The 144,179-nt window shown below is 42.2% G+C and overlaps 3 protein-coding genes and 1 long non-coding RNA gene across 6 annotated transcripts; all 4 read right to left on the reverse strand.

Moving 5' to 3' along the window:
• Positions 1–1,890: 1,890 nt before the first annotated feature.
• On the reverse strand, positions 1,891–38,905 carry GLIPR2 (GLI pathogenesis related 2). Of its 2 annotated transcripts, none has more exons than XM_066327998.1 (5): positions 38,773–38,905; positions 14,854–14,962; positions 11,332–11,435; positions 4,407–4,484; positions 1,891–3,454 (listed from the first exon to the last, which is right to left on the reverse strand). In XM_066327998.1, exons 1-5 carry the CDS (start codon positions 38,798–38,800, stop codon positions 3,294–3,296), a joined length of 480 nt encoding a protein of 159 aa, XP_066184095.1. In that variant the 5' UTR covers positions 38,801–38,905; the 3' UTR covers positions 1,891–3,293. The 2 variants fall into 2 exon arrangements, with proteins under 2 accessions (XP_066184095.1, XP_066184101.1); XM_066328004.1 differs by lacking the exon at positions 38,773–38,905 and adding an exon at positions 26,374–27,585.
• Positions 15,604–20,211, reverse strand: LOC136366734 (uncharacterized). The gene is made up of 2 exons (XR_010744562.1): positions 17,464–20,211; positions 15,604–17,305 (listed from the first exon to the last, which is right to left on the reverse strand). It is a non-coding gene; the product is annotated as an uncharacterized lncRNA (long non-coding RNA).
• BLOC1S4 (biogenesis of lysosomal organelles complex 1 subunit 4) lies at positions 34,305–44,943 on the reverse strand. Of its 2 annotated transcripts, XR_010744555.1 has the most exons (6): positions 44,740–44,943; positions 44,386–44,457; positions 43,071–43,172; positions 42,272–42,406; positions 38,773–39,025; positions 34,305–34,505 (listed from the first exon to the last, which is right to left on the reverse strand). XR_010744555.1 is itself a non-coding variant. In XM_066327982.1 (5 exons), the coding sequence occupies exons 1-5, from the start codon at positions 44,941–44,943 to the stop codon at positions 38,927–38,929; spliced, it is 612 nt and encodes a 203-aa protein (XP_066184079.1). In that variant the 3' UTR covers positions 38,043–38,926. The 2 variants fall into 2 exon arrangements, 1 of the variants encoding a protein (XP_066184079.1); XM_066327982.1 differs by lacking the exon at positions 34,305–34,505 and having other exon boundaries at positions 38,043–39,025.
• A 2,167-nt stretch (positions 44,944–47,110) lies between these two features.
• LOC136366742 (partitioning defective 6 homolog gamma-like) lies at positions 47,111–111,572 on the reverse strand. Its single transcript, XM_066328019.1, is given in 7 exon segments — positions 47,111–48,641; positions 97,873–98,095; positions 110,991–111,081; positions 111,083–111,185; positions 111,188–111,241; positions 111,244–111,457; positions 111,459–111,572. Coding segments are annotated over 7 exon segments (1,659 nt in total). The 3' UTR covers positions 47,111–47,781.
• Between the last annotated feature and the right edge of the window lie 32,607 nt (positions 111,573–144,179).

Genomic DNA, 144,179 nt, shown 5'->3' on the forward strand with positions numbered 1-144,179 from the left:
GAAGAATGCTACAAAGTCTTCCAGTAACCTTCCCTTTTCTGGGCTGATCAGCCCCAGCTCTCTCAGCCTGTCTTCACAGGAGAGGAGCTCCAGCCCCCTGACTCAGTCCAACAGGAGCCCCCGATGCTCCAGGGATGCAGTACTCTGGGAGCAGGGAGAGGGTCTCACCAGAGCAGAGCAGAGGGGCAGAATCCCCTCCCTTGCCGTGCTGGCCACGCCGCTTTTGATGCAGCCCAGGACACAGTTAGCTTTCTGGATTGTAAATGCACATTGTCAGGTCATGATGGACTCCTAGTCAACCAACAGCCTCATGTCTCCTCAGGAAGAGGTTATGTCCTTTTGGGAAGGTAAAGGAGGGAAGCTGGCAATTGAAAATGCTTAATGTAGACTTCCTTTTAAAGCAGCACTTTTTAAAGACCATTCCCATTTCTTCCCCAAATGTTCTGTTATTATTTAAGCCAGAAGACTAGAAATTAAGCCTCAGACCAACAAGTATTCCTCCTCTTTCTCCTCTCCCTTCTCTTTCTCCTCCTCCTGCTGCAAAAAGACCTTAGAAATCATCTGCAAGCCTCTAAAATAGGTATTATTCTCAATTTAGCCTATTCTTTGTTCCCAGGACAAATGTTACTTTTACCTCTAAAACTCTGAGGAACACCTTGTTTTGCTCTAACCTGACAGGAGTAACCTTTTTTTTCCACCTCCCAATCTCCACAGCTCTCCAAGATGTGGTAGAGAGAGGGGCAATACACCAACACAGAGTCTTTTAATATTGATGGCTGGCAAGTCAAGGTTTAGTGTACAATTCCCAAAAATCATGTGGCTTTTGAATGAGTCACATCAGCAACATTACCCCTCCCTTTGCATTTGGACTCCTACATACACCATGGCTTACTGCACAGCCAGGGTTCATTTCCAGAAGGTATCAGCATCATAATCTTGGGTCAGGAAGAAGTAAATTAACAGTTTGGGGTTTTTTAAATGATTGCAGTCGTACTTACATTGACTCTTTGTGGAGTGCATAAAGCATGCACTGAGGCAATCTGAGTTTGTGCTTCTTCCAGTCACTCCTGATGCCCCTTCAAAATAGTCCGTCTGAAAATTTCAGAAGTTCACTTGCCATTATCAATTTAAATAAATTGATAAATTTAATTTTAAATAAAATGATAAATTTATTAAAATTGATACAGAATTTAAATGAAGATAAGCAAAGCTTTGTTTTGTCCTCTCTTTACCTACCTTCCCAGTTCTCTCTGAACTTAAAATAAAATCTAGGTGGCAGCAGAGAAAGATTCTGACTTGACTCACACAACTACAATATGTACAGTTTTGCATCAATCATTCAAGGAATCATAGGGTCAATAGCATGAAAGTCATTAGGAAAAACTAGAGTATTTTAACTCTGCCAATTTCTATGACATCAGATTTTAACTTTACATCAGTTGCAGCAAGCCTGTTCTTTATTTTAGAAAGTCCCATTTTCATTAACATCTTTCTTGTCAGCTGAGGGCTGAGGGGAGGAAGGCCCCAAGGCTGCAGTTCCTGGAACACACACACACACACACCCCTGAGTGGGAGTCGAGTGGGTTTTCTTTACTGACAACACGTCAGCTGAGAGAGGGAGCAGCAGAATGAAACAAGGTACAGAGGAGGAGCTCTGAAGAGGAGATCCTCTTCAGCTTCAACTCTTCACTCAGTCCTTGTATGAAGTGAAGGTTTAGAATCTGCTGTATGATTTAGCCTCTCGTAACAGGTCTTTCTTTCCTGGACTAGAATCGTTGCTGCTTTCATTTCCCCCCATGTTACAAAAGTAATAATGTCATATGTTAATGTCCTGGAAAAAAAAATCTGAGGATTATTCAATTAAGAATCAGGTAACAGCAAAGACTTGAGTAGTTCATATTCAAAAATATTTATTTTTCAGTTGTTCATGATACATGTCAAATTCTTGGTTACAGAAAAAAATTGTAACAAACAGCATCACAGTGACATATAATCAAGCCATAAGAGTGCAGTTTATTACAACTGTGTAAACAAAAAGAAGTTTTTCTGTAATGGCACTGTCCATGAACCAGATAATGGCATACAGAATCTCAGCAAAAGTCAAGAGAAACTTTTACAAAGAAAGCAAACCCCCAAAATGAAGCACAGTATATGAACCTGGCCAATCCACATTTAATCAGAGAAAAGAGGGTCCCCAGAATTTTTGCTTGGCTTGCTCTTAAGGAAATTAAATCTTCATTGTTTTCAAGGCATCAATACGGCATGTGAAATAGTACTATTATTGAGTAATATGAATAAAGAGCAAACATCCCTTAATTATGACAATGTGAATACCCCTACTGTTGTTATCAAAGGAGATGAGATGATTTGGGAATGTTATCACCTGTATAGTGAGACCTTTATGACACCTTCAAAAGATATTCCTTAGGAAATAAAAATAAGTTACTGAGAAATAAAATCCAAAGTGCACCATCAAAGAAACTTTTTTTGTGCATAAACATCAAAAAAGTAGAATCTTTATTTTCTGCAATGGCATTAAACAATTTGATTATAATACAAGATACATACTGTAAACTGTAGGATGCACTTTGAACTTAAAACACACTCATCTCAAACACATTTTATATATCAGCATCTAAAATGGGATTAAAAAAATTTAAGGGGTTTTTTTTAGATCATGCATTAGTTACAGCTTGCTTCATGGCTACAGTTTTACCAGCAGCCTTTTAGTGTTCTGTGAGATCTTAATAAAAACACACAGGTCTGAATTCCACTACATTTTACAAATGTACCTTTCATACAGGAAGTTTTGCATGTGTTCCATCTGCAGAGAGTAGGCCCCACAACAGCAGGAAGAGCAACAGAGGTACAGTTATTTAAAAGTACTGGACAGCTGGGAGCACATAATATATTTACAAGCTGGTTCTTCAGTTTACAGAAAGCTATGCATGTGTTTGTTTAAAAAAAAAAAATAGACATTCAACATGTGCTTACTCACATGCTGACACAGAGTTCACGCAAACAATTAAAAAAAAACTTACCCATTTTATCCTTCAGAAATGCTGCATATAGTTCATCCTCAAATAAATTGAGGTCCCTTCAGAAACAACAGGGATTTTCCTGATGTGCAGATTGACTCAAGCAACATGTAATTGCTTCCTCAACACTGAGACATGAATAGCAGTATCAAACAAGAGATTTCATTGAACTGGGCTTCATTTCAAACACTGTTAGGTCCAAATCCTGGTTCACTTGTCATTAAGCAATAAGACTACCTTAAAAATTAAAAAAAGTTATTTTCTTGGAGGAAGAACATTTTCTTCATAATAGCCTGGATTTACTACATTTCCAGCTGGATCATATCTAGCCACCACAAAGGTTGAGCCATCACTAGCAGATGCCTTTCCAACTCCCATCTTTTTTGTGTTCTTCCAAACCATTGCTGTAAAGTGACCTGAAGAAAGAGAGAGAAACAAAAACATTCCCTTTAGATACTAAATCTGTAACATCCCCTTAAACATGTGAGGTGCTGGGAGAAAAAAGAACAATACACAGCTGCTTCTTTATCTAACATGACAACAAGCTAAGGACATGAAAAGCAACCCTACCTCTAGCATTTTGCCTTGAAAACACCTAATCTGATTTGTTTTCATACCACTATTGCTATTTCCATGTCCTATATCCAAATGAGAATTTGTAGCAGAAGAATCATGAAAGAAGTAGTTTGGTAAGTGATCTGACTTAAAATTTGACAAAGACATCACAGTCTTGAATCCCTGCAGGGTGAACAGCAAATCTGAGAGTGACTATTATTCATTTGTTTCAACCATCTCATACTCCCCCATGTGTCTGCATGTGCTGCACTTCAAAAATCCCACTGTTTCTGTTGCTTCTTCTCCTAGTTTAATAGCCACCCCTAGATTGTTGTTCCCACTGTGCAGAGGCAAATCCCAAAATCAGGGAGAAAAGAGTGATTTTCTCAACCTGAAAACAAGGTCAGGTATATCTCTCTTGCTTGAGCATTATTTGAGGAACAATGTTCTCAAATTAGTTTTGCGCTAGATTGTCAATATGCAGCCTATGACCTGTTCCCAGCCTCCAAATTTTAGCTGAAGTGATCTCTGTGAGTGGAGTGATATAATTCAGCAGAAATCACATGTCAATGTAAACAGCAACACAGTATATTTAGTAAGACTCCTATATGATTCCAATTTAGTATTTCTTACAAATTAATTTGCCTTTAAAATAAGTTGCCTATTCGAAACTTTGAAGCTGGAGGAGGAAAAATGCAGTACTAAAAAACCCCTACAAAGTTTGCGTAGTTTCTAATTTCTCAGGTTTTTTTAGACTTTTGTCAGTTTTTAGCATAATAGTAGAAGAAGAGAGAGTTCCCAGTCCAAACTTACCTGTCCTTGAGGAAAACCCTGGGTTTTGAAAGCTGTAATTTTTTATTTCACTGTACCATCTATCAGCCACATCTTTTCCTGAAAGACATAAGAAATGTGCTGCAGAATCATGGCATAAATACAGAAGTGTAGCTGACTTACAGTCTGGCGAGTAAGATCTTTTGTAACTTTCAACTTGGAAGGTAATGAAGAAATATCTCCCTCATCTTACATAAGTGCTCCTGTGTTCAGGCTTAAACATACAGCTTTCACCAGCTTCTTCCTCTTGAAATGTGCTTGAAAATGCCTCAGTGCTACATTTTCTAAACAAAAGGCCACACCTGTGGATGTTTACCCCTTCCAGCTCCAGGTAAACCAAAGAAAAATTCAATATCTGATGTCTTTTAGTTTCCCATTTTCTCAAAAGCATTAAATATTTAAGATTCCTGAGTGCATTTATTTTTAGTGGTTTCTACCTAGCACCAAAGCCATTGTGAAGGTCCATTTTGAGGCACTATAATCTGGGCAACTACAGAAACCTCAAACATTCATTCTTAGGAGCTGCTTCTGTGTGGAAGTCTGTGTTTCCAGCCCTGTCTGGTCCCATGCAAGGCTTTCCCTGACAACAGCTGTATAAGGACTATGACTACACCCAGGGATGGAGCTCAGACCAGAATCTGCAGATGCTGTGCAGACAAATGCCAAATGTTTCTTGTTTTCCATTACTGGTTGTTAGGAAATTCTTGTGTCAAACACTGGGGGGATGAGAGGGGTCAGGTTTTTTCCCCGAGCAACCTTGATAATGAAATTTCTGCTTAGCATTCCAGGATGCATCATCAAGGCAAGGCCAGGAGATTTCAAAGCAAGCTGCCAAAGCTGTTAAGAATGCTGGTCCCTGGTGGACTGTTGGCTGCAGAAGAGCAATGACTCATGCCTTGCTATTTTGCAGCAAGAAGTCTTAAACTTGCGCACTTCTACAAGTCAGACACTGCGTTCACCTCTTCAAACTTCAGTTTGTTATGACTGAAGTCAGCTAAAAGGATGATGCTGTTAGCCTGGCAAGCTGGTTGTCAGAGGCCTAGCTGACAAGCAAATATTTAATGAAATGCCATCTCTAGAGAGGCTTATGAACTGGAAATACTATGAACTTATACGCCACACTGCTTGTTAGGAATACAGCTTAGTAGAGTAAATTATTTTTTCTACATAAAAAGGTAACAAAACATCTCTTGCCTCCCAAAGTAAAAGTATCAGGAATAACAATTATTTTCTTATTTTCATGCTCTCCAAACCCATCAGACCTGTATTATAACACATACTTGTTTGTTTGTTTCTTACTCACACTAAAGCTAAAATGAAGACTAAAAGAAAGTAGAAATAGTGACCTTTATGTAATACAAGGGGAAAAGAAAAAGCACCTAGTAAAAAAACACACAACAAACCACACAGATCATCCTGTCCCACTCTGGATTTCATGGCTATGAAGGATTTAGATGGGTTTGTGGTAAGGTGGGTGTAACAGAAGTAAAGAATGTGACTGCTGACATATATCAGGCCTTATGAAGCCCATGTATTTTATGTGTAGAAGTGCTGAAGTGACTATACTACATCAGTAGGATTTTAGCAGATGTAGGACTGCATTCTCACCACTTCCAGCTTTTTATTCCCTCTGTTAATGTATCAGTGTGATGTAGTATAAACAGTATTTAAAGAGAAAGTCACTCCCACTCTGCTTACTGTAGCTCTGAGAAGTGTGCCTAGGCTGCACGTGACAGAACTTAAAATTTCCATAATACAAGTATTGCAGGGCACACAGAAGTTTTGAAAAATACTATCTCTTCATAATTAATTTGCTTTTAATTTAAAGAATACTATCATTTGAAAATTTGTTTGCTTTCTAATTCAAGGAAGATAGCAATGGCATCAGGTAAGACTGCCTCTATCCTGTACCTGAAAGAAAATGAGCATAGTTGAGCAGCACAGTCTATCATGTGTTAATTCCCAGATTTCAAGGATGAAAGCTTTCAACTGACTGAGGCCAGGCAGCTAAAGCCAAGAAGGTGATCACTATTCTCCATTTTTCACATGCAGGATCAAGTTTTCATTACATAGTCATCATCCTTGAATTAAAAGAATCATGGCCTCATAAGCTGGGAGAAAATAAAGACTGACTTTTTTTCCAGCAAAAGAGGTCACCAAAGGACTAGGAAACTTTTGGCTGTCTTGAAATGATGTTAAAGAAGTGTCTTGTAAGTGAAGGGAATGAATTATATCTGTCACATGGCATAGGAAGTGAGGGGGAGTGCAATGTGGAAGTTTTCACCACATGAGAAGACAAGAAGGTACCTAGTCTCTCTTTCCTCTGAAATATTTTCTTCTGATTCTTTGCCCTTTGTGCAACAGTAAACAATGCCCTGGTGGGACACAAGCCAAACCAGTGTTGAATGTGGCAGCTGGCACACAGGGGACTAAGGAAAATCCCTGTTTTGAATCCAGTGACACCCAGGCTGCCAGAGGGAAAACAGCACAAGAGTCAGGAGTGCACTAAGCTTATCAGCTTTAGCAGCAACTTGCATCCCCAGACTTACTGGTTCAGAAAACTGACCACAATATTTCCATTTAAATGTATTACAGAATAAATGATGCAGTCAAAATGTTTCAACAATGTTTCAACAAAACATTGCTTTTCAATGTTTTGTTGAAAACCACTCCCCCTGCTCCCAAAGTTCCCCCCAAACAGAAGAAGTTTGTTGCTGTTCAAAATGCTTTTCAGTCAGAAGGAAAAAAGCACAGAAAAGAATTTGCTCACATCCCTCATTCCTGATCAGAGCAGAAATGATAAAGTTTATTCCTTTCAAGAAGCACATGGATCTGCCCTGCAGTCAGAGCTGCAGCTTCTCTTCTGTTGCTCTGCTTGTGGAACTGATTCATAAATACTCTGCTGGGCTTTTTTTATCACCCTTCCTCTTTGCACTGCTGTAAACCACACTCAGAGTTTCAACACCTTCACTATGGAAACACAGTTTGACTCCACCCTTCTCCCAGTAAGAGACAGCTCACTGCTGACCTGCTCAGCTAACCTTACTAGATGTTCATTACAGAACAGGCTGAATCTCACTCTAATGAGTTTCAATCATGATGGACAATCTTCCTCACATGAAAATTTGATGCAACAACCCTTGAACTAGTGTCCAAGTATAGTTTTGCCCAAGATTAGGATCAGAATCAGCATAGTGATTTGATTTTATTTACACAATGCTTGCAATGTGACCACACTGACTGCTTCCTCAGAGGGTCAGAGGAGTGATGATGCAGGCTCAGCCCATATGTAGGACTAACAGTTTAAATTACGTCCCCTCCATTATCACAGGGTGACTGCGTGTAAACAGGTGCCATTACTCTTGTCCAGACAAGAGTAGTCCATGCTCTGCATCTCATCAGTTGTCCTGTTTTCCCATTAAATGTCATTTCTAGCTATTCTCCTGGGCAAAGAGCTCCATTCTGTGTGGATGTTGAGGGTGTGAGTGCCAACAACAGGGACCAGACCAAGGCTTGCAGGGACCTCTGTATCTGTGGTGCCAGCAGCTACAGCACCAGCAAAGCATGAGAGGGACCTGCTGGTGAGCAGGTGAAGTGCTCTGAGAGGAAGTGCTACAGCAGTATATAGCCACTGCAGGGTGGATTCTGGTCAGCAGCCAGGGACCTGTGTGTGTGAGATGTACTGTACTGGCAAATGGAATGGAACTGCAGCCTCAGGAATTGGTATGTCCAGGTGCAAGCTACTGGTGAGATTGGGATCCAGGGACAGCTACTGGGCAGACTTCAGTGTCTGAGCTTAGTTACTGCTGAGATGCACACTGGAATTCTATGTCTATTATTACATGTAATTTAACACTATAAAAGATATATCTACTTTTAAATAATTTACTGAGAAATAGATATTTGTATTTTTATATACTATATTAATTTACTTATATATACTCCAGTAACATATATTGGAACATACACTGGAATCAGCTGGAAAAGAAAAGAGGAAGAGGCCACTGGTGCTGTTCATTTAAATACTGACTGTATCTGTTTGTGCTGCTCTGCACATAAACACATCTATGCCATATGTGTGCATAAGGCTGGAAACACATTCCCAGCCTCACCCTTGGGAACACAATGTTGTGGCAGTCCTATTCCTGTATTCAGCTCCCCTCAACATTTAACTTCTCTGGGCCCACCCTTACTGTTTCTCCTCACACCAAAGAACGTTTAAATCCTCAAGTAATTGCACTAAGTTGCTAAAAACATTCTAATAGAATCACACAGACCATATTTCTCTGCAAAGGGGCAGCACCTTGATGATCTACTTAAAAACTAAGTTTTCACAACATTCCTTCCATTCTTAGGGGAAAGAAGGTAGATTTAACATTGCTTTTGAAATAAAATATCTACCTAGACTAAAGTCATACCAATGGCTCTTGGAAGTAATTCTCTACTTTCAACATCCCTCATGCAGGTCCTTGTTTTATTTTACTTTATTTAACAGTATTGCATGAGCCTGATGTTAGACAGCAAGAGATACATCAAGGCAGGCCTTCAGTCAAAGCACATTCCTCCAGGATTTGGACAGACAGTGCTTGTGCTGTTCTGCACACTAGTCCCAACCTTAGGAGACCCAGGTTCCTCCCATGACAGATCTGGGGGATAGCTGACTGGATTTCTCTCACGAGCTTTCTAGAGAGTTCATAAGCCGCAGTGTTTCCACCAGCAACAGGGCATGTTCTTCTCAGCCACACCAGCCATCCCAAAGAGAATTCACACATCCAGTGCTTGCCTTCAGCCTCCCAAATCACAAGAAGTGAGATGAGGCTTCCTGAGAAGCCTGACATAGCACAGCTGCCAAGGCAGGCTGTGGTCTCTCGCATTAGTGGCAGAAGACAGCTCACTTATTTGAACACAGACAAAGAGAAGTCTGCCACAGAGCATTTCCTGCAGGACTGGAAGGAGGAAACAGCTGTCAACTATTTCTTGGATTACAGGGATAAACATATTTCTAGCAGCAGCTTTAGGCTATGTAACTCTAAAATCCTGAATAGAATTCAAGGTATTCTTGTACCAGGAGAGGAGTCATATTAGAAGGCTTTATAGTTGAAAGCTTAAATCTTCCCTGAAACAAGAAATGCATCTTCTGGCATTATTACAGAACTCAGCAAGGGCCCAAATAAACAGCAGTATCAGTTTTTGAGAGAGAATACAGAGTATTCTAGAGGTTTATTGAGTCTTGCCTTATCTGGGAAAGAAACCAGAAGACACTGCCTGCCTTCGTTAAGCCCCTGAATGGATGTCTTAATCCAAATTTCAGCCTCATTGAACAGAGTACAAATTAACTATCCAGAGGGAGCTATATGACAAAAAGAGGAAGAATGAACCCACTCCACAGAGGTGAAGACTACACCTAGATAAGAAAATAACTTTCTTTGAAGAACTAGCTTTCTGATTCTGGTACTTTGAGTGATCCTGCTGCATTGGAAATGTAGAAATGTTTCTCAGAACAAAAGAGAATGTAGCTTAATTTTCTCAACATGGCATTTAATCCTGTAGAAAAAAGCAGCAAAACTTCTCAAAATTGGAAAGTTATGTATGGAAATTGTGCAATGAAGAAAACAAACCGGATCCAGGGAAAAGATAGACATTATGTAGAAGGATATGTGTGTTATGTTTCCAGCTCTCTAAATGGGAATTCTGCAGCTTTAACCTCGAGGGAGGGAGCACAGGCCATTAACACAAACAAGAAGAAGGAACTAAGCTCAGTCAGTGAGTCATAGCCACTATGTAAACTCTGCCATACATCTGTGTTTTCCCATGCTGCTCCAAATCCTTTCCTCATACCCTTGCAGAGGACAGGATGCCAAATATGAGCAGATCAAATTGTATTTTTCCTCCATGGCTTTCTTTTTCAACATGAAAATGTACCCACTTGGGACTAGAGTTGGCGCTTGAAAAGAAACCAAACAGCATCCCTGGGACTAAAATTCACTAAAATTTCCAGGTCCTTCAAACAGAGCCTCCAGCCTGCAGAAATGAACTTCTGTTTCTTGGGGGTTGTGCTGGAAATTCCAGGGGTAGATTGGAATAAAGAAGTCAAGTGGTCACTTGTAATATATCCCACCTGCTGTCCCAGCAGGCTGAGGTATGAGCCCTGCTTGCTGGAAGGAGGCAGGAGGGAAGAGCCTGCTGAATCTCTCTCCAGCTGAGGGCTCACTGCAGGCTGTCAGCCTGACCAAAATTCAGCTCCTGGGGTACTCAAACCAAAGGCTCCCAGTTACATATTACATTTACAATCAGAAAATACATGAAGTAAAATAGATTTCAAAAATGTAATAGTGGAAAAGGGCTTAATGCCTGTTTGTTGTCAGAGTGGGAGATACTAGTAGAAGGACATTAGCAACTGTCACTTTGGTGTCCCATCCCCTGCTTTTGCCCCCACAAGCAGGAGCTGCTGTGCAGTGTGCAAGAGACGTTTTTCCACTTCCTTCACCACAGCTGGGCTGTGGGCAGACCTCTCTTTGGCTAGGACAAACTAAGGATAAAGGTGAAGTAGGGGGCATTGTCAACTCCCTTCTCTCCTGCCATGGACACACAGGTACCACCAAAGACATCTCCACAGCACAGACATATGGAGCAGCCTAGCTGCCAAGTCCCGCCTCCAAAGGGACACAACAGACCACCACAATCCCTTACTCCCTCTGTGCACACACTATAAGCTTCCTGCTCACAGGACACACAGGTGACTGCAAACCACCAGCCTGTCCCCAGTGAGCCTGGGCTGGGCTGTGCTGGATAGACTTTAGAAGTAGAGGAAACTCCAGCACTCTTGCTACTAGATGCTCTGAGCCCAAAGTACTTGAGATAAGGCATTTACCAGGTGTCTGTGAGACAACCAGAGAAGAGAGCTTACCTGATTGGTCATAGGATGCCCATGCTAGGTTTTCTCCACAATTCCCATTAGCAGACTCAGAACTGTGCTTGAGGACCCTCGTGTTAGCCAGTTCTTCTGCATACCTATCAAAGGAATCCACACATTGGGTCAGGGACCACCGCTGCAATGAGCAGAAAGGAGGAGGAACAGGAGGAAGAGAAGAATATGCAAGCAAAAATTGTGCTGGAAGATGATGGGTTTAAGTCAAGTTGAAAAGCCCTGAAGCCAGAGATGCTTTAAGGTTACATAGATCTATGAGTTAGGCAAAGGAAAAACACATTTTTCCTGCCTTTATGAGCATCTATATAAATTCTGAGAAGAGCCTAGAAGAAATCAAAGGGCAGGTCCCCTTGCACCACATTTTAGCCAGCAGCTGGAAATCCACTGGCCATCCTTAGACACAGCTGCTGGTGGAAAGGGAAGTACCTACAGCAATTGCTACAGGTGTCCCCCCTAGCATTTCTACATCCCTCACAGGAGTAAATTAAATGTTCTCAGTGAGACTGGAAAAATAACAATCTGGAAAAAGGTGGGAATTCAGTCAAAATAAATGCAAACCCCCTACATTTAAAAATTAAAGAAAAAAGTCAAATGTAAAAAAAAGAGCAATATACCAGGCAACAAGATGGAAGAGAAGGGGACCACATGGAGACTCTGAGGCAACAACTGTGTAAACCAACATAGGGAAAAGCAGTGCTGTTTTCTATAGAATTTGACATGTGTGCGAGTGTGGGATGTATTTTATTTTTTTAGAACAACAGGGTTAAGAAGAACATCATGGGTAAAACAATTACTCTCTTTATTCAGCATTGGAAAGGCTTCAGTACAGAGACAGAGAAATTGGAAAGACCATTTGTTATTTCTTATAGTATCAATGCAGAGAGTAATAAGGTTGTAGATCTAAAATTCAAGTGAGACAAAGCACTGCTTCCACACTGCAGCAGAAGTCATTGCCACAGAACAATGCAGACACCAAAGCACGTGAGCTTGAAAAAGAGAGAGGCAAATTCACAGTTTATGGATGTGGGGAGGAATCTTCACGGCATATTAAACAACAGCAACAAATAAATGAGGATACAACTTACTGCTTAGGAAAACTGTAATTTCCAGGATAAATCTGTAATTTCCAGGAGAAGAGAATGGAGGAAGGATCCCATTTGTTTTGTCCTCTTACTCCTTCCCTAATCATCAGTTACTGCTAGCTGCCAGAGACATTAATTTTGCCAAGCTGAACATTTTGACCCAAGCTAGTACTTTGGTCATTAGGTTCTAATTTCCTTCCGCCCTAATCCTCCCACCAAAACAAAAAAAAAAAAAAGTATTTAGCTACATTTACTAATTTAGAAATAATGAAAACTTGTCAGTTGTCAGTTTGCTAGATCCTGGACTAGAGGATCTTTAGATGCTATCTCTACAGTCCTGAAATTTTTCTCAGGATCCTCATATCCCAAGTTAGAGGCAGGACTGGGACAAAGTACTCATTGCAGATGGATCAAGCTGCCAGGGATTTGGGGCAGAGGGTAATTAATCCATTCCAGCTCAGGTAGCTGAAAGCATGAGATTTTTCATCTGAGATCATCACCCTATGCTTCATTACAGTCAGAGACAGACACCTGCCGAGGCTGACTCATCTCATGTTAAAGCAGGGATCCAATGAGTCAGTTCACCTGCAACAATAACTGGACCTGAAAATAGTAGGAAACATTTTCAACACAGGTAGAGAAGCATAGAAAAGTACCCAGAGATACACCAAATACATAACAAAAAAGGTGCGCATATATATATATATATATAGGATATACCCAAAGAAAAGGTGAAGTTCTTCTTTTAATTTAGGAATATGCAAAATGTGTCCTGACAAATATGAGATTTCTTAAACTTCATTACTTTTATTCAGACCAAAACATTTAGTGTTCTTGTTATCAACCAGTTTTAGCAGTCTCTGAACATGTCTTTTAGTTCTTACAAGTTAAGTTATAGACCTCAGCCAAAAAGATGTTTCCTCTTGCTGTTCATCACAGCAGGGCGCCAGCTGAGACCAAAGATGGCTGTGAGGAATTTCTGAAGGATCTAAAAATACCCAGCAAGGGCAACAGCACACTTAGAGATAAATGTGGAGCAATGCATATTTGATAGAATAATCTGAACTATTCATACAAGCCGACTTGTTCAAACCAAGTGTTGCACTTCTGAGACCCAACAAGTGCTATTGACAAGTCAATGAAATCTCTTTCTCACTGTGAACATGATAAACAGAAACAACAACAACAAAAACAAAACTCTTAGAAGAACAAAAGGAAAGCCCCAGCAGATTACAAGGTTGGTGAATGAGTCACTGGCATTCCATGTCTTAGGAATACTATATCAAATTACAATGGTGTGTCAAGAAAAACAAAAGAAAAAGAAAGAAGAAGGAAAAAGTGAAAACACCAAGATTTTTCTTGCTGTCAGAAGTCATAGCCACAAGCCATTTACATGGTGTGTTGTACAGCACACCACCTGGGAGAAATGTAGGAGCCAGGAGCCCATTCATCTGCGTGACATCTGTGTCCCATCACGCTGGGATAATAAATCAGGTTCTGGAAAGACTACAGCATCTCTGTCTCCCAATTATCCAGCACAGGGAAATCTGCATGGTTATGGTAGAAAGCTAATGGGAGTTCTTATGTCTAGAGCAGGGATCAAACTGCCCCCTATTTAGTGTAATTTGTCTTCTGAACAGTTTAATTAGCATTTACTCCTTCAGTTATCTCCTTTGTACTGTGAGGATTACAAGAAAAAAAAAAAAGAAGATTTTTAAATATATTTCTTGTAAAAGATTGCTGTAAAGAGAAGGGAAATTATCTGGTTATTGTAACTACAGTAAGGAGGATGAGAAGTATTGGACTCAAATTTCTGTAAGGAAGACTCAAGTCAGAGAGCAGGAAGATGAATCCACTGTATGTTAGACTGAGAAGACATTGTGCAGTCTTCAACCCTGGGGAAGAGGCAAGATGTTTCCTTTCTGACAGAACAGAGAACATATAAGCCTTTTACTTTTGGGGCTGGGAGATAGATAAATAGACAGATTAATCTGAAATTACTTCCTCCTGTTTCCACTGATCTTAGACCAGTCACTGCTTCTTACCATGAAGTCCTTTTCTCACTATTTCAGCAGGAGTAGATATTCTGCAGATGACAATTCCTCATCTGACAGAAGTGGTTTTAGACAACTGCCCTCTGCAGAGGACACCTACCAGTGCAGACAGATGTAGTCCACATCTGAAAAAGGCTCCAAAAAAGATTTATACAGTTGTGACCACAGAAGTGTCCATATGATCAGCTACTGCTATGTGATTGAAAAAGAGGGGATGAAAGAGTAGAGTCTTTCACTTTCTACTCAGTAAGTCTTCTCTGGTTATCAGCATGTCAAAAGGCAAATATCTTTGCAGTAAACACAGTCAACCCTAACAGACAAAAGTGTCACAAATGTCATTAGAAAAAAGAAAGGACTGAACTCACTGTTGGGCTCCTCTGTTTAACTTCTTGCAGAGTTTTAATGGGGGGACTCCATGTTTCTTCCTGTAGTCATTGTGTACTTTCAAGACTTCTTCAGCAAATTGTTTGGAAGCTGAAATCACATTAAAAAAAATTGGAAAAGTCTGTCAAATACATACACTAGTGAAGACAGAAAAAGCATACCCTGTACCTAAGCCACCAGTGCAGGCTGGACAGGAGAACACAGGAGTACCACCCTCATTACCTGGCAGCAGGATGAAATGAACCACTAATGACTTCCATCCAAAAACAAACTCTAACAGACACTCTCACTGGGAAGCTACAGACTCACCAAAGATTGAAGAAAATTGTGATCTTTACTGCTTTCCTCAATAGCAAGGCCATTTAAGGTTAGTCAGCCAGTTTGTCAATTTAAAATTGAAATCAGTGACTGATTTTCATTTTAAGCTATCAGTGCACTGCATCACCATTTCAATCTCGGAGTAAGCAACAAATAAGTCCTTCAAGGAGATGCATTAAAAAGGGAAATGATTGTCCCCTCCATGCAAGAATTGTCTGTATTAGTCAGGGTAACACCTAAAGAGAATGAAGATACTAAAATATTTAGATATCTGCAAGTACTTTGAAACATGCACCATTCTTCTAATTTATTTTATAGTACAAATTCATAGAAATCTCAAAATGCACCTTTATTTGGCTCAAGACAAATAAATGATCATAAACAGCAAGTGGTAAGGAAAGAAACAACTCCTGTGACATGGGTTTTTATATTTATTAATGACTCATCAGCTTCATTTCTGAATACCCCAATTAGCATGACTACCATAATTTTCCTTGTAAGGCACTTCAGAAACCCAAGCAGATCCTATGACTAGAAAGTGTTTCCTGTTGTTATCCTTAAATTTCTCAACTTCCTCTCACTAACAACTAAAATCAATCATTCTCTGTTGCATTAGCATTGTTCTCTTCTGCTGTTTGTAATGATGCACTTTCCCCACAGTAGAGCTGTCAGTTTGCACACACTGCTCTCAGAACCTCTTCCTAAGGTGAATATCCAGCTCACTGTCATGCTTTTAGGCTGTTCTTGGAGTTCTCTCCAGTTTCCTCAATAGCACTGGGATAATATAGCAGCCTAAAACAATCTCAGTATCCAATGCACATAAGAAAGCCATTGCAGTTTCATGCAGTACCTTAAATCTTTTGAACGCAGTCTGAAGTTGGGTTGACTCTTTCCTGACCAAAGTGTCATTGTGAACATATATATAATATATTCTCTGTAATGTGCTTTCAAGGCTCACTCTTTTTGGTCTCAGTTTGTTGGTATAGCACAGCAGCCCTGTTGAGCAAAGTGACATCTGCCCACCATCTGCCCTCCCCTTCAGTTCTCCCTCAATTTTGTGTATCATAAGTTGCACATCATCAAAAAAAAACCCAAGTCAATTGAAATACAGATTTTGTCAGTGCTCAGTCCATACATTAACAGAAATAATGTAGCTCTGTACTAACTTTCTGACTTACAAAGAGTAACAAGACATGGACAAAACTGAGTTGCTTTTAGCTACAGCAGGCATTTCTATGCTGTCCCTGGAGAACCTTCATCCTCCCCTCAAAGGTGCCTGCTATAGAAATGCTTATCTTCAGTGACTCAAGCTCATGTGCTAACCACCTCCCTCTGTACAGCTTCTCCCGTGCCTGATGATGTGTGGAGAGGGACGCCCAAGTGCCAGATATATTTCAGATTTGTTTCAGAATGCATGTTAAGTTTTTCCATTTCACCAGTGTTCCATACACTGAGAAGCCAGGCATTAAAAGTGAGAGTTAATGGGAGTTTTCAGGCTCACACCCAAATGGGAACAGCTTCCCAAAGAGCTGTGGAGACATACTTTCTTCCCTTCATATAAACTGCTTAAAAAAAATAATTTTCTACTGCCAGACAGTTAAGTTTGGTCATGAATCATTACACAGCTTAATAAGTAAAACAACTGAAGGTATTAGATACAGTTGTTTGCTTCTCAATAGTCAATTATTTGCCTCTATTTCTTATTCTTCTGGAGCATTGGCTAAGATAATGGCAGCATAAGATGATGAATTTCCAAGCTATAATGTGGTACAGAGCATACCTTAGAGCTGTTATGCTCTTGGACTTCCAGTTTCATTGACCAGCTTTGTGTGACAGGGGAAAATAAGCAGAGGAATCTAAGTTGCCTTTTCCCATCACATTTGTTTCTCAGAGAATTCTATTTCTCTAGTCTTACTGCCTCTAAACAGTGCCAATCTACTCAGTCTTTCTTGCATGAAGAGCTCTTCATGCCTGAATCCATACAACTTCTTCTTAGAGCCATCTTCTCCTGCTACTTCTGCTTTGGTTTGGGCATCAAAACAGAGGTGAGCTACCCAAATGTGTTCTGCAACACGAGCTGCCCTGCATCACCTTTGCAGCTGTCAACTGCACCTCCTCCACTGGTTTTGTGGAGCCACAAGTTGATAACAGTGAATTGTTCCACAGAGCACCAAATCCCTACACAGCAGGAATGCTGTGGGTAGCCTTTACCTCAGCACTCAGGACACACAACATTATAGCAGGCACACACATGACTAGCAAAGCAGGCATACATTTTTATGCCTAAGTATCCACCCCAGTGACTCAAAAATGAGCCCTGTATCAATCTCTAGAGGTATTGTTTCTTCTCTGTGCTTTTTGTACTATTGTTTATGGATTAACCTTCACTGAGAATGTTTTACTTTCCATAAATACGAAACTTTTCTATTTAGCCTTCAAATAATACATAATGCTATCAACAAGAGAGAGTTGGGACTGTTCAGCCTAGAGAAGACAAAGCTTTGGAGAGACCTTATTGTGGCCTCTGCTTAAAACAGGCTTATAAGAAAGATAGAGGCAGACAATTTATTAGGGCCTGTAGTGATAGGACAAGAGGTAATAGGTTTGAATTTAAAGAAAGTCGATCAGGCATGTATGGAAGAACTTTTTTATGACTGGGGTGGTGAAACACTGGCACAGATTGCCCAAAGAGGTGGTGAAGAACCCATCCCTGGAAATATTCAAGGTCAGGTTGGATGGGGCTCTGAGCAACCTGATGTAGTTGAAGATATACTTGCTCTGCAGATTCAACAGTGTCTTCCAACCAAAATTGCCCTATGTCACTATGAAACAAACCTCATTCAGAATCCTACAGAGAAGGAAGAGAGACAGAAGATTCTGTCTCTCTCAATCCCTCTTTGAACCATGACAGAGGCCTCAAACTTTCCAATGTGTGCATTAGAGGTAAATTGAGATAATGATCCCACCTTTCAATCTTCCCCCAAAAGTAAATAACTAGAAATATGCTCATATTATAACAGGACACTGCATGTTACTTCCATGTTACTCTTTTGGGCCCAGAACCCAGGCAGAAAGGAACTGTCCTGCCTCCAGCCAGGCCAGGGCAAATTTTTGCAATAGCCAGGAGAGAGCACAGTTAGGACCTGGGGATTATTCTACACTACCTCTCATCAGTTTCCAGGAATGGGGGAAGGAGTGTCTTCCATGTCAAGGTAGTGTGGCATGAGCCAGTATTTTAGGCTCTGAGTGGTAGTGAGCATTTGCATGTGAACTGCTCACCTGTCTTGTACATTTTTTCTATTAATATTGTTGCTGTTACTCTTTGTTTTCTTCCTGTTTCCAGTAAATTGTTTCTTATTGCTGGTTTCTGGTAAATTGTTCTTATCTCAACACATCTTTACTTTTTGTTTCTCCAGTTCTCCTCTCCAGCCACCCATGGGTAGGAAGAGAGGGGACTGAGAGAGCAGTGCATCATTTGAGGTGGTTTCAGTGGGAACACTAAATTGGAGAACACCATTCCTAAACCACAACAGAAGCCAAGTGCCAGAATACATGGAAAAGACACATGCAAAGTAGATAGAAAACACATAAAAGGTAATCAAGCAACTGTTTAAACACTGAGTTTAAAGCTCCACTTTAAAACTGAAATCCTTTCAGTCTCCCTTGATTCTGCAAAATTGCTCTACTCTACCCTAGAAGCAGAAATGGATTATGGAATAAGAACTCAGCAAATACAGCTTTTAGTATGCCCAGAAGGTTTGTGGAAAAAAAAAATTAGACGCTTTAGGGAACTGTAACATAATTACATTAAAAAGTCCTCTGCTACTGTCACAGGAACTGATACTTCTATTGTGACAAAGTATATTCAGCGACTGGAAACAAACAAAATTCTTGAGTAAAACAGATTCCAGCTTCTAAAGACCATATTTGCATCTAGACTCTTCTAAGAGAACTGACATTTATTAATCTTTATCCGCACTTGAAATGTAACTCTCTGGAAACCATCCCTGGCTGAATCTTTCACACTCTGAGAATATCATTCCTTCTACAGAGAAGTGATGGATGTCTAACTGATAAGAGAAATGTTAAGAAGACAGCCATATTTTACTGCACTTTGACTCAGCTCTTTGGTTTGAAGCCACAAATGCTTCAGGGTGGTCTCATGCTGGCTGGTCTCTGCAGGAACACAGGGAGTGGATGTTCCATGCTTCTTTCTCCACATGTTGAATTGCACTTTCTTGCCCCCCATCTGGGACTGTAACATCTTCCAAGACTGGCCCTTAATGCTATATGTAATTTGGGAAAATGGATCTGACAATCCAATTCATGAATCATTTCCAGCCATAAAAACTGATCTCCCCCAGTGTAAAACTCCCTTTTTCTCTAGCATAACTGGCTGATTCCCAGGAAATATACAGAAGAAATGAAACCACATATAAATCCCAGACAAAAGGAAAGATAAAATCATACTATGTTTAGAAAGTACTGTATCCTAGGTGGGGTTTCCTTGTCTCCTTTTACACAATCAAGAATTCAATAAAGAGGCAAGTCTCCATCCTATACAATAGGCATCTATGAGAAATATCATAATTGTTGGTACATGATTTCCCTTCCAGCCTGAATTATCCTGTAACCTTACTAAAAGCTAGAAGAGAAAGTATTGCTTATGGAAATGAAAGGAATTGGGAGTTATAATTAGATGCTAGTTTAAATGGGAGTAGTTTCCTGGAACGTTCTTATGTTTGCTACTCAAAATAGCTTTCCCTTCAGCTCAGGAGATCCTTCTTCAGGGAGGAGTTTCTATGATATTTCTCAGCATCCAGTTTTGCCTGAGCTTTGCTCACACACCTGCTTATCGCTGCAGTGAGCTTCAGGGCAACAGTGAGATGTCTGAGTTAACTGGACCTGATGGACAAGGATCTCACTTAGTATCTGAGCTTGCTCTACAGCAAACTGGCAACTTAATAACCTGTGCCACATGATTTAACACACTCTTTTCCCCTGTATCAAATTTGGGGCATGTGGCCTGAGAATATGAAAGTGCTGATGCAATAACATTTCGATGACATTAGTCATGTCACTATTTGATTGCAAATCCTATTCTTGCTGTAATAGACAGTGCTGATTATTTCCTCACTTAAAGCCTTTTATAAACAGTAAGGCAATTGACTGCCCTGATTAAAAAGGAACACCTGGTAAACTGGAGGCTGCACAGCTCTGAGAGGCAGCAGAGCCTTCTGTGATACAAGCATTTAAAAAACAAGCAGCACTAATCAGCAGTCTTGAGGCCTTGAGCACTCAACAGAAGCAAATTTTCACTTTCACTGGAGGCAACGGTGTGAGGAGAAGTCCTTGGGTCATAGCCCGTCTCCTCCAAATTGACCAACAATCAGCACAGCAAGCAGTCACTTCCATGGAGTGTTTATCTTACATAAGTTTGGAACTGACTGTTCACCATTTCCAGAGAGGCCATTCCTGGCTTTGCATGAAAGACAATCAAAAGTGTTGTTTTTATTACTATTCTGCCAGGAAGGACACCTGAATATTTTAATCATGTCACACACCCACAGAGATGACATTTGTAGGCAGCTAATGTGTATGCTGCTGTCCCTTTTAAAAAGACTAAGGAGACACTCCCATCAGAAAGACCTATTCCTAAGTCCAACTGTGACAGAATTCCTAGGGCACAAGCATTTCCAAATACAAAGCCACAAGTGACCTGCATGTGTTAGAATCACACTACACAGGACAAGTAATTCATGTAATCTTCTCCATCTCTTCTTTCCCCAGCACTGTATGTACTTAGAGTTTATAATTACAGAAATTTATTGAAGAAAATACGGCACAACTACATTCATGAATGAGTAACAAGAGAAATCAGTTGGTTTGAGTAATTGAAACCACGTAATTGAAATGGAATACTTTTTTTCTGGTCCCCTATTCCTATTTCGGATGCTTGTGACTGTTTTAGCAATTTGCATGGATGGATAGCAACAGACAGAATGGTTTTTACCCAATGCCAAGTTCATTTTACATAGCACTGCTAGCTGTGTGGTGCCAACCGAAGTCTTTGGAAAGTGAAGAATTTTGCAAACAAGAACCAAAGAGAGATAGAAGAACTTTCCCATGTCTCCTGGGATATGCTCCTTCATTTTACACCTCTACCACACATGTTCTATCATGTTTTGGGGTAGGCATACCTGAACTAGCTTTAATGCCATCAGCTCCAATATCCTCCCACCTTGCTTTTCTGCCAAGGACATCCGAGATAGCTGTGGCAATGCACGGAGTATGTTTACTAAAGCACCTCCCTGAGGCATGGAAATATGACCATGCACATTCCTTCTGAGCACTGATGTATGTGAACTCACCTATCCAGTGGCCAAAGTCAGGCAGGGAGGGACAGAAATCTTTATTTACTCACATTTACTATCAATTACATCATTTACTATCAATTACATCAAATGTTTTTCATCCCTCTGCTCAACAGGTTAAACTTCAGTTCTCACAATTCAAAAGCTTTTGAAAAAGGAATTTATTTCATAGAATCACAGAATAGAATGGTTTGGATTGAAAGGGACCTTTGAAGGTGCTCTAGTCCAATCCTTCTGCAATGAGCAGGGACACCTTCAACTATACCAAGTTGCTCAGAGCCTCATCTGACCTGATCTTGAACATTTCCAGGGATACATTAAATGATGTTTACAGCAACCTAAACAGGCCCGTATTTTCTTCCTACACAACACCCCAGACTCCTACCACCTCCTCACATCTACTTGCACAGGAGCCAGTTCTGCACCAGGGAGGTTAGGCACCCACAGCCTCACCTCATCCCCCTCTCCAGGGCCACTCAGCTTAGCTCTGGCTGCTGCTCAGACCTTCACAGACTGGGCAGAACTTGCCTACATCTGCCTGTAAAACAGAACAGAGATAGGCTCCAATTTATCTTTCAGAGAACAGCACAGCCTCTACAGAAAGAGAGATCTGACATAGCCTTCTGGCCTGTTGAGATAAATAATAAACAACAAAACAGTTAAAATCAAAATACTTGCTTTTTCATACTTTCTGTTCCTGCACATAGAGCACCAACAGAAGCAAATTCAAACCCAGACAAGACAGACACACTGTACTGACAGAAAATGCAGGGTTTGCATGTTTTCAGTAATAAAAACTTTCTTCATGTCTTCATGCTCAACTTTTTTTTTTTTTTTTAAGTTCAACACAATAGCATGGGAAACCTTGGTAGGTATCTCAGTTACTACAGACCATCACATTCTATCTTATTCCTGAGCCCTTGTCACTTGTTTTGGTATTTATCTGCTTTGAACATGAGGGGCTAAGGGTACAATCTAACAGTTGACAGGAGGAACCACTGTTGCATGGGGTGGCTGCTGCATTCTCCTCCCCCACCAAATCCCTGATGGTTCAACAGATGTAAAAATTTGGCTCAGGATTCTGCCAAAGCCTGACACATTCCTGGAAGACTTCTTTTAAAATTTGCTATTTATTGAACTTTAACCCAGCAATCAATGTCCTCTGCACAAAAGAACTGGAGATGCAGGGCTATGAATTGAATTAACTTTGGGTTTGAAACATCGTTTTCCCACCACACCTCCAGTTCAGTTCTGGTGTAAAAAAAAAGACAGTAACTAACATTGGCAAGTTCTGCAAATGTCCCAATATTACCAAATGCAAAACGTCAGTTTCTAGCAGTTAGAACAATTCATCTTCCCTATTCCCATCAGTCCTGTAAAGCCAGCCAGCACAACTCTTTGTCATTTTGGCAGCTTGGGAGTATTTCTCTTCTCAGAAAGCAGACAGGTCACTTGTCTAGTATGCCCGTACTTTCGTCACGACCTGCCACAGCTGCCTCGTACCAGGACGCTGAGTATAAGCCAGCATTTCAGCTGAAGATGTAGCTTGCTCCACCGCAGAAAACACAACAGTCCTTTTTACTGTACTCTAAAGATCCATCTTAAGAGTTAAAAACTAGCACATGCTTCTAAATGAAATTAAAACCAGCATGGAAAACTGCACTGAGTCTGGTTCCTGTCTCTTCCTTTTGTCAAAATCTTTTCTCAGCCCCTTTTTGTTTTTTTGTACTGACTCAACAGGCAGAGCAGTGTAGAACTTCCAGCCCTTTCTCTGGAGTCCCACCCACATTTGCAGAAGTGGGGAAAAAAAGGAAGAACAGTAGAAAAATAAAAGCAAACTATAAAAAGAAAACCAAATTCTATAAAATGATAGCAGTATTTACTGAGCCTGACCTTGATTTTGACATCTGCACCCACTTGCCAGAATAAAGAGGGCTCTTCCCCCGTAGGGAGCAAGCGGGGCAAGCTCCCTTCCCCCACGAGGTCGAACCCGGGGGCAAGTGGGAGAAGTAAGACTTTTAGCAGCCTTTCCTACCACCATCCCAGCCTTTTCAGAGACTCCCACTGCTCAGCAGAAATCCACGTGCTGCAGGGCGGAGGAGTGGAGCTTGCAGCCAGCTGCTTTCCTGAGCATCGCCTGCAGCTGCTCGCAGGGATGGATATCCCCTGTGGGGCGGGGGCTGCCCGCAGGACCCCGGCCTCCGGCACAGCTGCAGCGGGCTCAGAGACCTGCCAGCACGGCAGCCTCAGCAACAGGGCAACGAAGAGCTGCCAGCTCGTCCCTTCCTTTCCTGCAGAAATACTTATCCCTGTCTTTTTGGTTAGGGCTTTCTGGGATCTGCGGGGACGGCTGCCTGCACCCCTCACTAACCCAAATGGTGTCTGAAAAGAGAAGACCCGGGGTAGGGCAGAGGGAATATCCGTGTTTGGCTTAAGTATTTGCAGGAGTTATGACCACGAGAGGCATTTTTCTAACCCTGACAAGGAAGTTTCAGTATGAGATTGATTTCATCAGCCTGCAGCTTCCAGGGAAGAAAGCTGAGTCAGAGGTGCCGATGCTTTCAAGACTCAGTTCTATCCAATGAAACTCAGCAAGGCTACGTCTCTAGCTCTGACACTTGGAATGAACATTGCTTCAAATATAATCTAACAACCAGTAATACAACATTATTGGAGAGGTTTTATCGAAAAACTGAGATTTCCAATGGCAGGTTTTCTTTGCGTGGGGACACGTGGACCTCAAGACAGATTTACCAAAACCAGAAAGTTAAAGAAACTGCTCATTTATATCAAAGTAGTGGCCCCACTTGTCCTGAATTCGAGCATCTTTAAATTAAACCTTCCAATAATCTCTCCCTTAATCTTTCCGACCCAGGAGAGGAACAAGGACTCTGTTTTGAGGAGAGACAATCTGTCATGCAACCTGTTACATGTTCATGTACCCTAGTACAGGGAAATTTGCCTGCATCACACCTTCAGAGTACTAGAGCAGGAACCCATTTTGTATTTCACACAAAACACAGAAGAAGCAGTACTCTGCAAAACAGCTGCTCTTCCCATTCGAAGGCAAACCACACTGAATGATCTCAGACAGGAATTTGAAGACTTCAGTGAACTCGAAAGGGCAGATGGGATTTAATCAATGAACCAATTGTCAGGACAGGATCTCAGTTTTATGATTAATCTAAAAATATTGCACACAGCCCAAAGACAATAACCTGGACCCAGCTTAACATTGGTTTGAAAAGTGTGACACAAGTGACAAAACATTTTTAACATGTACCTAGACCTCAAGCTCTATTTGTATAACCACTTCAGGATGCAAACATTACCCAAGCCTTGGCAATGGGAGTTTCTGGTCTGTCATTGTTCCTAAGTTTGTAAAAATGAACAAATGCACAGCAATAAATGTGCAGGGAAAAAAATGAAGATGGTAATTGCCTTGTGACTGTTTTAGCAATTTGCATGTATTAGAACAAAATAAGATTTTTATTCCTTGGGGGATTGGGAGGTGCACAGTGGAGTATCTCTACTGCTTTTGCCCAATGTGCTTTGCTAATGTAATATACAGGCACTATACTGATTTAGTATTTGTACTTATTATGTTAGCATGGGAAGTGTTGAACTTGATACTACACAGCAACTACACTTATTTAAACTGTTATATGGTTATTTATCCCAATCTAGCTGCCAGGGTATGAGGCCAAAACCACACACTAGCAGCTGGACTTGCCAAAAAAACCCAGGTGGTTTGTCTGGAATGAGTGTCATACCAGTAAGCCCTCTACAGTCACATTTGGAGAAAGTTCTGATCTCATCTAGCAAGCTGACCTTTAAAAATAAAAGGAAAAAAACCCTCAATACACCCATGCTGAGGCCCTTGAAAGTGTTATTCACACAAAGATTTTCCTTAAGTTTCTCTGAAGAGGCCTATAGTTTTGAGTTAATCAAGTACTAGGTTTTGCTGAGCATGTCCCCATATGTGCTGTTCACACACAGGACAGACAACATGCGACCAGGCTCTGATTTGTCACAGAAACAATGCCCTAAGAACAATAACAAAAAGTCCCACCCAGTTTCACAGCTGTTTCAGAAATTCAGGACAGTTTTTTACTCATAGCCTTAACAGGACAAATGTGGAGAAAATCCAGGGCACTGAGCACTCCCTTCTTAAGGTCTCTGACCCCTTGGCAGCTTTTGAAGGAGTCTCTCCCAGCCCAAACCAAGCAGGGCACAGAAGCAGCCAGCAGCAGTGGGGAAAGGAATGACAGCACAGGCAGCAGCAGCAGGGAAAGGCTTAAAGAATATTGGCACAGCTGGGGAGAGACTAAGGAGCTGAGCAAGGCTGTCCTCAATTAAATGGTAACCAAATCTTACATTTAAATCCTTCCAACGGGAAGGGTGATAAAACTGACCCCCCTCAAAGCATCCTGTTGCTTATCTACAAGGCTGGTAAGTTTTGTCAGACAGGAAAAACACAAAATAACTTTAAAGCTACAGGATTCATAGTCATTTTTACAGCAAAGCAGAAGTACTTTAGGTTACAAAATACAAGTTGTAAATGAAATACAACTACCTCTACACCGTGCAGGCTGAGGAGGGGGGTCGCTTTTCGGTTTTTTTTTTTTTTTTTTTTTTCAATCCAACCCTTTGTAAGAGAGAAAGCTCCTCCCAGGCTGTACCGTGCACAAATGAAAGCAGCCTTCTCCGAGGAAAGCCACTGAACGCTTTAGCAACGCTTTCCAAGCACTAAACCAGGCACGGACTTTGTGCGAACACACAGCCCACTGCACGAAGGCGTTTGCTCACCTGATTTCCCCATGACCAAATGGGTTTTTTGCTTTGGTTTGGTTTGTTTTAAATTTCACCTGCTTCCTCCTCTCTTGACTGAGTTTTGCCGCTGAGTGCCGGATGAAGTGCTCGCAGTTTCAGCTCAACTCCTTCATTCGCCTGCGACCGCCGCTGGAAAAAAAGTCAGCGGCGCGAACCCGCTACCGCCCCTTCTTGAGCGCTGGAATAAGCCTGCCCATGCCTTTATAAGGCATAGGGGCACTGCTCTTTTTTTGTGAAAAGATCCTGGTTAGGGTCAGGAGCTATTTATCCTCCACAGTAACCAAGCAGCTCCAAAACACCATATGTTTTCACATACCATTTTAGCTTAGTAATCGCATCTGTCTTCTGATAAGAGTAGGCTGTGAGAAGAAGTTCTGCTGACAAATAGTTCTGCTGCCACAGTGGGCATAGCCCATGGGGTTAATTCATACAGCTAAATGCTGCTGAAGTTTTACCCACTTGCTGTACATAAAGTTGAAACAGAAAAGTGATAAAGCACTTTGAAGTATAACTACATTTGTATGTCTAAAATGAATCACTTCCTGCACTGTTACAACATAATCTGTAGAAGGTATTAGTAAAATAAGATTTTGCAGGTTAAAGAGGAACTGTGCTGATGGTGTGTTTCTGTGAAAAGCGTTGGATGTATGTCTCATTTTATCTGTGTAAGCACGCTGTGCCACTGTTATCTTCACGTTACATCGAAATGCCTCAAGCTAATCTGGCAAATATTAACTACTTTAACTACAGCAACATGATCTTTGATTTTTCTCCAAAAGTGCTGCATATCTACAAACAATAATTCAGTTACATGTTTCAAACTTTCATCTCATCATCACAAAAATCATCTGAGGTTAATGCTTCCCAATTTTTTACAATGCCTTTCAATATTTCAAGGTTCTTCTTGGTGTTGTGCCAAGTCTGCTGGCTCAGCAGGATTTAGTTACCCTTTGTCCACCTTTGTAGGCTTGGCTCCATGGTAAGAACTGGGAAAAAAAAAAAAAAAGATGCAAGGGCTGGGTTTTTTTCTTCTTGTGCAAGTAGCAGCAGCAGGTGGGGAAAGGCAACATCCCCTCACCAACACACTGCTCCTCCACTCCTGTTTCACTGGAAGGGCTGAAACACAGGTTGAGGGAGTGTCACTGACAGCTGATGGGCTCACTGAGGAGAGGCATGGGGGCAGCTGATCACCACCCAGAGGAGGAAACCGCAGGGTGTGAGACCACATTCATCTTCACAGCTGCCTTTTGCCTTTGCTGGCAGCAAGGCAGGCAGCAGAACATGAGAAGGAAGTTCAGAGAAGGTGCAGAAGGAAATCTCTTCCCAGTCTCTCTGCTGCAAGTGGCAGTTGGCTGAGGAGGGTGGAGAGCTGGAGATGGTACTATCAAAGCCCTAACAGGAAAAAGCTGCTGTTTGACTTGCTTGCAGGAGTGAACAAACCATGGACCAGTCTGAATCAAACAGGTCCCTAGCCTCTGAAAATGCTCTGCTAAACTTGAAATACTGGGCTGTACTACTCCAAGGACATAAATCAATGCTCAGCAACAGCCAGTGCCACCCTATGGCCAAGACAAGGAGTAAAAGGGATTTTATATTGGTATGGTTGCGAGTCTCTGGTATTTGAAACGTTCATTTATATTCTCATACTAGACTGTTATATTTTATACTGATTATGTTTTAGATCTTAATAATATTCAGCTGAATTACAAAGCAACATCCCTTTGTGACCTGGACTGCCGTAGGAAACAGCACCAAGCATTTTCAAAAGTGACCAGATACACCTGCATGCCATTGACATAACATCCTGTGAAATCACAACTTGGAAAAAAATGTTTCTCTGATCTGACAAAAATCCAGTGATACCTACAGGGGAAAAAAAATTTTGCTTTTTCTAATGAGAAAACAAGGAAACCAAAATCAATGCTCTGGCCTGAAATGTAAAAGTATCAGTACAAAGTAAATGCAATGACTCATCAAAGACAGGAAAGCAGTGTAAGCTGACACATACAAAAGCAAAGAGGAAGGAGAGAGCTGGGCTTTTTTCATTTTTTCAACATCACCTGCTGAAAGTTCCACACTAAAGAACATTACTGAAGAATATATCAGGTGGAAATTTAGAGGAGGTATATACACTAATAATTAAGAATGCAAACAAACTTTGAAAATAGTAAGAGTGATTAAATAAAAGCCACTGCTAGTGTTAATTTTCAAGCTGCAAGCCATTAATATCCTTTTACCAGTTTCAGGCAGTATCAATGTGAATGGCAAACAAACAAATGTGAACAAACAGGATTTTCCTGTTTGTGAACAAACAGATTTTTCCATTTGCTTTATGATGTATCAAAGCACATCCAAAAGCATGATTCCTTTACACAGAGAAAATACTAGGCTTACATTGGTATTATCTAATAGTGGACATTGGAAACTACATTGCAGCTACAGAAATGCCCTGTGCAGTCAGAGGAGTTTAGTATTCTGCCTCCTATGGCCACACCTACTAAATGTTTCTGGAAAAGGAGAAAAAAAAGGTACAATGTGGACTGACTACTTTTTAATTGTTTCATCTTCCTGTTAAAAGGAAAGAAGAACAGAAACAGCTGGCTAAGAAAAGTAACACTTACCTAGTAAAGACTGGTGTGATAAATATTCTTACTGGAAATAGGCTATGGAGCACATGAGAATGAAAAATGGAATATGAAAGGAAGTGCATGAATCATTACAATCAGGGAGTTAGTGATAACTCATCTGCAGTAGAGCTATTTCATCTGCATCCTGAAAATCTGTGGCTAAAATTTTGGTGTCAAACTGACTTGGCCATTCAGATGACAAAACATTCCTCCTTCTATCCTATCTCCCTTTTTCTCTTAACAAAGCAAATTTATTTCACTTGCCTGTATCAGCCATTTCTCTTTACCTTGATGTGACTGACCCTAATGCAGTCTCATAACCTCCTCTGGTGCCACCAGATACTTCCCTTCTTTGCTTTCCTGTCTATTCTGGAAGCTTCTTGCACCTCTCTCTCTTTTCTCCTGTGCCCCAGCCTGCCTCATGTGACCTGCTGCCTGCACTATGACCAGCCCTGGGTAGCCACAGGCACCGCTGAGGTGCCCAGGGCTGTGGACCTGGCAAAGCCAGTGGTGGAAGTGGCAGTGTCAATTTCTGGGCTCAGCTGGGATTGTGCTGCTGCTGCTGCCTGCTGTCTCATTCAGCTCAGTCTTCAAAGCCGTGTGCTGACAGCCTTCCATATTCCTCCAGGACCCTCCACCAGCCAGCCATATATGGCCAAATCTGTAGAAACTCAAGATTAAACAGATGTCTTTTGATAGAGGAAAGTGCCACAGGCAGATCCCAGTTTACCTGTTGTCTTCCCAGAGGTCTGCCTGCACACAGCCAAATGCTCCCTTCCATCTGGCAAGGGCACTCCCCTAGGCAGGGCTCCCCAGCAGCTGTGTGCCTGTTGCAAGGGCCCTGGTAGCATCACGGATTTCAGCCTGCACATTGCTGTTCCAGCAGCACTGCAAGTAAGGAAGTAACAGAGAGCCAGCTGCTGCCTGTGCAGATCCCCAACTCTGGCAGGCAGGTTCAGACACATATAAGGAAGCCTGAGATGAACCTTTCCATGTGTGCATGCTGTGATGGGTCCAGTTAATGCAAATGCCTGTCATCATCAATGTTTTGAGTCATTAATTCATTCCATCAATTGGCATCTATCAGGTACAATTAGGTGTCTACACAGACTGGGACAGACAACACTGTCACATGCAGGCCCTGCCAGGTAGGTGTGAATGCATCTCAACCTGCTTTCAAATACAACACTGAGCAAGTGTTTGTCCACAAGTCAAACCATGCAGACAAAGGGTTTGTGAGCAACTCTAAATGTAACAAATCTTTTTTCCCCAGACGCCCTTAAGAAGAGACACTAAGGACCAACAGTATTTAAATAAAACCATCACACAGGAATGACATCACATTACAAGAACTGTAAACTGATAAACAAAGCTGTGTCAGGCAACCAGAAAACTGCTTACTTCAAAAAATGTAAAAGGAAAATGGGGCAAAAACTACAGTAGAATATTTGAGAATATTCCTTCTCTTACAGTTATGCCAGGCTTTGCTTCTGGGCTCTATCTTGGTGTTGCCATTTCACCTGTAAATAAAGCCAGGTTGTGTAGCAGATCAAAAAAAGTCAACTTGAACACAGTTGGAGATGTTAATTTTCCTTGCAAGACAAGATACTGCTTTTTAGCTAGAACATAATGCTCAGTTGCTGAAGAAAATGAAAATAACTGAGCTGAAAAGGGGAAGAGTGCAGAAACAAGGCTATACCTCTTTTCTCAGCACTCTGCTGTTATCAGATGGCCACATCCACAAAATGCTCACACAAAAAACAGCAGACTGTGATTGCAGAATAGTCACTGACTTCAACTTCTTCCTACACACTGCAAGATAAAAGTAGCGCGTGATTAATCATCATCCTAGAATTACAGAATGCTTTGGGTTGGAAGGGACCTTAAAGATCACCTAGTTCCGATCCCCCTACAACAGTGGGGGTTGGAACCAACAATGGTCTCAAGGACTGGGTTCAAAGCAAAGGTTTGGGGAACAAAATGTGTGAGTATTGTTGTCCAAAGGAGTGCAGGACAAACGCTGCTGTTCTCTTGAGAGGCTCAGCTGACATTCTTCAGGATCATCTAAATGTCTGAGAGTAACAGTGCACTAATATCACCAGCGCAGGGCAGTGAAGTGCCCACTTTGGACTTGGGATGTTCCTCAACATGGCTCAAACTACAGGGGTTCTTGCCTCACAAAAGAATTAGAGTAAAACTCTAGTTGCTCTCAACTAGCTCAAAGCAGGAGCCTTCACAGGAAATGCCACTTCCCACCCGTCCAGACGCTGAGTGCTTTCCCTCCACCCTACCAGGGAGAAAAGGGGGCTCTGTTAGAGGCAGAGGAGAAGAAGGTACCCTGGACTGACTAGCGAGGCAAAGAATGATTTGGGAGCACTGAAAAGAAAGAGTTCTGTTGTTTCCTCAAGGTGTTACCTGTATCCTCTAAGGCTGCAGAGGGCTAAACAGTCTGTGGAGCATATTTCATGGGCTCCCTGCTTCAGCACAGTACCTCAGGACCATTTTACCAGGACCACTGCTCTGTAGCTATGACAAGAAAAGGTTAATGGCAGCCCAGGTGAGCACAAATACACAAAGGGGTCAGTCCAGTTGCTGACCCCTCGTAGTGGTGTATCCACATAAACACACTGACAAATGCAGCACCTGTATTTTACCACCTTCTGCATTGCCTCACAACCTACTACTATTTATATCTGATCCACACAACCTTTGTTTTAGCAAAACCTCATCCTACTGATTGGAAGTAGCTCCTGCTTAACAGCCACAGATTTAGCTATTACATTAAAATATCCTTGTACATGAACCACATTATGAGTCAGAAAGTAAATTTGAGTAGTTACTCATAAATGAGATCACACAACTCTGGTAGGTCCTGGAAACCATCAGTTTAAACATTCAGAACATGACAAGAAAGCACATCTGATACAGGGGAATAACTAGAGAAGAAATAAGAAAAAGGCAGGTTGTTTAAATCTCTGATTTGCTTCTGCCTTAAATTATATGGGTAGTCCTAGTTTTCTGATCTCAAACAGGATACAGCACAAATGGGAAAGTTTTAGAGAAAGGCAGCAAGGACATGGAAGCTTCATACACAAAATGACAGGGCTTCAAACAATCTGTTCTAGAGGAGAGAATCCCTGCCCATGGTGAGGGGCGGAACTAGATGTTCTTTAAGGACCCTTTAAATCCAGGTCATTCTATGATTCTTCAGCCAATGGAAGATATCATGGAAAAGGAAATAACAGATATTACTACAAGAGGATGAGCAACACAGATGGCTCATGACTGTTGATTGTGTCCTCCAATACAAGAATTAGGAGATATTAAAGGAAGTTTGTGGGAACAGGGTTCAAAAATATGAATGTGGGATGCAATAGAGAAGGTGCTTTGGAAAGGATATTTTATTTTTGTGCACACTGCCTCTTGTCCTATCAGTGGGCACTGCTGAGAAGTTATTGTCTCCCTCTCCTCCACTCCCTCCCTTCAGGTATTTATACAGATTGGTGAGATCATCCCTGAGTCTTCAGGATGAACCATCCTGGTTCTCCCAGACACTCCTCAGAGGACATGTTCCAGTCCCTTAACTGTCTTTGTGCACTGGAACTGAACTTACTCCTGTTAGAAGATCTATATCTCTCCCTCTATCATCTCCTGTCCAGCAGTAGTCTTCCTACCTGGCATTTACATCAGACTTTTCACAATTCCCAAAATGTCAATATTCAAGAACCATCACATCTGCATTCATCCCAGAACTTTGGTTCAGTCTTTTTACCCCTGCAGAGTGCTGTTTGCCACCCTGGAGCTATGACTGACCTAACAAGTACTTCAGCACAGGACTTGACTTTACAGGCAGATTTACAGCTTAATGTTTCATTGAGTTTCATCTTGGCCTAAAACTAGTGCGTGGCCAGCAGCATGGAATGAATACCCAACAGCAGTTGCAGTAAGTCAGCTAAACTCCTGAGCAAGTGTCTGGCTGTATTCAATCCCAAAATAATCCATTTTACACCCAGAGGCAGTCTCATAGTGCAAATTAATGAGACTCAGAATGGTATTCAAGGTGAGCACTGGTATCTCATACGACCCTGCTTTCACTGACCTCTTTCTATTATTGACTCTGTGTCTCCATAATTTCATCCAACTCACTTAGCAGAATTTCGACTTATCTCACTGGTACACGTAATGAGTTTCCAATGGCACTGCTCATCTACCTTGTTAGCTAACATCATCATACCTGATTTTCCTTAGGCAAGATTCCTCTGGCTTCGTGTTGTCCTTCAACTACAGAAACACAATTAAATTCAGAAGTCAAGCTAATAAATCCAGAAAGAAAATACAATTTTTGTTCAATTATATCGTTTAGTATTTTTTCTCCCAAATATTTTTTTGCTTAATAATACACTGGATTTTAGATGCAACAGGCACACTTCCAAGAAAGTTCCCAGCAACCTCTGACACCAAGAATAAGGGCACTGCTTATCACTAGCAGAGGAACCATCACATTTTAGTTGATAAAATATTGCTGGAAGCAGACCTCTGAACAGGACACACAGACATCTCTGTAATGAGAAGAAGAATGTTATTTTCAATACCTTGGTTCTTTCCTGTTCTTCTCTCCCTCTGTGTTTCCAATCAAATTGCAAAGCCATCCCTGTAGAGAAAAGGGTTAATCAAAGAAACATGAAGAAAACAGATGTTAATTCCACAGCAGGCATCTCCCCGGCTGTACATGGGGAGACACTGCCAGGGCAAGTGCTTTGCTTGCCTTTCTCAGGGAGATGGCTGGGAGTAGAGGAGTGTCATCCCCTTACCCTCGTGCCAAGACATCAGTGCTGGGGCTGGATTGTTTGGCTTGACAGGACTGATTTTTAGCCAGAACAGTCCAATGATCTGCAAGTCCTACTGCTTTGAGAAAGAGGCAGTAACCAGAGGCAGTAACAGCAGCCTGGTCCAGACACACACACTAGAACTGGTCCACAGTTCTAGTACAGTTAGAGCCCCTCCTAAAACAATGTACTTGGAAATAGTGCACACTGGAGGGAAAAAAAAAAAAAAACCCTCCTAAACTGAGAAAAAAATAACATCACATATATATATATATATACCATGTCTGTTGTGGACCTCCACTCATACCTCCCAGCTCAGGGATCTTGCCCTTGTCTGTTGATGCTGCTCACAGCTCTGTCACCATGAGTTCACACCCTGGCATGTGCCCTGGCTTGTCTCCTGGCTATGCTGTTTTCTGCCTCTTCCATTCCTGCATAAGGCTCTTACCATTCCTTTTGTCTTTTTTTTGTCCTTTTTAATGAATCAATCAGAACCAGCTTTATTGCCAGTATGCAGTTCTCAGGTGCTTCTGTCATATTTAGTGCCAGACCTCAGTTTTAATGTCCTAGGACTGTGGAAATTTTTGCTTTTGTTTTTTTCTTAAAGGTTGCTTTCTAGGCCTCTCGCTTGTAAAGAAACTCCTGGCAGTGTCACCTGTAAGGAACAGATGGCAATTAATTTATTTTTAAATATTATAGGCAATGAGCTATTCTCATGAAACCTACAGCTTCTGAAACAGTGGGAGATGAGAAATTGGATACTTATTCTTCTTTTCTCAATGAGTGCACTTCACCCTCATGAATTCTGTCCCCTTATCTTTTCACTCAGAACTCTGATTAAATTCTTGCTAACGTTCAGTTAATTTTCTTAAGTCTGTCAGCACATTTATATATCTGTATTTTCAATATACTTTTTAAATATACTATTTCAGATCCCATACAGATAGCAAATTGGAATGATTATTCATGCAATTTTAATGTATTTTTTTATTACTTTAATAGCCCACCAAGGAACGTACAGCTAATATCAAAGTAGACAAAAATGAAGTATCATTTTGAGTCTTCCATGTAGATTTTAGACAGGACATTTCAGTTTCTCTGCCATATCCTTTAGTCTGACATAATTCCAAAGGCATTATTGCACATTTTCCTTTCCACACTCTGTATCTATAGGTGATTGCATTCTGTTTCCCTGGCATTGTAACTGTACTGCCCATGAGCAACACCTTCTGTCCCCCTTTTTCCTGTTTTACTTGTTCCTTAGCACTTTTAAGACATCATGCACCATTCACATATCCCTTACATTTTTTCAAAATCATAAAAAAATGGCTAGCATTGAAAGAGTAGACATCATCAAGGAAGAAAGTCAAGAAAACTCCCAAAATCAGCTGGAGTCCGCGCTACCATCTTTAGGTTATACCACCACCCATCGGCTCTAAGCAGAATCAACAAAAGCAGCTGAGTGGACAAAGCCTCTGCTCTGCCACTGCAGCACAGCCTGCAGGCAGCTCAGCTCCTACAGGAATGTGAATCCCAGCAGCTGCCATCTCCTCATCCCTGATGGATTTAGCTGCAGTGGCCAGAAAGTTACTGACTCCTGTTATAGTCCTCTTTGACCATAGCTATATCTGACAGGGATTTTGGCTTTTCAAGGATTTTCTTGATAGCTGGTCCAAGACTAGATTTCTTTTCCAGGAAATGTGAGGGAGTTTAAAAAAGTATTCGTTTAAAAAAACATTTTTTTTCCCTTTTTTTTATGGGAACATTGTTTACCAATTTCAAATATAAAGTTCTTCTCACAGATGAAGGTGCAAGCTATTTTGCTCTTCCTTCTCCTCCTGGGAGATCTTTCACTCAGGATCCCTCTTTACAGCTTAAACTTGCTACTTAATTCTTAGTATTGCAAGTAAAACTACTTAATCTTGAAGGTTATTGTCACCAGAAGTAATGAAATGCCACAGGTTTTGGTGTCAATGTAATCCAGTGCATCTTTAAGTAATTTACCTTATTTGATCAGATAAACCATCAAACCTGTTTCTTTTCATTTCAGTCGTCTGCACCCTTCTGTAGTTTCTCTGGACTTTGCTGCAGTTGCAGCAGCACTGCTTGACTGGAACAAAATCTACAGGTCCAAAACTAATTAAATCCAAATATCAATCCTTATGCACCAACTTCAGGCATAGTTCATCATATATCTAAACATTTACGTAAGGCAGATCATGCTGATTTTTGTCCAGGAGCTATGAAAAGTGCAGACCTCTAACATTCAGTCCAACGTGACTGTGATACAACCTCACTGTGAATATCTTGTGAATGCAGCTTCCACAACATATTGACATGCATTGTAAGTTTTAGAAAGGTAAGTTTTAGAAATCTGCAGCACCAGTTTCAATTAGCATTAGACTAATGTTAATTAACATTGGCCTAAAATGTACATAACTATAAGAATATAAAACCTCAAAATTATTTGCTTAAAAATGTTTCCTTAATGACACGGAAGAAAAGTAAGATTTGTATGCAGCCTCTTTTGTTGATATTAAATATAAGCTTATTTCATGTGCCTGATATCCAATCTTCAGCAGCTCAGCACAGTAACCACACCTTGCTTTATACCAGTTCTAGATAAAGAGCTCTTCATGTCAAAAACAGGTGATGTAGCCCCATAGTTGTTGGCTTGTATCCTGGAACTCAGGCAAGAGGACAAACGTTATGTAGGGAAAAACAGAAGTACAGACTTCTGGGGTTCTGAATATTGCTTTCAGTGGATTTTGAGATTCAGATTTTGTTTATAGCTAGCAAACCCAGTAAATATTGAACCTAATTCATAATATGGTTATTACTGGTTTTACACCAATCCAAGGTTAACAGCAGAGAGAATAAATGAATATTCTGAGTCTTTCTTTGGGATATTTTGGGATGTTTTTTATGCTACTCTTGTGTGATGAGACTGACCATGAATAAGAAGACAGCCAAGGTGCAAACAAACCAACAGAAGAATCCATTTTGTTGGTATTATAAGATTGCCTTAATTTCATAACCATGAGCTTAATTTCATAACAGATGAACTGTGACCTTGGTATTTTGTACCATGTATTTTTAAAAGCCATAATTTATTTATTGTCTGTACTTTTATAACATTTCCTTTAAAAATTCTATGTATTGTCAATTCTTTTCAGTAATAAAAATATTTTGGAGAATTTCCAGCTATACCAATTATAGGAACTGTCTGGTTTTTGTTTGTGGTGTGCCTTGAAGGTACAGCTCTTTTTTTTTTTCATACAACAGTTCAACAAAAATGCCCACTTCAGAATATATGAATTTTCACTCTTATTAGTATGAACAATATTGTGTGAAAAATACTCAGCTGTATAAACTTGCTGAAATCTTTATTAATATTTCAAACATCATCGGTTTAAAAGAAACAGCATTTTGGCTCCACACAGCAGAAGGCAAAGTTATTTGAGAAGGTAATACATTTAATTAGAAGGTTCTTCTAAAGGTAACTTTTTTTTTTTTTTTTAAACCAGTGTTAGTATGTTTAGAGTATTTGACTGTAGCCTTATGTTGCTACACTAAGTATGTAATTTTATTAGATCTCACTGAGGAGGGATAAGCCTTCAAGCGTTATTCATGCATAGACTGAAAGGCACCATGCCTTTCAGAAATGCAACTGTTGCTCCAGTGGAACACTTGAATAATGAATCATTTATGAAAACAAGGAGAAAGGGAGGAGAGCCCTTCTTCAAAGTCATGTCTGTTACTTTCTGCCAGTTTATATGGGACTGTTTTTCTATAGTCTTGATGTTAAAAATCAGGTAAGATTTACATCATAACAGCTTTTGGAGCCTACTAACTTTGACTTGAAAATCTTTGTTTTAATGTTTAATAAATGTTGCTTCAGATATTGAAGATGTTTAGAACCCAATCCCTGCTGGTCTTTGGAGACAGGATCTATTAATATATAATCTCTGCTCTGCTACTCCATACCTGCTCTGTGCATGCAAGATGAAACCTAGAGAAATACTGTTTCTCTACAGCATTCCTCCCAGACTTGAATTTTGAGTATTTCTAATGAGTTACATTGGCAATAGAGCAGCAGAGGTAAAACTTTTTCAGAGAAAACATCAATTTATGATTAACACCTGCTAGGTGGGTCAATACTGTCCGAGGAAATGCAAAAACACAACAGGGGTTAGCCAGCTATTAGTTTATTGATAATATAAATTGAAAACAGCATGGGAAGCCTCAGTAACCACAGAAAAATCTGAAGGAAAAGCAATCTGGTCAGGTACCTGATAGAGATTCAGCCCAGAGTCATCCCTCTCTCACTTAGATACTTGTTCTTTTTGACAGCAGGTTTTATACATCCATCTCTCTATCTCTATATATATAAATCTATTTCATGCCCACCTGGTTACACATCAAACAATACAAAGATGCAATAATTAAAAGCTTGGGTCACTGTGACCTGAGGATCATCAGTAGGGGCAGGATGTTTGCCTTGTGAACTGGGACTACATCACACACACTGAACCATGTCCTTGATTCCTTGATGATCTTCCAAGCCCTGCCCCTGCAACAAGTACATCCCAATGTGGTGCACTTCCTCTTTACAGACTGTAGAGACCAGGCTTAAACCCTTGGAATAGATAATTCTATGCATAGTTTTTCTTTCACCTCAATCAGCACATTATGAAAAAAGACAAATGAACCCCCATCCTTGTGGTATAGCTACTTACACTTGCAGCAGCACGGATACTTACGTGTTAAAAAACTTATATACAATAGTATGTTTCCTATTATTTCCATATTAAAAAAAATGTAATGCAAAAATATTCTTAAACTCCTTCCCCAAAATAATCTGAAAATTTACATGGTGTTTTAGGAAGGCTTTTAAAATAATGTGCACAAACAAAGATTACCTGAAAATACTGCATGAAGGAAGACCATGAGAATCAGAATGGCAATATGCCATCAATAGTGCTTAGAAAATGCAGCTGTTCTGAGGTTGGCATTCCTTTTGTTCACCTGTCTCTCTATTCCAGAAGATTCATATCAATCCCAAAGCAAAAATCATCAATAAGGTGCTTCATTAAGACATGGAAAATAGTCTTCAGTCTTGAAGAGGACTGGAGGTTCATAGAGGGTCTGCTGTTGTCGTGAGGAAGACGATTTCTGCAAATTAGATAAGTTTATTTTTTGCCTTTTTCATAAAGCATTTTAAAACAAAGCCTGCAGAGCTAAAATGCAAAACAAGGAAAGTTTCTAAGGCGTATCTCCTTAGTTAAATAAATTCCTAACCATAGCTCAGATGAGTCTGGCACATTCCTATGCCAGTCCCGGAACACGTATGATATGCCAGCACTGCAGGAGCCAAACTGTACCATCAAGCAGATGGGAGAGTCATTGTAACCTTCATCATTTCCAAGCCATATGCCTTTACCTTTCCTGCTCCAGCCTTCAAATTCTCCTCAGCCGCTTCTTTTGAGTCAACTCTGGGCCTGGCCTCTCATTTAGCTACTCAAAAAGTCTTCCTATGGAAACACACCTAGCAAATGATTCTTTCAAGAAGGTTGCTGCTCCTGCTGAGCTTCTTCATATGACACATTGTTAAAAATAATCTGGTAGAGCACTGGAAAAGAGCTGTTACACTGTTTTTAGGAAAGGTGTACATGTTTCTTTTAAAAATTAGCTGCACATTGTTTCACTATATCAAACGGCTCATTGAAAGAGACAACATCTGGGACCACTAGTGACTACTGTGTCAGCCTTGGTGTGTGTAGATAATGCTGCAACACAACACAGACACAGGGTATGTTTTCACTGCCTGACATTAAACAGAAGGCTTAAAATCAAGATTTCATTAATTAAAAGTCCTTTTCAACTAATAAAAAGATTTTGATGAACTATTTAGTAGAGCCCTGTCAGTTTGGAATGAGGAAATTAGCCTTCCCCAATAATAAAGTTAAAAGTATACCAAATATCATTGGTAGCCTTGGGGTTTAGAATGGTTTTACAGTACCAAAATAAAGATATAAGTAACTATACTTACAAAACAAAGTAGAAATTTCTCAATATTTAGTTGAGCTGTATACTTGTATTCCTTATGAAGTAAGTACATATTTTCCTTCTATATACAAAATCGCTGATATATTAATTTATGTCTTTAACTTTACAATACCATTTATTTCTCCAAGTTTGTTTTGCCATTCAAGTTGCAATGAAATTAAAAAATATAAACAAAGATCTGATCTAAAACCAGTGTATATTATGAGTGTTCTCTGTATCAAAAATTTTGCCAAATGTAAAAGCAACCTTCAAAATCAAAGTTCTGTTTTTTAAAATCATTTCCTACCCTGCACTGTCCTATCAGATAACAACCTGCAAGCATGGGAAACTAAGGCCACAGGTTTTCTGCAACTCCTGACACGGATTTAAGAGGATTTGTATTTGCCTCTGTGCAAGAAGGGGGAAATTTCAATCCAGTGAGGAAAATTATAGGCAGGCACAGTACCCACAATTGCCTAAGCACAGATTTGTAACTAGTTATTTTTGCAGCTGCTTAGCAGACGTTTATACCTTTTGAGAGTTTACATTCTTAGTGATATTAGAAGTCTTATAGTACTGTTCTTTACATCACCTGATATCCACAAGGGAAGAACTTTGGGCAAAATCTGAAAGGGAGATTATAAATATACACCTTGAGAAATAGAAAATACAGCCTTTGTGTAAAGAAACAGACACATTTAAATGGGAAGAGAATGAGGGGACCTGAGTAAATTAAAACTAGCAGTAAAATGTGAACTACAGCTACAGTTAAAATCATGACACCAGAATAACTTTCTTTTCCAAACCATGTGTTTTACCATTGATGTATTGAGCTAGTTAAATATCAGGCATATGGAGGAATCTCTGTGGGCATTCTCATTCACATGATGCTTGTGTTTACTACTGAAAGTAGGTTTTTCACTATGCAATACCCAGAACAACCGTGGAACAGTAACCTGCCTTTTAGTGACTCCAATAATGCAAGTAAGTTCTGAGTGTTATTTTATTGCTATCCATGATCAAACTAAGAAACCACTGGAGATGCCAGGTTCACCTTCATGACACTTTCAAACATTTTCTATCTTTTAAATTGTGGAAAAAGTGCTAATTTGACAAAGTGTTCCCATACAACACTAAAAAAGTACTTTCTTAGAAGTATCAAACTTTTCAAGTGAAAATTGTAATTCCTTGGTTGGTAACTGCTTATAGAAAAAAAATTGAAAATACTGTTGAATATTCTTCAAGGCAACTTGTGCACTTTCTTGTTTTGAAACTGGCCCATAAACTGCAACTTTGTGTTGTTGTTAATGGGTATTTTTTAAGAAAAAATGACAGATCTCTAAACTTAAACATCAAGGAAAATGAACGAATGAGATGAGAAATTAATTAACCTAAAGATTGCACAGTGAAGAACAAGTTCCTTCAACTGAGCCTTAACAAGACAACACATGCTCTTTTTATATGTATTTTTCTCTGCTGCCATATATGCTTGGAAGATGCAGGAACAAAAACATCTTGAAGAGCCACAACCTTCTTCCTCTACCCCTCTACAAAGCTATTTTTTTCATCATTCTTAGCAGAATACAGAAAACTGAGTTAGTACAGGATGAATACATGAAAAGATAAAACAATCTGTGAGCTGACAAGATGCAAAAGAGTAGAACTTATAAATGGTGTACTGCCAGGTGACATCAAGAAGCATCAGGTATTCAGCTGATTTTTTTTTTTAACCAAAAGATTATTTTAAACCCAAGGCATAATGACAGTTCAGTGTTAGATGAGGCATCTCTGAAATGTACCAGAGAGAGCACTTCAAGTCTTTTCTAAGGGAACAGTCCACAAGGAAAACTGCATTCTTAAAAAGTTTACCAAGGTCGTAGGTAACATGATTATCAAACTGTGTGGATTGAATATAAACATGACCTTTAATTTAAAAATACTGTGCAGATTAGCTTTCATTTTCTGTTTTGTTAATATTTGCACAGCGATGTTATCAATGCAGAAGGATCCTTTAACAGTGTTGCCTGTACAGGCTTTTCCTACTTGCTTTGCATACCACCAGAGATGAGGGGTTCTTTAGCAAAAAGGCTTGTACATTACGTGCTTGTTTGTGTCCTTCACATTCATTTGTGTGCTCAGCCTTCTTTTGCAACATTACACAAATCCTTGTAGGAAATTAAATGTTTAAGTTTGGTTGTTTCCCTTTTTTTTTTTTTTATGGAAGCCTGAGAACTCTGTAAAAATCCTAATAAAGTATATAAAAATGCATAGCTACATTCAGATACATGTGTAATAAACATATTATTATTTTAATCATCTGCTCTAGTAGGCAGAGCAACTAAGCTGGTCACATGGCATCAAAACTTTACTTACATTAAGGAAGGATGGCATGCTGATTGTGTGCAAGATTTTCTTGAATGTGCTGGGAAAAGCTCCAAGGTCTGTTTCTGCCTTAGTGACTCGTTCTTCCAGTCCAGCCACACTATTCCCAATCATTTTCACAAAAGCCTAGTGTGACAAAAACCCCCAACAAAATAAGTAGAACATTTTCACTAACAAAATAAAACTGGATTATGTATTGCAAAACAGTGGTGAAAGATTTGTTTCTTAAATGAGGAATCCAAAATGCTCTATTTCCCTTCTGCCTACAAGTCCATTTTAATGCTAGAAATCACTTGAGATACCTAAAAGGCTGCAAATATTTTAAAAAAAGATCAAATGTAATAAAATAATCTTCCTTTTCCAGTTTACCTTTCAAATAACTAATAGAGAGTTTTCAGAATCTTGGCTTCTACCTGCCTTTCTACTACCAAAAGAAAAACCATGGATCTGAACCAATGTTTTGAAGCTTTACTTGGGATCAAGACATCTTTCATTCTATTAGTTTCTGAAACTTTGAAAGCTAACACAAAAAATTGCCTTGCTTCAAACAGTCAACGGACAATTGATTTTTTTAAAAATATGTAAAAAAAAAGAGAGCTAAAACATGTCTGGAATTCCCATAATCCCCAGAAATTCTTCATAGTCCTGAAGTATTGAACCCACTGGTGACATGGAGAGCACAACTCACCTGAGCTCACTCCACATTGTGTGCACACACACAGAGATATGCAGACACTGATTTTTCCCTCTGTTAGGAAACAAATGCATCCAGAAGACAGCAAAAACATACCTCTAGTTTGTCAATCTTCCTATATATCTGCCTCATTTCTGTAGCTTTTGTGTAAATTTGAGGTATACTTTCATTGACAACTTGAGAGGAATCACTTCGAATCTAAAGACAATGCAAGGAAATAATACAAAAATCAATGAATGAAACAAAATGTTTGGTAGATTTTATTCTGGAAACTAGAACTGTGCTCCAATGAACAGACTAAAATTTAAAGTTTAAAAATACCTGAATAAATTAGTATAAAAAGACTAAATTAAAATAAAGACATTGTAGCTTTTTTGTGTAGTTTCTAAGTAACTTTGAAGAAAATGTACTTTGCAGAGACTAATATTTACATTTATACTTACATTAAAAATAGGCTAATACAATCTCTTCTGAACTGAGATGGAACATTTTCTAAGACACACTAAATGAATTATATATATTAAACTAAAACTTTGCCTTAAGTTTTACTACCTGTACTTTTCCTCATGTTTGTTGAAAAAGTCAGACCACAAAAATCTTAGTTTACTGGTATTAAAAAAAAACCCCAAACCTACAACAGAACTGTGAAGGAGAACCATATGTGCCACACTTTAAAAGGCAGCCTATCTACCAATGTCAGCTTACAGGAACTTTCCATTCAGTTCCCCCATGTAACCCTATGAAAAAAGTGAAAACAAAGCTGCCATTCTGAAAAGAGGGTCCCCTAAAGACAAATCTAGCTTTACTGGTTTGGGAACTCTGATTAGATACTTTCATTATAAAACCAACAAAGGATGTCTTTATGTATTTTAAAGGATAAGCAAAATATCATACTGTTCTTAAAAACCTCTATCAATGCACCATTCAAAATGGGATTCTGTGCATATACATAGACAAGAACACAAATACAACTACACAAATATGCAGTTAGGAAAAATTTCTTTACTGAAAGGGTTGTCAAGCGTTGAAGTAGGTTGCCAAGGGAAGTGATCGAGTCACCATCCCTGGAGGTATTTAGAAGATGTGGGCCTTTGGGACATGGTTTAGGGGTGAATATGGCAGTGCTGGGTTAATGGTTGGATTTGCTGATCTTAGAGGTCTTTTCCAACCTAAGAAGTTCTATATGACTCTATAGCTATATGGACACATTTTGGTCTGACGTGAGATCTTGGTAGTTTTCATCTGTGCGTTACCTGATTACCAAAATAAGTCATCTGATTATCAAACGTGTTTCCATACTGGAGCATGCCTAGACTAAAGGCTTCTTTCTCTCAGTGTCTTACTTACAAACACAGATTAAACTGTGTTTAATCTGCCTTCAAAAACACAACCACGTGCAAGTTATACCTACCATGTCCAGCATTCCCACGAATTCATCCACCCTGGTCAGTAAGTCTTCTAAACTCTTGTCTAAGCTTTCTATCTGCAAAACAGAGGTCACTTAAAGCGCTTCGAAACACACATACACATTCACAAAATCTCATCCGGTCTCACAAACAAGAGCACCGAGCGTAGACACCGCTCAGACTACAGCCAGTCCCACAGGAATCCCACGGCTTTTCCCTCTCTCGGTTTCGTTCGGCGCAAGGGACGCGACCCCCGTTGGTGCCGTCCTGCACATCCCCGGCCCGGGAGCGTGTCCAGTTAATATATAACCCGGTCCCGGCTCCCGGGAGCTGTCCGGGAGCGCCGGGCCCTGGCCCACCTGCTCGCTGAAGAGGCTGCGGTCGGCGAGCAGGTACGCGGAGTAGGCGGCGGCGGTGGCGCTGAGCGACGCCTCCGAGGCGTCCTCGTCCTCGGCCTCCCCGAGGCCGGAGGCTCTGCTTTGGCTCTGGGACACGTTCCCGCTGTCCGCGCCAGGGCCGGCGTCCGGCAGCTCGGCTCCAGACCGCCCGCCCCCCGCCGCCATGGCACGGCCGCGCCGCCGCTCAGGTGACCGGGCGGGCCGCGCAGCCGCGCTCCCGGCAGCGGGCGGAGCGACCTCGGGACCGGGAATGGCGCCCGGCTGCGGGAGACTCCGGCTCCGCCGCCCCCGCTGCGCGCTGGGAAAGGAAGGCGGCTCCGTCTGCGGGAGCGTTTGTGGGGGATGTGGCCTTGAGCGAGGGCCACACACCCTCAGAGCCTCACAATAAAATGTGGCGATTTAATCCCACACGCGAAGGGGCCCCGGCGTGTGGAACCCGAGCGGCTCAGCCGCGTTTCCCCGCGGATTCCTCCCGTTACGGCCTGGGCTGGGAAGGGAGCTCGCTGTGAGCGAACACTGTACAGCACAGCTTCACTTAGGGCCACGGGGCACTCCAAAGAGAAGCTGGGTTGTGTGTGTGTTTGTTTTGCCCACGAAGAGGCCGCCCAAAATGTATGCAAGCCTTAAAAGGTATTTCACGAAGTACTGGATCCAAGGCCGACACAGCAGCAGCCAGCTGTTCTCAGTTTGTAATTTGTACACGTGTGTGAAACAACTTAGGCTTCCTCCTCCTTGCAATGGATGCGGTGGAAAAGTTTGGAGACACTGTACTGGAATGCTTTCTATGGACAGTGACAGCCAGCAGGCTCTGGGCAAAGGCTTGCAGAGTGGCCAGCAGAGGTATCCCGACATACCCTATATATTTTCCAAGGAGCCAGAATTACCCCTCAAAGGCCAGAGGGCTGCAGCAGGCCATGCTATGAGGAGGGTAGGAAGCTACTTGGTTCCCATGAAAATCAGAATAACAGGAACCTTTAGTAAAAGCAGCGCTGAGCGAAAACACGGCACTAAAATGGTTGCATAGTTGAAGAGCCACCCAAACCAGATACCTTGTTTTCATAGGGAGGGGAGATATTTCCACGTAAAATGCTTGAGGCACCAGGAAGAAACACAGAGAAGTAAGACAGTGAACATTTTATTGCAGACAAGGTCACATTTTTATCAGTTAACTAAGGTAAAATGAGTAACTTCAGCCAGACAAATCCACTTATTCATAAAAGTTGTCTTATTTAAGGTGTAACAAATTTTTCTGGATAAGATGGTCTGATTGACTGAAGCATATCCAGCTATTCGTTTATTTTACCGCACCAATAATAAGATTTTTTTTTTTTATGAAAACCTTTGGTAAAGTACAAACACAGTTTTAAGATGAACAGGATCAATGTTCTATTCTTACTGTGCTGGGAAAAGTAAGTACAGCTCTATAGCTGCTTTGATACTTAGAAAAGTTTTAATTAGAGTAAGTGAAAAACTTTTAAAATAAACTCTTAAAGCAAATCTAAAAGAAATAAACTAAGTTCAATGTCCCAAAGATATTTAACCATGAGCAGAAGACTGGTTTGTTCCACAGGTATTCTAAATTAGCGACAATTAATTAGTCCACACATCCTTTTTCCAGCCATTACAGATTCCAAAATGGAATGTAATTTTTCCAAACCAAGATTCCTGAAATTTCATATTCATAAAATATTTAAGAAATGTCTATTCCACCATATAAAAAAAGCTTTAATGTACTACAAAGTTAAAAACAAAGAGCAAATGACACAAGCTAAAAGTAGAAAAATACATTTTAAAACATTTATATTTTGTTCCTTACACTGATCAAGATATAACAAAATATTTTAGATTAGACCACTTTCATAAAACTCATGGTGTTTCCAGAAGCAGACAGGTACTGACTCGACAGTCACTGGTCACTCACTAGCCACCTGGCCACCCAGCAAAGGTGTCTGACCTTCACAAATATCCAGTATTTTTTAACTTTCTAGAAGTCCTGTGTAGACATTAAGCTTTATTACTGGAGGAGTCAAAAAAATAACAGAACTATTCTAAGTTAGGCTTGAGAGTCAGTCAGCACCCCTCCCCTCCGTAGGGCAATCTCTTGTCAAGGAAAGACCTTGTGGATTCGGGTTGCCCCGAAGGTACAGCAAGGACTTGTGTCAGCTCTGACGCTTGCACGCCTAAAACTCACACGAAACCATGATTTTGAAAACACAGAGATGATGCGGAGAGGGGGGAAACAACAAAACCAACAACAACAACAACAAAAAGGAGGTATTATCTAATAAATATGGTCAGAGAATACGAGAAGGCAGCGGCGCTGCCCCCGCTGCGGTGCCCCCGCCGGCCGGCAGGTGGCGCCCATGGCCCGGCAGCCGCGGGAAACACGCGGGTTTACATGGATAGCGATTTCTATCGTTTCCTTTGGAAAATGTGTCTGCAGCGCCTCGCGAACGCTGTCACTACCGGAATAGGAAACGGCTGCTTTTACAGAGCTCGTCTGGATTAGACATAACGCTGAGAAAATGGTGTAAACAAGTCGGCAGAAGGGCTGTATGTAACAGAAGACGGGATGGCTATTAGGAAGCCCTCTCTCCCTAGCTGGTATTAGAAGAAAACCAGGTTCCACTTCAAATAGACACGTCTGTTACTATTAAAATCTAATTCATATACATGCATGTATAATACATCTACCCATGCTTTCAAACCCGAGTATATAACGCTGCCTGTAAGACTGCTTAGGTTTATATCAACTAAACCAAATTTGTGTTCTCACTCCAGGGCTGGGACATAAACCAGGTTTTGCAGTCTGGCTTTCTCCTGACAAATTTTGCAGTGCATGACAGTTTTATGTCTAACTCCAGATGCCACGTTTCCTAGAAAGCAACAATTTTCTGCACCCATGAGGTCTGTGAGAATATCAGCTTCCTGTTTTGTGCATGTTTTGCACGAGTCAATTGTCCCAATTGGCACTTAAGACTGTGAGAATTGCAGAAATTGCTACTAAAGTGTAATGACTGTTCCATCCTCCTCAATACCTCCTCTGGGGATAACCAGACTGTGTCGGGGATCAGTTTTTAAGGAACTGAGTAATTTGTGGATGTTGCCGTTGCTTTCTCGGCCAGAGTTGTTGTTGAGCACCAGGTCCCTTTGAAGTCTGTGGCTAAGGCTGCTGCCATTGATTCGAGAGAGGCTACTGGAAGTAAGGCTGTGCAGTTTAGGAATGTGTTGTGGCTCCAGACCACCCTCGATGACAATGTCAGCCTCTTCATCGCTCTCCATTTCATCAGGATGGAAGTTCTGCAGCACATGGGATGTAGACAAGCTATGGTGACTCGCAGTGCTGTCTGTAGACTGGCCTGAGCTACCAGACATCCTACTGCTCCGAATAATATTGTTCCTCTGGTTTGCTGGTTTGACCGTGATAATGAGATTATGGCTGTTGGCAATCATCATGTCTGTGACTTGGTCAAGAGTTTTTCCTGCTACTTCAATGCCATTAACTTCCAGGACTTCATCGTTCACAGCCAGCAAGCCTGTGCTCTCTGCCAAGCCACCAGGAACCATACGGGAAATGAAGATACCGGGCACCTTTTCCAGTCCGTGGGGAGTCACCCTTACGCTGGTGCCGTCACGGATGTAAAACCCCAAGGGTTTCTCACAGCCGTGTCGGTACAGCCTCACCCTCCGGTGTGTTTCAGGGAGAATGTCCACGTCGATTATGGAAGACACTGGTCTAAAATCATGAGGCATACTGATGTTGATGTGGGGACGCCGGCGGAGGTTGTCATTGCGCAGCGTCACCAGAGCCTTCTTCTTCCTTGACAGTGTGTTGGACCCAAAATTGCTGTAGTCCACTTCATCTGAAAGAGAAACAGTACCAATGTATCAAACAGAGTAATGCAATCTGCAGGGCATTTTCCTCCTCCAGTTGGTTCCATGAAAGCACTAACAGTAGTATGGAAATAATAATAATATGAAAAAAGTAATACTAATATGGGGAAAAGTCAAAGTAATTCTTCCATTTACTCTAATTTTTGTTTCACTTTATGTCCATCAGCACAACATTCAGAATGAATTAACTGCTTACAATGACTCCCCATACTTCTTCCATGTTTTGGAGAAAAGAGACTTCTGATTCTCAACTCTTGTCAGCTGTGCAGAAGGCAATTTCTTGCTGCAAGCCTGATACACCATCTTGGATGTGAGACTGTATTTTCAGAGCTGGATTATAACTTTACACATTCCTAACCTAAAAGTCTGAATTGAGGAGTATTTTAATACCCAATACACTGCCTTTACCTTAGGTACAAACATGAAAGCAAGAGTGCAAGACAGTAGTTTTTCAGCCTAGGCTTTTCTAGTAAGTGAGTTTTTATTAATAAGCATCTCTTGGTACATCACTTTTTTCTCTGGAGGATTTTACTTCAGTTCAGCTGAACTTGACAGCAATAAAAAGTGCTAAAAGTGACAGATAATGAAAGGTACCATGTAAGCAAGCAGCCTGGTAAAAAGAGAAGCAGGTAGAAGGAAAACTCCTCTGCTTAGTCTTTATGCTAAGGATCACAGAATGGACCTGGATTCACACACACACTCTCCTGCCTTTGAGAGCAGGATTCACAGGAAAAGGCCTTTCTGGGGTCTGGAGTTAAAGGAACTGTTTAAATATTTCAATCTCAGTAGCAGTTATCTCAAGGGCATGTGAAATTTGAATTTAAGTGATCACCTTAAATTCATCCAAGTAAACGAAGTTATTCCACATAAGATGTTCATGTTGTGCTTTGCATAAAAAATACTTAAGTCATGAAGCTGTTAGTGTACAAATTGTGTCACTGCATCTCACAATAAAAAATATTGTACATATTTTAAACATGATCCATGCATTAGCTGGAAAGTGATTTCACCAGGAGTTTCAGCATGCTTTTCAGATAAACTAACAGACTTCCAGTTTATTCTCCTCATGAAGATGAGCAGTGCCATACAAAGTACAATTACAGAACTGCTACTAAGAAAATTGCTTCTCTGACAACCTTGCATAGCAATGTTTGAGACAGTAAAACAATACCTCTACCTGATAAAGGTTGGAGGGGGAAAGGGTGTTAGTAAAAAAAGCTTATAATCGCATTTTTATTTCTTGCAAGGTTTAATTTTCAAGCCCATTTTCAAGACATATTATTGACAGACTTAAATTAAATGACATTAAGCTACACTAATTAAAGTGTAGTCCTTAATTAGTCTACTACAAAAAAAGTAGTCAGTAGATCCTGATCAGTGGTCAGATCAACCTGATCTAAAACTGAGCCTCCTCAGAGCAAGGTGTTAGACTAGCTGGTCCCCTCCAATCTAAGTTATATAGTGATCCTACACAGTCCTTTGGGCTGGAAGAAAATAATTTCAAAACTTCAGAAGATTATTTCTGCATTCTCCTATAACTTATTAACACTGGCTATAGTAACCCTGAGGAGATCACAAGGCATCTGGAAGGTCATCCTGAAGAAAAAGTTTGTGTGAAATCAAGATATTCCTTGGACAAATCTCGTGTTTAACCTCACATTCACGTCTTCTCTCTCCCCCCAGGATGTTCAGAGCTGTACCAGTTGCACAGACCCTACTGTGTTATTTATACCCATGAGGCACAGGATTGGAAGGCCTTAAAAATCACCCAAATACAAGAAGCTTCCAACTGGTTTCTGGAAGGATATTCACAGCCAAAACAGTGACTGTGGAGAGACGGCACCTCCTCCAGTCCACCTGGTGAGCAGTCAGTGCAGTGACTACTCTTTTGAGTACAGCAGCCGATTACTGCAGCCAAAGCCAGGTATTATTCCTCTTCTTCCATCAACAGGATCACCATCTACCTTCAGCTACTTCTGATGGATGATTCCAAAGGTTCACAACAAGTTTTTTTCCTTGTAAAATATGGGTGTACAAGAGATATCTTTCATCACCACAGTCTCCAACACTGTGCCCAGCTCACCCCCACAATTCATTTATAAATTTCTGTGACTTGAAATACAGTTCTGCAGAATAGTAACGCTGTGCCTTAAGGTCGAGGAGAACCTTTATCACAAATTTTCAGTTTAAGATGCCAATTAAAATTACACATAGGTTTATGCATTTAAGACTGTCTCTAGGAGTACTGGCAAAAAAGGTTAAAACAAAACCTGCATTCCTTAAAGACTCGGAAAATTAAGCAGGTCAATACAGTTCATTGCATTGCAAGTAAAATGAAGCACATGCCCTGGTTAGCCATCTATCCCCTGCAAGCACGCAGGTAGCTGTTATCTCCCTCTTTCTCTCTGTTAGTATATTAATACTTAATTTTTTTTAGAGCAAACTTGCAAAAGCTTTACCAAATAATTAATCTGTGAATATTTGTTGACAAAACTGCTTTCTTTCCCTTAAATTAACAACTACCTAGAGAGTTAATTCTCACAAGATGCAAGTTCTTGATGATAAAGTAGCAAAGTCAAAGTATGATGGCCCTCTTAACACACATAAGTACGTTGTGAAGCACCTCCCTTGAGTTGAACCACCAGCAGGGCATTGGCACAAAATAAGTGGCACAAAATAAGGTGTGACCTCCTCACCTGTACTCAGACCACTAACCAGTCTCCCCAGATGATTGCAGCATTCCTAACCTCTGAAGAGCTTCAAAACAACCACCTCCTTTAATAACAAAAAGCCCATCTCACCACAAAAATGCTAACTTTTTCCTCCAAACACAAACCAGGCATGAGTGGGGATTACATTACAAGTGATGCAGGTTTCCTTCAGCATGGGACCACTGACTGTTCTAGGATTTAGTAGTATGGGGCTGGACCACGTTAAAAAATGAAGTCCATGTCCTGCTGATGACTGGAGGTTTTGTTTTTAAAACAGTGCCAAGCAGCATTTCCAACTCTGACTATAAATGGGATTCTATATGAGGAAGATGAAATCTAATTGTAATGGGTAAAAACTGTTACATGGTATTACAGGTTGGAGAAATGAGAGCTAATTTGAAGAGTTTTTAAGAAAAAATACTAACTTCATTTTCTAGAAAAGATCTGAAGTTCAGAATACATGCTCTTTGACAATACAGGCATTATTACATTACTTGAATTCAAGATAACCTGCTCTCTAGCAGTTACATCACTTAAGACATCACCTTAAAATAATAATAATAAAAAAATAGTAAAACAAAACCTAAAAATCCTGTAAAACAAAACATCTACACCCTCAATGTTATTTAGAACCACTTCTCTTGCTGAAAGAATAAAGCAAAGTATCTCAACTGAAGTTTCACATCAGCTCTTGCTGCAGCAACACAAAGTCATCAGTCTCCACCACAATGAAAACAAAATTTCCTTCTTCACAAGGGAACTGGGAGAAGTAAGCCAGAATCATTCACTTTTATCAACTACAGGGTGGTCACACAATTGTGCACTACCGCTTTCCAGTACTAAACTGCTCAGGTGGCATGTGTCAGGCTGAAATGAAACTGTATCAGTGCATAATTTATGATGACACACATTTAATGAAGGTCAGCAGCTTGTTAGGTTTTGAGTTTCTCACCATACAGGATTTCAAGCAGGAATGCCACTTCAGCTAAAGAAATGGTCTGTGCTTGATGCCAGGTCTCAGGCAAGAGCAGAATGTACCATATGGAACCAGACAGAGCTCATATTTCATTTTTTATTTGTTGCAATATCAAATTCCCCTTTTGCTCTGCAAAAAGGGTATATAGAACTCTGCATGCACACCAGCAAGAGAAGTGTCATCAAATGGCACATCAGAACAATGCTTAAAGCACTGAATCTTACAGGGTGTCTATTTTCTTATGTCTCAAAGGAGGCCAGAGTTAAATGTTACTTACATACAGGTGAGAGAGGGAGAATTAGTCTTTTAGGTCTTGAATATGTCCCTCATTTCTCCGAATATGCTAGATTATATGGATCATTTTAATCCACAAGATACAAGTGCTTTCAGATAAGATGTACTACGAACTGGGTGGATAATCCTGGATAACAACTAAACTTTCAAAGACTTGGAATGAATTTTACTTGTGCCCATAATTTGCTTCTGACTAAAATACTGTTCCTGTAAAAAGAGATAAGGAACATAATTTACCATAGTTGGAGAACTACTGACCTTTTCAATTCTCTCTTACTTGAATCTGCAACCCAAAGCTACACAAAAATACTTTAAACTCTTCTGTAGGCACTAAATAGCCACTCCTTTCCCCAAAAGCTTCAGGTTTCAGTATGTTTGAAGAAACATTTTCTCTATTAACGAGTTGCACAAAATCTGAAGTATTTTGGCTGAATCTTTTCCATTACTATGTGTTCGGTTGGTGGGGTGTTTTGGGTTTTTGGGGTTTTCTAATACCATTGTCACTATCTACTTACCCATAGTGACCTTTCTGTTAGAGTAGATACATGTTCAGATCTCTTCATGCAGAGATGGAGACTGTGCTCACTTTCTTGACAATGGTGATGGTGGTGGTTACAAACACACCTGTAAAATCTGTAACTTTGAGGTGCTCTTCTAACTATTCTGTAGTCAGCCTGTGGCTTTACAGAACACCTTACACCTTCCTAGTGGGCATCACGAATCCTATCACTGAGTCACACAGGACATAACAGCAGAGCATGCTAAAGGGCTATTTATAAGGCTAAGAAAACTGCTTAGAGCATTTGGTTGTAGCCAAGAGAGTATTGTATTTCTGTAATTTACATGAAACAAGAAATTATAGACTTTCTGAAAAAACCACCAGGAGCACCACTCCCACTGCTTGGACAGCTGCTTTTCATAGGAACTGCCTGCCAGATAAAATACCAAAGCTTAGCCAGATAAGATTGTATAAACAAGCTGAATTCCACAGAGAAGCAGACTGCCAGGCTCCTATAAGAACAGATCATTTCAGACTCTACATTTTCAGTGTACATGCACTCATGGCTTATTATTTCCTCTGGGAACTGTGGAACATTGGTTGACAGCACTGGAAAGTACTTCAAAGACAAAATTACTTCCACTAGGGAGAGCAGCACTTCAGGCAGCTTGGGAAGGAGGCCAGTGAGTCATTAATAGTGAAGGGTAACCCCTCCATCCAACAGACATCCAACAGATCTCTATTACTGAGCATTCAAATTAGCAGCAGTCATAAAGCCACTTCAAGGGAACGTGTCATGTTTAACCCTTCTACCTTTCTGTGTCCTGGCTACAAAACACTGTCCATGTTTGACAGAAACTGCAATCACCTTCTATTTTCTCAGAAAGATCAACACCAGAAGCATTTGTGAAAGCAATCAGACAGCAAATAAGCTGGCTGGCACTCTCTCATTTATGACCTGTAAGGCTGACTGCATGCAAAGGGATTTAAGAGGAAACAGATATGAAATGAACTATGACTTGGGGAGAGGACTAGTGCCAATACTGCTCATCAAGGAGTATTTAATGGCGGGAAAAGGAAGGTTATCTGAATGCTAACATTGCATTGTATGTGTTGCAGGAATATTGAAAAAAATCCAGCCATACTGTTGCCAGCAACCTCTAGGTGAACCAAACAAAAAAAACACGCTGTAGGTAAAGCAGTTGTAGCTTCTATTCTGTCAAAAATCAAGTAATGTATCCCACACATGCACAGACCCACACACAGATACTCACTCCTCACTCTCCCCTGATATCACTGTATCAGAAGAAACTGGACATGATCTCATCAACATTTAGAAGACCACCTAAATGTTATAGTTTATCATTAACATTCAACAGGACTTCTGAAGCAGGAACTATGCCTAATAAACTGAAGGTTTGCAAAAGGCAACCTTCTTTCTCCAGTGATCCAGTCAGTACTAGAGAGATAAATCTGCCTTCCTACTTAGGAAGTGTTCATTAGTAGGTTAGAATTAAAATCTAACACAGATGTATAATACAAATGTATCTCTACTTCCAACATGTTTATAAACTTGTAGTATCCTACGTTCTTTCAAGAAGGTAAATGTTATTTTGTTCTTTGGTTTAGCACGTTACAGCAGTCAAAACTAGAATTGCATAAATATCCCTCTCTTTACAGCGTCAAACATGTACAGAAAACATTTTTAAGCTGATTGCCTTGAGGATGGAGACAATCAATTCCTTGGGACTTCAGCCTGTGCCACTGGTGTGGCCTCCTGCACTTCTCGCTGCTTGTCATCAGAGGCCACTGTTCCCTTGCTGAATCTCTTCCCTTCCCAGCTGAAGGCCCTTGTTTTTGACTCCCAGCCCTCCAGTGGAGCAGAAGCATGACCTGCAAGTTCGCCCCATGAAAGAAGTGAGGTCTTTGGAAGAGACAGGTGCCACCAAATATAAGTAAGCACGCAGGCATGTACCTCCCAAAGTTATCCTCGTCCTCAGAAATATCAAAACCTGACTCTCCAAACCATCCCATAAGCCAACTATAGGACTCCAAATTTTACAGTGAAAGTGCAGATAGTGATTACTAGGATTGTCAGGGTTTTCTTTCCTCTAAGTTTGATATGTGACTTCTCTTCCATCCTAAAACACGCCAGAAACAACAGCCTTTCTTCCCTTACTGCTTTCCACAAACCACATTATGCCAAGATTGCGTTATTACAGCACTAGAAAATTGTGGGGTTTGAGCTTTGGCTTCATTGCTGTTTTTTGGTTTTTTTTAAATATTAGTTAATCTTTCCCACTTCCTGCAGGGGTCAGTCAGAAGTTGGGAGGAGCAATGTTTCTGCTGCACTTCTCAGACATCAATCATTATTATGTTTATCCCAGGTCACAGGTGCTGCCTGGGAGGTTTTGATGGTGAGATTGGCTTCCCAGGACAGTCAGCACTTCATCACTGATGCATGCAGAGAGCAAGAGCATCACCTGTAAACAGCTCTCATGCTGGCCTGGCAGCCATCACCGTGTATCCAACAACTCACAGCAATCATCAACAACTGTATTCACTCAGCTGATGGTATCAAAATGGGAGGGTTATCAATCCTAGTCAAAGATGTTTGGGAAAAAAAAAAAAAAATCACGCTCAAAACCACCCTCTCCAACTGATAATTTCACACAATCTATTCAGCAAGTCATCATTATAAACTTTAAGATTTAAAGTTATTAAAAAGCAACCTTTAATTATTCTGTTTCAACTACTCCATTTTTCACCTGAAAACACTGTTCTATTCATTCAGATCAGGCAATTGAAGGGAGCACTATTTGCTCCCTCAAACAGGCACTAAAGGAATCACTTTTTCCAACAGAAAATGTGTGTTATGCAAAACAAAGTGAGAGGCAAAACTGCAGTAATTCTTATTAGCCAGTGCAGATACTATAAAAATCTCATTAATGACACAAAAACAGGTAAATTTTATCAAGAGAATATTGAATATAACAGTTTCCCAGCTGGTAGTAGAAAATATTACTTCTTGCATAAGTCTGAAGTTTGGAAGGCACAAAATATTTACAGATTGAGCCAAAGAGCAAATTCAGGAGAATATAATTCTATTTTTCATAGCTGCAATATTTGGAAAAACCACAAGTAATAAAAAAAATTCACCTCAGGATCACATGAATTCAGAATATGAATTTTATACCTCTGAAAAGAAACAAAATTTTTGTCTCATTCTAGTCTCAGGAGAAGCTTCAAATACAGCTTGGAAAGGTAGCACAATATAAAGGTGGTGTATTAGCATGACAAGACTATTTACACAGCCATAGGTGAAAGGAAATTATTTCTAAGGGCTGCAATACTGAACCTGATCAGGACCATCAGCCTGCAGATGAAAATATTAAAACACAACCTTTTCCTCTTTTCAGAGGTAACTTGATCAGCATGAAAGATCATTTCAACAGCCAACAGAGGTGAGCCGTGCCAGGAAGGCAGGACCTCTATTACCCAGCAGACACAGCCTGTGGCTCACCCGAGGGAACCCAAATCCACTGTGCTACTTCACACTCTCTCCTGCTACTGTCTGCCACTTACACACGCCTTCTCTGCCAGGGGCTCTCCTCCTCTCCAGTCTAGGGTGATCCTCTCTCGTAGCTAAAAGCAAAACTGATAGCGATCAAGATTCTTTTATTACCCCGTGCTCAGCTAACTGCTGCTAATCATGTAGAATGCAAGCAGTTTTTCTTCTTGGAAGGAAAAGATATCCCAGAACTGGGAGTACTTATTGAAAGGTGGCAATAGAGACATTCAACTGCTGCAAACATTATATCTGTGACATATGACTAAAGGATACTACTAAAAAGACTGCTTTCTGTTCTGAAGTAATTCTTTCTCATGCACTCTTTTGCTGAGTAACACCGTATTCATCCCAAGCTAGTTCAGACAGGCAAGCTAGGAGGTGCCTTTTCACTTATTCTTCTAAATTCCCAGTAAAAATAGTTTTTTTTAAAAATCACCAAACTGTGGAGAAGTTCATATTTAATGAAAATATAAGTCTCAAAGAAGTAAATGGCAATCTCTTCCACAGTCTTTATCCTGGAGTATGCTGAAATTGCTAAAAGATTTTCTCGGAGAAAGATGTGGGTTTTTGTAGTTAAAATTTTTTGTAAGTTTGTGTTTTCTCTCTTAAAAAAAAAAAAAGGTCACAATAATGCTTTTATAGGTTTGCTGTTGTGGTGTGATAATACCACATACATCCTGCAAAGGAGCGAGGGAGAGAAAAACATCTGCAGTGCTTCACAAAGCACTTTTCTGGTTCCTGCCTCCAACCCGGCGGATTGTAAATGAAGTCCAGATTCTGCCTCTTATCATGGAATTAAAAAGGCTTCAAAACAAGCGTGGCATAAGAAATTAATTACAACACTTGTCTTTCAAGTCACGACCTCTGGGAGTCTCCCAAACTTTTCTGGCTGGAGCCAGGTTAGTCACAAGACCAGCCCCGGCCGTGGCCAGCCGAGAGCTGCACCTCTGCTCCGCCGCTGCCCAAGGGCGCCGGGCTCCTGCCTCCACCTGTGGCCTCCCGGCTGCACCGGGACGGCCTCCTGGCTGGGGGGGCTGTGGGAATCCCAGACAGCTGATCCCGTGTGTGCTGCTGGGGCGGGAAGAGGCGGCACTGCCCTGCAGAGACACGCTTTCCAGCCCCCTGTTCCCCGGGCTGCAGCAGGCCGGGGCAGGCAGCAGCGAGCCCGCGGGCAGCAGGAGGAGGAGCGGCACCGGGCCCTGGCACAAGCGGGTCTGGGCCAGCCATCGGCCGTGCCAAGGAGTCCGGCCAGCTCGGCCTGCGCGTCCCGCACGGAGAGGACGGCGCTGGAAAGGAGCATCAGCCAGTGAAGCAAAACCGTGGGCTCCTCAGGGGGTGGGGGACAAGGGAGGAGCAACTTCAAAGTGCTGCTGGAGCAAAGCAGGAAAGTTGTAGACGCCTACTATATAAATATATTTAATGTTCAGTTTTCTAATGCAGAGGAGAAGCAAGGTCAAGAGCCCAGTCTATTACAATTCAAACTGCACCTGTAACACTTCCCCAGGTTGCCGGCAATCTTCCCCCTTCAGAGGACAATAGCTGCTCACCTCACAAATGGAAGTCATCTTCCCGATTATAAACAAAGCAAAAGCCAGGAAGCCCTCTTTCCTGAGGACAGGTTAGAAAGCAGTAAAAGCTGCCTGCAGAGTGCAAAGTCAGAATTTTCCTGAGTGATCATGAGGGCAGATGCAAAGGAGACTTCTCTCTAGAGCTCAGTGGCTCCTGCAGAGGCCCAGGCAGTGCAGAGCCGATCGGCTCCAGAGAGCCTGGGAAGAACTTCCCGCTTGGGAAACAAATGCCAACCCCATCTCCAGTGCACAGCTGCCCCCAGCTGAACACTGCTACTGGTGTACCCTGAGCCCTTGCCCACAAGCTAAGGAAGGGATGAAAAAAGGTCAGTCTGAGGAGGGCCACCTGTCTTTGCCCCATGTACAGCCTCCCTACAGAGCCAAGGACACACTGGCCATCTTGGTGGAGGGAGAGGCTCCACAATACTTTTTTTCCCCCAGTACAACAGCAGATATTTAAAGAAAAAAGCTTTATCTCATGGGTTCTCAGTGTGATATTTATCATAATCCCTGTGGTCTTCACACTCATACACATATATGGCACATTACTATGTGGCTCCCATAACCCCTGCTGCAACTGTGGCCCTGACCTGGGCTACAACAGCACATCGCCTCCTTGTTTCCTTTGCTGCCTTAACGCCATGAAGAAAGAGGGTTACAGCAACGTCCCCACCCCTCTTCCTCAAAACAGAAATGAAGCTTTGCCTAACACACAAGACCCATGGCTTCCACTGCTTAAAACAAAATCAACTTGTTACTTTTAATGTTAGATTAGCAATAACCTTTCCTGGCCATCATCAGAAAGTGAGAGGCCCTTAACTCTCATCCCCAATTCTGTCAGTAAAAACTGCATGTTTTACTTAGAAGCAGCTTAAAGGATCATGGCGATTCAGGCAGAAGAATCAGCTGCCTAGAGTTACTGGCTAAGTGATTTCCATGACATTTTCATAATGCTGTATTCCTTTCTCCATCACTGGCTACAGCTCCATATCCAATTATGTACACAAAGTAATTAAATGTTGCAGCTTGGCCAAACTTTGCACCTGAAGAGATTCCCCAAGATCTGCTGACACTCAGAGCACCTGCATACTTGAGGGGCTTAATCCCACAGATGACCACTAACTGGACTGTGAAGTTTCTCTTTTCCTACAACATTAAGCACTGATCTGCAACACTACAGGAAAAAAAAGTCCCAAGTACACCACCTTTGTTTAGCCTGCTTAAAACCTGGCTTCTTTCTTCCAGCTCTGGAGATGCTTCATCATTATGTGAGTGTAGTAAGCCCGTGGCTGGTGCACTTTTTCCTTTAAAAAAGTGCTTCTTCCTATGAGCACATGATACAAACAAGGGAGTGGCGGACAGGAAGCGATTATTCAGAAATAAAAGAATTAGATCAGGTTCCACGATATCAGGACAAAACATGACACATAGCAAGTGAAGCTGACATTTACTGGCTCAAATGTACGAAAACTTTTTCTTTATTTACTAAATATAATTCAGGCTTCATGCAAGCATTTTGCCTTCTTAATGAGTATCAGTGTTGGCAGCTGTGAGCATCAACATGTCTCCTGGGAGCACTGATTATTCCATGTATTTCACCAGCAAAGTTACACCTAACACAGAAATATAGACCTACAGCTTCTACCCAAACAAGTTTTTTTTTTGAAAGAAAGCATAACTCTGCCAGTAGCAGCAGCAAATGATGGCACTTCTGTTCATGGTTTGACTGCTGCTCCAGATATGCTAAATACAGACACTGCTCAAGTTCAGCCCTCATCTCTGTTGCTAACAATCTCCTGCCACAAAGAACGGAGGTTCCCAATGCCACGGGTACACCCAGTATTCATGCCACTGGGAATTCCCTTAATGATCTCAGTTTTCCTGTTACACAAGAGATAACAACACTGAGTCATCACCACATTTGCCTGTTAATTATTGGGGGTAGGGGCAGATATCTACCTCACAGAACACACAGCTTTCACGGCCTGATCCCTGCTCTAAGTGCACAAACTATGTTAGGACATGAATTTTACTGTAGCTGGAAAATTAAGTTGCGGCCAGACTACTGTTGTGCAACTCCACAGTGTGGAATTGCTCCTCCTGATTTACTACCATTTCAAGTTCCAGAAAAGACACCTTAAAGAAAAGCACCCCACACTAGAGAACTAATTACATAAAGTCCTTTTCATCTGTGAATCCTTAAGTGCTAAAAATAAAAGTTTACTGTTCACGGGAGACTAAGCTCCCATTAAAATGGTTAAACTAAAAAACGCGGAGAATACATCAGAAGTTATGCAAAGCCCAGCAGCTTTAAAGGAAAGAGGAGGGATTTGCAGGGTTCAAAGGCAGGAAAGAACAGATGAGGTATGTTAGGACTTATTTTCACTACACTGCATAGTTTGTTTCCAAGAATGCTTTCAACAGAAGCATCCTCTCCATACAAAAGGCAAGTGCTTGTTAAGCTGACAAGCTTCGGCATAAGCTGTGTCCCAGCCCAGAGACAGTGAGCTGCTACCAGTAACCTTGGCTCAATACTTCTTGTGGCTGCTTCAGAGACCTTTCTCCACCTTCAGTCCCTCAGGGGCTCTACTGTGAGCAGCCAGATCACCACATCGCCTCCCACATGAAACAAGAATAAAGAAAAGCAGAAGGTGTTTTTAATTCAGACAAAAGCCCAGTGTCCCTTTTCTGTCTTTCCTCACCTCACTTAAATTGCTAGACAGCATCAGGAATTGGCAAGATCTTTAATAATAAGATCAGGCAGTATTACTAAATCCATACCAAATTCCCACAACAGGAGCCAAATGGTGACCAAGACAAGAATTTTTATTCAATGATGTGCTACATCTTCAGAAGAAAAATGTTCCAAGGACATGAAAAGTGAAGACAAATAGCTATATAAAAAACAAATAGCTATATATAAACCAAAACAGTGGCTCAGAGGTTGATGTGATTAAAACACCTTATTGCTAATATGCTCTTGGGGGGGAATACAAACACTCAGCTCTAAGCTGTGCCATATTTTAACATGTACTCATTAACACACTAGCTAATGGAACATCTTATTCACAGTCTTGACAAAGTTTGGCAGCTGCAGTGTAGAGATCAACATTAAGGACCAGCAACTCACTCTCAGGGTTAAGGAACTTTTCTTTGTGCTTAAGTGTTATGGACACGTTTAAAGGTGGCCAAGAACGAAAGTGCAGCACCTTTTTGTTCTGTACAAGCATCAGTGGAGGGCACCTCCTGCAGAAACTGGGAAGATCCCAGAGCGTCTTCCCATGCTGAAGGACAGATAGAGAGCATCAAAGAGACAGGTTAAACAAGTTCCAAAGTTAACGACACCTGTCCTTAGCTTAGCAGCTAACACCATATTAATTCAGGGAGCTGCAGTGAGAAAAAAATAAAACAGAGAAGTTAATTTTTTTTCTGGGCTTCTTTTCCTTACCCAGGCAGATTGTGTTTATCTGCTCTGCTCTAGTTTTTCCTTCTGCATGGATGCAATTTAACAACCACATCACTACGCTAAAATTCTACACAAGACAGCTCATCTTGCCATTGTCTTTATCAACTCATTTCACACTAGTCAGTCCTTCGACCATGGCAAATCAAATGATATGTTAGTTGAAAGGAATCCACTTGAACTCTTAGTCTCCACTTTTTAATACACAGATAGAGTATTGAAAGTTTAAGAAAGAAAATTGGAAAACGGGCTGTGGCTATGAATTACCTGTTTGTCTGCGGAAAAAAAAATCTGGAAAATCCTGATACTAAGACTACCTGAAGTATAGTGAGAGAGTGGCGAGGCATTCAAGACCAGCTAGGCATCATAGAGATCAAGAAGCCAGTCAATAGAAGGGAGAATCTCATTTGTAACACGCATTTCTCCTGGGAAAGCACCACTGTCCTGTTTGGTTTTATGCCTCTCATGTCAGATCAGTCAAAGGCCGATGTAAAGTTAACATGCCAGATTTCACATTGCCCATACAGCTGGGAAAACCGTTTTAGCTGAGCTCTGCTCTTTTGCTCGCTTCAGATTGTTGTGCTAATTAAAAAGTCTTGCTCTCGTGTTACACATCCCACAGGAAGTGAGGAGGAGATGCCTAACTTCATAATCACGTTAGCCAATAGCTCCCAGCGCTCCTCTCCCCGCTGCTCCGCAGAGCGCCAGCGCTGCGCTCTCGCTCTCGGGCTGGCAGCCTGGGGGAGGATGCTGCGTAGGAGACTCCTCACGTTATGCAGCGTCAGCCCGAGCTCCTTCACAATGAGAGCTTTCTGCCAAACGGCAACAAAAAATCCTCCCTAAAACTACGAGCCTGTCCGAGCAAATTTCCCAAACAGAAAGCCAGCCTCACAAAAATCCACTTGGTAAGCAAAAGGTAGCTGCTAGCTGGGGAGTTACTCGATATGGATGTGATCCCTTTGGGCTCACCCCTAGCCTAACCAGTAAAAAATATTACTATTGTCACCTCCAGACTTAGACTTTAGAATTTCCATCTTGGAAGCACTACAAGGAGTGAGTCACTCTATATACCTTGGCAGTGACTTGCAGGCCAACAGGGAATATCCAGAAGGAAATAATGTCACCAGTTGGTGAGGCAGCAGCTATGTTTACCAGCCTAAACAAGCTCGTGTCTCAGTACTTTTAGTTAAGTGTGGCAAACAGCGGATCTCCAATTCACAGGTCATAAAACTTCCAGTTCAGAAGTAATTTACAATTTAATATGTCTGAAAATTAGACATCTTCAAAAGTTATCCCAATCACTGAAGAATGCTAGATATTAGAGTCACACCAAGTGGTGAATTCTTTTGAATACCATATTGTCTGTCCTTGCCTGACCTCTGCAAGCCTTTAGCAGAGCAGGAGGTTTGGACACTGGAAATGCAGAATGTCAGAGTGGCTGCCACCTTGTCCTATCTCTGGGAAACAGGAGGAAGCCTTCACCAACAAGGGCCAGGTGTGGTGGCACAGGGCACCCAGAGGGCAGCAACCACAGCAGCTCAGCACAGATAAGAGTGAGGTAGGGAGATGTAAACCTGATTGATTTTGACAGCCTGAGGAAGGTTTAGGCATTTCAGCAGCTACAGTTGACCATCATCAGGAATTTGCAGCATGTGACCAAGCTAGTTAGGAAAAAACAAACAAAAATGCCCCCACCCCAAGCCATTTTGTACTGGTCAAACTGAGTTTTGAGGGAGATATCCATAAATAAGGCACTGAATTATTAAGCGAACTGCTTATGTGTCAAACGAGATGGTTAATACTGTACAGAGTGGCACTTATTTACTAGCTAAGGCCAAGAATAAACTGAGGAATTCAGGGCTCTCAACACATCAGTTTACTCCATAAGCTCTAGCAATCTACACCTGTGCTACCTGATGAGCAGTGGTAAGACACTCAGCAGTGCACTTCAGGAAGTCTTTCTTACTTCATGGCAAATACACTCTGCACATGACTTACTCACATCTTGAGCTGAAAGTTTACTTTTGAAAAGGGCTAATGAAGATGCATTCACTGTGCCTTTGAAGCAGACAGTGAGGGAGAAGCACAGAGCCAAGTTTATGGCATGGTAAGAGTTAGGATGAATGCCACACCAAAGGCTGGCTAGGAAGCTGTGAGAATACCACTAAGCAGCCACTTGAGAGAAAGTGTATTAATGAAGCAAGACCCTTAAGCTGGTTTTTGTCTATTTCTAACAGATCTATTACCCTCAGAGGATTTATTCTCTCCAAAGCATGCCAACTGCCTTCATTACCGGAAATGCTTTATAAAAAGCTGGACACTTGTATTAGCAAGTATCACATGCAACAATTGCATGCTTTCAAAATGGTCTGCAAAAAATGAGGATGCAAACCCCTTCCACTACACTGATTCAGAAATCAGGAGACATATCTTGTCCCCTTTGCCCCTCCCTAAGAAGTTTTAAAACTGACAATAGACTACATACACATCCTTTCAAGCCTTTTTATTTGTGTGTGTTATTGCAAGTCCCTAGGATGCTTTTCCTTAAAGCCACAAATGGAAGAAAGTAACCATGAGTACAAACTCTTCCCTATTCCTATCGGGAATTTATAGATGCTTTAAGTAAGACTTAAAGTAAGGCACAACAGTTTGACCAAAATGCTTAAATCCCTAGGTTTTATCTCCTTCACTGTGTATACTCTATGCCCTATCACCTGCCAACAGTTAAGAAGAAGAAACAAAGGTGGCATAGGCTTTTAACACTGTAACCTCAAACCCACAAAATAAAGCCTTGGAAGAGCCTAATTTTCTTTTAATAAAATACTAAGTTTTTGCTGCCCACTTGTGAGGGCACTTCAAATATCCTTCTGTGGATATTTGAACTGTGTCTTAGCAAACTCAAGGAAGGCTGTCTTACAAGACCCATGTTAATTTCTTCTTATAAGGAAACATTTTTCTGAAATTCACTTTCAGATTTCCATTTTTGAGGTATCGGCACATGGCACAGCAGCACACTCAAAGTGTCCCTAATTGGCATTCGCAGTTATTGCAGGTTGAATGCTCATTAATTGCTCATGCAGATATTAATTGTCAGCACACACTTATCACTGACCATAATTATTTGCAGACTCTTCAAGAGAAAGCCTGCCTATAATAGTGTTATACACACTATAATAGTGTTCTCACTACACCCATTTCAAGAAATCACTCACATTACAACGGAAGTAAACAAATGAAAGTGACCATCTTGATAAAGCGTTTACAATTGGAGTAACTTGTGCAGTTTGAGAATTTGGTTTAGGCAGAATGTTTGCACAGCAAGCTCTCTTTAGATGACTAAGCTGTCATTGAAACTGGCTGAAACTCTGAACCACAATTCCTCTCACAGGGGGCTTTGCCAGCTCTGCTGCCTACTGCCAGTTTTCATCAGCTCAGCAGCAGCCGGCTCCACCACCTGACAAAACTGCTTCTAAATTCAACTTTGCTATCAAGCCTTGCAGTCTAGGGGCAAGGTAAGGCAGCCAAGCACAGCAGGAAAATTCAGACTTCTTACACTGTGGAGCTTGATTTAGAATGAGGGAGAAGTTCTTTTGTTTCTAGGAATTTACACAAGATCAATACTGATGTATTTCTTTCTATTGCTCTAGGAGGGAAAGCCAGATTAAAAAAAAAAAAAAAAAAGGGACTACTGTATCAAACTTCTTCCCTCCTCCAATATTTTTATTTTCCCCCTTCTCATGTCTAATGAAGCATAAAAGCTGTTGCTATGTCCACTCTGCTGTCTCTCTCTACCAGCAATACAGCCAAGAGATTCTACCTTTAAATCCTACAGACTGTATTATAACTACTCAGCACGTCTAACGTAAAAAAATATGCCAGATCACATCCTTCAAATTTCATCAGAAAAAGTCATGCTGTTAGTGGGGTGCAGAAAGTGGAGAGGAATTCCTGTTTACTGTTAGACTTGAAAATTTACTGGGAAAGGACTTCCAATTACAAGCTAATACCTGAAACACCACGCCAATTTGTGTGTCATTAGCACAGATGTTTATCTGGAAGACCAACCTAATGTTTGTGGATGAAGAATCATTGCAGAAGGGTGACCAGGGACTAACAGGAGAGGAATGGGACATGCAGAAAAACATTGCTCAATGCCCGTTAGGGTAGGAAGTGATACCAGAGGAGAGACGTGGCCCTATCCTCTCTGAGGACAACCGTGCAAAAGACGGTGTACTCTGTGTCATGGTACTGCACTCCCAAATGTCATTGTCAGGGCTCAGACTATATGGATTCTGACACTGAGTGCCAGGCATGCACAGACTTCAGCTTCCAAAAGCTATGATTTGTCATTTCATTTTAGGACAGGCTTGACTTTGTGATGTTTTATTTTAGATGCTGTAATACTTTTACAGGTCCCTTAGAAGTTAAACCACGAGCTGTTAGCTGGAGTTGGCTCGCTAAAAGGTATCTTAGACCTGAAACTCAAACCTGACCGCAAAATGCAAAGAGTCACTAGTATCCAAGTGTGAGAGTCAAATAAAGCTGACAAAGCTGGGACTGCCACTGCAAGGTGAATATACCTAACATCCTGCAGCATGCACAAGTGGATGCCAGCTGCTCCAGCTCTGTCCTACTCCTACTCAGTTAATCACTGCAAAGTAGACACAATATGGGTGTTCTCATGAAAGCTCACAACCCAAATAAAGGCCAGCTTCCTGCTCCGTGTTGGGAAAGAACACACCTACTCGGGATATCACCACATCTCTCCTGAGTAAGGGCAGTGAGGCCCTCAGAACACAAGCTGGTTCATTACTGAGCTGTAGGCAGACAGATCTCATTTCTGCCTGTTCACGGGTGGCTGATTCGTACCAACAGTGCAGGTCTGCCAAACCCACCCAACAGGCCCGGTCTGAAACCTCCAATGCTGCCAGCTTCCCATGGACAAACCTGATCTTTGCTAACTAAACTCCACCCTCAGCTCTTTCATCCTGACAGGAGACTAGGTTGTCCAGGATGCTCCTGGCTGATAAGCAAACTCCTTTTCATTACTGCTGGTTATACTAATACAGGCAACACTCCAGCAACTGGCTCTACACAACAGAAAGCTTGAGGAGACAAAAATCCAATCACCACATCAATAAAAAACAGGGCCATTGACAGATGAACCACTTGGAAAAGCAAATAATATGTCAGCCATTGGCCTGCTTCACTCTGATCATGCAGCAACTCTGTCTAGTCTCTCCTGACAGACTTATTTCAGGGCAGGGACTGGGTCCACATTTTTGGTACACTGAGTCTTCAAATTCTAAATACAACACAGAAATCATTGAAGCCTGTGGAAGAGAATATGCAAGCAGACAAAGCACTGGTTTGTAAACAATCTACAAAACTTTCCTTGAAAAAGAATCCAATGTCTTCCTCATATATATATATATATATATATGTGTGTAAAATATGTTCATACATGCATATGAACAAGCATTTCACAATTTTCAATCACACATTTTCATTTGCTTTGGCCCACTGCTGTCTGGAAGACAGCCACACTGTATTGAACATTCCACAGTTTCCAAGTTAAGACAGAATAGGCCTGAAGACAATCTGGATTCAACACAAAAAGCAGTTTTGCCTCAATTGAACTTTATTGGCAATTCTGCTTGTGAAGAGGCAACCTAAGAGAAGGGAAGGCTCATGTCAGTGTTCATTCCGTTTCAGTCACAGAAAGACTTTCAGTGTAAAAGTTTTTCTCTGTTTACACAGAAAAGTAAAAAAGCAATATGGAAAACACATTTGAAAGGCAGTAGGAAAGAAGTGTCAATACTGTTAAGTTCTGAAGAAGGGCTATGAACAGACATATGAATAACAAGGACCACATCCAGCCTGTTGGTAGTTTTGCAGAAAGGACAGATTCAATCCATGAGCAATTCCAGCATGCCCCCATGGTTCAAGGCTACAAGTTTAGGTCTCACTGAGAATTTTAAAAACCCACTGTACTTAAGTTTGAATTTGGGTGGATTTCTTGCCTACACTTTCACCTAGCTTTTGTGGCTGATCCAATTGGTCCCTGCCTCTATCTTCTCAGGCTGCCATAAGCCGTGCCATGGTATGGCTTTAGCCTGATCTCAGGATTGCTACAGCAAGTCAAGCCCTCTGCTGTATCTTTCTCCATTTTCCCAGGACAGCAGGTTTTGTGGCCAGGTAAGAATGTTTCCCTCCTGACAGTCTCTGAGCCATCAGTAGGAAATTGCTGCTAGTTCCTGCAAATAAAACTATGGCATTTAGTCTCTTCCCATGAGAAACTAGTTTAGGATTCATCAGGTTAATGAAGTAGCAGTAATGCTGCCAGCAGTTTCACAGATCAGTATTAACAAGATGATTTTTACTTTTAACCTTTTCTTGACTGCGGGATGTCTAGTGCATTTAAGTGTTTCTTTTGAGTCCTCCTAGCTAAACAATGAGATGTTTCCAGGCCAAGTCAATTCACCCAGCTCTCTCCTAGAATTTTTACCATAATGAGAAATTCTACCATAATGCTCTCTTGCTCCTTTCCTAAGAAATTCCCAGGATGACAAAAAAGAATCACATACATTTTCTCAGAGTACAGAATTATTTAATGCAGTTTCTGTGTAAGTTTATAGAAGACAACTATCAATTCAGGATCAGTAAGTTATATCACACATTGAAAACATTGGTCCTTAGAGATGAATGTTTCCTGTATTGTCTTAGCTCAAAAGCCTAAGTCCTGCCTGCTCTGAGTTTGATTTGCAGACTTTGCTTTGGAAAGGATTCTTTTTCAAGTCAAGAGAGGCCTGTTAAATAAAGTCAAATACATACGATAGTTCTGTATCAGCTATTTCTGGATGCCTTTATAGCAGTAATCAGCAATCTTATGCATGTTATCACCTGACTATACAGACACCACCTCTGAAGCAGCTGCTGAGGAAAGCAGGCAGGAAGTAAAGTCATGACTTCTCCTTTGGAGATAAGGGAAACACTTGAAGGACTATTAACAAAAACCATAAAGATAGCAAGCTAGTAACTGGCTGTTCATGTGTCCTGGCTTCAGAGTAAATCCTTGAAATTTGTCTACCAATCCTCAAGCAGTCCCAGGATCAAAAGGACAGTGAAGAACCTCTACTCTCATCAAGCTCCTTCTGGAACAAAGATGTACATGCACACAAGCACTGGAGCACAGATGACAACAAGCACTGCAGAGCTAGGCCATGTGGCCAACATCAGAGGGGTGATAAACTCTGTGTGAATATATCTGCACAGAAAATGCCTTTAAAGTCAGATTGCTGACTGCAGGATGTGCTGCTCCTACTGTTACCAGCCAACAACTTGCTCCAAAAGGATGACTGTTGTCTGTATGGCTGCTCATTGCCTTGCAGTGCAAAAGAGAAGCTGACTGGTGGATTTTCCACTCATGAAAGTAACCCCAAGTTCCTAAACACAGGTCCATAACTCAGATTCTGTTCTGTCAGACATCCTTCCAGTCCAGTCTGCAGAGAGCTGACAGTAAATTACTTCAGTATGAGCAGAGGAACCTGGAGAAAGGACAGTGCCACGGCTCACTTTGACAATCTAGTTAAATTCTGAAGGAGTATCTAAAGAAAGGAAAGGTTTGCATCTGATGTTGAGTGAGACTTGGAGTAAGAGCAGATAAAAAACAGGGTTGTTTGTCCTAGGAGGTTCTGACAGGATCTTAAAGCAATACTTAGGGTCTGGTCAGCATCACTAACAAAGGCCAGCAGAGCTATGGTGATATGCCAGCAGATGGAAAGCAGTGTTAAGTGCTACCGTGGCGGGAACAAAAAGCATCTGACCATCTGCTGAGTTCACTGAAACAGTGGCTACTTAAGCAAAGAAATTAACTTCCAGAAAAACAAAAGCAAGCACAGCCTGTTCTTCAGACAGTCAACTTCATAGATATTTACTCTAAGAATCTGGATTTTGCAGCAGAGGCATACGAGACAGTAGCCCAGTGTACACACAGAGCCAAAGGCTGTCATGGGCATTCAGCTACAGAGATTTTTACAGGAGCACGATGGAGAAAGAGAAGTAATAAAAATGAACAAAAACAGAGGAGAGAGGAAGAAATGGGGGGAGTGGAAGGGGTTAGTGCTGAGCTAATGACTAAATTACAAGGAGCACGTATCATGGAGAAGAAGCACTGAGAGCGTTTACAAGAGTCAAAGTCTGCGTAGTCTTAGAAGGCTGGCCACAGGGAAAGAAGATAAGAAAACTAGAGGGTAAGGCATCAGCTCAGGAAGTAGAAAGAGCACTGTGGCCAGCACCGAGAAAAGAGAGGATGGAACCAAAACTAGTGCTACAGACTGAAAGGACTTCTGTTAATAGACCTACATACACTTCCTGAAACACCTCACTTCACTCTGAGATATGCTCTTCTTTATGCAGATTCCAGAAGGCATATGAAGAAAAAGTTTACAATTCACCCCACCTAGATACAAAGTGATGATTTATTTGCGTCCTCTTTTCTTTCCACTGAAGACAGTATACAGGCAAAAAACCCTATTCCAAACTCACATCAAAATCTTTCATTTTTACCTCTAGAAAAAGAAAGCTGTAGCTTTTATTGTCAAATGAAACATTAAGAACTCTACATTGTCAGGCCTCCATGTGGTGTGACTATATTTACAGGGCTGCATCATCAGCTGTCATGTAACACTATCACTCCATTGAAGTCAGTGGAACTGCAGCTCGATCTGCCTCATGAACTTCACTATTTAAACATTAGCCTGACATCCTGTCAAGTTGCAGAAAAAAAATATTTTCTTTCAGAGATGCATATATTTTCCAACAAGACAGTGAATCCTGACTTCTGTTTTTCATCAAGTTTTCAAGGTCTGGGCCTAGCCTTCTGGAGGCCATCAAAGCCAGCACCTGCCTCAATTGTTCAGAACTTGGCACCAGCATTTGCAGCCTAACAGTGCTGAGATGTCCTCTGAAGACTTACTCCTGGCAACATGCAGATAGGTGTATTGCGTTGTCCAAAGTCCATACAGGTGTTCAATGAAGAGTGCTTTATAAGCTCTTTAGCCTACAGGGATAGATCACACCATGTCTTGGTGACTTCTCTATGAAGGCTATGGTTAACTTGCAAGTGGGTAGAAGCAACACTATTCCACTTCAGTGCTGCATAAAGCAGGAGCATTGCTTAAAACTAGGAAAAGACATGGCATTTCCAACCCAGCAACACATCACGCAAAATCAATTTTGACCCCACCCTAAAGTAATTTTATGTCTATTTCCCGTGCTTCTCCTCTCAGCCACTGAAGCAATCGAATTGTACAGCCCCACTCCTACAGCAGAGCACAAAAACAGAACTAAGGGCAGAGGATACAGGAGGTTGAGCCAGCTGCCGCACTGCACTCAGCTGAGAATTCTTGTTTCCTGAACTCATGAGGCCACACAGAAAAATCTCTCAAGTAATGAATGCTAGGTGCTGGGAGGAGGGATAAGGGTGGTGGATGGAGTTGGTGGTAAGAGATGATCTCACACAGCTATCAAGAAAAACAGGAGAGATGGAGAGGAAAGAAAGCACACCTGGACAGACATGTTAAGAGATGTCTGAACAAGAACAGGGCTGGCCCAAAACCACACCAGTCTCTTGGGAGTTGAAGAAGTAAAAGCAGTTCTGCAACTAAAGGCTTATCAATCACTTGTGTGCATACGCACTACAGAACTCCTGAGGAATAAAAGACGGGAATTGAAGGATGATTCCAACAGGCTCTCAACAGGAAGAGAAGAGCAGATATGGGAAGAGGAGAGAGCATAAGAAGCAGCACAAACATTATGTTTGGGAGAAGCCAAGACATACAAAATGCCCCTGTGCCATATGCCTGGAACAATTCTTATCTCACCTCCTTTAAATTACCGGTGGCACATTGCTGACTTCCTTCATATTCCCACTTGCATCAGACTCTCCCAAAACATCATTTCTTTTTCAGGAGTGGTGACTGCTATGCTGCAACCCATGAAACAAACAGCTGCTGAAGGAAGGATACAGTCAGTTTTCACTTGACTTACTAGTCATGCAACTCTGTCAAAAGAGAATAATCATTCACAGAACCATTCTGTGGAACAGAACGATGAGAATTAGATACTGAACATCACCGTTAGTTTACTAAGCATGCTTGTCCACAACTTTAGCAGTCCAGAAGAGGTGGTCAGCTTGCCTCCTAGGGAAAAAAAAGCAAGTGGGATAACACCAGGTTATAGACTTAATCCCACAAAACATGACACCGCCTTGCGAAAACACATTCCAGCCTAAGCTTGTTTAGGTAATTAAAACAAAAGATCTTCCACCCTACCTTTGCTATAAAGGTATTCCAGTACGACTGTACCTAACACTTAGCCTGAAAACATGCCCATTCAAGTTTGGATACTGGATTCAACCCACTTGAAAATTCTTCTGCATAACTTGAAAAACGGAGCATATACTTCCTTAACAGCTGGATGATTAGTGTTAATCAGCCATTTCACTCCTCTCCCACTGTCGCCAAAGCCAAAGTCTGAAAGAATTCACTATAAAAGTCACTCAATTTATAAAGCTTTGTCACATGATAAATATGGTCATGACTTAGGATTATCACCAAGCCTTTCCTGAGCCAGCACCACCAGACTGACCCATCTCCTGAAGTGAAGTGCCTGTACAGTGCAGCCACATTACTCTAGGAGTACGCACACCAACTCTTCTGCCAAAATTGCTCCATCCTCACCAGTGCAGGTTTTAACAAGGATTTTAAGTCCAACATGATGCAGCTATAGCTGTGTGCCAGTATTCAGTGCTGCTGGATCACTACATTGATTTGGTGTTTGTCATAGTTCATTCCTAGTTGAATATATAGTTCTCTAACAACTCTCCAGACTAGCACAGCACACTCAGTAGCACCACAAGCTTCCCTCATAATACAGCTCCTTCTCAACCCAGAAACAAGAGCCCTAGAAGGGCAGTGTAAGGTATTTGTAAGCTTTTAGGTTTAGAGGAATTTCACAGAGCACATGTGTCCAATCTCTCACCACCACACTCAATTTCAGAGTGGTCTCCTGAAGCCAGTTAGATGCTTTGTATTTTTTTGCGTCATGGGAAGGCTCTCTGAAATCACACACTTCATTTATTAGAGACCATTTGAACTGCAGCACAGGTGTATTTCTAACAGTTCACAAGCATTTATTCTCATGCCAAAACAAGCCTTCAGTTTCTTCACCTCCTTTCCCTTCCCCAGTCTCACCCATCAGTGTTTCATATATTGACATCTGTAAAATCCTCCTTACATGATTGTCTGGCCAGGAGCAGTAACTTTTGGACTGGTATAGCCAGGTCTTTGCCATCTAATGAGCTCCCAGTTTTTATCTTTCTAGCTCTGAATGACCTGAAGGCATCTGCCTGCAAGGGCCTGGACTGCAAGCAGAAGCATTTCAGAGCTGCTGCTCCATTATTTCACCTATGACAAAGTCAGGAGTTTACAAGACCAGAATAGGAATAGGCATGTTAGTTTTGACAAGCTGGGGCTTGAAAATAGGAGCATTAGGGCACGTCAAGTAAAAAAAATAGCACAGTTCTCAGAGTTTTATGAGAAACTTATTGAAAAACATTCATGGTTTTTGCCTATATTTAAACTTCACCCTTCATTTCAACCAGAGTTAACAGAAGACAATTAAGTCCTTCGTTTACTGCATTTGTTTATGTTGCCCCCCCCCCTTTTTTTTTTGCGGGAGGTGTGTAATGCAGACTTTGGCGTCTGTTTCTCTCCCCTTGGCTCCCCTGAATTCTGTATCACACTAGACCTGATCATAAAAGACTTCAACAAATTGCTTGAACATTTTCAAGTATGTCAAATCAGCATTACCACTCCTCACTTAATCTGCCCTCCCACACCCCATGTAGGGCTACTCATTGTAAAAGCACCACCTGCTGAAAGAGCAGACATCACACAACTGACATGTTTTCATAAGGTAGTGAGACATCTCCTGTCACCCATTTCCTGTGGATCCCCAGCAAGGATGGTCTGCTGATACTCCAGGCATGAAAGGAAAAACCAAACAAAACCAAAATAACCAAGTCCCACTTTCACATCAGCGAAACACAATGCTGCTTCTGCAGCAAGTAGTGTGGAGAAGACATTTCCCAGTATCTGCCACTTGCCTCCTCCAGATTCCAACAATTCAAGTCTTTCTAGTCAGCAAAAGTCCCTTTCTTCATAGAAGCAAGGGGATAAGAAGTCAGCTGTGCCATGCAGCCGTGGTGCTGTGAGACTGCTGTTACAGTCAGCTTGAATCTTGCCAGCACAGACATATTTGTGAAGAAATTAAAGCAGCTTTAACAACACACTGCACGGCCACCTACGCACCTTGTGAAGTCACAGCTTGGCTCCATGTGCTGAGGGGACCTATGGAATGCTGGCAAGCAGAAACAGTTGCCAAAACCAGCAAACCAAAGTGGCATCAGCATCGGAGGGAAACCAGTGGTTAACACCTGCTGCTCTAAGGCAGACCTGCAAGCAAGCAAAGTTCCAGAGAACAGTTTTGCGAAGCCGTATACAAGATTTAACCAACTCCTACAGCAAGGATAGAAAGCCATGCATCTTGGAAGTTTCAAGCAGAAAAACATGTCCATTTCTTCTCCTCAATCAGACAGTAAAGGCATTTTCAGTGAAACCAGAAATAGGATAAAACCAAAAAATGAGTTCTCCCTTCATACATAGCAGGACAAGGGAAAAGTGCATTTCTCATTCAGCAGAAGCAGCTGCTGAAGGAAGGCAGAGGATGGAAGGAGCAGTATTGCCAAAATCAGCAAGACAAACATCAGGACAGGTTCAGCATCTCATCCCCTGCCTGCTGGCAAAGATGCCCTTCTGCCAAGGCACAGGGGAAGGTCAGCCATCGTAGAAGAAACTGAAACAGAGATGAACACTGGGGATAGATTTCCTCGAAGAATCTCATTAGCAGATCAACTAGAGCCTGATCTCCTCCCTCTTTACTATAAAAACATCAAAACATATTCTTTATTAAACTCCACTTGCAAGTGATTTCAGAGAGACTAAGAGAAGGGCACGTTTAATAACAAAACATGACTGGAAGGGCTAGACCTGATTTAAAAAGTCAATAAAGCGCGTGTTTTCATTTAAGAAACAAAACTTAACTGTGGTTTTAATAAAAATCCAACCCTTATTTGTTTTGGAGGAGGAGAAGGGAGATCAGTGTGCTGTTCCTCTTGCCTCCTCAATTTTGACTCCATCTCACTGCTCATAGCAACAACAAACAAAATTCAGCTCATCCCTACAAGAGGTCTGCTCCTAAATCAAGTGGAAAACCCAGGCATGTGATGGGTGGATAGAGGAAAACCACTTGGAGATTCTTGCTTTGCTTCAAAGATTAATCTAACATTTTAATTTTAGACCAGAAGCAGCACAGCAAGATAGGGATTTTGTTTTTAAAGGGCAATTAGAGCCTTCCTCCTCCATTTGTTCTTTCTTTAGAAGAAATATCTCTATTGTCTTGACATTTTGGAAAGGAAAAGCCCCACTGTGATTGTTTCACAGCAGTTATGAAATGCAGCAGCAACACAATATGCAGCCCTAGGTTTATGTTTTTGGTTCTCATTTAGGTGCCCAGTCAGGGTGGTGCAGGCATGAAATCATCTGCCTGACAGCTCAGCTACTGGTCACTTATCTAAGGAGAAAATCACTGATGACTGCAAACCAAGATAAACACCCAATGTGCACAATGGAAGAACTCTGAAAAACAATATACTCTTTCAAAGAGAACCCACACATTAATGACCCATTGCTTTTCCACCTTAGCCACTGCCTCTACCAGACTCATATCTTACTGATTAGCCTATTCAAACTCCAATATAAAAATATTTGGTTTACAGAGCACATACAGATTCAAGAACAAGTTACCCTGGAAGGCACCCTGCCAAATTTATAGTCTAAAATCATCAGGACAAACAACCATCTACTGAAATATCATCTGAAGAACCATCTTAAAAGTCCTTTAATTTCTTATCTCAGAAGACTGGCCAGTACCAAATGAATCGCAGTCATGTTGCCTGCTAGCGAAGGTCAAGAGTTCTGCAACACTGTGCTATATGATTTTATCAGCCATGAGAAATGCAGAATTCCCCATATGTGCCAGCAGCCACCCCACAACACTTGGAGTGAATGAATTTTCTCACTGTAAGCAGCTCCCTGGGGACATCTCAGATTCTTCAAAATTCTGCCGTTTATGAGGTGCTTGCTTTTAACCCTGCAAGACTGCAGCTTTGTTTCAGAGTCAAAAGGAGGAAATTTTGGGAAGCTTTAGTCAAGACACAGCAGGACAGAAGCCCACTACATAAAGGCCAGGTCCTTACTTATCCCATACGGCAGTCATCAAAAACAAACCCAAGAATTCCCAGGATTTTCACCTCAGTTTAGGGCTGGAGGAGGTACGGGGAAGTGCCTGGTATTTGATTCCAGATTTCCCACAGTGATTAACGCATTTTAAAAAAAAAGTTCCCCAGTAAGACACAAGAGCTGTAGTGATCCAATCGATTTCACGCCATGACACTGACAGTAAGACGCCTTCCTGCCAACAGCTGGCTCTTACTAATCCTCCCATTCAACCTGCTGGAACACGATTTTGCACACAAGGCCACATGTAAAAGCTTCTGGCTCAGGAGGAGAAAAAGAGATGCTGTTAAGCAGGAGTTCCACACCTTCCTTTTTTCTATCCTCACCAATGAACACAAACAATGTTTGATGCTAGATCCCACAGGCCCTGAGATGGAGGCTGCAGCCAGGAAATGCTTCTTAGAAATGGGGGCAGAAGCATATGCTATAAATTAGGTACAGGCCAGTGCAGATGGCCACAAGGTCGTAATGTAATGCAAACTTAATTATAGATAGAATTAATTCTGAGTCCAGAGGTTCATAGTACATCATTGAAGTCTCTTCAACTTACTAAATAGAAGAGACCAAGCAGTCAAGAGCCTGCTGAGTACTCCTTTCATCTTAAAATTGCCAACATATATAGGAAGATCAAGGAGGTGAACAGCAGCTTCCAACATATGTGAATTCCAGCAGAGACCATTCTAATAAGTTAACAGAAACAGGGCTGGACAGTAAAAAGCCTAAACCTAAGCAGGTTCAAGGCACTCCAACCCTTTCCTGCTGTAAAATGCCATATTTTAATGGAATCAAGTTTTTATGCCTTCATCCAGGGAGGATTTCCTTTTCTAGGACAGAGTAGCATACCATTTCCTTCCCTCATATAAAAGCAGCAAAACTAGGTCTTCTGAACTTAACTTGATCCAGCAATGCTGGCATTGAATGTTGATCAAACAACAAGGGAGAAATTATTAAAAAAAAAAATTAACATAATAGTTCACTCAGAGAACTGCCTTTGCACTAAGACTCAGGAAATGGATGGCAGAAGTTTTATTATAACTAGAGGGGGAACATTTTTCTTTAATAATCTCCACAACTGAAGTTACTCAGGTGTGTCTCCAGCAGACCTAGTCTGAGACACATTGCATAGTCAAAAGATGAAGTCATCATCAGGGCAAAAACCAGTCTAGCCACCAAAGACAAGGCTTTTCTCACAGTCAGCTACTTACAACAAGCATCTGGTGCACCTGAACAGGGCACAGCATGGCCAAAAGTCACAGCAAGCAGCAAGCTCCCCCAAGAAGAGGCAAGACACAGAGCACAAACTACAAATTCAGTAATGCAGAGCCCTGCAAAAGACCAAGCTGCTAAGCTGTGGAACCGCACTGTGTTACTGATGAGGGTTTAAGAATACTGACATGTATCTGCCTTGGAGCTTCAGAACAAGACAACTAGAGAGCCTTTAGTGTATCTCTCTCTCCTGTGTCAGGAGTGTGTCCCAGCCATCCAGTTGTAGGGCAATTAATGCTGGTCAATGGTTTGAACTGCTCCCTGAGCTGGCCAAATTTAAACATACAGCATAATGAGCTTATGCAAGATGTGTGCCATTTAGGACACAGCACCCCTCACTCAAATTAGGCTTTATTTATTTACTATTTATGTCAGTCAATAATGTTCCCTCCTCTTCCATCTTAGGCAATTTGAAATGCTGTGGGGGGAGAGAGGAGAGGGAAAGAAGGAAGAGGAAGCAAAATCATAAGATCATAGAATGGCCTGGGTTGGAAGGGACCTTCAAAGACTATCCAGTTCCAACCCCCATACCATGGGCAGGGATACTTCCCACTAGATCAGGTTGCTCAGAGCTCTGTCCAACTTGGCCAGAAATATTTCCAGGGATAGGGCATCTCCAGCTTCTCTGGGTAATCTGTTCCAGTGTTTCCTATGAGGAAAGGTGGTACAACACTTCTAGTGGGACCCATCTTTCTTATGTCACTTTTTGTAACCCTGTTCTGGGGAAAAGCATGCTTTGCTTTCCCCGCTTTATGTTTGATTTTTGTCTTATTCACTCTCCTAACCATCATTTCAATCTGGGCAAAATATGCTAAGACTGCAACAACATCATATGCTTACGGTGAAAAGCACACAGGCATCTCTAAATATCTCTGCAGGAGCACACAGCAGCCAAGGAAAACTCCTGCCACAAACCACCTGTTTGGTATGCAGGGACTGAGAAAGCTCCTGAAGAGCCCATTTACTGCAATTCTCTACAGCAAGACAAAAATCAATTCTTTCCCAGGAAGGGAAAATAGCAAGATAATGAAAAAAGGGCTTCTGACAACTTTGAATGACAGCATGAAAGGCAGCTACAAAAAAACAACCAAACAAAACAACACAACACCAACCAAAAAAAACACAAAACAAAACAAAACCAAAACCAAACCAAACAAACAAACAAACCCCCCAACAAACAAATAAAACCACCGAACACAAAAAACCCCACCCATCCAAAATGTGAATCCACTGAAAGGGAGAACAAAAAGCATGCCACTCATTTCCACTGGAAAAAGGGGATCTACACCCTCAGCAAGTCCACATTCACCAGCTCTGGGCAATCTATCCTTGCCACCACACTAGAGCTGGCTCTGCAGTTCCAAATAGCTTGGCCACTTGAAGCAACCCACAGAACAATGATATAGAAGGTCTCAACAGCCTGATTATTAAACGTCTATGAGGCTTTTATTTGTACCAGGTCTCCTGCCATAGATCAAACACCACCACATCAGGTGAGCCAGGTGAGCCAGGTGGGCTTTGAGAATTCAGCCTCTGGTTTTGTTCTAGGTAGAAGGAATCCTGATGCTGCTTAGCAATGCCAACACAGCAGGGGAAGTCAAGAGCTTCACTTCAGAAGTGCCTCCTCCTCCAAATCAAAATATAAAAGGCAAGCATATCCAACTTCCAATGCCTTTACCCCATATACACTTGTTCTCCTCACTCAGTTCATCTGCTCACTCTGGGAAATAAGAGAAGGAAAAAAGCTTCCTAAGCCTCTTTGCCTTCTTGCTGCATACCTCTGGACCCTTCTTTCATAAAATGAAGGGTTAATAGCAAAAATGGGCAGAGCATGGTAAATAGAGGTTCCCCCTGTGCCAAATTGCTTCTCAGCTGCCAGCATGCTGATTTTATTGATGAACGCAATCTTTGCAGCATGTTTTATGTCACGTTCTCCAGTCTGCCACTGACAACACTGGGTGAAACCACTGACTTAAAGAACAGCTTTTACAACTGTTTTTGAGGAGCTTCCCCACCACTTGCAGCACTGCTTACAAAATGGCTCAAGGCTGGGAGCAGTGAGCGAGGAAGAAGACACTGCACTAACAAGTCCAGTGCATGGGCCAGATGCTGGGCTGCTGCTGGAGCAGGGAGGGATGGGAAACAGCAGGCAGGACAAGGACCCTGGTCCAGCTGAAATCACTTACAGGTGGAGCTGGACGGGTATCAGCAGCCACTCTGTGAACTTGAAAGCTCCTTGGCTCAGGAACCTTCCCCAGAAAACGGGCATAAGCACCAGTTGCACCAGGCTAATGGGCAATGCCAGGCAGGGCCGTGGGCCAAGAAAAGATGGATGCTTTACTAGGCTGCAGTCTGAAAGCACAGCTTGGTCCTATGTAACAATCTTCCTTTTAAAAAGAGATTGTGTGGGAAGCTCTTGCAGAGAACACAAATTACATACAAACACACACGTACACACACCCTTACATGCCTTGAAGAGCTTCAAGCAACACTCAAAACACTCCCAAGACTTCCAGTTGCTGTCTCAGCTTAATTGCTTCATACAGGACCATACACTTTTCCCTCTTACCACATGAATGTCTTCCCCAAGTTTCCAGAGATCCACTGTTGCCCACATAAAGATAGACCGGGGTTACACTTCTGGCAGCTGAGGAAACAAAGCTGCATGATCTACACAGCAGATCTGCAGCAACTTCTCACAGCACAAAAGAGTGCTTGAGATAGGGAAGAGGAAAGCACAAGGGGAACAGTGTGCTCTTCTCCAGCTAGGAGATATCAAGTGGGATTGTTTTTGTTTATTCAAGGGAAAAGAAACAATAAATTCTTATTAGTATGCATATCATATTTTAAAGACTTGCAAGCTTCTGTGCAATAATGATCTGAAAGACACTGCCAGGCCCGGAACTGCTGTATGGCAGAAAACTGAGTATAAGTGGAAAAACTGTATCAAGTAAGTTTTCCTCCTCTTCCAAAGGAGTTTTACATCAACACACTGGCATTTAATTCCTCCCTCCATCACCACAGTCACTGATGCTCTTGTGGCTGACAGGACTTGTCTGCATCATCTCCTCAGATGATTCAGAAAGCAATGACCAGGGTAACTCAGTGCAGGTAAAGGGAGATTCAAACCAAGCTAGGAAACTGTGAGTAGCAAAGCCAGACCCCTGTGCTTCCAGGAGCAGGTCTGTTTCTCTTCCCTGAAACAGCAGCTGCCTTCAGTCCCACTCCTCACTAAGGCCACCTTTCCTTCTAGGCCCCACTGCTGTGAGTCACCATCAAAGGACTGAGGTTAGCCTCTGGAAACCACCAGTTTTCTTCCAGTAATGTGTGGTGACAGAGGCCATACAAAATTTTCAGGAAAAATCTGCCCGAGGGCATGCATTTGTTCACTGTCATCCAGTGGACCCTTTTGGCTGCACATGTACTGATTTTAATGCTGGTAAGACCTGATCATACCACTTATGCTACAAAAATTGAGGTGCAGTAGAGAAAATATCTGTTTATAATGAATAACTGGTGTGAGCCACACATTGTAAATTCCCCTCTCCACTTCCTCACCCAGAAGAGAGCAGAGCACAGCAAAATAAAACAAATATACATAGCTCTGTTAATTCAGCCACAAAGGGCCAAGGCCAAGGGCATCACTCTCCTGTCCACAGTGGATGGCTGCTCTCCCAGCCCACTCCGACACCAGCACAGGAGTATGAGCTTGGCACCACACTGACCCAGCTATGTGGCTTCTGGAGCAAAACCAGGTCATGTTCAGCCAAGAAAGCAGAGCAGCCAAGATGCAGCTGCCTGTACCACTATGCCCTTAGATACTTGTACTGCTTGTGTTTTCAGGTCAAATTCTCTTTCCTTGGTAACTATGAAAAATAGACAGCTTTCAGAAGTGTCTCGGAAGTTGACCACAGACTCTAGAATGCAAGGGCTTTGCAAATAAAAACACCCAGCACTGTCAGAACTAAATAAAGCCGCTGAAGTTTACCTAGCTAAGAGCATGTTAACTATATCATACTTTCTTGGAAGTCACTGTTTCATTCTTTGAAACCATGAGCAACAGCCTGCGCTGAAGTTCTGCCTCCCCAGCCTGCACGGAGAATACGGTCTGCTACTTTAATTTTCTACTCCTTGAATTTTTCCTTGGAAGTCTCCACCCCCTACACCACATTCCCATCTAGCCACCCCCAAGCACTTGGACTAAATTAAGCCAAAAAAAATCAAAGCCAGCCGATTATTTATTAAACAAGCAGGACACATTTGTCTTGGTAGAATGGAGCACTCCTGTTAGCTGAAGACTTTAAACTTCATGTTGGCGGGGGGGGGGGGGGGGGGCAGATAGAAAAGGAAGGAAGCAGTGTTTCACTTTAGGAGAGCACACTAAGAACTTGTTATTTGACTTAAAAGCCATCTGCCTACAAAATGAACTGCATACAGACATAAGATTTAATAAGCTGTAAGCAAGCATCAATAGCAACAATCATATTTTGGTGATAATAGCCTTTGATCACATTTCTTTAGGATAACCCTCCCCTTCAAATCATTTTCAATTCTCAACTCCTGTCAAGTCCATCTCCCACATCTGCCAGTTAAAGGAAGAAGCAAAAATTTAAATTAATGGGAGTACAGGGAGCAAGCTAGTGTGCTTTGCTTGTTGTGTCAAACCTTTACAAGGAGCAGAGAGGTCCCTGACAAACAGGGGCCAGCAACATGTGCAAATGAAAAAAAACCAGTTATGTACACAGAAAGGCATTCCTAAATTTTTCCAGACAAATTCTGAATACTTTGTTTCCTGTGAGAAAATAAGCATTTGACTAGAGATCTCCTAATCAGGAAACAGACACGTCAGGTATTTCTAGAATGCTAATGAATGTACAGCACAGTGCAGGGATTATCTGCTGCCTGCCTCAGCTGACACCAGGGACTCCCAGTATCTGAACTCCCTCCTGTTTTTATTCAAGCCACAGTTTGCAGAAAGATCTTTTGCATGAAAAGAAAAACAATATGTGAAGTCAGTTCCCAAACGGATACAGAGAGCCGCATGTGGAGCTACAGGAAGACAGAGCTTAGAAGTCACTTGCATCAGGGATTGTTTTCTTCTTCTGGTTAGGGAAAAAGAAAAAACATATCCAAGACAAGAATGTGCAATAAAATCAGATTAAGGAATGTTAGTCACTCCTGGCTTCCCCTCAAACAGAAGTCAAAAAGTTTCCTCCATTTATTCACGAGATGTCTAAACAGAGAGTCTTGCTGAAAGACAGGAAAAAAAAAAGAAACACAAAAAGAGAAAGTGAAAGTAAGGAAAGAAAGAATAATGCTCTTCTCAGCCTACTAATAAGCACCTGAAGTAGTCTTCCTTCCTCCATCCAAAGCAATCCCTGCAGCATCAGCAGCACTGTGGTCAGTCCTGGGTTCCAGCCAGCAAATACAATATTAAATGCATTCATACTTTCCCACTGAGATAAAGCCTGAATAGCCTAACAACTGCTCCATCCTCTGTGCTCCCTCTTCCCAGCTAAGCTCCTGATATTGCATCTAAATACAGATGTCCCTGACTGTTTCCATCTATGTTACACAAGGAAGAGGCTGAGGGTCACAGGGTGGAACAGCTGAGAAGAGCAGGCACATTGCTGCAAACGTGTCCACTCTTCTTCAGATTTGGCTCTGGTACTCAATGGCTTTGCTGTTGCTGTTCAGCATCCCTTTACACAAACACCAGTGTGGTTCTTGGAGAAAGGAGGATGTAATTGAAACCACCAAAATAACCACTGGCATACAACACTTGTTATTTAGCACAGACCCCCTTCAGCAGTTTTCATGGTCATGATTCAGCAGACATAGTGGCAGCACTCCAAAATAAGGTCTCTTTCTCCTTTTTCTGCAAAAGAAACATGGAGCTGCACAAGCAGCCTAGGAGAGGACCTCATGCCCCAAGCTTAACTGATTTACCACCACACTGCATTCCAGCCACAAGAGAAAACACAGACTAAATGCAGTTGCAGGCAGAGAATTGTGCTAAGCCTTCACAAAGCTTCTCCATGGAGCCCTGTTTCCCCACGAGCAAAATGAACCTGGGCTATTCCAGTAGCTGATGAGTCAAATAACTTCATTATGAACGCTTGCTTAAGACCGGAGTTGTTATTTAAGGAGGCAGTATCTCACCTGCCTCTCAGAGATAATACAGGAACACAAGACAACACACCCACAGCACAGCTCCTCTCTCTACCTACAGAAGTGATGCACTCTGAAGCAGCTTTTGACTGCTTTAAATGTGTCACACTAGCACAGGAGTTGTTTACTTCTTACCCAACTTCTGCAGAGATAATAAAGCTGGACATGTAACACCTCCCAGCAGTTGCAGAAGGTAGTCAACATACAAAATAAAGCCACTGTTAGTTTTGGTTGGTTGGTTAAAAATAAAAAAAAAAATTCCTCATTTCAAAGAGGGCCTGGCAGAAAAAGTTACTGAATGGATGTACAAAGTGATGTTTGTCTCCAATTTCTGCCACACAAAGAGCACAGGAGAAACATGCCCAGGACTTCTTGTAAATATATTTCAATACAAAAAAGATTGTACCACACAGTTTCAAAACAGTTGAAATAAAACTCTCCTCCTTCCTGTAAATCTGTTCTTAAACTACAGGCATAACATAACATATTTAGCATTTCCAGAGGAATGCACACAGAGATGACCATGAGGAAGATGACTGTGGTTGTAGGACTTCCCTTTAAACTCCATCTTTTGCTTTGAAAACAGACAAACATGTTGTCTGAAGAGAAGAAGCTGTTTAACAGCTCTCGATTACACATCTGCTGGGCAAGAGAGTTCCCACAGACATAACAGATTGTGTCTTGCATTGGTCACATCAGATCCTCCGATCTGTCAGACACTACCATCTTCATATATGAGGAGTCAGAATCTTCTAACGCAATCTGGTGGACCATTCTTCTCCTTGGAGTCTTTATAGGGCTTTAATTGAACCTGACCCATCAGCTTTGAATCTCACCGTCCTCCAAAGGCCCTGGGCTGCTGCCTATTCAGATTGTTAATGGTCATTGCCCCTTAGGAGGGCTGGGAATCAGAGTACAAATAAAGAGCAGCAGAGTGTAGCAGTGGTATCGTGCTGGTGTTTGGAGAGACATAGAGAAAATGACAGACAGGAAACAACTTTTTTTAAAGTTGTGGAGTTGTGCATTGACAGTTCTTTTAATCGAAGTAAACCACTCAGAATGTATACATGTGTTCTGAGCAGATTACGCATCATAACTATTTTAAAACTATTAACTGGCAATTACTTCCCAGCTGACATGGATTCCCAGTTGAAGGTGCATTAGACAACAGACCTAAACTCCTTAGGTTTTTTTCCCCCATTGTTAAAATAACTAAGTGGCATGGGGCCTAAATCCCATGATTTTTTTTTTTGTTGTCCTCAATAAAATCTTATCAAACCAGTGCAAAAGCTGTTCACCCAGCTCCTACTGGGATGATAAAGAGGTATGTACTTACACATCACAAGAGGAGAAAAAAGAAGCGCACCCACCTCCGGTGGTTGGGAAAGCAGGAGTCTGCAAGTTGCAAAAGCTCATGTGCTTTATCATGGAAATGATACATTATTCAGGAGTGGCTGGTGGCAGTGACTGTGCCACCACCCTGGCAGACACATCACTTGTGTGTTCACAGCTTGGCAATCATCCCTTGCCCACCCTTGGTTTCTAAAAGAAGCACCACTCCGAAGAGCAAAAAAGCAAAGCTCTCTACAGAAGCTCTACACTGCAAGCATCTTCAGAGGCTGTGTTTCAGGAGCTCTACTCTTCCCACACCTTACAAAAGAACTTTATTTACTGATGTTCAAGCTGCCAAAGATTGAGTTGAGATTTAGATAGAAACAACCAGCGTAGGCAAATAGTACAACCACTCTGTTCCTTCCAAATGCCAATAGTTTCAGTGCCATTGACACTGATAAAATGCTTGTATACTGTATACTGTACTTTACTACCCAAACTGAACATCCAGCATCCTTGTGATGTCCTCCCTGACAGGATTTCTCCAAAGCCATTCTAGCCAGATTGTGGGATATCAGCTACCTAAGCCTCTCAAATTGCTGTTCAGAACAGCTACTGTTTCTGCACTTGTATTTTCAAGCCAGTTGGTTGAGAATGCTAAGTGCTATAGAGTTAAGATGATAATTTGTTTTTAAATTATTCATGTTTTAACTCAACTACATTAAGAAAAAGTCTTTAGGCGAAAGATCTAGGAAGCAGACAAAAATATGTGAATTAGGAATTGAAGTCTTTATTTTTAAAACCAATGAGGTTATGCCTTTTTTTTTTCCCTCCAGTTTTCTTCCCCCTATCTTTCCCATAGCCATTTCCTGTGCATTCTTCTCTTCCCTGTGCTTTGAATTTTACTAGAACTTTGTGTTTGTGGGAGGTAGGTTCTGGAGGATACCTGAAATATGAAGACAGCAATCTCAGAACCATCAGACTTCCCACAAGCTAATGAAGCAGCCAAGTGCACAGCTGGAAGCTAGGTACCATGTGAGTCCAAAGGGACCCAGACTGTGCCTGAACAGGTACAAGACTTCCCCTTTGATCCTGAACTCTGCCCTGATGGCTCTGCACCAAAGTGCACCAACCTCTGGGTCAGCTCACAAGAGCCCATCCATGTGCGCTGTAGCCAAACACCGTGTCCAGCAGGACAGGGTTCACTGCATGCAATAACAAGCATTCCTGATTTATTTTAGGCTGCATGAAAGCTAATAACATAAGCAAATCTTATGTTTGCCTTGAAACAGTACAAACACTAAGAGCCAGGGAACAATGTCTCAGCAAGACAGCAGGAACCAAATGTGAGTAATCACAGAGAAGTTTGGGTTGGAAGGTAGCTTTAAAGGTCATCTAGTCCAACCCCTGTGCAATGAGCAGGGACAGAGACCCCATAACTGCATGGCAGAGCTGACACAGCCCTATCATGCAGGAGGGAGGCAAGACCATGCCAGAGCCTTTGTGGACCTACCTTACAGACATGGGACTGTAGCAAGGCACCTTTTCAGATCTTTGGATCTCAGCACAAACTCTGAAATACCTCCAGCAGCTTTCCCTCCACAGTGATCCCTCCTGAGTAGGGATGCAATATCTGCTTGTTACTTCCCACGTGCAAGCAGCTATCCAGTAATTTATGTTACTGACACATGATGTGCCTGGTAGTGCCAGGAGGTCTCTAAGGCAGGGAGACCTGGTTTGCTGGAATTGTTCAGTTCACACCAGTTGTGAGAGCCACTGTGGAAAGGTACCATTCAGCAAGATGCTGGCAAGCAGCCTGGCTAACCTGGGTTACACTAGCAGGTTCTCTCACAGCTGCTGCACATACATAAGTATCTTCATCACACTGATCTCTTTCAGCTCTCTTGGGACATCTACATGGAACTGAAGTGGTCTGAAACAGAGGTAATAACATTTCTGAAGACAGATGGTGCTAGGAACTCCGATTTTCCAAGATAAGCAACACACCCATAAACCAGACCAACAAGACTCAGGAGCGTGCTACCCACACACTGTATGACACTCATCATGGTAGAAGGCACCTGGACCACACTCTGCAGCTCCAGAACTTCCCTCATGATGCAATACAGCTCTGGATCTCAGGATGCAACTGGTGAGAGGAAGGGTGTGGGACACTGTCGCCACTTACCAGCTGAACTGGGACCGAATGAGGTACAGTGCTAAAAAAATCCACTCAGGGAAATTATTATTCCAGGCATCCAGAGGCAGGACAAACTAGCTGCAGGGATGCTCTGCACATGGTCTGGTGGACCAACACTGGTGAAGTCTACTGCAAAGTAGGGCTTGGCACACACCTCCAACATATCCTTTCTCTTGCTCACCACCACTGTGCACTTGCCAGAGTTGGTGCAGATGACACGTACCCTTGCTGAGGGGTCATCTGAACAAAGGAAGATGAGTTGTTGTGGCAAGCTGTTTCCTGTGATCTGCACCCCGTGAGCTGGCTCCTGTGGCCAGCTGCTTCTGGGAATGTTTCAGAGACAGGAGATGGGTTCTGAGGTACTGCCAAGCCACTCTGCCCACAGCAGAAACATGTTAAATCACAGCAGATATCCAGTCTGCAGCTTCTCCCAGCGCTCCCCGTCTCCTCTCCATCCCTTCTAGATGGCATGGCATGCCTGTGAGATGAGCTTAAAGAGGAACACCCCAGAGTGCCAGCAGCACCTGTACAACAGAGAGCAGCATACAGCAAAGAACAACCTGCAACACAGACCCTCTATTACACCCACAGGCACCACACTCCTTCAGCATGTCCCCTGCCAGGTGACTGGAAACTGCATGGAAGTGCTATGGTATGGTAGCCAAGTACATCAAGGAAGGAGAAATTAAATACACTTTAAGCAAAAAAGGACAGCCTGCACACAATTCCCCTCTTGCAGGGCAAGAAATGTTAACTCTACACATGGGTGACAAAATCCAGATAATGCTGTCACACTGCCTTTGAAATCAGCCAAAAAAACAGGGAAAGGGAAATTACAAAATACTATCACAGCACCTTTGCATCCACAAGCAAAAGGCAAGAGACTCCGAACAGAAGACTAAGTTAAATAAAATAGTTTCCTGTTTTTCAGAGTCACAGCCATTACAAGCACAGATACCTTGATGAGGTCAGAAAGGCACCAGCCACACAACTACTGGAATCAGCTAAAAAAAAGTAATCTGATGTGCCTCTGGGCTTGGTCTATTTACACAAGAAGTGTTAGCCAGATCTAGTGAAAATCACGACCAGTATTAGCATTTTCAGTCACCCATGCACATGTTAAGCTCACTAACAGATCGTTGTCAGTACTGTTTGCCCTCTATTATTTTCTACCCAGGGCAAACATTGGATACTTTTGGGTACAAGCTGATAGAGACATCATGTGGTTAGCCATACAGAAAGTAACTCCCTCATTAGAGAACCTCATGGATGAAGAAGCAACTTTTGAACCATAGCACTGTATGACCCAAGTTCAGTTTAGTACTGGAAACAAGCACCTCATATTTGTAGGCGGTACAGATAAATCCTTGCCCAGGATTTGATGCACAAATGTTGACTCTCCCAACTCCCTGAGACTCCCTTCTCCTCTCTGAGACGCAGGGATTTAAATACAATGAGTACATTGCACCAGTGCTCAGTACACTTTAAGTGACCTGAAGAAGAATAATGCAGACACAAACACTCCTCCCGCTATTGATATTCTTTGTCTCAGCTAAGAACCGTTCTGAAACAAAATTTTTAACATTTCTTGTTGCATACTGTACTCCAAATGTCTTATACTTCCCCCCCCCACCAAGGATCAGGCATGTTAGAATCATGCTGCTTCAGGGAATACAAGCTTAGGAAATTCCATTTTTAATTTTTATTAGCCACAAAGGCACTACCCTAGGAGTTATTTATGGGCTCTATTATAAAGCATCAATTTATTCACTCAAGAGTCAGAAAGAATTTCTCCTTTCCTGAAAACTGCAAGAAACTTCATGGTTTTCTGACCAACACAATGTGCTTTGTTAATGCAACGGCTTTTCCTCCCTTTACCTCACGTCAGCTGCATTTCAAACTAGACCTTAGTAAGCACACAAAAGCAAAAATGTAGAGATTACATTATTTTGTATACAAAATCACTGCATCATACTACTAAAACTACCAGATTGCTTGGCAGAATGGAAACAAAGCCATAATAAACCAGGCTAATAAAGTAAAAAAATGGGTTGCCACCAGTGACCATCCTGAGGCCATAACTAACCAGACCTCCTCTCAGGACAGCTTCATGGCATCCAGGGATGAGGGAAACAGCTTTAGCCTTTTCAAATCCCAGCTGGTAACGCAGCTTTAAAGGAAGCAGTAGTGTTCATCTACAGCAGCTGAAGAGGCAGAAGGGCTGGCTCAGAGCTCGCCACTACCAGCAGCTGGGCAGCCTTGCAGTGCCCTTGCAGAAGGAGCTTTTCCCCAACTCCACTGAATTCCAGCTAATTTCCAAAGACACCAGACAGTACAGAATTTCTTATTCTATATCAATTCTAATTAAATAATCATTTTTCTTCAAAACTTTACAACTTTTTTTTTTTTTTAATTCTCAAGTAATCTATTATTTCTAATGCAAAGGCATAATCAGAGAAGAAAACTAACTGGTTCAAGACTCACAGAGAAGGCAAATTCTCATTATTACTTCCACACCTGTTCTGTCACTGCTCTTCAAGTCTTTTTTCTAGTGCTGGGAGTAAAGCAACACCAGCACCTGTGTGCTTTCACCTAACACATCCTCCTGCCCAGGGAGCAACAGCATCACAGAGCAATTAAAAAGTTGAGGCAAGGAGTAGAAAGCCAACAGCTGAGAGGAAGAAAAGCAAAACATGGAAAGAAAAGCAGAAGAGAAAAACTGCAGGAAATTGGGGGGTGGCAGGGGAGATAAGTGGTGCGGAAGTTATCCATGTGGAGCTTTTTGAGGTTACTTAATATCAGCATATGGCAGGGCTCCGAAGAGCAAGAACAACAGTGAAGTTTTCTAGGTTAATAGTTTCCTTAATATCCCACAGGATTCTTTACTACTCTAAACATAGCACAGAGGAAAAATAAGATCCAAGGAGATCATCATCAGGGGCAGGTTCAAGAAAGGGCTCTTTCAACTTCCCCCAAACTGCTTTCTCTCTTGGAGCTGAAAATACCCAGAGTTCTTATGCACTATTAACACTGACCCATTCTAATTTGAAACAACACAGGCAGACTGAAGACAAAGAGGTTTCATTCACTTCAAAAATAGTTTGAGTGGAGTTATATTTGTTGAACTATATTTGAAATTAATTTTTTAATGCCTACCACAAACACCTAGCAGAAATATCCTTCACTGCGTGCTGTTTTCAGTGCAAGAGTCTACCAATTAAGTTGTCCTAAGATCTTTAATGTACTTGAGGGTTAGAACACTCAAAACTTCAGCAGAAAACCTATTCTTGAAGGCCTGAATCTTGAATTACTGTCTGTATTTGCACTGTGCTATCTACCTTCATATGCTATGTGAAAGCTACTTCAAGCTGTGAGGTCTTGCCAGGTAAAATCCAGTGTCAACGAAGAGACTGTCCACTCTCATTATTATCTGCACATTGTACTTGTTTCCATCACTCACAGAAGGGAAATGACAATTAGGCCCAACAGGAAAAAACCTGAGCCACGAGCAGGAAACAGAATGTCTTGTTTTGACTACCAAGGTAAGAAAAGGTAAATAGTGGAAAACTTCCACATCATACAGGGACCATAACAGAGGTGGGTCATTTGACAAGTCTTCCTCACCAAGCCACCTGTCAGAGTAGCTTCACTATGTTAAGAAAAAGCATCAATCCAAGGAAAGAAACAAGAAATACCATTACTTGAGACTATCTGCGAGTATATGCAATTGGGAGTTTTTATTTTGTTTCTTTAAACTACTCTTCAGCAATCCACAACTGTAAGACAACAAACAGAAGTTCGGAGGGACAGAAGAGGGTTTATTTGCTCATTCTTACGTGGGTTAGGAACTGAAGCTAGGCATGGAGTTGAGGAGAGGCTTCTATTAAAGGCTGCACGAGTTCCCACTGTAAACAAGTTTCTTTAGCCTAAATTCAGCACAGTTGTGTGGTGCTGGTATGAGCTTGATGCAATTTTTAAGACTGTGAAAGTCTATTTTTATTCTTAATACAGTTGGTTATGTGTAGTTATCATTAAGTTATTAAACTTGGAAACTGAAACAAATGCCATGTAGCTTTAACATGGAAATGCAATAACTGTTTGCTGTTTTTGCCAGGCTTCTGTTCTGTGATTACTGTACACTGCAACTACAAATATTTATGCAGCACATATTTCTGCAACAGTTCCCCTATCAGCTATCGACCGACCCCACAAAGCCTAGCTGTAGGCTACGCTATTTCCATCCCTCTTTCACTGAAATGCTTCCTTAGCAGCTGTTTTGGTTGCAACTGAAAGTAACTGATGATGAAAATCAAATATTCTCATACTCTAGAAATGGAGTTTTTGAGAAGGGAAGAAGCAGCCTCACACTGGCTCTGCTCAGCCACCAGGTATCACTAACCATGTAAGCAACAAATCGAAGCCCATTTTCTGTTTATGTCTGATAAGCCAGATTAAAAACTTTATGGTTTTAAAGTTGTCTAATAAACCAGTAGAAAGAGAATGATTACCCAGTCTCATCATTTGCACATGAAAGGTGGAACAGAGAAGTTACAATAATTTGTTGCCAGACTTCACTGGAACAAACAGCTGCACTTTACTTATCTTCAAATATCAAAGTACTTGAGTAGAACAAAGATTACGTGGCCTGACAAGCTTTCAAAGACCCCTGCAGCTCAAAAGCAGAAATGTTTCTGAAGTCATGAAGGGATTTAATATAAGCCTAGCAGCAATTCCTATATACTAGAACAAAATTTACCACCATCCTCTAATCTTGTCAAAGCTAAGCCAAGATGCTTTGCCTCCTTCCCAAATCCAGTGGAACTGCACACTTCCAAAGGCTAGAAGCAGACAAGTTCTTCCACCCAGAAAACAGAGGCTTCACGGCAGTGTTCAGCTGCTTTAATCAGCCTATCCCATGCTAGCTCCTCACTGAAGCAACTTGTTTTCTGCCAAAGAGCTGACTCGGGAGCCCAGCCCACTGGGGCACATTAGTGCCAGGGCAGAGGACACAGGGAAGTAGCCTTGGGACAGACAGACCAACAGCAAGGCCACATCCTCCAGTGCACCCATGAGCTACAGCGAGTGTCAGCAGTTTCTTCTTCACCCTCCCACCCTGCTTTGGAGCAGACAAAATGAAGACCTCAAATCACCTTCTCTGCATTTTAATAAAATTTATTCTATTCCCTCAGACTCCTAAAAGACCAGTGTGAAAATCTTCTCAGCTCAACAAAAGGAAAACCAGAAGTAGTTCAGTATTTTCCCTAAATATGTGCTGCAACCTGCTGTATTTTTTAATATATCAAATACCTTTGACAAAAGCACTAAAATAACATTGATCTTTTGTAGAAATACAACACTTTGAGAAAACCAAGTCAATGTCTGTGCTGCAAAACAAACAGGATGGTTACTGAAGAACCAAAAAGATGTGAAATAATTGAATTCAAACTTTTCCAACTGTACCCACTCTAGAAGGCTGCTGAGCAGAGAGTTAAAAGTTTTAGGTAGCTGGAAATAGCTGTTGCCTCAAAGCCAGTTTTTGTGTTTAACACATGTGGTTAGACAGCCAACAACCATTCCTGGGGATTATCTGCTCAGAGTATGAAAGACAATAAAACAACCCACCACTGGTTTTTCAGGCAGACCTGGGCATGATTCCCATTAGCACATTTTTATTTTAAAACTGAGTGTGATTGCTCTGATTTTATAATAAAAGAAAGCTAAGCACAGATGTTGGTACTTAGAGCTGCACAAAACTTTGCCAGGTAAATAACAAATTGCAGAGTTATGAACTGCTTCTGAACATGCACAAATACATTGCATGGCAGAGCAGTTTAAATACATTAGTCACTGTATGCAGTTGGAGAAAAACAGCATCTTGCAATCTTTACAGTAAAACAAGCCAAATCCAAAACCCAACCAGGTAAAAGCACGTTTTTCTCCTGTTGGTTTGGATCAAGATTTAAGTGAGAACTGATGGTAGACAGCAGTTCTAACCACTGAAGGAGGAAAGCAATGACTGGTGTTCAGTACTGGTTTACTGTAACACTAATGACCTATTAAAAAATATACTACAAAAGAAAATACACTTATATCAAATTTCTGAAGGTGGTACTTGATGGCTTTTTACACACTATCAGTTTTCCAAGTTGGAAAATGCAAGACAACACAGGTATCAGGAGTCAACAGGCTTCTCTAAATTTCATCCATGTCAATTAACAGCTGCAGGTAACTACTACTTTATGCTATAAGGCCCTGCTCCATTTTGCTGTGGAGAGTAGTTTAGTGTTTTGGCTATTAGAATGCTTTTCAGCTTGCTCAGATTCTTTTTGCCTTTCATTTTCCTACAAGAAGTGTAACACTTGACAAACTTAACCTGAAATACAAATTTGTCACCTGACACTTCAGTGCTTCATCTGTCTCCTGCTTGCACGACACTTATAATGAAACAATTTAAACCTTTAGAAAGCTTTAAAAATAACTTTACTGATGGAAAGATTGTGATTTTGATCTAGAATTTGCTTTAAGATTGACAAAGTGCCCTTACATTGATTAATTTTTTGTTATTCTTATGGAATCAGAACATACCTCCTGTTGTGGACAAAACAGAAAGGCTTCTCAGGTGAGTTCATCTGACCTCAGTCTGGCAACAGGATGAGACCAGATAGGCTGTGCACCACCTCTCCCACCTCCTTTGCAACTTGAGCTACAGCAGATTTTCTGTTACTGCCCATGCAAACACTATAAACCCTGCTGACCCTGGTAGGAAGTGATGGTCTGGTCACCAACAGCCTTTACCAGTTCTCCCAGTATCAGAATCAGAATTGTTAACCTGGATTTACAGTGGTGTGCTCAGTTAACCACTCTGTTCACTCTGCTTGCTATACTTGGCCCTAGACATGCCACTTGAAAAAAATAAACCAGCACTGCACAGAGTACTAACAGGGTGATCAGCTTGTTCATTTTGCCATACTTCCTTGAGTTTCTGAACTTTCTAGGTTGAACACACCCCAGTAGGTAACACAAGCAAAAGAGGAAAAATTCTCAGATCTCTTTTACTTGGTAGACCTCCACTAAAATCCTTATACCCCCCTCTTCCACAGAAAGCAGTCATTTGAGGCAGATTTACAATGAGGAATTCATTATAATTCTGCTATTTATTCCATTCTATTTAAGATGCTTCAATACAGATCAGTTTGAACACATACTGTGCCTCTGTGAGACAGGCATTAAAGATTTGATAACGATTTCATTTCATTTAATCATACAAGAAAAAATGTAATGCATCCACAGTACACAATACTAACTCCTTTCACTCCTTTCAGTCTTTCTGGTTTATGTTTCTACTTGAATTCATAGCTTACACTTAAATATTTTTGCAATATACAGGAGATTGTTTCAAGTGCTGAAGTTTAAGTCAGACAAAGACAGAACAGTCTTGAAAAACATGATCAGCATCATCAGTTAAGCTCCTCCTTGATGCAGGTCTTGGCTAAAATGCAAAAGTTATTATGGAGCAAGTCAAACACATCCTCAAGTTCCTGCATTGTTCTAAGGTCTTTGAGACATTTATTCCTTCCACAGCAGCAGGCACCTTCCATAGGGAGTATGTTTGGTATCAGTTACAGCTGACTGAACAAATCCTCATGCTCAAAGCATCAGTTGATGTAAATCACTACTGTACTAATGAAGCCAAAAGAGCCACGTCAGTTTACAACACAGGACATGACCCATACTCGCAGCCTGGGAAAGCAAGTCAAAGGAAAACTGCTTTTTCTTTTTATAGCCTAGTTCTCTAATTAGGATTTTTGTCCACACTGTAATTTGGTATTGGAGGGGAAAAAAAAAAAGAGAGCACCATATACTTTAAGCAGACAAATCACTATGAACTATAAAAACTTGCTATAGCTCACTTTACTCAAACATTACCTGCAAACGTCCCAGATTCTTCAAGACTCAAAAACTATGGACAGCAATTGTTGCAAGCCCACTGAGAACACCAATTCTAGTCCTTATTAAAACAGCTGGCTAATAAGCACTAACATTCCCTGTGTGGGACTACTGTGATCCTGAAAAAATCGGGGCTCAGGAGATCTGAACCAAAAAAAACAAAAGGAGAGAAAGGGGAATAAAACAGCCATCCCATACCTGGACACCAACCTGGCATGAAGAGTCCAGGCAATGAGCACAATGTTTGCCTCTGGGGACAAGTGAGAGAAAGGCTTTTGAACTGAAAAAGTACAAAACTATGCTCAGACACCAAGGCAAACAAAACCATCAAACTAGGAAATTCTTGCCTGACTATTGTTCACAGACTATGTTACCTATTTTGCCACTCGGATAATGTTTTAAGTGTTTTAACATGACTGTGAAATTGACCTGACAAGAGAAAGGGTAACTCAGCTCTACACTGGGAAAACAGACAGCATGACTAATCATGCAGTTGATAAACAGTTTGCTATGCTAGAAAAAGAGACCTGACCTTCAACTATTCAGTCCTTCTACGCCTGCATACTTGTGCCCTGCTCCCTGGAACTCCCCCTACTCTACAGCACTGCAAGAACAACCTCTGGCAGCCAGCTGCCAGGACTACCCCCACTGGAAAGCAGTGAGCCCTGATCCAACAGCCTAGAGAGCCCATGCTCTGCAGTCTCCTTCAAAGGCCCAGGAGAGCACTGCTCACATATTTTACTAGCATCCCTGTCACGCTAATTGCCTGCCTCTGAAGTCAGAATTTAGGGTGCAGGCACACCACATTCCCCTGAATGGCATAATGATTTCTTGCTGCTAGCTACCTTGTTCTCTTGTGCAGGTCTCCAACAGAAGGACCAGGACTGCTCTATCCCCCCAGCAGAGCAAAGGAAAAAGAGATGAAGACTTCACCTTCATTCTTGAAGAGAGAAATTTCTAAAGGCTTTGTCTAGGCAAAGGAGATGAGCATGACTGATAGGGACCATCCACAAGTATGAATCTCAAATGTTAACCTCAGGAGTCCCTTATGAAAGTTAGCACTGAGCAAAGGGATGGGCCAGAATTTACTGTTCCTTTCAGCTTTATAGAGGGAGAAGGTGTGTTGGGAAAGATTTCAGACTTTGCCACACATGAGGAAGAACAGGCCTGTCCTCCTTTACTTGTCAGCATGATTCTTCAGACTGAGCAACAGGTAAAATAAAAGCTTTTTTAAAAGGAAGTATTGCCCTTTTCCATTAAGGTTAAAAGTTAGAAACCTTGATAACCAGCACACTTCTAGAAGAAGAGGGAGAATATTTTCTAGATGTAGGCAACAGTTCTCTGATTTGCCTATTTCTGTGATCAGCATTTCCATGGCAAACCCCTCCCAATGCAGGGTTAGGTCAGTGGTTTCAGCAGTCTGTCCACAGCACAGACAACTGTGTTCTGAACAGGACTGATGCAGAGACATGAACAAACTTAAACTGAGGTAGGCATGACAAGGTCATGCAAAGGATTTCTCATGACTTGACCCACCATGAACACTCACAAGCCCTAACAGGCACTGCAAGAAGACCTAATTGGATTTGTGATCCACATTTGCACTTTCTGCCCAAGGAGGAGGAGCAAGTTTTCTCCCACAGACATTTCCACTCACCTAGTAGACAGACCAACTAAACAAACTGCTCCAAACCCTCTTCTCAACTGGCTGCTTGAGCATTTAAAAATCACACCTAAAAGGTGGCAGACAATACGCTCTGAACAGACAGGAGCCACACAGCCCTGGGTGTATTTGATGGCACCAAATCAAACCACACACTACACCAGCTCACACCAATGAGAAGGCTGGTGCCTCCTGCTAAATCCTTATCAGTACACAGCAAGAGTCCAAGCCAAAAAAAGCTACATGACTGCTCGAAGTCTCAAATCAAGTCTTGTTTCTGAATCTGTTGCTGACAAGATCTTAATTCCAAAAGCCCTGTGCTATAAATCACTACATGGCTGAAAAAAAACCTGTGGAGGAAGTGCTAACACAGTGTTAGGTTGCCCTGGGATTTAAGCTCTATGAGAAGACACCTTGTTATATATAAAAGCCAGTCATCTTCTGAAGCGACTGCCAAACATGGTCCTTACGGAGAACAACACACAATACACTTACACCTGATGTCATCTTGACATTCAGGCAAGTCTGCCCCAGGTTTGCTTGATAATTCAAAATGGGAAGAATCACTATTCCTTAGTGTTAGGACAGAAGGGAAGAAAAATCATCATTTGCCTGTTTACCAGGTTAACACAGTCAAACAAGATGCCATTTGTGACAATTTTTTTTTCCTTTCAGAACTACACATCTGTGTGCATTCACATGCAGGCATCAGTAACTTGGGTATGACACTGACTATCAAGATGGATATATAAGATTTCTAAATGTGAAGTAGTAGTACTAAGATCCCCTCCCTCCACCAAGTGGAATGGTGCACTTAGCATGCTCAGGTGATGATGACACAGTACCAGCAGCACAAGGCACATTCGCCTCAGACAACAAAGGGGCTCGTGGTGATTCTCAGCATGGCACCCTTCAAACATCTTACAGGCAGCAGTGCAGTCCCTCTCCCTGCCATGAAGCCACGCCATTCCTGCCAGCTGCAATGAAGTGCCTGTGAGGAGGAGCAAGATGGCTCCTAGATGCCTCTTACATGATTTCAGCCTTTAAATGGGTGCCATAAATCCACTCTTCTCCGTGCCACAGCACACTTCGAGGCACTGAAACGGAACTGCATCTTACCTTGTCTTTGGATAAAAACCCTGAGAAGAGGATGAGCACTTGAAACAGCCTTGAAGAAGTTGTCGTCATTATTAATAGGGAGAAGGTCTCCATGCACATCAGCATATCCAATCATCACTTCCAGGTTGGCTATGTGATGGATGTGAAGAATTAGTTTGTAGAAGTCTTCAAACTTTCCTGGCTTGTAGCGATCCAAGGAGAACCTTCTGAACTCTGCCCCAAACTGCAAGAGAAAGCAAACAGAGCATCAGCAGATGTGTCACCACAGGCCAATCCTCCAGTTTGGCACCTGAATGTGGTATACATGACCTCTCTTTTCACAGAATTAGAGCCACTGGTTCAGTCAGCTTGGAAAAGACTTCTGAGATCATATAGTGCAACTTCTACTATTCAAACCAATTCTGGGCTGAATACAGTCACATGTCGGTGCTTACAAGTCTACTAACTGCCTTTTAGGTCCTCCCATCAGAACATAACCATGGCTACCAAGGTATCACAGGTACACTCAAGTGCTCCATCTTAAAAGAAATCCCATTTTTAAAACATTAAGTTTTCATTAAATCCTCTAAATGAAAACTGCATTTGTAGGACTTAACTTTGAAGGTCTGCCATTCATTATCATTATCTCAGGCATCCACAGAACCATTCTTCTCCAAAGCAGAAATATTCACTCTACTGCTTTCAAAAGCAGTTACTCAGCTATTCAAACAACCTTATAAAAATGCTTTGCACGTTTCCCATCAATACCACTGGGATCCCAACCACAAGACCTTTAAAGAAGCATGGCATGTGAGCACACAGCTTGTTATTAGAAAACACACTCGCTCTACATGACCCCTGAATTTCCTGGCAATCCATGCAGCAGAAGGAAAGTTAGTTTTCATGGCTTTAATTTTTCTGTCACTCCACTGGTTTTTATTTTTAAAGTTTTATAGACCATTAAGTGATTGTAAAAAAAAAAAAAAAAAAACCAAAAAAAACCACAACCAAAAAAAAACCACCCACAGCAGGAGTAGGAGGGTGTGATTTGGCACAAGACAATAGAAAATGTTATAAATCCATGAAGCTGTTTTAAGTAAGTCAAAGTGACTGAGGAGAAGATTTTAATGGTCCTTATTTCTGATATTAGAAACAAAATACGCTGTTAAGAACAGGAGGGAAAATTTTGATCCTCTATTTAAGGAAATTAAAATAATGAAAACAGGCATCTAGTTAGACTGAAGAGCTTAAATCACCTTTCTGGTACATTTAATGAAATATTTCAGATTGTATAGTATGAGTAAACTACTGTTCATCAACCGAACATCTAAAACTACCCTAACTCACTCTTGAACACATGGAACCACAGCCAGAAATCCAAGAACAAGTAAGGCTCTAACTAGAACCTCATGGAAGTTCTTCTTTGCAAAGTCAGCCAGCACCAGGGCTAGAAACCAGAGACACAAAACTAACAAGCACACAAAAGGAATGAAAAGGGGGAGCATCTTCTCTAGACAAATCTTTCCTCAAAATGGAGAATTACTTGCTTAGAGGTTCTCAGCTGTTAAATCAACTATCCATGCAAGCCACTCTTTTGCTGAGACTAGAAGTATGAATCATCACCATAATCATCTTCAAGGAAAAAGGATAAAAAGAAGCCAACATAACCCTACTGGCTTTGGGCACAAGCATGTTCTCAAGTTACTTCCGCAGTTATGAAAATCCCACTCTTGAGCATCAAAGCCTGGTTGTGATCCTCTGAAAGCTTGTTTAGTCAAATTACGCTGCTTGTTTGCAATATTAACTGCTAGTTCCAGTTTGGGTTTCAGAGTGCCCATCTAAATGCACAAAATGTGAAAAACCACAGCTGGTTCCAATGGAGGAAAAACAGTTCTCCTTTGTCCTCTACTCCCTGCTCCTCTCCAGAAAAATCCAAGTGGCAACTTACTTCTGTGGACACACTTCAAGCTTAAGTTTTTTAATTTAAAAAGTATCCTAAAGTTTTCTTTTTCTTAGAGTCAATCTAGAAAAAGCCATCTTTCAAGCGTCAAGTTTAACACCTATCTACATGAGAAAACTAAAGGGGCAGGAACAAGGTCTTTCTTAGAGCTGCATCTACTGCTCTGCACACCTGAACAGGAACCCAGGATTCCTTGGGATTCCCTTAGCCAAAACGCCAGGGCACTCAGACGCCAATCCCAGCAGCCATTTGTTTAGTGGACAGCTTGTTCAGGACCATTAGCAGGCATGGCACTTTGGAGGAAGCAGCTGCTGTGCAGTTGTACCCCAGGCAGCAGGACACCCACCCTACACAGCCCCCCGGGAGCCATGGCCAGATGGGTTGAGGGAACCCATATGACCTGCTCTGCCCAACACAGCCGAGGCAGAGCTCAGGTCCTGGGCAGGGACATCGCACCCAGCACGAAAGTGACAGAAAAGGACAGAGCAGAGAACTAAGGATGGTTACTTGCACTTGGCTGATATGACCGAAAGCTCAGCTTAAGTTGCCGCATGAGAAGACAGCTGGCAAAAGGGCCAAGCCTCCCAGCCTAGCCCCTGCAGGCACACTGGAAACTACTGCATCAGTGGAGCCTGACGTGCGGGAATGCCACTGCAGGTTTGGGGCACTGAGGTCTGACAGGAATGCTGTACAGTCAAATTGACTTGTTCACATGCTCAGCCTTAGGAAAGGCCCAAGAGTCAATTTCATTTGCCTGGGAATAGCACAGCAGTAAACAAATGCAAAAGATTTCACTTGTGCTTTCTGCATGACCCAGCTTTTTAAGGCAAAGGAGCTAGAAGGTGATTCTGTAAAGAAGGGAAGAGTCAAGAGATTTAGGCTGATAATGAGACTGACTCTTTTTTTTTTGTTTAAAGGTTAGTATTACTGTAGTAATCGTTTAGCTGATTTATTCCCCCTGTGCACATACACAGACAGCAACCATTGTCAGCAGGTCTTTTCAGAAGAGGGGAAAAAACTGCTTCAGCTCATTCATCATCCCTAATGAGGCTGATAGAGAGTATCACAGCAATAATGGGGTTTGCAGTACAACTCAGCTTGGAGACTGGGTGCTCTGCATTGTATTCAGCCAGGATTTCAAGATAACATCCACCGTGTATCTTACAGAAACTACAAATTCTGATAGCCAAAACGACTGATCTGCTTCTCTAAGTCACAAAGTCCATCTTATCATACCCCTTCACAGAAAGATACACAAGGACTGGTGTCTGCCAGCAAAGTTTCTGCTGGAACAATACTGTATTACATTGTTTGAAAAACTAAGAGTTTTAACAAGCAGATTAGTTTACCATAATGAAGTAAATTACTCAGACCTATTTAACCAATGCAAATACTGCATCCAGTATTGCAGAAGACAGGAGGAATGCAGGGAACTTAAAAAGAATTCAGTCTGACAGAGCTTATTATGACTGAAAAAAAAACCAACTTAGAAAGAACTGTACATTTTGTTTCACAAAAAAAAAACGTCCATCCCAAGATCCTCAAAGTATCAGCCAATCACTGTATTTGTTGTCTGCAGTTTGATGACAAAAAGCACACAACAAAATGCAACACATCAGGCAGGAACCCTGAACAAAAACAGATGCCCAGAAGTGTTCTGATAAAAGTTGTGTTAAAGGAGGAAGACACAGCTAGCTTAAAAAGACACAGCTGATCAAAACTTACACAGAGGATCAAGAGCAGTCAACTGCTCACTGTGGCTTTTTTTTCTGGCTAGAGGACACGAGGCCAGAGGAGATGAGGGATTTTGAGGTTTGTTTACTTAGAGAGCTGTTATTTTGTGAAATGAAGGAGTTATTTGCAAGCAAAAGAGTGCAACTATTTTTTTTCCTTTAAGTTTCAAGAATGTTTACAGGGCCAAAAATGAAGCCCTATGTTTATGAGGTGCCATCCCTCTAGTTTATTGCTGGCTTTGAAATCAGACTATTGTAATAAGAAGACATCAAAGAGCAACATTTAGCAATAAACATGAATTACATTAGCCACCTACTTCTCCCATGAAGTAAAAAAAAAAAAATCAAGAACAGAAAGAAAACTAAACACTTTCATCCTTGCATAGACTGTAATTTCTGCTTACATGTGAGATTTTCAAAACTGGGAAAACCTAATCAGGGATGCTTTATCAGTGACAATGAGCAGAGGGCAAGAAAGAGGAGGAGGGAAGGCAGTTAAATGGTTTTGTGCTTGCTGACTTCACCTGGGACTTCAGAGCTCTGCTGTCACATTCATGTCTGTTTTTCTGTTCCCTTTTTCTTCCCCAGTTATATCTTCCCCAGCTCACATAGCATTCTCTGGCTCTGCTCCCAGTCTCCGAGTGGTTGTCACTAGTGGCAAGAAGCCACCAAGCACGCAGATGTTCTCTGCAACAAGTTCTCTCTTCAATGGCTTGCCCCAGAGCAGCTCTGCTTCACTGAAATGATGGAGCTGGTGGAAGGTGTGAGATTTCATGTTCTGTTCAGTCCCCTGCTCACATATTGCTATTTCTTCCAAGGGAGAGTCACAAGAGCAAGACAGCCTCTCTTCTATTTGGCCTTCATAGAAATCCCATCAGGGACACAATTTCACTATCTTCTCCCCCAGACTTTTTGCCTGCTTGACATCATGCCATACTTCTACCCTTCTTCCTTCTGTTCCCTCCTTTTACTGTCCCAGAAAAACATAGCCGTGCTTTAGTATCTTAAATGTTTGGAATAGTTTCTCTTACCAAAGAAAATCACCGGTTCCCCTTCTTTTTCCTGCTTCTTTGACACAATGTTTCACATCTCTGCTTTTCCTTTTATGAACAAACTTTGTAACTCCTTCAACCCTCTCCAGAGATCTGTAAGGCTCAGTTTAGGATAACTTTTCTTTCTTCTGCATCTCCTTGGAAGAGAAATTCTTCTCTCTCTGTTCCCATCACCTTCTGCTCATGAGATGCACCTCACATTCAGTCTCATAGAGACCTCTTCACAGATGCTTGGCTGTCAGCCAAGAGAAACTTAAAGCCAAGGTTACTCTTTCCCCTGCCTCACCTACCTTACTTCACAGTTCTTGGGAACTAGACTACTACACTGCTTATTTTGCCGCACTACCGCATAGCAGTCTGTGAAAAGAGTTATCCACAAAAACAATTTTATCTGCCTGTTTGGAAGCATCCTGCCCTTCTTTGCCAGCCTTGCTCCAGTAGTTCCTCTCCTATCAGGTCACTCATGTAGCTGCTTTTTCCCCTACCATCTCTGTCACGCTGCCTCCAAGCACTGCCAGCCTTCCTCACTGCCTCACCTGACATTTAAACCTCTAGTGTTGTTCTCCTTCAAGAAACAATTCTTTGCAGGAAAGCAAAACCTTGAAAATAAATCTGTGATTTAAGTGTCAAGTCTCCCTTTCCAAAATCAAATGTCTTCCTTTCTTTATTCCAGTCCCCTGCATCTCTGGGAACAAACCAAAGTCTGTTTGCAAATGACATACACCTAGATGGTCCTGTACTTTTATGCAACACACCCTCTATCAATACCACAGAGCTTAAGCACAAATACAGCACAGCATGCACACATCCATGGCAGGTCACCATCAGCATGAGGGAGAAAAAGAAGATTCAGCACCTTGCCACCCAGAGGGACAAAGCAATCAGGTCTGGTCAACACTGTGATAAGCCCGTGAACCCTTCCTGCAGAAAGGCAGCTCTGCCCTACTAAAGGTCTCCAGAGAGAGCAAACCACTTTCGGAACATTTACTGAGAGGTATCCACGTGGATACAAGAAACCTGTAACCAGTAAGGGCTCTGGCTGGTTGCAAACTTATTTAAGGCCCTTTTAGCTGCCGCCAGAGGTTTCCCGATGAGCTCAGTGCCAGCAACAGCTGCAGAGAAGTAATTTGATGCAGATGCACGCACACCCCTGGCCAGACCTGAAGGGGGCCTGGGAACAGCTGTGCAGGGAGGAAGGAGGAATGGCACAAGGCTGGGTGGCCCAGGGGCTGGTGCACCACACCCTTCCCCAGACACTGCTGCTTGAACCAACTTCTGGCATTTCCAGTGGGAACGGGAATACCTCTGTACCAGGAGATTTTGCCTTCACTTAGAGGGAGGCAATGTCTCCCAAGCTACAGTTCATCTTTTAACTCCTGGCCTGCCATTGTAAAGGTAATTAGAGGCAAGCAGCGAATCCTTGCAAAACCTTTTTTGGTTCCTAGAAGCTCAGATTAAGCGCACCCAAAGTCTCTCACAAAGGGAATGATAAGGGACTACAGGGGAAGGCACTATTAACTGCACCTCTCAAGAACTCCTTGGAGGTGGCTAGTCCTGGAGCCTGTTAGACAGAGCCTCCACAGGTATTTTAACCTCACACGGAAGACATTCCTTTCTGACTTGACTGTAAACAACATTTAATTTTCTGAGGTGCTCTTTAAACTTGAAAGGTCCATTGTTCAGTGTCCTTTAGGACTGTTTCAGTGTGGCGAGACTAAATTTGAGAAGACTACTCACATAAGACAGACTGGCTGGCTGAAGTTTTAAGCAAATCAGAAATTCCCAAGTTACTAGACGAAGAAGTATTACAAAAGGGAGAGAAGCTGGAGGCAGGATCAAGAATGGGAAAGCATGGGAATACTGGAACACAAAGACAGCAGCCTTCTGGTCAGTGCCAACCATCCAGTTAGCCACTGCTGGTACCCAAGCCCATACCAATATACTTGCTTCAGAAACATTGTTGGAGGGAACTACCATCTTTCTGTGATAAGGCAGACCTGAGACTACATCAAACCTGAGCACCAGAGCATATCCTCCATCACACCATGCTGTGACACCAGCTAGCTCAAAGCTATGTTCCAGCCTTCCCTGTATCTCCTAGGGACACTGTGCTCCCACAGCGCCAGAGTACAGGTCAGAGAAGAGAGTTACACTGCGCTGGTGCTTATTGCAGCTGTCACCTGAAGAGAACTGCGCACAGACACTTGTCTGTGCCACACTTTCCAGCTGAAAGGTTTGGCCTCTCTGCTGTGAAGGGCAGCAAGCATGCACAGGATCCACTGTTGTGGCTCAGCTGAAAGCTGCGGTCACTTTCTCTCATGTCACCTAGCAGACAGACCTATGGTTACTAGGTATGACCACTTCAGAAAGCTATCCTACTAGGAGAAACAAAGGTTTGTAATGAAAGAGGAACCAGGAGTTTAGCAGGTGCTATTTAGCACATCAGAATAAGAACAATACCTGCTGTGAGAAGGCCAGCAAACTGGGAGGGAGAGGAACAGAGGCAACACCTCTTAAGAGATTAATGTTTACAGTCTCTTTCTTTTGACATGTTTTGCAACAATCCAGACTGTCTCAAGTTGCTATTACTGTGGCACACTGTCTTCATTTGAGAGGGGGAAGCATTGCGGTTTTCTCAGTCCGTGCCACATTTGGTTTGCATATAATCGAATATGTTTTCAAGCTCAAAAACAGAAGTTAAATCAGATGGTTACAGGGCTTTTTACTGCACTTATTTTAGTTTTATGCCAGGTATGACAAGTATGACCTTAACTTGGAAGAATCTAAAGTACTGCTTAAAAACTTTAAGCGGACTTGAAGTCTGTTTTAACATTTTGTAGCATTTAAACAGTGTGCTGCTTTTTGATCTATTTTGAAGTGTGCTACACATGGAAAACTTTTCTTAAAACTTCAGAAGGCCTGTACAGCTTCAGGGTTAGAGTGAAATCAAAGTACACAAGGCTGGAAAACACAATTTGTAGACTTCTCTCAGTTAGCACCAGACAGTGCAGAAGCAGACCTTTAAAATCTCTTTAAAGGAGGCTATTAAAAGCAGGCTTGCTCTTACTGCTATTGCTGCAGTTTTAACACTGTCTGATGTCACACTTTATACGTTTCAAATCCACAGTGTGTACACATATACTGCCATAGCTGAACAGTCATGTGGACATGCAATATCAGCAACTTTGGCAGGGGAGAAGATGCAAAAGGTTTAAACCATTGATCTTTATGTAACAGCACAGGCACACTTCTAAGAAGGAACAACAACACGTGAGCAGGACAAAGCACCACAAGCTGTTTGAATGCTCCATCTATGGCAGCTGGGCAGGCTTGCTAAAGCCCTGACTGCTACATGTGCCTAAGACCAAAACAGTCTTTCAGCTGCTAGTGACTTTGTGAGAGCACAGAGCACAGCTGATCCCAAATGTGCTTTTGGTCTTTGAACACCGTAACATTATCATGTCTCCTCAGGATACATCAGAAAATGATTAAAAATGTATCAATGATGCATTTACGGCACCCACCTAAACACCAACATTTAATGAGAGTCAAAACAGAATAGGAGAAGAGAGTATAAAAAATATGGTTACAATTAACTGGTTCCATTTATCTTAATGAGTTTGTTTATAATAGTAGGATGTTAGTCACGTTATTGTTAATTTGTAAATCACTTTGCAATGCAAGAAAACATGACACTGTTAATACAGCAGAAATGTGACAGCACGTGAGTCAGGTAGCTGTGTTTTTACAATCCTCAGCCACTATCAAAAGTTCCATTGTCCCAGAGGGTTCTTCAACAACAAAGAGTTCTTTTGCAAAGCGCTTTTATCAGGAAACAAGGAGTACATTTAGCCATCTTTGAAATCATGAAAATTAATTCTTACTAGTACATACAGTTCACAGGAATTCATATAGTAGTAACAGAAAAACAGTACTCTGCTGCTTTTAAGCCAGAAACATGGACCTGTCAGTTTCAAAGTGGAAAAAACCCAACACACACTTTCAGAAACAATTCAAAGTGCTATCATTTAAAGGCCCGAGGCAATCTTATACTTCTACAATTCCAAAATATCTAAGAGATTGGAATAGAAATACACATTCGGGTTGATAATTACCCCCGTTTGAAAAACTGTGTATAATATTCAAGGGAACAAAAAATAAAATCTCCTTTCACTCAGAGCAAAACAAAAGAAGACTGGCTACATGGAGTTCAAGAACAAGTTCCATGTATGTATTCCACTAATACAAAAATTCCTATTTTAAAAGTATTTGTTCTTCTGAAGGCCTATATTCAAAGAAGCAAAGAAGCCTGTAACCTCTCTGTAAAGCTAAAGAGAGAAAATGAAAAATAGGCTAAGAACTCTGCCTGTGGCCACAAGATCCCAAACAAAACAAACACAAAAAGCCCCACACACTGCAGGCACTGGAGCTCTTGGCAAAAGGGAGAAAAGGGGAGAGAAAGGGTCATCTGGAAACCTTTTTCAGAGATTAGAGGCAGTTTCTTGAGAGGGGACAGACACTTCACTTGTCACCCAACAGAGGAAAGGAGCCAGTAAGTACTAGACACATGAGAATACACAGTTGTTCTAAGCCAGCAAGATAATGTGTTTTCAGATCCTGTCTAAAAGGGCTGAAACATTAATCCTGAGCTACAGAGACAACACCTAGATAAGAACTGAGCTTCTAATTTATTTTGTCATGAAAGACGGGAGAGAAGGGCTAAGGTGTAATTACAATTCAATTAATATTTTCTTATGACATGTGCCAACTCCTAAGCAGGTTTTTCTTTACCCTTCCTCTTTTCTATCTAGCAGTAAGCTTTTAAGTGTTTTTATTTTAAGGCCAGCTCTCTGAGGATGAGGCAGAGGAAGGGAGAAAGCAGGAAGCCAGACAGAAGGGGACTTCTTAAATCAGAAGACTGCAGCAATTTCCACCACCACCATGTCTGAAAACAGAGGTGTGCACAGATGGCAGAGGGTTTTCCCCTTCAGTATTTGCTGCAGCACAGAGATCCATGAAGCTTTTGTAGCACCTTACAGTCACCCAGAGAAAAAAGTGACTTGACATACCCCAAAAGGTACAACACAGTGCCACAAAGCTCATCCTTCTGCAATGACATAACCAGAGAAAATATCACTGCCAGTGTCCCCACCACATAATCACAGACATGAGAAATCCAGACCCGAGAATCGTGAGCTGAAGCATGCTTTGGGCCACGTTCCCAGCAGGGGTGATGGGCCAGGCTAAGTTCAGCAGAGGTACAGGCTGGTTCAGACCCGCTGAAATCCAATCATCCACAAACCTCACACGTCTACTGGACAAAAAAAGAGGAATACTGCCTGCAGGTTTTGGCCCTCTGGCACAAGAAGGATGTTGAAAACTGGAATGAGTTCAGCCGTCAAGATGTTCCCTCCTCCCACCCTCTTCCAACACACAGATACAGACACACAAACCCTGTTTGTAACAACCCTCTGGCACACATCAAGAATCTTATAACTTAAGGATACTTGGGGATTTCCAGGGAAGTGTAGTACTTAGCACTGACAAACTCTCCCCTTTCAATAATCAAAGGCATAAACTGACTTTCAAGAACTTGGTGGTTTTTTTGAGAAAATGAAAGAAATTCAGAAAATCCAGAAAAATCAGATTTCACAGGAGCCATTTCTGAATTGTGACTAATGCAAGACACCGGCAGGATGCTGGTTTATCCCTTAAGGAAGGAACCACCTGGTAATCATAACAGAGGCAGGGATATCAAAACCCCAGCATCTGCAAACTATCTCCCTTCCAACTCCCCACAACCATTTTTTTTTCCAGAGCTCCTTCTGATCAAACTCAATCTTCAGAGGAGAAAAGCTATTTCACACCATTGTGTAAAAGCAGCAGCACCCTTCTCACACTCAGCTCCTCTGCAAAAAGGGATTCCACCTGCCCACGGACTGCCACTTCCCCAGCCTTTGAAAAGCCACCAAGAATCCCTTGATCCCCGGCCAGCAGCATGCCCCGGCGCAGAGGCTGAGCTGCACCCACCTCCGCTCACCTGGCAGCCTGCGCTCTCAGGCGATAGCTGCAAAATCATGAGTTCTCAAACTCAACTTTCAAGTTCTCAGGCAAGCTCAGACAGGCCTCATACTTACAAAACACAAGCAACTAAGTGTTTAAAAGGTTGACTACACGGGGCTACCAAAAGTAGCATTACTGAACCTTTTTGTTTCCCCAGCCGCAGATAGTCCATGCAAACAAAAAAAAAATCTCAATGTTCTGTATTTCTAGACGATCACAGCACACCACCACAGTGACAAGGCTGCCACCCTCCAAGAGCACTGTGTTTTTGTAAGAGGCATAAGGGTTTTTTACAGTACCTTGCCAGGTACCATTGGCCAGAGCTTTCCACTGTACCTCCTTCAGATCACTGGAGAGTAACTCTGTGAGAGGGAACCTATGAGCTTTGCAGGCAAAATAAAACTATCTTGCAAGGTCAGCACCAGCAGCCTGCTACATCAACAGCCTGGCTGTTATTGTGCCCAAGTCATACTAACAGTAAAACTCACCAGCACCAGGAAATTCACAGCAGCACAGCTCCCACTGACACATGCTGCAGGTTCACAGATCATTGCTGGGTGTAGGCCCTCAACGGGGTATTTGGAATTTAGCCTCTATTTTAAGTTTTCTTCCAATGCAATAGAGTTCTCCATACTAACATCTGGGCCATCAGCAGTGACAGAGCTGATGAGCTTCTGAGCTAAAGAAGGCCTTCAGTAAACCTGTCCCACTCGCATAAGTTTATTTTCCATCTCTCCAAAAATCATTCCTAGGCTTACAGTCTCCCCATACATCACTCTGTGTCTACAAAGCCAGGCTGGATTCACTTACAGAATTCCTGCAGCTCTAAGGGAAGCCACGAGCTCTTTACTATAAGGTTGCTTTCAAATTGTTAATAGAACAAACTCAAGCCATGGCAATGTTGAAGTAGAAGAGAGAGGATGAACTTAAAAATTCTCGTATGTGGTCAAGGCTTTAGTTTAACACTCATAGAATGTAAGGGGTATAATTCAGAAGACAGGATCTGGAGCGTTTGGGAGCCACAAGGAATGTTGTGGGTGGGTTACATCTTAGAACCAGTACAAGCCGAACCAAAACCTTCCGACTATGGAAGCAAAATAGAACTTTCTAGGCCAGTTGAGCCCTTTCAAGTGGCAACAGGAGGTTAGGAAATAAGGAGCTGAACCCACATTTCAGGTGCCATGTTTAGAAATGATTGGAGCCTCCCTTGAACATGAGGTACTTCTTCCACTGAAGCCATCTCTGCTCCGTGTGCTGCTCAAGGCCATTTGATCTGAACGAAGATTTTAACAGCAAAAATGGACAAAAGTGAGCAGCACCAAGCAGAGTCCCAAAGACATCACCTTCAACACCATCTCAGCAGGTGATCAGGGACTCCCGCAAAGATTTAAGTTATCCATACTCTTTTAAACTTATGCATTACCTACACTTCGCCTGTTATATGTGTGTAACACACGAGCTATCGGGGAGATTTCTCAGTTTTAATTAAATGCAAACTTATTTTTTGCCCTCAGAAGCACAGGCAAGATTTTGCTGTGCCGGTTCAACAGAGAGCGACCAAAGTCTCTTTGACGAGAGCTCAGCAAGACCCACGCCAGGCGCAGCCACTCGACACCGTCCTCTGGAGCGGCCAGCTGCGGCAGCCCTGCCGACCTCGGCTCCTTCCCCGGCACCACCAGCGTGCTCAAGCGGATCCCGGTATCCCGGCACAGCCGCCGCCGGAGGGGGAAGCTTCCCGCAGGTCTGTCTCCGGCTCCCGGGCTCGGACCTACGGCAGGACCGCGCCGCCGCCAGCACCGGCGGGGGGACCCGGCTCCTCTCCCTCCCGGTCCTCCGCTCCTCTCCTAAGAACGCGTCGGGGCCCCATCCCGCCTACCGGGAGCCGCTGGGAGCACCGGGGGGCAGAAACGTCCAGGGCTGGGGCGGGAGCGGCGCCGCCGCCGCGCCTCCCGGTGTCCCCGGGCCGAGCCCCAGCCCGCCCGCCAGGCGAGGCCGGCGGCGCTTCCCGAGCCGCCCCACGGAGCCCCCGCCGGAGCCCCCGCGGCGAAACAAAAGACGGAGCAGGAGCGGCGGGCGCCGCGCCGGGGGCGGGCGGGGAAGGGTCGCGCCTCGGGCCGGGCACGGGCGGCTCGCCGGGAGCGGCGCCCGGAGCGGTGATCCCGCCTCTCCGCCGGCCCGTCACCGCTCTGCGGGCTGAGCCCGGGACACGGCTCCGGCCGCACCGGGCGGGGAGGGGGGACACGGGGGAAGGGGGCGGGGGGCTTCATTCATCTTCGGGAGCACCACGGGGCAGGGGCGCTCCCGGCCGAGGCCGCGCCGCGGTCTGCTCACCTTACTCTTCACTTCCACCGCGCTGCACTCCAGATACCGCAGAGTCTGAGATTTGTTGAAACTCCGGTTCATCTTCCCGGCCCCGCTGCCTCCCCTTCCCGCGCCGCCTCCCGCCCGCTCGCGCCGCGCTCCGCTCCCGCGGCCACTTTGTTCCCGGCGCGCGCGCGCCAACGGCAGCGGCGGCGGCCGCAGGATCCGCGCGGGGCTCGCGCTCCGGCTGGGCCGGCGGCGGGCGGGCGCCTTCAGCCGGGGGACACGCCCCGGACACGCCCCGGACACGCCCCGGACACGCCTCCCAGACACGCCCCCGCGCAGCCGGGACACGCCCCGCGGGGCTCCGGCGCTCCCGGCGGGCTGCGGCGCAGCGGGAATTGGGCCGGGGAGCGGCGGCCGGCGGGTCCCGCTGCTGCAGCCGCGCACGAAGCGCTCCCGCGGCACCGCGGGGCCCTGGCTGCCCGGGTGCCACCCCCCAGCGCTCGGAGGTGCCCCTTGTGCGCCACGAAAGAGACCCGCACAAACTTTTCCCAACAGCGCTGATTGTTCCTGAAAGAGGGTTGGGATCTGAAAAGTGCTGCGAGTCATTAATTTGAGACCACAGATCACCAGGTTTGGGAGGAGAGTTTCCACCACGCCCTCCTTGAAATAAATCGGTGGACTGCCTCTCTCTGCTAGAAGCTCTTACTAATTAGGTAGGTTATTAATTTGAGAATCTCGAAGGGACTTGACTTCTTTACGTCTTCTGCCGAGGATCTTTTTAATTTTAACAGACCTTTTTCCTTCAGTCAGCATCTTTTAGTCACTGAGAGCCTTTGAAAGTGATATTTTTTTCCTACACAATCCTGCCCAAAACATTAAGTCGTGATGTGCAGAAGCTCAGGACACGGCACAGACCTGTGCAACCAGTTTTCTGCTGCTCGACATCTCCTAGGATCGTCTGCCTTTCTAAGGAAGGAGAACAAAGTGCTAACAGACATTACAAGCCTCCCATCTCTTCTCCAGGCTTGCCGGGCAGGTGTCAATGGCAGTGATGGGAATACCCACGAACTGAGGGGCAAAAAGCAAGAACTGAGTTGACTTTTCATGTGACTCCGAGCAGGAGCATCAAAGCACATACCCCAAATACAAACCAGCTCCGTCTTATTGGAAAATAGAACCTGAAATGAACATTTGCCACATGTTCTGGGCTTGCACTGTGTTTGGAAGGCTTGCTGTAAGTTAAACTGGAAAAATAAAGTCTAGAGAGCTGAGAAAGGAAATGTTTGTATGAACTTGATCTTTTCCTCTTTTCATCTTAGCGTGAGCAATGCAGCAGCTTTGCTTTCCTGCTGTGATGGCCAAGGCCAGGCTGTAGAGATACAGCATCCTCGGGGTGCTCAGAGGCTCAACAGCCCTGGTGGGATGTCTCAGTGTGAAGATGGATCTTGAAATCCAGCAGCTGGACCTGAATGGTTTAGTTCTGCAACATCTGGAGCAACAAGGCCAGTTCACTGGCGTGAAGTTAATCAGTAGCTGAAGGACTGGTCTTCAGTCCAGTTTTTTGAATTTTTTTGTTTCAATTTCTTTGGTCTGTTTTTGGTATTGTTTTTTAAGAAACATAGGCAAAAACCAGCAAGCAATTTTAATCTTAATTTTAGATTTGGTACTTGTTATATTTGTGATGCCCATTTGAGAAGTGCACATTAAACTTGTTTGTCTTTTATTTTATGCTTACTTCAGGGAGTGCAAATGTTTAATTACCATCTCTTTTATATTAATAAAGACTCTTCAGACTAATAATGCCTACCGAGTTGTGTGCAAGCAGAATAAGAATTTGGTGACAATAATATATATATATATATATATATATATATATATATATTTGTATATTTGTATATATAAATATATTTTTATAGATATATTTGGGTGAGATAAAAAACTGGTAAACTATATGAAATAATAAAGAATGAAGCTGCATGTTTCAAAGCATAAAAATAGGGCATTATTTACCGGCAGAGCTAAAGGGATTTCCATTCTCCCTTCCTCAGCCATTACAGATCCTGTTCATATTTCCATCACCACATGAATAGACAAGCCTCTTTTTCTCATCTACCCTGTCTTTGAAGCTAACCTGTATATTGAGGACAAAAATTACTTTATTTGAGGAGTGGAGCTAATTTTTTTTCTATTTCTTCTATCCTACAAGAATTTAGAAATGGTAGATTACTGGTTTTTGGGGTTTTTTTGTTGTTGTTGTTGTTTGGGTTTTTTTGTTGTGTTTTTGGGGTTTTTTTGGGTGTGGTTTTGTTGTTGTTGTTGTTGTTGTTTGTTTTTGTTTTGTTTTGTTTTGTTTTAATTCACCTGTAAGGAAAGCTGCTTTTTGGCTGTTCCATTCCTTCCCAATTTATTAAATCTTGCATTAAATACTTACTATAGAAACAAGGTGAATACACTGATGTGAGGAAATATGCTTTTTACACCTCCAAAGAGGCTACTGCTAGCAAAGGTTCCTTTCAAATTACTTCAACAAATTCTGATTTCTGCTGTTTTGTCTCACTCTGAGTCAAATACCCATCCTTTTGTAGGTCAGTGTAGACGCCTTTAACCTGCTCTGATCTGAGAAATGACCAGTTTTTCTGGACAGCTTATTAATTGGGCTAAAATAGGAGATCACAGTATAAGAAAGTGGCTGTATTCTTTTGTTAGTAGAAAGATAGAATATTACATAAGTATTTATAAATTATGTATGATTTATCAATATTGTTTCTTAATACCACTAAATAATTTATTAAAAGTGAACGCTTCTCAATCAAGCTTCCCTGAAGTCCAATTCAGCCCATTCTTGTAAATTCTCTAAGATACACTTTTCCCTATTTCCAATTTAGTTGCAGCTTTAGCCCCTTTCCTCCAGAGCAGAGCTGAGGCACGACTGGACAGCTTGAGAGAAAAGCCTCCCCTTTCCATGCCGTGCTGTGCTCTACCGAGCAGTGACTTCAGGATCCAAAGCACTGGGGTGCTCCCAGGCCGCCCCAGCCCAGGTTGCACGAGGCTCTGCAGCCCCTGCCAGCTGTTTTCCTTTCAGACTCAGTCACAAAGATGGTTTTAATTTAACTGCTTTTGCTCAGCCACCTTTCAGGGTTTCTTTTTTTTTATTATTATTTTTCTCATCGCTTGCCAAGGGCACAGCATTCCTTTGACAATTTCTATAAATCTTCATCTGTTTTAGTAATCTGTGGTTACTTTACCCTGTTTCTGACCTGCAGAGCTTTTAAATCACTGTTTCTTCTCACGTGCCCGTCTCTCAGCCTTTTTTTGCAGCCCTGTTCCCATATGTATGTGGAACGTGGGGGGCACATTTGCTGTCAACCAATCCCTTCCTGCATGAAGCATTTCACCAGATACTCTTGTTTCTTGCCCTGAACAGGGCAGGGAAGCCACAGTGCAGGGATCCTGACAGGCCATTTAAAAAATATTCTGATTTTCCTGTTTTCACTGCTTTTTATTTACCAGACCAACAAAAAGTGCTGCAACATGTGCCAGACTCACATTCCTGCAATGCTGGCTCTCAGCTTGCGAGGGGCTTCCCTCTGACTTGCTGTGTGCCTCATCAGCATTAACAAGTCGTCTGCATTCTCTGAGAGGAAAAAGTACCCCAGACTCACATCCAAGGAGTTATTTTTCTAACTCTGCACCCTGCATTGAACTTGCAAGAGTTACAAATAGCACATCCGAAGGGCTTGGGGGAACTGCCCTGGTTTTGGTTTCTTTAAATGTAAACCAAAATGAAGCATAGCACAAAGAAGGAAGAGGGAAGATGACAACCATTGTTTTGCTTGTAGCAAGCAGTGTTCCTGCCACAGTGAAGACAGTTTCTACTTCATCAAACTCAGAGTATAATGCCAGGGAATATCCATTGCCCTAGTGCAGGAGCTACCTAGAGGGGAACAAGAAGAATAAGGCCACCAGCCACAGCAGTAATGGATGCTCCAGGACCAGAGACCAGCTGCTCCAATAGTTTCCCATTGTTTCATCCCTTGTGGCAGTGAAATATCTTCTTTTCCTTTCCTTTTAAGAGCATTTGCCTTCAGGCCTACAAGAGATGTATGTGCATTTAAGAGAAGAGCAGAGAGAGGGGAGGGTTGTTCTCAAGGCATGGGGAACTTGATGCTTCTTTTCTACCAAGGTTGATGAAGCATTTGAGGAAACCTCTTGTGTGACTTTACTACAAAACACTTGAAGAGGGGAGACCAGAGCAATGCTGAGGGAATGGCACCTGCTGAGCTGCATAAGAGCTCAAAAGCAAGCATGAGGATGAGCACTTGCTGTTGCAGCTCCCAGTATTTATCCAGAGAGATGTGCCAGGAGGAGTGGATGGAGGTCCCCAAGCTTTCTGCACACAGATACTCTGTCTTCAGCAGATCAAACCAACATGCTCTTGTGTCAGCTGAAAATTATCCCATTTGGCTTTACTGGTGAATATTATATAACCAGTTATGCTTTGACATGTATCAGTGTGAAAATAATTCAGGAACCAAAGCTGCTGGGATACCACAATCCCATCAGCCAAACTCTGAGCACCACGAGAGAGGTACGTTATGACATCCTTTTTCCAAATTACATCTCAATTGGGATTAATATCAGCAATGCTTTACAAGGATGGGAAAGATGAGTTTAGGAGTGGAAGAGAGAGGATCGTGCTCCTTATTCTGCATCCAAAGTATGCTTTAACTACGTGATTCACCAGGATTCGACATTACCTATGAAAAATAAAAATATTCAAACTTTATTTGTTCTGTACATGAATTTGCTGAATTTAATGATCTTTACCTCCCTTTCAATTGCTTTGATTCTTGGTTTCCTCTTCTTTACTAAGGAGAAAAACAGAAAAAGCAATAACATTTCCCAGGTGTCATTCACTGCAGCAGAGAAATAGATATTATCCCCTCCCACAGTCTAGAAGTAGGTCCTTCTACTTCCACATAGGTTAAAAACATCGTTTACAATGTGCTGCTCTGCAAATAGCAAATAGCAGCTACTCATGATGTTAGAATGATTACTGCAAATACTTTTAAAATATTATTCATATAAAGGCAGTACTGCTGATCTGACACAGGCCTAGGGTGTCCAAGGGTCTGCCTGGTTCTCTTCTACCTTTGTTGTTGGTCCTACTTTGACAGGAAACTGAAGCATAATTGGAAGCTGGCTAGTGCAGCATACATCTTCTAATTAGTCCAATGCTATCAAATAATTTATGCAGATGTCATTCTTCTCAATCATAAACTGGCTTTAATCTCTTTTGGGTAGCAATTTAACTCATCTGAATGCCATCTACCATTTTTGTTTTATGGCAGCTGAAGTGAAGGGTCTGGTAACAGGGTAAAAGAGTATGAATTTTGCCCACACTGGCTCACTCCCTCACCAAGAGCACAGAGAGGTTTTTAGCTTTGTGTGGAATGCAATTAACTGCAAGGAGCAACCAGAATGTTCATGAGAATATAGTTTATTGAGAACTTCCACTTGGGGAAGTGACTAAATGTCACCTTAAATAAACAACCTCAATATTCCTGAATTGCAGCTTTAGGCAATTTGTAAGGCACTATGTCTAGCTAGTAAGTTAAGCCCTCTCCAAAGTGGTGGTTTGTGGTCTCACCTGCTAATAAAGGAAATAATAAGAAACTGTCCTAGCCATGCGAGTCATACAACAAACAAATCTTGTCTGTTTGCTTACTGACTTGAATTCCTAAAAAATGTAACACACTGAAGCTGAAAGCTTCTTAGTAAAAAACAGATAAAAAATTGTCAGACGACTTTTTAAGTCTGCTCTTTGCAAAATTTCTTTGGCAGATCTGCTAGACCAGCGGCAGTGTTAAGATAAAGATAGATTCCAAGATGTCATTCCTGATTAAAAATAATAATAATAAAAAAGGTTAGAGGGAAAGGTCACATATTCACATAGCAAACTCCATCTGATGTTTACTGCACATAGCTGTACCAGGCTGAAATCACCTGATCCTGTCAGAACCACTGAAGCAAACTCCTGTATGGAAAGGAACTGTGAAGCTCTAATTGGCTGGGACTGGACATAATCTCTTCTTCACCCACCTGATTTGCAAAGAGATTTGCCAAGAAGCGGCTTACTGCATTGGAGATGTCCTTCAGCATGCCTTTGTGCCCTGCAAACACTGTAATTTAAATCATTTGTGCACAATCAATCCTTTCCAGAGCTTTCAGTGAAGGCAAACAGCCTCATGTGAGGCTTGAAGAAGTCCTTCAGAGCAGCTGTTTAGAAATGCATGAAGCATGAGGCACATTATATTCTCTTCCCACAGGCTGAGGGCCAGATGTTCAGTGGGTGTAAAGCAACAGAGCCTCAGTGTGGCTTTTTTGAGGGGCCACAGTGATTTATACCAGTCTAGAATCTGGCCCTTTGTGTTTCAGCCAGTTGACTTCCCCAGCCTCTGCTGCTGAAGAGCATGGTTTTGTGAGGTGAGAAGGTATGGGAAGTGTTCAGGATTACTGGCCGAAGGTGCTGAAAAGAGAAATGTCTCAGAAGATTTCTGACACCACTTCTCCAGGCCAGATTGCTGAAGCGAGTGCAGGTTTTTGGTTGTGATGCATTTACATATTTTCCTTCCTGTGTTTCTGCTGCTAGCAATGTAGGTAGATACTTTATATGTTTACTCCCAAAGCAAGTTCACTTTTCCATCCTCTTAAGATCAGGAAATGAGAATATTTCTAAGTAGAGGTGATGTTCCTGTATTTTTGTTTCCTTCATAACTTACACTTTCCTGAAATATGAACAAGAATTAGTCATGGGAGTATGGATTTCAGAATCAGATCTTTTGGTCATTTTGACAATGTCATGGGAGGAAAAAACTGTTTCCCAGAACCAAACAAGTTTATTGCATTCCAGAATCATGTGCAAAACAGGGATCCCATCTGTTCAACAGCATTCCTACTAAGTACAGTTCTGCCTGTCACTCACCAAAATAAGCAGCTCAACAAAGGAGCCTCAGCTTTCAGTGATAATGTTTTCTTCAAAATACAAGACAGCAGTAGAAAGGGCTTCTAATAATTTGCACATTTGCCAAGATGTATTTTCTTAAATACTGTTTTGACTTCTAAGGGCTCTGCAGAGTAGTACAGTACTAGAGCACTCACTCATAAATTAAGCTTTCTTTGTGATCAGTTTTCGCCAATCCTTCTAAATCGACAATAAATTATTAAAAAAACCCCACATTAATCTCAGAACTGATGGATTAGAACTGGGCTAAAATAGACTTCTTTTTTTTCCCTTGACAGCTTGAAGAGTTTTGAATAAAGGGTGCCTGATTGCAGCACTCTAGGTTTAGGCTAGTTTACTAGAACAATTCTGCAATAAAATTATTATGAAATAAAAGAGAGAGGATTTAATTTGTGGGATTCCACTAACTGAGGACTGGTGCCTGGGATTTTTATCATCACCATGAACATCAGCAAATTTTGTTTAGCAAGTGCAATGAAGAGTTTACAGAAAGCCCAGGTTTGAGTTTTATAGTTGCTTAATTCTGCATATCTCCATTTCTGAGTGTCTGCTTTGAGTTCCTTCGAACTCCTCTTACAGTTGCTCCATCTGACTGAGATTCCCTTGCCAGCTTTTCTTGTACTTTTCCTTAAAGAATCTGATCTGAAAAAATGAAATGCAATTTCAGTGCTTGCCTGTGGAAAGGGATTGTTGATCTGGGGAGTCAGCCTTGCTAGTACACACGCTTTGCCTGTGGATAAAGAGTGGTACCCACCAAGCCCAGTTTGCCCCAACCTCCCTTATTTCCAGGCTAGAGGAGCCTGGAAATACCAGCTCATGGGTAACAAGATGGCTGGAAGGGAGATGTCTTTCAAGACAGGGGCTGAAGTTGTTTTCTGCTTTCTTGTAAAGGTTCAGAGGGAGGGCAGGATATGTATCAAGTCTTATTCCACCCTTTTTGCCCAAAGTCCACCTGAGTATGTCTGGTGCACCAGCATGGCTCTGCAGCAGAGCCACCTCTTCCCTGTAGTCCTCCTACGTACAGCTCTGGGATGCATCACCAGAGGGTGTCAGCATCCTGATCTCCCAGGAGGTTTCTCACAAGATATAGGTACTACAGATGCCACCCATTGTACAGGTTTTCATGCTGATTGGGTTTTACCACAATGCAGGCAGTTCAGAGTGAGTGAATTGTAGGGTGCAATGGAGATATGTCTGGCTTTCACTCCTTGGATTCAGCTGTAGGTGCAGGTGTCGTGAGGGCCACATGCTGGGAATGACAGAGGTGTACAACCCATGGACAATTCAGAGTCATCCCTCACCTGCCTAATGATTCATCTGGGTATGGGTGTCTTCAGGAGTGATCTCCCAGGTTTTTGAAAGAGGGAAAACACTTCCAGTGATGTAGGGAGAATAACAAACATTGAAATTCTTTGTGAGTTTCATCTTTGTAAGAAAACTTTGTCAGGATTTTGCAGGGTCACTGAATGTAGTCCGTTAATTTTAACAACAGGTCAAAACTTGTTGATGATCTGCCAGGTGGGAGTGCACTCAGTGGCTAAAGTGGAGAGGCCAGCAGAGGGCTTGGCGTTTAGGACTGAGTAGCAGGTATAAGCCGGTCCCTTATCTTCTTCATTTGTTAGTCAGAATGAAGAGAAATAGCTGTAACTCTGCATCACAGGCTTAGCACGAGGCTTAATTAACTTGTGTTTGTGACACCCTGCCAAAAGGGTGTTAAGATAATTAGAAATGTAACTCTTACATCTGTTCAGGACTGCTCCGCTGGGGTCACAACCCGTGATTAGGATTCCTCGCAGATGCCACAATGCAAATGGCGATGACTTGGGAGTACAATAACGAGGAGCACGAGCAGCTCTCCACCCTCTGAGGACAGCTACACTCACACCATCGCTGCTGCCCTCACACCCTTATGTTGGGTGAGGTCCCTTCAAGGGATCCAGCCCCACACCACGGTGTTGCTCAGCTCCATGTCCAGGGGGAAAGGGAGACTATGCTGAACAATGGTGGTTTATGATAATCATACAGCCTCTGCAAAGCAGATTAATCTGTTCCATGCCTTCTACCCTCCCTGCAGGCAACTGCACAAGAGAGGCACTTGCTATTGGAAAGCATGCTTTACTGACACTCCTAGGGAGCAGAGTGACATCACTTAAATTTTTTGGAACAATGGCCTTATTCCCACAACTGCCTTGGCTTTTGTTCCCTTTGCACTGGCGCCATGCAGCTGGCTAGGATCTGACATGATTCCCCTGAGTGCAAGGAGAAAGCAGTCCCTGGAGAGTGGGTGTTTGGGAGGAGTCAACATAGTGTTGATGGGCCCCAGGTGATTTTCAAGGGGAAGTGATGATATTTGATTTTAACCTGCTCCATGCTTCAAACTTGAAATTTGTTAGAAAAAAAATGCATGTCTGCAGAGCAGAGATCCACTCTGTTGGTACCTGTGGTGCTTGATGTAGTGGCATCCATGGACAGAAGGGAGATGAAGGTACCTACACTGGGTAAGGGCTAGCAGTTCTGTGGTCTGGATCCAGGTGGGAGAGCAGAGATAAAACAGGATCTTGTAAATAACTGCCCTCGTTACTCTCCTTCCTCTCCAGAGCAAGCCAGTCCTTTGAATCAAGGTGAATCCTGATTCTCCTGCTCTTACCCTACTGCTTCTTTAAAGTTCCTCGGCCTCCTTTGCTTCACAGCATTCCTTCTCCTTAGCTTTTAGCCTTTTCTTCTGTTGCAGCCTAGAGCTGTTTCCCACCAAGCTTGGGGTCCTTGCTGCTCATGGGACTCATGGGGCTCTTACCCCACTGGGGTGCTCTGGCCCAGCATGACCTGCAGGAGCTCTGAGTGGCTAATCAGAAAAGGTTTTCTGCAAATTTAACCACTCAGATCTCTGAAAGTTGCTCAAACTAGGACTCCTCACATGTTTGGAAGAAATAGGTGCATGTCAGTGGCGATGCCATCAGTCTCCTCTTCAGTGTACTCAGCAAAACACTGTGTAAAAATGTCATCTGTGTGAATAAAATCTTTCTCTCAGGTCCTGCTAGTATTAGTAATTTCCAAAAGATCATACAATTTATTTCTTTTAAATATGGGTAAGAGGTACCTTCCCTGGCTTCTTCCTTGGCAATGATAGAGCTGTTTTGCCATGGAGAAACAATAAAAAAATAATTGCAAACAACCCCCTCCAAACCACAAAAATCCCAAACTGAAATCAACTCCCAACAGGACTTAACTAGCCTGAGGTAGGCACCCAGGGAAGATTGCAGCTTGCTCACTTTTGGCAGTGCTGTAAGGAAGCAAAGGCAGGATCTCGTACCAGGAAATGCCAAGCAACCCGAGGCAGGCTGCTCCTCTTGCCCTCTGAGCAGGCCTGGACACTTGGCACTTCATTCCAGGTGCGTTGGCTGTGTATGGCAGCTAGCCTCTCCTAGGAATTCCTGCTGGCAAGCCTGCACCTGAAAAGCAGTGCAGTGACTTTTCATGCAAAGCAGTTTGAGGCATGTGAAGTAGTAAGGACTACATGAGGCAAGTTTGGGTAGTCACTGTGCAGAGACTTGGTACCTGCTTTCTGAAACAACAGGTTCCTGGGACATTGCTTCAGTATAAGTAGAAAACACAAATGGACTCTTGGGTTTTTTAGGAGGGGAAGGGCAAAGCTTTAGTAATGTCATTACATAAACCCATGGTGAATAGCTCTCTTCATTATGTCTGGTCCCAGCCCCATCTCTCAAAGGTGGCATAGCAGAATTTGAAAAGGTGCATAAAGAGCCAAAAAAGCTGGACATAGGTGTGATACAGCTTCTCTAATACAGAAGATGAATTGAAGTTCCACTGTCTGGGAAAAAAAGAGGATTGAGATGAGAAACTGGACAGGTTATAAAATTATTAAGTGAATGAATCACAGAATGGTTTGGTTTGAAAGAAACCTTAAAGATCAAGTACCAATCTCCTGCCATGGGCAGAGATACCCTTCACTGGACCAGGTTGCTCAGAGCTCCATCCAGCCTGGTCTTGAACACTTACAGGAATGGGACATCCACAACTTCTCCAGGCAACTTGTTCCAGTGCCTCATCACCCTCAGTGTAAAGAATTGTTTTCCTAATATATAATCTTAACCTACTCTCCATTTGTGCTGTCATTACATGCTCTTGTAAATAGTCCCTCTCCATCTTTATTGTGGGCTGTCTTCAGGTTACTGTAAGGATACAATTAGGTCACCCCTAAGTCTTCACATTTCCAGGCTGAACAAAACAAATTCTCTCAGCCTTTCCACATAGGAGATGTGCTCTGTCTCTCTCCAATCATCTTGGTGGCCCTGGACTCACTTCAAGAGGTCATGTCCGTCCTGTGCTGGGGACAGGAAGGTGAATAAGGAGTAGTTATTGGCACTTGCTCATCAGGCAAAAATCAGGAAGCTTAAGATGGAAGTTTAAAGCAAAGAAGAAAAAATATTTTTCCCCAATAGCACTTGATTAAACAGTGGGATGCCATAGGATGCTATGAAGGCTAAAAGATTAAATTACTTTTGAAGCACTTTGGCATATGGAAGACAAAATATCAGGGCTACTAAACACAGAGCTGCAGATATGTTCTTTATGTTGAGAATCCTCTGTCTGCCAGCTGCTAGAAGCCAGAACTACACATCAGGAGGGGCAGTACTGTATGCTGGTCCCAATCCTTGATTTATTTTTTCATTTATTCCTTTTGTAATCAATGCTAACATTTTTCTGAGGCTACAGGCTGAGTGACATTACACATGAGGTGATTGTTTTACTTATGGTGCAACAATTGTGAAAATGCACCATCTATCATTTGAGGCAACTGAGAAAACAACATGTCCAGGGCAGGGTTTTCTGGGCTGGAGCTTCATTAACACCCCATGAGCAGAACTACATCAGGCATCAATTTTTACTGTTTGTTTTCTACAAGTAGCTGCTTGGAGCATTAGGCCCTTCCAGCTAGGTTTGGTGGGTTGTGCTTCCTTAGGAAGGTTACAGTCTATAAAATAGCCATAAGCAAGACAAGTACAAAGAGTGCTTTGGATGGCTGCTGGTCTTCTTTCTTCATGAAAGGGATGAGACTGGAGTAATGTGCAGCATGTTTTAAGTTACATTGTGTAGTTGCCTCAAAACCATTTCTTAGGGGAACAATAATTCTTGGGAGGAAGTGCCAGCTAAGAATTAATACTGATAAAACCTACATATTTCTTCCTGGGGATTCTCATGGGAAATGTCTAGCTTTGCTATTCAAAATTATTTTTTGAAAAATGTGCTACCAGTTATGTGTTCTGGAAATAGATTAAGTAAAGGAGTGGGTGACAGGCATAAACATTAAAAAAGAGTGGTGAATCCTCTGTCACTGAGCTTGTCATGTGCAATTTGACTACTCAGAAGATAAGCGGCACCTTGGAACCTGTGAGTTTTTAAGCCAGCCACCAGATTGCAGAAACAGGTCTCCCAGTTTAAAGCAGCTTCAAAGTGAATGAATGAAGATTGATTCTGGAAAAAAAAAATCTCCACAGGTTTTCCCTTTAATGCACTGCCAAGAGTTTTCTCTGCAACAGGAAGAGTTAGTTCACAGGGACAAGGAGGCCTGGATTCGCCCTCAAACATAGTAGCAGGAAAGTTAAAATGTGAAATTATGCTGCTAATGAGCCGAAGACAGTTGGCAAGTCATCATCTCCTGTCAGAGAAGCTGGAAAAGCATATGAGGAAAAAGGGCCTGTGCTGCCTGCAAGACAATTTTGTCTGCTAATGAACTTGTATGAGTGAAAGAACATCAAAACCAGGGCAGGAGTCCTTCTTGTTTGTTTATTTCTTCCTGGAGGAATTTGTCTGAAGCTCCTTAGGACCCTGCTGTCTGACGCCTTCAGGCTTTGTTCAGACCATCCCACCTCTGAATAAAGAACCTCAGACCTGTTGCTGATGGAAGTAGGTGGCATTAGACAACTGTGCCTTTCAGATACCCCAGGTCTTGCCTCCTCTGCTGTCCACCATCACTTTGTTGTGAGGTTGCTGATGGCACTGAAGTGACTTGCCGTGGCTGGGCACAGTCTGACACAGCATGGAGCAGCTCCTTGCTTTTACCATGGCATTCCCCACTATTGTCCTTCTCCATATGGAAGCCTGGGAAGTTAAAACCCAGTGGCTTTGTGATACCAGTAAGATTTCCTCTTCCTAGAAAAGAAAGCTGTGGGAAATGTTTTCTTCTGCCTTTTCAGTGTCAGGACATCAGGGTGCACTGTATCCACCTCCTCAGGATCCAGAGTGAGACTTTGATACCAGACCCCACATCATGATAAGATTCTCCTCCAGCCTTTAAGAACGTAATGCCACAAACTAATCATCCCCTCTTCATCTGCATTCACACATCGTCTTGTCATTTCCTGATACAAGATTTTCTTTCCTTTGGGCCATAGACGACTTACTGTCCAAATGAACTTGGTGTTCATTTCACCAAGTCCTAACAATTTCTGACTATTTTCCCCATTTCCCTGCCTATTTGGGCAATGTGATATAAGCCATTCTCCATTCTGTTTCTAAGAGGAAGGCAAAGCTCTCCTGCAGGTAAAGAATTGACTCATTCTGGAACTTTTATGCTAACCTACAGCAGATCTGCTGCAGAGTGATTGACTGTCACTCCAGCTTCCTTAACCTTTAGAAGATGGAGAAGTGGAGAACAGGAAAGACATTCAGGGCTCCCAGTGAGGATGAGGGTGGTCTTGATAGATAGTAAAGCCTGACCCAGAATTATTCTATTATTTTTTATATATATATACACATATATAAAACAGCATTCAAATTTTCACTGACCTTTGTCAGAGGTTTCACCATTGATATCACTCTTGGCAGGGCAGAGAAAGCACCATTCCACCCAAGAGACCAAGCAATTGATAATCAGTGTGTAGGGGAATAGCAGATTCAGCTTTGCTTCCTGATGGAAAAGCTCACACAGAATAGTTGTTTATTTCCAGTGACAAAGAGGGAAAAATAGCTCATTTCTCAGAGTCTATGGAAAAAATGAAGCTGACAAGAAAGGGAAGAAATTATGGAGATGAAATAGTCAGACAAACTTATTCCCCACAAATGCAGGCATAGTGTATTTTTTTTTCTTAAAAAAACCTGATATGAAAAATGTTATCATTGTTGGACTATGGGAAAGGAAATATTTTGCCTTCTCATCTTGGCTTGGATTCAGAAGACAGAGGTAAAGCTGCCTTGTGCAGCACACAGAAGATGAATTTATCTTAAAAATTTTTAGTTGTAGCCCAGCTCCTCACCATATGAAGGCACCAGTGAATCCAGGGAAGCAGAGCATCCACAGAGTTATGATGTTGACTCCACTACAGAGTCAACTTAACTTTAGCTCTGAATTTTGGTTCTGAATTTCAGTAGAAGTTGTAGGTATTGCCTGGGAATTGAATAAGCTTAGTACATAATAAAAAAAGGCTCACATTTATTAAGGACATTCAAATTAGAGTCCCAAGTGATAGGTTGATTGTTTGGAAGACACAACAAGGAGGTGAAGTTCAGGCAGTTTGTGGATGGCATCAAGTTTGTGCTGCCTGGCTATAGACATTTTGTTCTGGGATGAAGGAGTACAAGGCTGGAACTTGGGGTGGGACCAAGTTGAGCTTTGCTGAACAGCAGGAAGAGGAGTCACATGCAAACATTAATTTAGAAGTCCAAGCACACTGCCAATAACAATGCCTGGGACCATTCCCAGGAGACAGAACCTACTTGTTCTGTAATTGAACAATTTTGTTTGAATTGTTGAACAATTGCGAAGTATTGTCAAATTTTTAGCATGGCCCCGGTCAAAGAGCATCTTCCAAAGATCTCCTGGCTCAGAAACTGTTCCCAGAGGGCAGCTTGAGATAGACACACTCTTTGGTGAGTAACAGAGGTTAAACATTTGGTACTGGGGCCCTTAGTGCCAGGGAGTGGAGCAAGACACAATAAATTTACTTGTACAGATGTAGCTACAACTTGTGCAGAGAAGGTAGCAGCTTCATTTGAGTGCTCCTGAACAACCTATTAGGGAACCAGCAAAGATTTTAAAGCAGCTATCAGCTGGGAGATGGCCAGCCATGGAAGCAGGACTCACTCCATGCCAGGGACTTTGGATACCAAGGTCTGGTCTTGTAGAGGAGAAGGGAGTGAAGTCATACATTACAAACACTGTTTTTAATAAAGATTTATTTTTTCCTATTTAATTTAAACATCCACACAGACAATCCTTTAGGGTTGTAAACACTTGCTGCTGGTTGTTGCTGTATTTGTCATGCTGCTACTCAAGAAACTGAAAGCAGGAGTGAGTAGACAAAGGGAAACAGCTGAAGTAAGTCAGTCATCCTCTGAAGTAAGTAAATCAAAAGCAAATAAATAGCACAGATAATGTAATTGGTGATTATAAGACTACATAGGATCCTTTCAAAACACAGAATGAAATGAGCTACTCTCTTGATCTGCCCGTTGCTTATGTAGTTCTTGTTTAAACGTCGTTGAAATAACAGTGTGCCAACAAATATAAACTGCAAACACAAGCATTTTAATAAGCTCAAAGTGAAATAAAACAAGCCAGAGCAGATCTGTTGGCTCTTGTAGTTTTTTGTTTGCAAGATGGGGAGGTTGGAAGTGGGAGGCATGTAGGGAGGGTATTATTCCTTGCATATGTTTGTCTGGTGCTGATTAAGAGGGGCGATGTTAAAAACTTTCTGTGGCATGTTACAGGCTATAATCTTCAAATTTAGGGCCTTGTATTGCTCTCAATCTAGTCACAGAATCCCCATTAAGGAGTGTAGAGAGCCCTGAGGAGTTTGTATAATAGGCTTCAATAGCATCTAAGAAACAAAAATCTCCTCCATGGTTGTGCCCAAATCATCTTTTCTCACATTTTGCAGAAGGACCTTGGATACCAGTGTATTCGTCCTTCATCTAATCTGTTGTTCTTTAAGACTGCTCCTCTAAACGTGGGCTTAAAATAGATCTAATTAACAGATCTGACCAGATGCCTAGTCAGATATAACAGCCACTGCAGTGTGGAAAGGTTAATCCCAAGTGTGAAGAAAGCCATGTGACATCCTCTCTTCCCCCCCCAGAATTTGCCATACACCCATCATTTTCCCTGTCACATTCTCCACTGTTTGTTAGTGCCTTGGTTAACAACACCATCTCCCAACTCATACTGCTCAGTTTTGCTTCTGCTTTGCACAGCTAAAATCCCAGTGAACTTCCGAGCTGAGGCTTCTGCTTTGAATCCCAAAATATCAAGGGTTTCCCAATGTGTAAGCAAATGGCTGTGCCTGTTCCCCTTTCTGAGCATGACCTCCCTGTGCTGATGCTGTCAGAGGGGCCTGGTGCATGGAAAGAGGATGCTCATGGATGCTGCCACAGAGCTTCTGTCTAAGCAAATGCATGGCCAGACAAGGCTGGGCATGGTGGGATTCAGGGACCAGAGCTCCAGGCATGGCATGGCATCCCCTCAGGACAATGCCACCCCAGCCCCTTGCTCCACTGCCACCTCCCTCCTCCCCTCTGAGCAAGCTCCTGCTGGGTTCTTTAGAAAATTGATGCTAAGTAGAAAATGATGAAAGCATATTGCCTGTAAATTACCTGACTAATCATATTCTCTCTCTTGGGACCTATTACATTTCCAAGCTTGCAACTTAGTCATCCTTGCAGGCAAGCTCTCCTCGTTTCCCAGTTTTGTTCATCAGGTTCATCCAGAACATTTGCAAATTTCTTCTTTTTCCTCCAAGCTAGCTGTTCAGTCCTGCCAGGTGCTCAGCTCCCTGAGCACCCTCCAGGAAATTAATTAAGCACATGCTTGACTTTAAGCATGTGAAGCTGATGGCAATTAGGAAAATGGTAGGTTCTACAGCACTCTCTTTTTGCTGGCAGTTTTTTAAGTAAGTGGGATGAACTGTCCTCTAGAGATGCTTACCTCTCTCCATTGGCTTTGGAGGAAATCCTGACAGCCTGTACACCAGTAAGAGCAGTTTGGATATACCAGCCAAGACAGACCATGTGTATCCCTTGAGCAGGGTATTTTGTCTCACATGGAAGATAAGTCAAGCACTATTTTTAGCATCCTTTATTGATTCCTGTATAATTTCCTTTGCTCTTCCTGTGGAAGTTCCTTCCTTTCCAGTAACACCAGCATTTGAAGTAGCACATCAATCCCTATTATGTGTCAAACCTGACTTTTTTTTCCCAAGCCTCGGCATGATGCGGAAACCCTTAAACACAAAGTCTTCCTGTAATTTAAACACCCAACTGTATGTGTAATTCAAATAAGGTATGATGACTACTAATGAAGTTACCCCCAGGCTCAGGAGATAGTACAACTTTCTGGATTATTTGTCAGAAGTTTGATATAGAGCCACAAAAGACTTTATCTTCCCAATGGCTCTACAAAACCTAAACTCTAAATAACTTTAGCTCTGCTAACATCCCTTTTGTGGTTCTGATTTATTCTTCCCATCTGAAAATTACAGTAAAAAAGCAAAGTTATTCGCAATTTCATTTAACTTGCTCTCAAGCAATCTGATTCTCAAAACCTCTTGATGGAGTTGCTGCTTGTAAAACACTTTCATCCTCAAAAAGGATTGATGTTTAATTCAATCCCCTCAAAAATGGAAGAAGTCAGGCCACTGGATCTGAAAGCCAGATTTAGAGGTGAAAGCTAAGCCTCCAGTGCTATACATACTTGTGTCTTGATAAACAAAAACAGCCTGTGTGAGATGAAGAGTACACGAGTGTTTTCACCTCAACAGCAATGCATGCTACATCAGATCTTTTTAAGTTGTGTATGACTATCCATGAAGCACAGAGTAAAGCAAGTGCAGTTTGCTCATTAACTATTTCTGTCTCGTGCATTTACTATTGGTATGCCAGCCTTTGTCTCAGGATGTCTCAAATGCTATCAAATACTATTGTGCAGAATGACAGCAGACAGAAATTCTTTTTCCTCTTAACAACAAATTGCTTCCACCAAAGGTCTTAGAGCCACATTTTCAAGATGCAGGCAGCCCTGTAAAAATGCCAAAGCATACTCAATGCGACAAAAAACCCCCCTGAGATGGTTTCTCTGCTTTTGCTAAGTACAAACTATTTGTCCCTGATCTGTTAGAGCTACACGCACTGTTTCCACAGCAGAAACTGTGAGCAAAGGCATTGAACACAACGACATTGACCACAACTGCATTGAAGCACAGGGACCCACCACCTCTTCAAGGTTCACAATCTACCAGGCACGTGTGCACCAGGAGAAGACAGAGGATCTGAACTCATGGCCCTTCCACACTGGCTGTAATCCTCCCATACACTGCTGTATTTGGGAAATGAAGGGGTTAACCAAAGCGGTGGCACTTGTCACCCAGCCATGCTTCCATACCAGTACTACTTTTTGACTGCCATCTGGGTAAGGGCAGCCCAGGCCCATGCTGAGCTTCTCAGTAAAACAAGGAATTTCTCCTGGCTTCCCACTGTCCACGTTTTTGGGGACACAAGTGTGTAGCCAATGCACACCAAAGACAGGGGCCATCATTCCCTCCTGATGATATCATGATGACAGCACAGTGTGGGAAAGCTTTCCATTAAAGCAGCTTTCTGTCCAGCTCAGGTGAGATCTGTGGGAGTGTGTAAACCCCAAAAGACTTTGAAGGAGGCTGGAAATACTTAGTCAACAAGGGCAAACTGATACACTTAATGTCACAGAAGGATTTTCTGTCCTTTTACCTGGGTGGCTAGTTTGGATTTTGAATACCAAGAAAACATGCCTAACAACAATTCACAGGCTGCAATATTTTTGTCATTTTATTCTAAACTCTGAATAGCTTTACATGTTTCATGAAACTCAAGTAAAAGCTAGAGTCAACAATGGGCAAGCAGCTTGCACAAGAATTTAGCTCTCTACCTTGCTCTGCAGTTCTGAAATGCTTTAGATGTATGTTCTTGTGCAACACTAGCCCCGGCTTCCACGGTGTGCATTAAGACTGTAATAAATAAGTTGTGAGTTACATGGGCCTGACATGGTATTTATGAAAAGATCATATTTACTCCTTTGAAACAGCCACCCTGCAGAAAGTCTGGCGCTTGTACAAAGGCATTTATTCGGTGCATCCCCTTTAAAGGTCAGGAAAGAAAGCTGAGAAGATGGGTAATTGCAAAACTGGTTCTGAAAATGTGCTCTTATCTGCTGGACAAGAGGGGAATGTCAAGAAGGCAGGGAGGTGAGCTAAAGCAGGCTCAGGGAAGATGCAGATTCCAGGACCCTCACGTAGGCAGATGTTACGAAAGGAATTCCTCCTGCTTTTGCCATCTGAGGAGTGCTGTGCTGTCTTCAGCCAGCAGCAGAGGTATCCAAGGGAGGAAAGACTCATATGCTATTTATTCCATTTACCAATTTTTTGCAAGAATGGGAACAGAGAGGAAAATTCTGATTAACAAGCATTTTACATGGCATTTGGACTTCCCTGTTTTGGTCCGGACTGTCCTTTTAAATCCCAAATCTACCTTCCTATTCAGACATGAATTTTGATCTGGCAGATATTACAGTGACCAGCCCACTTTTCTGTTGACTTCGGTAGATTTAAGTAGATTTTTTTATTAATGCTGTTAATTTCAAATAGACATGCATCTTATCTGGTAAACAGCAATTTAAAAGACAACCTAGTCTTATTCTAGTCCTGCTTTCTTAGAATTTACCTTACCCTGAGACTGACCTTACCCTGTTTTGCCTTCTCTGCTACTTTCTATACACATTTTCACTGCTCCCAGGTTATGTCCATTAAACACATGCTGCACTTTGTTACATGAGAGTGGAGATTGGTGCTTCACTATGTAATGTATATAGGCACATACCTTGACTTTGTTTGGATTTCAGTCTCTGATGAGTAGGGTTATTGCACATCTGGAGCACAAGCCTTAATCCTTTTTCTTTGGCTGGGCTTACAGTGATATGTTGAAGGGCTCAGAGTGGTCCATCCTCAAGCACAGTGCAAGCTTTTAAACCAGGATTTCTGGGGCAACTTCATATCAGGTACTATAGTGCAAAAAGGAAGGACATGCAGGACTGATCACCTTGCAAAGTGGAAAGTCTCTTACACAGGAGCAGATGTTCTTGTTGCAGGCAATTCTTGTTCCAATAAGCATAAATTACCATTTCTGAGTTTCTGGCACTGGTAAAACTTACTGAGCAGACAGAGAGCCCATCATACAGGAGCAGGGAGGCACTGAGTGTCACCTGGTTTCACAGAAACTCAAATGGAAGATGTCCAAGGACTCCTGAAGCAGCAAAACTTCTTCTCCATAAAGACAAGATGAAGAAGTTCTTTTGAAATCACAAGATATGTAATTTCTCTATACACATCAGGTATCTTTTTCTGTTTTGTTCATCTAGAAATTACAAAAGGAGATGTCGGAGCTTGTCTGGCAAGTGACAAATGCTGTGTGATGAAGGTCCACATTTCTTGATCGTTAAATGAGACAGGCAGCATGCCAGTGAGGCCACGAAGCAAAGGAAAATAAATAACCATTTGTGGTAGCAGCCTAAAACACCCTCAGTTTCACATCTCCCCTTTATTTACAGCATTGGTGTGTTGGAACTTCTGCATGAATCTGAACCAGTCAAAGAAAGCAGAATTAAACCCCAAAGTTCTTGTTTTTGAACGAAGGTGGCTGTGTAACAAGGAGCAGAATGTATCCTGTGCCCTGGTCAGTGGGAGCAGTGCTGAGCCAGGGCAGAGGTGACTGAAGCCATGTCTTGGAAGGAAGAGCCATAGGCTTTGCCACTGGCATTGCCCCGACCCTGCTGTCACCTTGGGAATTCTCTTTGTCTACACCACTGTTATTTCTTTTATCACCCTCATGAAGGTGTTAATCACTTCACAGTTCCAAGAGCTGCTCCTTTAGTAAGCTTTCTTTAGTGGCTTCATTCATTCAGCCAGCTGGAAACACTGGGTTTGGCTGGTGTTTGTGCCAATGCAGTGGAAGAAGAGAGCCAGCCACAAACTGAGCAACAAAACATAATGTGGGGTGTGCAGCCACCTCCTGCCAAGTGAAGGAAATATTAACATTCTGCTCCCCATCCAAAGCCCACAAACACTAAGGTAAGAACAAAACATGAATTTAAAGCTTTGCACAACAGCCATCAGGCCGTAATGAGATTTATTCTGTGGTCTCTTAGATATTTTGGACTGATAGGCCCAGCAACTCACAGCATGTGGTTTATGCATGTCAGACTTAAGACACGCATCTGGAAGAATGCATTTGTAGTGGATAAAGGTGAGCCACTACGTCTCTAAACTGAGCTCCTAGTCTAATCTAGACTAGTCTATTTTTCTTCCTTCCTGTGTCCTACCAAAAAGCACACATGCATGATCAGGTCTCCTTTTTGTCCTTGGAAAGGTTACAGTAGTTACTAAATTATGAACTTCCTCTCCTCTTTCTCTCCTGTTTTTAAACAAACCCACAGGAAAAACAATGGAATTAAGCGTAAGGAAATGTAAATGCTGGGATGGGTACTTCAAAAATGTTTTGGAAAAATGTTTATTTGTGGATGAAAAGCTGAGTACTCCTACTCATCGCTCTGCACCTGGCATAACAATCCAACCATCACTTTCAGCAACCATATGGATTTGAAAAGCAGAACTCTGAGTGAACTACCTGCTCCATCTAGCAAACTGCGAATAACTAATGGGAAATTGGGGCTGAGGCATATGGAATCTGTTTTCTTACTTAACTCTGGATTTCTGCATAACCACATGTTGGTGCCTCACCAGAGCACACACCTTGTAATGCCATGACACCGGCAGCGGTGTGTCCATGTTGTTCCAAGCCACATGCACAGCTCTCAAGACACAGGCCTGAGCTCCACCAAGGGAGCACTAGCAACAGCAGTGATAGATCCTCACATCCTCTGGGCACTCAGTTTCTTTTATGAGTTACACTCAATGGAGAAAGACAACAAGGAGGGAAGAGATGCAGCTTGTGCTGCTCAAAGGAATCTCCCCCACAGTAATTCCTGGAGCTTCTTGTGGAGCTCTGTGATGAGGAAGACCACTGACACTCATTTGAGTACAGCTAGCAAATAAAATTTTATTTTTTTAGGTTTTTAACTTACAAGAAGTGGACACCCACAGTGCCGTCTGCCCATCACTAAAGGTACTCAAAGGTCCTGTCTATATCTAGAAAGGGAGACTGGATCCTTAATTCACTTATGAAGGGCTTTGAAAATGCCTGTATTTGATGCCATCAAGAAGTGCGATCCGTGGTAGGGATGCAAAGAAAGTAGCACAAGCCTGGAGGAGAGCTTTAGGAGATTAGAGAAAGATTAATATTTAGATATGCGGATGAGCTGAGCAAGAAGCTGTGCAGAAAATTGGCATGATTTAGATGCTGCCAGTATCTGAGGATATGAAAAAAGAGTATCAGGTCAAAGTAGCAGTTCACGGATAAGCTGTAGATGTATGAGAGAAGCATAATGGCTGTGGTGTCTGCAGCAAGCAGGAGAATTGATATCACACTTTGCTGAAGAGCACTTTAATTCAGAAACAATCAAATGAGAGTGCAGAGCAGCTGCTCCTTCTAGATTAGTTTGCTGTTTAGAGAAACTGCTCACACACCTTTAAAACTTTCTCCTTTCGGCCTTGCCATTCTCTTTAATTTAATGAGTATAATTGACTTGGTCACTATTTCTCAAGGCCACTAACCTCAAGATAACATCACCAGGAGGCATAACCAAGAATCACTTGAAGGCTGACTGAGAAAAATATCTGGGCTTTGCATCACTTCTACTCTGAGGGAGCATCCACTGAACCACACCAACATATCACTGAAAGTCAGCCTTACTCAAGAAGGTGGCAGCAGATTTAATTCAGAGGTTGCTTATAGCTGTGGCTAGAGGAGCTTCAGCGTCTCTGGCCAGAGGCCTCTTTCTCTGCTTATTCTTAGTGTTCACTGTAAAGGGCCTGCTAGTGGCTGTCTCTTGACTAGGTTGCCTTTTCTACTGCATGCCCTTTGTAATATTTTTCAAGAAATAGATTCTGAGCCCTATCCCCATGATAATTCGGGGATTTTTGTGTTTGATTTTGCTCTGGGAACAACCTTTCTGGCCATTGATGAACAGACAGGTTTACACAGGTTTAAGGCAAACTGTTAGCACAAAGCAACAGGATCATTCCAAGAAAGACTTGGCTTGACATTAAGTTGACAGGCAGCCTCTCAGGAGACAGTATCAGCTTTCCTATTTGGCCTAAATGCCTAGAATATTTAAAAATCAAAGTTTCTTTCTCTTAAAAGGCACTGGACACACAATGTTTCTTCATTTGTCAAAAGACACTAAATATAGATCTATGGGTCTGCACCAGAGCCAAATTTGAAAGTGCTGACTGATATTGTTGTTGTCTCACTGAGTTAGTTTCTGGTGGCCATGACTTAAACTGGGATGTGAACCTCTTTTCACTCCTCTCAGTCCCTGATGTGTCTGGTTCTATAGGCACGTGTAACAAAGAGCAGAATTTGCACCACTGCGTGGTGAGGGGAAGTTAAGCCCTGGCCACAGGTTGTGCTTTTTCATAATGAGTGTCCCTATGCATGCTCTAAGGTCAAGATAAATTTCAGAGCATTTGAGTTGATCAGCATAACTGTCTCTCATTGAGGGTTAACTCAATCAACCTTGGCCCAAAGCATGCACATGAGTAATTACCACAAATTACATGGAGCAATGACTACTTTGTGTACCTTGGATCATCTCTTCTCCTCCAGTGTGTCACTGAAGTGCACACCATGGATTCTGGCTCTACTGACACACTGGAGCAGCTCCAGCGTGAAAAGCAGTGAATCCAGCCTCAAGAATAAGAATATTAGTCTTGTCCCCTTTTTAGTACCTCTCACTGCTGATGAGGTTTGGTTACATATTGAGATGTCTCATGATTTGTCATGCTGTGCACTTTCAGGATAAGCTTTCTTTGCTCGGCCCTCTGTTAGGTCTATCTGAAGTTTTCACCTTGCAGCCTTTTATGGGCTGAAGTGATGTTTCACTTAAAAAGGTGCTAAATAAGGCAAATGAGCCTTATTTATCCCCAAATATGACTTTGATAGGAATAACAGAAAGTCCAGCTCAGGTCTGAGACAACTCTAGGCTGGCTCAGCAGCTAGGACTTTGGTAGGAGCTGTGTGACGTAAGACATTAATTTATATTTTACTGAAAAAAAACCCCAACCAAACACCAAAACATCAGGAGAGTTTTGTCCCATTTGTTTCTATCACCACTGTAAAGTGCTATTGAATCAGACACAATCAGTATTCGCTTTCTAACAGGAAGCACTTTTGTGGCCAGGCAGGTTTATATTTAGATTGGGAGTGGTTTAAGATGAGGGATGGGAGTTGTCTCCAAACACTGCCATTACTTCTTTAATGGAATATACAGCTTGCCTCCCTCTTTAAATAGCAGAGCAGGCCTCTGTAACCCATTATTAGAGCTTGCAAGCCTTCCTCAGGCCCATAGATGGCATATTCCAACTATTTGTGTTCTGTGAAACCAGCAGTGGGCCTGAGAGCAGAACAACCTAAAAGGCAAGATTGAAACTGAAATGTTTCTTCACAAGCAAAAGAAAATAGCAGGGTTTTTTATTCCTGGAATTCAAAGGCAGAGAAGTTAGGAGCTCAGAGAAGACTCACAATGAATTCTCACCATGTATCCTTTGTCTGACTATAGACAAGAAATGCAATGTGATGGCACAAATTGTTTCTCTTTTCCTGAAAAAAAAGTGACTGGAAAATGAGGCACTAAATGTAATGCAGATGGGAACTATGAAAAAAAGCACACCACCAATGAATTTGGGAAGAGCCACAGACTCTCTTCCATGCCTGCCTATAGTGATCTCAATGGTCCTTGTCACACTGGTGAAGCTGTTGAAAGCTGATCCAGTGTTACACCAGTAAGTGGCCTTCCTAGACAAAAAAGGCAACACGAGGAAAAGACAAAGGACTCAAGTTTGTTCTCTGAGAGAGATATCTGTTAAAAACCCTGAAGAAGATAAAAGATGTGCAAATGAAGTAGGACCCAGCTGACCTTTCAGGGCCTTTGGTTTTGAGCTTCCTATGCCAAAGTCACATCCAAGAGTTTTACTCAAACTAAAATTGTATCTTCCTCTCCCATCTCAAGTCCATGCAAATTATGCATGCAGATTCTGTATAGAGGGTTAGGTAGCTGAGGACAAATAGTGAAGTCATTTGGGAATTAGTTATGGATGAGTAAGTTGATTTGTGTGAAGAGAAAGAAAAGATGATCTCAAAGCATTTTACAAGCAGACCTAATTATTAGCCTGCTGTGACCATCAGTGATGCATTCTGGTACTGAGAGGCTCATATGTAAACATGGGATCAAGCAACCCAGCCTTCAGCAGGAGTAGTCTGGGGTAGAAGGGCTAGGGAGGATGCCCAGAACATTTCATATTACCCATATGCCCATCATAGAAGCCCAGTTCCCTTCCAGCTCAGAAAAACTGATGCTCAGGGATGTTGTGTATTTCATTCTTATCATCACTGGTGGAGCAGATTTCAATGTCTTCAGATACATCCCTGCAGCCACAGCAACATCTGTGGCAGGACATGAAGCATTTGTGTGGCCAGGCCACATGGCACAGAAAAGATCTTATCCATGCTGCTCATGGTGGTCACCTCCAGGGCAGCGTTGTTCCACCTGCCCTGCAGATTACGTGGCCTGGTTCCATTGTGGCCAATGTGGAATGCCAAAAACACCTTTTTTTTTTTTTTTTTTTTTTTTTTTTTTTTTTTTTTTTTTTTTTTTTTTTTTTTTAAATTCCAGTGCATCTGAAATGGATGTATTGCAGCCAGAGTGGGAGTTTTAATAACAGTAAGCTGAAGTCTGCACATTGCTTGCACTAGCTTGTGGCATAGGGAGCAGCCTGAGAGTACAAACTGTTGTGGTGGTGAGTAGAACTAAAAGCTATGTAGTTCCAGTGCTGTTCTTTAGAACACTAATCATTTAGTCCTTTAGGAGATGAGCTCCAGACATGGCCCTAAAGGAAATAAAACTTTTAAAAAAGGGAACCCAAGAACCTCAGTATCTCTGGTGCAGTGCAGATGGCTAAAAGTTGCAGACTAGGCAACAAAATCATCTGGCATTTTAAATTTACTCTGACCATTATTGGTTCATAGGTTAGTCAGGCCAGAGTCAAATAATCTTTGGCTCCATCCTTGTGAAGATAATACTGCATTAGATCTGCCTGTTCACTTCTTGGAACAAACGAGGAACATATCTCCTGGCAGAGAGCTCAACAGCATCTCATTTTAGTAAATGTGTGCTTATGTGCTATGATAAAGAGTCAACCTTTATTGAGGTTTTTCACACTTTCTTTTGTGCGTGTGTGTGTTTTGGCACCTCTGCACCATAAACAAAAGAAAAACTCATGTCTAAGAGAGCAGTTTGCTGTTGCAGCATTAAAGGTACCTTTGTAACCCAAACTGCAATCCATGTGCAGCAAAGCTCACCAAAACCTAATAAAATAAACAGTAGATGGAAAGAGTTTATATTGGAAATTATATGAATAACAGCATTAGAAAAGCAGACCACATGCAAGAGTGCTGAGAATTCATCAGAAATTGTTCTGATGATCCTCAAATAACAAAGGCTTATTCTTCTTTGTTTTTGTAACACATGCTATGGTGAATTTTCCAGTGTCCTTGAAGTCTGCCAAGAATGGGGAAAAGCAAAAGAAAATTAAGAAAAGAGAGGGGAATGTACTGCAAATATGGGATGACAGAGGGCAAAAAAATGTGGAATGAACTTTGATGTGGAGCAGATGTACCCCTGCATTCCATAGGCAAAACCAGTGCCGAGGTCACTCTGAAGATAATGAGGAGAGAAACGTCTCCTGTCTCCCTTTAGCTTTAACACAGAACCATTTCAAAGATGAGTAACAGAAATGTTTCTAATAACCCCCCCTGCTTTGTTTTCCCTGTGGAAGGAAAGGAGCAAAAAGCAGGCAGGGAGAGAATTACACTCTGCGGCAGCGCTTCTCAGAATTATTTCTGGATTCAGACACTTTGCAAAGTGCTCTATATTACCCTCAATCTGGGGATATTTGCTCTGTCTCCTGCAGATAAAGTTAGAGAGACATATTCAATGTGTTGCATAAAAGTGTTCAAATTCAATAACATGCAAATACAGAAATGTATCTCTTAATTTTTATATTGCAACAGCCTAAAATATAAGGCAAATGCATAAGCAACAGAAAATTACATTATTCAGATATTTCCTCTTTTTCTAATAACATTAGAGATGATCCTTTCAAGCTGTTAAGGGCACTCAGAAAGGGAGAGGGGAGGGGGTCTCACAGATGATTTGCTATTCACACTGAGCCCAAACCCACCTGGAAAGCTTGTGATGTTAATATTTCTGTCAATTTGGTCTGGGCAGAGATTGGAGTGCAGTACTGGCCCTACAAGGAAGGAGTGGCAGAAGCCACACTGATTTCACCAGAACTATTGTTTAACACTTTGCATCGTACTGGTTTATTACAAACATCTGTCAAAGACACAAAGAGCTGTCAAGGAGATGAGAGGATTTTCCTTGTGGTTTTGTTTTTAGAAGTATATTGAAATGTATATTTATATGTGTGTTATAATAAATAGACTTACTGTGTATGAGTATGTGTACATATGCACTTATATGTAAAGGTACAATGCTTTGAGATGCCTTTTCCTTGGGTCAGAATGAGTATATTTTAAAAGTTTCAAAAATTAGTAGTAAGACATAAAAAGCCCCATTGAATTAGATGATTCAAAAAACTAAGACATTTGAAAAAGTAAGAATCCCAAACTATGCAGCATCAGTTATTATTTTTTTCAGAGTGGCTTTTTCAGAGAATGAGTTTTGTATCATACATTACTCTTTTTTTTTGTTATTTATATAGTTGAAAGTTAGAAGTGCAATCTTGTATACAAAAATACTCTTCCCTTTCTCCAGCCTAGTCTGTTCAATGGGAAAAAATGAAATGTTCCAGTAATACAGCAAATTTGTGTATGTTTCTTGCAAGATTTAATAATTTCTATTGTATGCATTGAATAAAAGTCTGACTAAACATCAAAATATAAGAGAACAATAGAAATGAGAATAGTTACTGAAAATATGTACAAGTGTCAAAAACTCTCCCTATGTCTGAGGCTCCAGTGCAATGTGCTGTTACCCTTCTGTGCCCTGGTGCTCAGGGAGTCACACAGGAGTTACACAGGACAGAGATTTTGCAAAGAGGACATGTTGGCTAGGCTGGACCCACACAAGAGGACGTTTGATGAATCAAGCAGCCAAGGATGAAGAGTCGTGTGAGAAGACCCACAAGCACTGTTGTATGCATACAACACAAAGCATGAAGCGCCTTCAGAAACTTCTTCTCCTGGGAGCCAGCAGCATGTCCTTCACTTCCATCTCAAACTCCTGATGGTGCCTACAGTCAGGAGAAGAAGTGTGAGACCTTGCACTGCCTACACTGTGGTTGTGCCCTGAAGCCCCAGTCAAACAGCTCAGAGGCCATGAGCAGCTGGTGGCATTTTTTCCCTCGGCTTTTTTATAGCATCAGCTCCTGGGGACCAGGAGAGAAGCTGTGGGTGAATCTGTATAGATGCAGCTGAAAAGATCCCTGTATCAATGGGAGGTATCATGCTGGGACAGTGGGCGGTAATGGGGAAGTTCCCAGCAGACCTGTGAAGGTTCCCTTGCAAGTCCTAGAACCACCTATTTGGAAGGAAGCATTTAGAAAATCAGTGAATACAATCCATTTTGGTTCTGGGCACACAGGTTCTGTTGGGTGAGTGCACAGAGATCCACCAGGCTTTTGCAGCCTGCTCTAGACAATATTCCCTGCCCAGGAGCACCGGGGGGAAGCAGGATTACGCCTGAGAACATCAGTAAAGGATTAAGCTGAAATAAAACCTGCCCTATGGCAGTAAGCAAAGTATGATGTTTTATCTCACACGTGCCGGGGTGTGCACAGAAAGGGGCTCTTTGGAGTCCCCAGTGGCCGAATGAACCAAATGAAATTGACCAAAGAGAGAGAAAAAAAAAAAAAAAAAAAAAAAAAAAAAAGGTGAGTATAAAAAACCCCCCTGAAAGCAAAGCAATTGCTTCCAGATGTTTTAAAATTGCCTTCAGAAATGAACAATCAAATCCTACACGAGCAAGACACAATAACAGAGGCAGGGAGAGTCAGGAATATTTATGAAGAACATTGTAGAGAGCACCTCTTCTTTCAGCAGGGACATAAAAGACTTAGCAGCCAACGCCACCCAAAAGTCCATGTTTTGGATGATGGCCTGCTATGGACTTTCAGACTGGCAGCCAGTTAAGTGGAAAGGATTGACATGCTAATTACAAATGAACACAGCCAGACAAGTGGTGTTGGCCACAAGTTTTTCAGGCCTTAATTAAACGTGATAAGACACACAAAGCCTTGGTTTATCGAACTGCCAGCATGAGGCCACTGCTTGTCATTCATCTTTGTATGTGGTCCTATAACAAACAGGAAGGTGAACTTACAGCCTTATTTCTCTTTTGATTAATTCAGTACATTAACTATTGGGTCTCCTCTCACTTTAATTCAAAATTAAGATTTTTTTTTTATGAATTCCATCCACATACATGTTTTTTTAAACTCTAAACCCCCCACATCTGCACTGTACTTTAAACTCTAACAGGTCATGGCCAAGAGACCTTGGTTTGATGCCTGCAAGCTGTCCTTCACTTCCTGACCTTCAGAATAAATCCCAGTCTCAGGTACCAGAGCTCTCCACTGTGCCTTTAGTCAGACACTCAGTGTAAAGAACTGATTTGCCCAACAATATGTATATAAAAACCTCTAGAAACAGTTTAATTTACTAAATAGGATTTTTGAGGGACAGTGCCCCCACTCAGCATACTTGAGCCTGAGCCGAGTACTGGAGAGCACTGTCTTAACATCCACTGTCCAAATGCAATTAAACAGAACTGTTTTTCAAGAAAGCTGCACCCACTATGAACAGTTTAAGACATTAATCCATATCTGTACCAGCAGGTACCGTACTGACTTACATGCAGTATGTAAATAAGTGAATGGAGTATTGAAGGCAATCAGAGAAAAGATACGGCTGCAGGAAAAATATCAAATATAGATTTTTGTTAAAAATAACATTTACACAATCAGGTTTTTTTGTGTTGTGCTTGCTTGGTTTGGTTTGAGTTTTTTTTAATGAAGCGCTGTATCTCTGTATTCTTCAGCTTAAAAGACAAGCAGAAAACAGAGGGCAGTATAGATAATTGTGGTTTCTGTACAGGGATCAATGTGATTGAGCACAGCTAGCTCTTCCACTCTAAAATGGGGCTGGAGAGGTAATCTGTCTCCCTCTGGGGTAGATGTTTGTAATTAAGACACCATGCCTCATCAGCAGGCAGCAAAAAGAGAAGGTGCTTTGTTCTCTGTGGTTCCAACAGGCAGTCGAGGAAAGGATTAAAGAGATTAAACCAAGCTGAACTGCCAGAGGAATTGTTTCTGAGGATGGACCCTGCACTTGCCCACCCTGGAGCTCAGCAGCAGGTTCCTCTGCACACTGGGGAACTCCCTGAGCACACGTGCAGCAGCGAGGGGAGGGGAGGTGCAGACACACAACGTCTCCAAGCTCATGCCCTCTGCCTACACTTTAGCATGTGTTCCCCTTTAGCACTTGTTCCCCTTTAGCATCACCCCGAAGTTGGTGTGAGGCTGTTTCCAGGTACTGCACTCACATATCAGCATGGGGCTACTGCACCTCTGGGAGGTGCATCACAGCAGATCTGCAGAAAGGAAAACAGAGTGGAGGGGCTGTGCCAAGAATCCCTTTATTGCACTCACACATCCAGGTCTCTACCATTCTGTCCATTTGGGGCCATTGTTTCTGACACAGGTTATGTACAAGATATTCTAGGTCTGGTAGCATGTTGCTTCTCTTATAACAACATGAATGACTATTGCAAATGATGAAGTTAAAATGTAGAGCCTGGTCATGCCAGGCAGTTTTGTCCCAAAAGCTCAGAAAATTACTTGTTCCTCCACCTGCCAATTCAGTCTTTGCTATGAGTGGGGAAAAAGGACTTACGTTTAAGTAACTTACATTTCTATATAGTATCTTAAGCAAAAGGAATTTTTTCTAAATGTCTTTATGACAAAGCTGCTACAATTTATTTTTAAGAAAAGATCATGGCCAGCTCCTCTTTTAATGGCTACAAATTCATTAAGATAATGAATATAAATTTGTTGACATATCTGTATCACTTTGTAAAGGATCCTTACATCTGACATGTCAAGGACATGTCTATCACACTGAATTCACATCTACACTATTGGTATCTGTCCAGTACTGAGTATGGTGCTTCCTGATGAGACTGAAAGGTTTCGCAGAAAGTTGTCCCCATGGTTGGCTAATGATGCTTCTGGTGCTCTACAAAGCCAAATCCTTCAGGGTAAGAGACTCCTGATTCCCAGAAGGTGGTTTTTCTGCATCAGAAAAATATGTAGCCTGGGAGTAGCTTGGTCTGTGGCACTGTGTGCTCATGCTGAGGATAAGGTGTCTTGGTTTTGGGCAGCCCTCGCCTGATTGTCACCTAGAGAGCTACCCAGCCTCTTGTTTCTAGCAGGCTGATGATGTTGGCATTACATCCCCTACTAAGCAAGGGGAGCAAAATCAGACATCAGTTTTCCCTTCTCATCTTTAAAGTTTCCTGACACTAGATTCCTCTCTGTACCTTTCCCTGATCAGGACAAAGATTTCAGGCTCACAGACCACAGATTGTCTCTGGCTCTCGGCTCCTTGCTCAGCCCTTTACAGCTGCTCTCCATCCCATCTCAAAGCACTGAATGTACTTGCTTGGCCTGGGCATTTGTGGTCACTTGTGGTGGAGAGAAGGGCAGTGACTCAGTCCCTTTGTACCAGGGAGGAAGACTTCAGCTTCAGGGAGGCTGAATTGATAAGTAAAACTTCCAAGTGAGAGAAGCCCAGTGTGATACCTGATTTAGCAGAACAGCTGACCTAAGACAAAACAGCTGACAAAAACAAGAGGAGCCCAAAATTTAATGGACACCATCCTCTCTAGTGGAATTAAAGCCAATTCCAGGTTTTTCTCTATACCTTATCCTCTGGCATTCTGTCAGTGCTCCTGAGACTAATCACACCAAAGTCAGCTCCATCATGATCTGCTTTCAGACATGCTCAGGGATACCCCAGTGGTCAACAGCCTCTGTAGTTCTCTATTTTCCCCCACTTGTATTAATGCAGCCTGTGACTGTCATGTGTTTTCCAACTAGGTGTCTGTTATATCAACTCAGTCATGCCAGAAGCAAACATTTCATTGGCCTTTGCCTCCCTGTTATGCTGTAGGCAAAGTTCCTGGGATCCTTCTGTCCAGAGCCAAAGGCTTTGACCTTCTCCCATCAGCAGCCAGCATTAAAGGGATTGTGTGTCTGCAGCAGTTGTGTAACAGGAGGAAGGCAGGACTGAAAACACCCTGTAACTGAGCTTGCTCCTGCATCTTTTATGAATTATTTAATCTTTGTGATACAAATTCTCTCTCTCTCAAATAAAATGTTGCTGTTTTAAACAGTTTGTGCTACACTGTTAAAAGCAACTTTGAAAGCAGAGGCCATGGGTGCACAGTTGGACTTCCCCTTTAATTCTTCAGAGCTTATTTCTTGGCTCATCTGTGCTTGGACAGTTTCATGCTTTCAAAGGCACTTGGGAAAGCCAGGACTGATAGCAAGAGGAAGGGCAAAACTTAATATTGCTACAAAGCACATAAACACTTCATTTTCCCTGTCTGAACAGTTTTCCTGACACCAATGGGAATGAAATCTAGAGCACAGTTAAATACAACCTTATATGTTTGCAGGATTCAGACCTTAAGCAAGTGATGGTTGTTCCACCTAGAAGGAATTTTTTGTGTCAGTCCTCCGGGGAAGGCAGGCAGAATTGAGCAATACAAGATAAAGGTTTTGTGCAGTGAGATACAAGCCATTATCAGCACAGAATTATCTGGGAAAGTGATTTTTCTAGTCTCAGGATTGACTAAATTTCTATGAATCCTGCACAACAACTCCTTTGACAGATTAATTAGTGTGGAGATGTCTGCACAAACCAGAGAATATTGATAAAATGAAGACATT

This window comes from Sylvia atricapilla, chromosome 1, assembly GCF_009819655.1.
Source record: "Sylvia atricapilla isolate bSylAtr1 chromosome 1, bSylAtr1.pri, whole genome shotgun sequence".
NCBI classification, from domain to species: Eukaryota; Metazoa; Chordata; class Aves; order Passeriformes; family Sylviidae; genus Sylvia; species Sylvia atricapilla.

Coding starts and splice junctions, on each gene's coding strand:
- GLIPR2 (XM_066327998.1), bottom strand. CDS start 38,800: ATGGTCTTCCTTCATGCAGTATTTTCAG. Junction 14,963..38,772: donor CCTTCATGCAGTATTTTCAG/GTAATCTTTGTT, acceptor ATGTGATTTCAG/CTTCCAAACAATTTGCTGAA. Junction 11,436..14,853: donor TTAAACAGAGGAGCCCAACA/GTGAGTTCAGTC, acceptor TTCCTTTGATAG/GTATGCAGAAGAACTGGCTA.
- BLOC1S4 (XM_066327982.1), bottom strand. CDS start 44,943: ATGGCGGCGGGGGGCGGGCGGTCTGGAGCCGAGCTGCCGGACGCCGGC. Junction 44,458..44,739: donor GCAGCCTCTTCAGCGAGCAG/GTGGGCCAGGGC, acceptor TCTGTTTTGCAG/ATAGAAAGCTTAGACAAGAG. Junction 39,026..42,271: donor GCATGCCATCCTTCCTTAAT/GTAAGTAAAGTT, acceptor TCTAATTTGCAG/AAATCGTCTTCCTCACGACA.